The sequence below is a fragment of the Panthera onca genome, chromosome C1 (genome assembly GCF_046562875.1).
Source record: "Panthera onca isolate mPanOnc1 chromosome C1, mPanOnc1 haplotype 2, whole genome shotgun sequence".
Lineage (NCBI taxonomy): Eukaryota > Metazoa > Chordata > Mammalia > Carnivora > Felidae > Panthera > Panthera onca.
The window spans coordinates 201,244,473-201,357,838 of NC_138346.1; the positions used below are offsets into that span (position 1 = coordinate 201,244,473).

The following is a 113,366-nucleotide window of genomic DNA, read 5'->3' on the forward strand; positions in this document are numbered from 1 at the left end:
GAGGTTCAGCAACCTGTCTTTCGTTTTACAGATGTTTTGACCTGCCCCGAGACCACCAGATACCCTAGAAAGTTCACTGACATGACCATGCCTCCAAATTTTTGTGAGATTTCTCACCCTTTCTTTGGCATGCATAGGTTCGACCAAGAATCTAAAGTGCTCCCCATATCCTGCTCACCAGGCCCAATTACCAAACTCTCATCAATGTAATGGACTAGCATAGTGTTCTGAGCTATATCAGGATGATTATTGTCACTTTGGACTATATTATGACAGAAATCACCAGAATAGACAAAACCCCGAAGTAGTAAAGATGGACCATCCCTGCTACACAAGGGCAAATGACTTCTGATTCTCTTTACTTAGTGGAAAAGAAAAGGAAGCACTTGGGGTCAAAGATGTAGACCAGGCCAGGAGATGTGTTGATTTGTTTCAGTAAAAATTTCATGTGTAGAACCATAGCTGCAAATCGGCGTCCTACCTAATTGACTTCACAGTCATCTGCAATCATTCCCCAGGACCTAACTGGTTTTTGCACCAGCCAAATAAGTGAGGATAAACTGAGTCTTGATGGGAACGACAATCTCTGCCTAGTTCCGATCTTTGATGGTGGCGCTAATTTCTGAAATTCCCTTAGGAATATAGTATTGCCCTTGGTTGGCTATTTGATGGGTGGTGACGTTGTAGCACAGCGGGATTCCATGTGGCCCCTTCCAGCCCTAAGAGTTCTCATTCCATGAGCCAGGAAATTAGTGGGGGATTCTCCCAGTTCATTTACAGACACAAGGCCTGTGGTCCCTTGGATCCACTGGGGCTGTGAACAGATTGAAAGCCTTGAACTCATGACTTTCAGAAAGCACACCCAGGGTGGCTCCGAAGGGATCTTTGCTCTCTGGTAGCCATGGCACAGATATGGCAGAGAACCAAGCCCGGGCCCTGACTGTCAAAACCCCAAGGTTGCAGAACTAATGAAACGTGTAGCTCACCAAGTATCTTAGGCTAAGGGAAAACCACTGGTTCAGAAGGAATGGGATGGTCCCCCCGCCCCGCCCCAGACATGGGATGGGATATTTGGGTAGAACTTTGAGCCCCCAACACACCCTGAATCTTCCCTGTTGGTGAAAGCAGAACCCCGCCCCCACCCACCCACCATCCCACCCCACCTGCCACCCTTGCCTTCAGTCCGAGGAAACCAGCCTTTCCTAGCATAAAAGTCATTCAGTGACTTCACTCAGGGAAGTTACCTCACAAGGGATGCTGATTCTCCTCAGAATTCACCCCATCACCTCTCATTGCCTACAGGCCCATATTGAGAATTTTTCCCCCAGGGTAGCCCAGTTTAAGGCTTTCGAGCTGGTTTTTTCTTTGTGTATGTTTCTTAAGGCAGTCAGATGCAGAGTCGGAAGGCCGCTCCGGTCTGTAGTCACTACTGTCACCATGGTGACTAAGGGCCAGAGCTTCCTGATCTCCCAACATCTCACCCGTCCATCTCTTGCCACCGTTGGCCCTAAAGTCAGGAGCCATGATGCCGCTACACGCCACAGATTACCATTGCCCATTACCCCCTGTCGGGGAGGCTGTTCACGCACTAATCAAGATGTGTGAGGAGCCCAATTTCAGATGTCAGCATCCCATCCAAGGATCCGTTTCCCAAGGCTATTCTGGTATCATTCTGGTAGCCATCAGAGGCCTGGATGGAAGCAGATGGCATATTTAAAGGGGTAATTGAAAAGGGTTTGAGGAAGGGACTTTTACAAAGTGTGGGCAGACTTGGAGCCAAGAAAGGCTGGCGAAGCACTCGGGGCTAGCGGCAACAGGAAGATTTTACCACCTGGGGAGCAGGGGAAGTGTCTAGAACCTGGTGAGAACTGCAGCTTTGGAACAGGTCAGCCTCCACTGAGCAGTGCAGAATGGAGAAAGGTGGGGAGTGGGTCTGTGCTGGCAAATGGAGAACATCTGACACAACGCTCCATTTTGCAAACAAGGCAACTAAGGCTTAGCTGCCCCCATGCAGTTCAGCAAGTAGGTCCAGAGTGCACAGACATGTGTGCATGTGTGCGTGTGCATGTGCACGCACGTGTGTGTGTGTGTGTGTGTGTGTGCGTGCATGTTGGTGTGAAGAGAGAGGAGCACAGAGCCCCGTCCTGGAAGCATCAGCGTGCTGGTGGGGCAGACACCCACGCTCATCCTCGTTTCCTCATCTGTTACAAAGTCTTCATAATTCCTACCCACATCATGAGCTCAATAAAAGTATCATGGGAGAGCCAGGAAAGCAATTATCCATCAAGGAATATCTTTTGAGGGTCTATTATTTGCTGCACTCTGCTCAGGGGAAGGATGGAGGGGAGAGGGGAACACATGTAGAGAGCTGAGACACCCCCCATTCTTAGCTCCCAGGGTGTCCCAGAGAGGGGCTTCAGGAAGGAAGACCAGAAGAATTGAACCCAGGAGCAGGAATCCCCGGACTCCTGGAAGGTGGAAAGTCTGGGGGCTGCAGAGAGAAAGAAGGGTCATACATCCTTGGTCATACATCTCTGGAGCTGTTTTTCCTTCCATGTCCCCAATACCACCTGCGTCAGGAAAGGGGGAAGGGGAGGTCGGAGGCGGCTCTGAAACTAGGTGGCAGGTGGTCAGAGATTGTGTTCGAATGTGGTCTGTGTTTGCTGGACTGACCTTGTGGCCCACAGGACATCAACCAGGACTCTCTGCTTCAGCACATCCCTAGCCCTGGGCCTGCTGGCTGGCTTTCCGGGCCACCAAGAAGCCAGCTTTCCAGGCTGGTGGTTTCCCGGGCCACCAGCCAGCCCACCAAGATCCCTTTTCCTTAGCCCGGTCCGCTGGTCCTGCTCTGCAGTAGCGTCTGAATTTGAGCATAAATGGTGTGATGTTAGATGTGTGTTAATTTAAGCTCAGCTCCCTGAGCCGCCCGTGCTCTGGCTGGGAATTCACACTGAGACGGGTAAGGGTAGAAGTTATGAGCTCCATTTAGCCAGCAGGGCTATTCTCTAGTCCTGGCCACTATCAGAGCTTTGGTTGATTTTATTTCCCATCAACCTCAGAGGCTGTGCCAGTTAGCACACGGATACTAGAAATGGGTCTCATTGGTAACAGTAGTGGTGTCGAGCTATGGGGACTGGCTGGAGTATTATTAAAACATTCCACTGCCCTTGCCTGAACAGTGTAGGAAAATCCAGCTACCAACAGTGGTTGCTATGAGTTTGGGGATTGACTGGAAGGGGCCAAGAGGGGATTTCTGGGGTGATAGAAATGTTCCTTATCTCGATCAGACTATTGCCACTTAGGACTTATGTAGATAACTATGTATAAATTTTATGCCCGTGTTTTTTGTTTTTATGCCCGTGTTTTAAAAATGAGATTAAAAAAAAAATCTAGCCACCAGCCCTGGGATTCACATTCTGAATAATTAATCCCTGCAGCGCCCAGTGTCCCGCTGCTGCTTGGGAGGCTTCTGGGAGCCTGGCTGGTTAGATGCCAGCCCAGTCCCACAGCTGGAATAGGGTCCGGTTCTCCACGAGCTTGCCATTCGTGCAAAGGTGAAACGGGCCACCTTTCATGGCCTGGCAGTGCAGAGGAACGATAAACATGTGCACACATCAATACGTTTGTGCTCAGTGCATTGAAGGAGACAGAATAATAGGAGAGAGCCCTTAAAATCCAGGGGAGCCTGAAGGGCTCTCTGAAGAGGTACTGTGTAAGCTGCAGCTCCAGGGAAAGAGGGCACCAGCTATGGTGAGCAGGAAGAAGAAGGTTCGGTCAGAGAGATGGGCAGGACTATGACATTTCCGAGGACCTGAGAGACGGGCTTTTGTGGCTGGAGAGCAGAGGGAGAAAAGCACAGAAGCACAGGAGAGCAGGGAGTGACTCTGAAGTGCATTGGAGACGTACCCCCATGATCTAAACAGGGTAGTTACATTATCTGATGGATGCTTTTAAAAGATGACTTTGGGCCATGTGGAGAATTGACTGGAGGGGTTCTGGAATGGAAGAAAGAAGTGAGGAGACAGGAGCAATGTCCCAAGTCAAGGTGACGGTGGCCAGGACTAGGGACACACATCTACATCAGTGCGTCATTTAGAGGTATGATGACAGACCCTGATGGGCTGCAAACCAGGAAGTAAGAGAAAGGCAGGACTCTAAGGAGACTCCAGCATCCAGTCTCTACTGGCCGGGTGGGAGTGTGCTGTTCACTCCGAGGGACAGCTGGTCTGGGAAGCAGGAAATCCTGTGTTCCCTTTAGCACACGTTGAGTTTGAGATACCACTGGCAGAGCTGGGTGGAACTATCGAGTAAGTCCTCACATAAGGACCTGGAGCTCGGGGGAGGGCTGGGCTAGAGATAAAATGGTGTGAGTCTTACAGTATCTGAATGGCATTAAAAGCCACAGAACCAGGTGAACTAACCTAGGGAGAGAGCAGGTGGCTAGAGAAGGGCCCAGGGCCCAGCCAGGGGTCTAGGGAACCACTAGTGTCTCAAGGTTGGGTAGAAGAGGAATAAACTAGGCAAGACTGAAGAGGACTGGCCAGGGACTTGGAAGAAAAGTCAGGAGTGTGTGGTATTATCAAAAGGAGAATATGTCAAGGAGGAGATAACGGGCAGCAGCGTTAAATGCGGCTGGGACCGTAAGTGTGATGAGAACAGAAAAGGGCTCATGGGCAGAGGAGCCTGTGACACACCATACACCAGGGACTCAAGTGGCCAAACCCAGAAAGTGGGGGAATTCTGGAACAATAACCACATTTCTTTAAAAAAATAAGTGGCAAGACCAAAAACTAAAAAGTAAAAAGAGGATTATTGTAGTTTAAAGGAAACGATATCAGCCAAATACAATGAATGGCCCTTGTTTCGACCTTGATTCAAACCAACCTGCTGCAAAAGACATTTATGGGGCATTCGGGGAATGTGACGACTGGCATTAGGTAACGTTAAGGGATTATTATTTTCTTATTACCCAGGCTACTGTGCTCCTATTTAAAAGTCACTGTCTCAGGGGCACCTGGCTGGCTCAGTCGGCGGAGCATGTGAGTCTTGATCTCGGGGTTGTGAGTTCAAGCCCCACGTTGGGAATAGAGATTACTCAAAAATAAAATCTTAAAAAAAAAAAAAAGTCATCGTCTTAGGAATCCATACTGAAGTACTGGGTATATTTGCTAACGACGCGAATACCTCGGATTTGCTTTAAAATAACCAGAAGAATCCAGGGGAGAGAAGTGGTGGAGCAGAGATGGAACATTAGCCACACACTGACGTCTGTTGGAGCTGAGCATTTGAGTTTGTGGACATCCGTTATATTGTTCTCCCTATGTTACGTGTGTCTGGTATTTTCCATAACAAAAAAAAAGTTTTTAACTTAAAAAATAAATAAATAAAAATAAATTTAAAAATTAGAAGAAAGAAAGAATTCAAAAGAAATGTGCCTATTGCATTCGGCAAGATGGGCACCAGTTAACCGGACAAGGAAAATCTCAGTAAATGGAAGCCAGATTGGAGTGGGCTGAGGAGCAGATGGGAAACAGACACATCGCGTCTACACTGCACTTTTAAGTTCTCTGGGTTGGGGAGAAGGGACTTGAGGCAGCACCTACAGAGGTAAGAGTCAAGGATGCTGTGATAGGGAGAGTTCTAAGATGGCCCCCAAGATTCCTGCCTCCTGGGATTCATGCCTTGCATAAATCCCCTCCCCTCGAGTGTGGGCAGAAACCACATCATGGGACATCACACCTGTGATTAGGTTACATTACATGGCAAAGGCAAAGGATTTTGGGGGCGCTTGGGTGGCTCAGTCGGTCAAGCATCCGACTTCGTCTCAGGTCATGATCTCACAACTGGTGGGTTCGAGCCCCGCGTCAGGCTCTGTGCTGACAGCTCAGAGCCTGGAGCCTGCTTCGGATTCTGTGTCTCCTTCTCTCTCTATGCCCCTTCCCCACTCACGCTCTGTCTCTCTGTTTCTTAAAAAAATAAATAAACATTAAAAAAAAATTTTTTAAGGTGAAGGATTTTGCAGATATAATTAAAGTCCCTAATCTGTTGACTTGGAGTTAATCATAAGGTAAATTATTCTGGTGGACCTGATCTAATCAGATGAGCCCTTAAAAGAAAGAGATTCCAGGGCACCTGGGTGGCTCAGTTGGTTAAGTGTCTAACTATGGCTCAGGTTATGATCTCAGGGTTTGTGAGTTCGAGCCCTCGTCGGGCTCTATGCTGACCGCTCAGATCCTGGAGCCTGCTTTGGATTCTGTGTCTAACCTCTCTCTCTGCCCCTCCACTGCTTGTGCGTGCTCTCTCTCTCAAAAATAAATAAACATTAAAAAAAATTTTTTTTTAACGAAAGAGATTCCATTCCTGGCCTTGAAAAAGCAAACTGCCATGCTGTGAAGAGGGCCATGTGGCCGAGAACAGCTGGTGGCCTCTAGGAGCTGAGAATGGCCTCCAGTTGACAGCCAGAAAGCGGGGACCTCAGCCCTACAACTGCAAAGAGCTGAATTCTGCCACCAATTAGTAAGCTTGGAAGGCGAGCCCGAGCCTCAGAAGAGATCACAGCCTCGCCCAACACTTAGCTCTCAGCCTGGTGAGACCCTGGGCAGAGAGCCCAGCAAGAGCATGCTGGACTTCTGACCCACAGAAACTGTGGCACAATCGGTCTGTGTTGTTCCGAGCCACTGAGTTTGTGTTTGTGTGTTACGTGGAACAGAAGACCAACACAGATGCTTGTTTTGTTTTATTGGGAAAGATGAAGGATATTGGAGATGGTCCTAGGCTGTCGGGAAATGACCCAGTCGGTAAGGAAACACTTTGAGCAAGTAAAAGGGGTAAAGATTCAGAGTCAACCGCCCCGGAGGGAAGCAGGGGCAGCTGTCTGCAGCACGCACACGCAGGTGGGTGTGCAGACTTTGTGGGAGAAAGATGAAACCGTGTCGGTGTGATAGAGGACTTTAATGGTCTGTGTAAAGAACGAGGCACCGCTAGGAATTTACCCAAGGGATACAGGAGTACTGATGCATAGGGGCACTTGTACCCCAATGTTTATAGCAGCACTCTCAACAATAGCCAAATTATGGAAAGAGCCTAAATGTCCACCAACTGATGAATGGATAAAGAAATTGTGGTTTACATACACAATGGAGTACTACGTGGCAATGAGAAAGAATGAAACATGGCCCTTTGTAGCAACGTGGATGGAACTGGAGAGTGTGATGCTAAGTGAAATAAGCCATACAGAGAAAGACAGATACCATATGGTTTCACTCTTATGTGGATCCTGAGAAACGTAACAGAAACCCATGGGGGAGGGGAAGGAAAAAAAAAAAAAGAGGTTAGAGTGGGAGAGAGCCAAAGCATAAGAGACTGTTAAAAACTGAGAACCAACTGGGGGTTGACGGGGGGTGGGAGGGAGGGGAGGGTGGGTGGTGGGTATTGAGGAGGGCACCTTTTGGGATGAGCACTGGGTGTTGTATGGAAACCAATTTGACAGTAAATTTCATATATTAAAAAAATAAAAAATAAATAAAAAAATAAAAAAGAACAAGGCAAGGTCACCAAAGGAGAATATATCCAGGAAAAGAGGTAGGGAATCTGAGGAACGAGGACAAGGAAAGCAATAATCATCTCAGGAGAGTGGAGAAGAAGGAAATCATTCCTACTAGAAAAACAGTAGACTTTTCCATGTTGGGTCCATTGGATGTTTGAGAATAAGACACCGGTTGGCCTAGTTGTATGACTTTCTCAGTGATCTTCAGACACCTGAGCACAGGTACCAGAATGGCTTTCGCCAAGTAAGCAAGACAAAACGAAAGAGGGGCTAAGGAGTTCATATTTGCAGGGATGTGATTATAATAACCATAAAATATAGCGGAGATCCAAAGAGCAGCAAATTCTGAAGGAAGTTGATGAGAGCAGAGGGACATGGCCCGGACACCTCCAGGAGACAGGAGCATTATTAAGCAGGTGTGTGTTGTTAAGGAAAAGGCAAAAGTGCCTGTAACAAAGATATCCCCAAATGTGCAAACCGAATGGGATTTTTTTCCTTGACATAACAGTCCTGAGATGAGTGGTCCAGATTGCTGGGGCCGCTCTGCTCTCTGAAGCCTCTCAGTGACGAGGTCCCTTCCATCTTCTGGTTCTGACATCCCCCAAGGTGTTGTCTTTATCTTTATGGTCAAAACAGGGTCCATGTTCAGCCTGGAGGGAGGGAGATGGACATGAAAGAGAATGTAGCTGAGGTGTTAAGGTGTGTGTGTTTGGAGATGCCACGCATCACTTCTGTCCACATCCATTGACACTAACCCATGATACGGCCTTACCCAGCCGCAAAAGAGCCTGGAAAATATGGCTGCTACCTGGGCAGCTTTAGATAACTCTACGAAATGCAAAAGAAGGAGAGAATAGGTTTTGGTGGACATCCAGCAATCTTTGCCACGGGGGGTATTTTAGAAAACAAGCATGGTAATTGTCAGATATGAAATCATAATTTAATAATTCCCTTTCTTTGAATATTACCTATTACACCTCATTTTTATGTACTATACTTAATTTGCCAAGTAACATCTTAGTACATAGGTCTTTGGGAGTGAAGTTTCTGGTCAGCATCTGCCCAAAAACATCTTCCTGAAAAGAGCTAACAAGCTTGTAATGAATAACCAGGCAAAATCTAAGTGAAGTGAGGGATGGAAGCCAAGCTTTGGAGGTCATTTGCCAATAAGATACCTTGGGGTTTTGGGTTTCTTTGGTCTCACAAAGCCCAGGACATAACCAAGAACGAGAACCTTCTAAGGGCCACATTCTCGGTGCAAGAGTGAACCAGAAGAAACCACTCCTATACCATACCCCCCCCCCCCCCAGGGACTGCAAGGAAACATACCACAGTGTCACAAAGAAAAATCTCAGTCCTGAGAAGTTGCGTCCTGAAGCTATTCTCGAGCAGAACTGCATACCAGACTCCCATCACCCACTGTGGCCTACAAATACTCAGATGTGAATTTAGTTTAAAATGATCCTGGGCTTCTAATGCCCCTAGCACCTGCTAGAAGCAAATGCAGATGCCCTCTGAAGAAATGCACCCTCATCCTGAGCCTCAAGAGTTTCACCAAATTATGTTCTTAAAACTGTGAACTGCCAACCACACAGATGAGGGAAAAAGCTACTGTGAGTGACCATAAAGGAAAAGACAGATACATTGAATTATATAAAAATTTAGAAACTCCATAAAGAGAATAAAAAGACAGGCCATGCAATGGGGTAATACTTGAACATACATAACAGCTAATGGAGTCCTGTCTCGAGTATATAAAGAACTCCTGAAATCAGCAAGAAAAAGACAAACCCACCCAATAGAAAAATGGGCAAAGAAATCAATACACGCTTCACGTGCACACACACACACACACACACACACACACAAGAAATCCAAATGGCCAATAAATATATGGACAAGTCCTAAACTCCATTAAAAAAAAGCAGGAAAGCACAAAACTGTAACAAAATACCATCATACACAAGCCAGTTGGGTAATATTCAAAGGTCTGGCAAGACCAGGCGGTGACCAGGGTGTGGTACGACAGGAGCTCTCACAGACTGTTGGTGAATATTAGCCTAACTACTTTGGGGAAAGCTTGGCATTTTCCAGTACAGTGGTACAAATATTTCATACCCTGTGACCCAGCAACACCACTACTGGAAAAATGCTGTCAGAAGTGTGTGCACTGTGTCCCAGGAGACACATACAAAACTGTTCCGAGAAGAATGATTTCTGTAGCCCCAAACTGGAAACAATCAAAATGCCTATCGATAGTAAAGGGGATAAATAAATTTTGTTATAATCCCATCACAGAAGGTTAAACAGCAATGAAAAGAAACAAACTAGAACCTCCCAACAACAGGGATTAATGTTACCAGTCCAATGCTGAGCAAAAGAAGCCAAACACAAAAGATACACAGAGAATTGCTCCATCTATATAAAGATCAAAAAAAGAAAAAATCCACACTGTATCTCACAAGGATGGATAAACTATAAAGAACGATAAAACTATAACACTAGACAGAGATTACCATAAAAATGCAAGAGTGATTACCCCTAAGAGGAAAGAAGGGGATAGGATTGAAAAGGGGTGCATGTGGATTCTGGTGGTGCTGTCAGTATTCAATTTCTTGCCTTGGGTGGTGATTACACGGATGTTTGCTTTATAACTATATGTTATACTGTGCATTTATATTTTGTGCACCTTTCTGTGGGTTGTATGTTATAATCAGCTTTTTAAACTGAAAGAAGATATTATGACCAATTCTATGCCCATATATTTGAAAATGTAGGCAACATGGGGACACCCGGGTGGCTCAGTCGGTTGTGTTGACTCTTGGTTTCAGCTCAGGTCATGATCTCATGGTTCATGGGTTCAAGCCCCACATCAGGCTCCGTGCTGATAGTGCGGAGCCTGCTTGGGATTCTCTCTCTTTCTCTCTCTCTCTCTGTCTCTGCCCCTCCCCCACTCGTGTGCACGCGCATCTCTCTCTCTCTCTCCCCCAAAATAAATAAACTTAAAAAAAAAAAAAGAAAATTTAGGCAATATAGACAAATTTCTAGAAAACTATTACTTTCCAAAACTGATATCTGCCCCAAAAAAGATATCTGAATAGTTCTATAACTAGAAATCTATTGCGATGTAACGATTATGACAAACTTAGCAACTGAAGTTTATATACAAGTCACGCCAGAGCCAAACTTGGACATACCACTATGGACCATTTCAGAAAGGTGTTGTGGGGAGGAAGAAACCCAGACCAAACTATTCTTTAGGGCTAGTTGTCCCCGTCCATCCCTACAGGAAGAGAGCTGGCACCAGGGGCTAGAGAGGGAGGGAGGAGAGGCTGGAAGGACTCAGGGTCATGGGTTACTCTCTAGGAGGGACTGGTCTGATCGGGCCAGGCTTCCCCTCACTCTCCCAGGCTGGCCCCCACCACCCTCCGCAGGACCCGCCCACAGGCTTCCGATACTGTTGGTCCTCCACGGACAGTATTTCTCTCTGGCTCTACCTATTTTGTGTTGTTTTCACCCATAGCCAACATCGCAGCTGGAGGATCCACTCATGATGAAAAAAATCACAATTCTTGGGTGTATTTCCACCCATGTCGGGCGAAAATCCTCCATTTACTTTATCACTGGGCCTGGAGGAAGTAGGAGGTGCCCCAGATGGTCCCATCTCACCTTGGGCTCTCTCCAGATTCCTCCCTATCTCTGTGTAATAGCAGCCTCCATTTCCTTTTCATAGTCAAGGTCAACTCCTTAGCCAGCACCATAACGCACTTTATGATCTTTTTTCTCAGTGGCCAGTCTCAGCTTCCGATTCAGAGGAAGCATTTTTGCATCTCTTGATAGACCCGCTTCTCCCCCTGGGTACTAAGTATGGACCGCTCTGACCTCCCCCAACTTGCTCCCAGCCCCACGTATTTGACTCCAGGAGAACCAGCTAGTGTTGTTACTAGCTCAGTGCACACCCCACAACCTGAAGACTGGTGGGCTCCACGAGGTACTGTCTCTCAGCTCACACCATACCTGAGCCCGCCATAGGGTGGTCCACTGTGCTTTAAGGCCACCCAGTCCCAGGTGATGGGCACAAGGCAAAACCACTGGGTCTCCATGGGCATTGCCCTATTGGTGTACGTCTTCAGTCTTCACAGAGACATGACCTTCTTGGTGGGAGACAATGCTGTGTTAGATAATGCCTACCAGTGGCATTCAGTAAGTTGATGAATAGAGGTACAGAGAGAGCAGAGGAAGGGTAGGACAGCAAACCCAATCCTACAATAAGGATCTCCTGCAGGTAGGCAAGTTGCTGGCCCTTTGTTGACTAGGTTCCTGACCAGCTGTGGCTTATGGGAGACTCAGAACCCAGGACATTGCTGTGTAACAACTTGTCCTCCTCTTTGGAAGCAGATGGAATTAACAAACTGTGGCTATCAAGCAAGTTATACCAGAAGATAAATTATACATATTGAATCAAGGGGAAAGAGAACATGTGATGATTGCAAAATTCTTACGGGAATTTGTCCTTGTCCTGGAAAAAAAAAAAAAAAATGCTGGCTTGCTGTTTAACATTTCTATTAGAAAGTTGAAGCTCTTTGTGCCTCAAATAAGGCAAGAAAGTCAAACTGGGATGTCACCTCTGAAGCTGCCTCAAATGAGTAGGAGTCACGACCCAGCTCTGCCCAGTTCCGTCCCCAGGGAATAATAGTCAAATGTTGCTCAGCATTATCTTAGATCTGAATAATGGGACAGGGAAAGGACTGTGAATGCTCTGTATCTCTTGTCCTAAAAGTTTAAGTCCCATTGCGATTAAAAGCATCAATACTAAGGCCCAGCTGAGGTGGAGGGAACTTCTCGAATTTTGTCCAAGTCCTAAAAACAGAAGGGAAGGTGCGATTAAGAGCTTCCTTTCAAGGGGTGTTCTTTGGAGGACCGTCACTTGGGACAAGCATTCTCTTGCAATCTGGGCCCATTCTGAGAATGGAGCCACATGCTACCTGCTTGTCACGAACCTCCAGTGGCCCTCCTTCCAGGGCCCTGCCCACCTGGCAAGACCACTAGCCCCCACCAGAGTTGACGTAGAGCCTGACCTCAGGCTGCCTCCCCTTCCGTGCCAAATGGACAACGTAGTGCTGGAAGTTCTGGAAGGGTTTCTTGTCACTGGTGCTACCGGAAATGGGCAGCCGTGCCACGGCAGTCGATTTCTGGCTGGGGCTGGTTGCTTGCAGAACCATCTGTTAACAGGCTGTGGAGAGAGCTCAGAATTGTCTGAGAAATGACCTCGAAGGCTCATCCTAGGTTGCCTGGCAACTAGCAAGCCGGGGATGGCTCCCTGTCCCCAAAGGAGGGGCTACGCCTGAACTCAGTCTCCCGTGGGGTGAGGCGGGACACAGCCCCCCACCCCGGCCCCGCCCCGGGCCTCCAGACCATGCTTTCCCCAATAGCTGACCCTTAAGTACTGACCGCTTTAGCGTTCATTCCCTTCCATCGCCCCCAAGGTCATTCTCATGCTCGCCTTTGAAAATGGAACACATAGCTGGGGACTGGAATCCTCTGCCCCCCGGTGCCTTCGGCCCCAGGCAGGGACCCCGTCCTTGCTGGTGCTCTGCCCATGAGCTCTGGCCCCCACTCATGTTGCCGCAAGCGTACCCCGACCTCTCTGCTTGGCCCCGGCCCGAGTTTTCAATCTTTGGGCAACTGGTCATGGGGACCTGAGTCTGAGGTGTGAGTGAAGGGAGGGGTGGCTGGAAGCCCAGGAAGGGACTCTGGGGAGTGCGATGTCCGCTCAGCAGCTCGCCCAGGCTTTAGGACATGCCTGGGCCCAGCCCCTCTCCCACGAGTGCCTTCTCCCTTTGACGACAGACGCCGCTGGTCACACCTGACTTTGTGGCAAGGTCAGACAGCATTCAGCCCGCATCACATGGTCCCCAGGTGCCTCGTGTCAGGCTTTTAGTCTCCCCTGAGGCCCAACAGCTTATGAAAGGCATGAGCTGTTTCTCAAAAAACTAGTGGCTTGCAAAGAGGGCACAGCTTAGCACTAAAATCCTGGCTCCTGAGCTGAGAGTTGCCTCCTGGGGCTTGTCCCGGGTTCCATAAGAGCATCTCAATATGCCATAGACACTCGGGATTCCAGAGGACTCCAGCTTTGGAGCAACGACCATGTGTAAGAGCAGGGGTGAGGAAGCAGCTGGTCCTCCACACCATCTAAGACCCCAGGGGACACAGCTGCCTCCCGGAAGAGGGGGAGGATGCAGATTATTTGAAGCCTGATTCTTGACCCTTCCTCCTCCTCAGAATCCTGTTGTGTGAGGCCCCTCAATTCTACCTGCCTTTAGTTCCTCCCAAAGGATCAGAATGGACCCCTGATTTTCTAAAAACTTGCAAGAAGGGATAGATGGATAGGCTGTATTCCCACATGAGTGTACATTAGAACTCTCTGGGTGAGCAGCTTGCTTAAAATAGAATTGCCCAAGCCCCCACCCTCGAGAGTCGGGATCAGCAGAGCTGAAGTGGGGCCCTGGAATATGCATTCGAACCAAGCTCCCCACCCTATGATTCTGATTCAGATAGTCTGCCAGCTACACCGGTGGAGTGCCATAATCAGGCAAGCCTGGGTTTAAATCCAAGTTCTATCCCTATATTAGTTTGGAATCATTTCAGTTAACCAAAATAACAGGGTTCATGGGGCACCTGGCTGGCTCAGTAAGTACAGTGTGCAATTCTTGGGGAGTTGTAAGTTTAAGCCCCACATTGGGTGTAGACTTTACTTTAAAAAAATAAATAAAATATCTAAAAATTAAAAAAAAAAAAAGAAATAACAGTGGCCTAAACAAGACAGAAGTTTACTTTTGCCATGCATATGTCTAGAAAGGTAGTCCAGGCTGGTATGGTGGCACCACAATCATTCAGGACCCAGACTTTTGCTCCAAAATCCTTCACATTCAGCTGTTGCCTGATGGTCCAAAATGGCTGCTCCAGCTCCAGCCATCACACCTATGTTTCATCTAGCGGGAAAGAGGAAAGGGGAAGAGACAGGCAAAAGTGGAGACATCCCTCCACTTAAAGGCAATTCCTGGAAGTTGTGCGTCCCACTCCTACTACATTCCATTGGTGATAAAGTTAGATATGCTACAAGGGAGGAGGGAAAAATGCAAATATTTACTTGAGTGTTTGTAAATGGTGATTTAAGGCACAGAAAGAATGTCCAAAGTAGCTGAAAAAGAGGGAGAGGGTGGTAGAAGTGAAAGATAAAATCAGCTAACACCAATTGTCTACTTACTAAATGCCTGTCACTGTTCTCAGCACTTTACACGTTACCTTGAATTTAATTCTCCCAACGATCCTGTGAGGTAGGTCCCACTATTCATTCTTTGTCACATACCCACCCCTAAACCACACAGATGGAAAGATTAGCCTTGTCTGCTTACTCCCTGAGCAACTCCGAGCAAGCTCTGTGCTGGCAAAAGGGAATAGGAAAATCATATCCTGTATACTTGGTTGAGACAAGACACAAGTTACAACCTGCCCCCCCCCACCCCCGACCCGGGTACATTGCCCCCACAACCTTGAAAAGTCAGACCTCTGCCAGCCAGGAAGAAAGTGTACATGCCATTCTGATGTCTATAAACCAGGGGTCAGCAGGGCTGCTCTATAAGGCTGAGGTTTCACTCAAACCCCATCTTATGCTCTGTGGACGTGCTAGGGGTTTCTAGCTCTGGCTTCTTCTTTCTGCTGACACGTTATGTCTGTGGGTATTTGGAACCTGGGGCAATTGCTGGGCTCTGGCACCTGCAGGGAAATTTGCTGTGGGCACAGCGCTGGGCACAAAGTAGGTACTCAGTAGGTTCTTGCTGACTAATAACAATAACCATCATTGAATAAGTGCTCACCATGTGCCAGGTGCTATGCTAAGAGCTTTATTTACATTATGCCTTTTGGTGCTGACAACTGCCAAGATCTTAATGTTACCAAAGAAAGAACTGAGACCCAAAAAGTTATCACCCCCGCTACGTGGCAGAGCTGGGATTTGAAGCCACAAATTTTTAATTGTAATTTTCAGATAGCCTCAAATAGCCACCCCTCTCTACCCACACGGATCATGAAAATCTCTGGAGCCCGGGATCTAGGCTGATGGTTCTGTGGACAGACACCTGCAGGAAGAATGAGTTTTGTGTAGGCTTTCAGGGATTTGAACAACTGTGGGATCCTCCTGGCTGTCTTCTCTGTTTTCTCCCCCAGCTCCCCACCTGAGGAATCCTACATAGCACAGAATCGAGATCATTTTCACTACGGAGGGAGGAAGGGATGGACAGGCTTTCATCCACAGGCACTTGGAAAAAATTTCTAGAAAAGCAGCCTAGTACATAGTTGAGAGGCGGGACCCTAGCTTGGCACGCCTCTGCTTCGTGACCTTGGCCAAGCTAGCGAGGATTAAATGAGCTAATACATGTCACAGAAAGCACCGAGAAAAGGAGCCAGCACACTGTCAACAGTCTCCCGGGGTTAGCCACCATTATGACTATTCCAGCTGAAGCTGGTACCAGTAGAAGCCAACCAGCCAGAGAGGGCTGAGTTCTGGCCCCTCTTCCTTCTTTTTATACACAATAAAACTGGCTTTTAAATAAGAGGCGATACATTGCCAACTGGTAGAAAGAGTAAAAATTCAGATTAAAAAAAAAATCACCCACAAGCCCACTCTCCAAACATCGTCTTTCCATTCTTGTATTTAACAAATACCATGGTGATCTGGTGCTGTTTGTTTTCCTCCCCACAGGGTGACTGGGACCCGTGGTCCTCCCAGGACCCGTCAGCATCTGAGTCACCCTGGTCCCAAACAGTCACCCAAGCTTCTGGCTTCCCTAATGATGGTGGAAGGTGATGTCTCAGAGACAAGAGAGAGGCTGAAGAGCAGGTGGGGCAAGTGTGGCTGGCTTGTCCCCAGCCACCTGGAAAATTTTATAAGCAAAGTGTTTCTGTGACTTTTTTTCCCCCACGACTTTTAAAAGGCAAATCACAGGGGCACCTGGGTGGCTCAGTAGGCTAAGCATCTGACCCTTGATTTCTGCTCAGGTCATGATCTCACGGTTCATGAGGTTGAGCCCTGCATTGGACTCTGTGCTGACAGTGTGGAGCTTGCTTGGGATTCTCTCTCTCCCCCTCTCTCTCTGCCCCTCCCCTGCTCGTGCTCTCTCTCTCTCTCTCTCTCCCCCAAAATAAATAAATAAACTTAAAAAAAAAAAAAAAAAGAAAGACAAATCAGAACTGCCACCCCTGCTTACAATCTTCCAACAGCTTCCTGTTGTACTTAGTAAAAAGCCAAGGTCTCCAAAGGCTGCATCCGCTGGCCTGAGTCTGAATCCTGAATCCAAGTGATTTAAACCTCTCTGCGCCTCTGTTTTCTTGCCTATAAAATGGGCATAACAGAGCCTACATCCTAGAACTGTTATGAGGTGAAATGTGCTAAGTCCGTAGAACAGTACCTGGTGTGTGGAAAACCCTTGTAAGTGTGGGCGGAAATTACCATCACTTTTTTTTTTTAAATGTTTATTCATTTTTGAGAGACAAAGCACAGCAGGGGTGGGGCGGACAGAGAGGGGGACACAGAATCTAAAGCAGGCTCCAGGCTCTGAGCCGGCAGCACAGAGCCCGACGCGGGGCTCGAACTCATGAACCGTGAGGTCATAATCTGAGCCGATGTCGGACACTCAACCGACTGAGCCACCCAGGCACCCCTACCAATATTATATTCTCCTTCCTTCCCTTTGCCCTCTACCCAAGGACACTCACGCCAACAGTCTGCGGAGCCCCCACTTTCAAGCCCTCTGCCCACGTGGCCTCTGACAGCATCCAAAAGCACAAGGCCAGAGCAAGCTCTCTCCTCAGATGTCTTCCTTGTTTTGTGAGAGACGGGGGTTTTTCCAGAACCCGCTTCTGTCTCACTGAGCAGAACAGGGTCCCACACCTGGCAGAGAGGAATGGGAGTGCCCAGTTACAGAACACCTGAACGAAATTGGGTTGTTAGCCTTGACCCGTGCTTCTCAAACTCCAGATGTGTCAGAATCACCCAGAGGTTTGTTACAACTCGGATTTTTGGCCCCCTCTCCCCGCGCCGCACCCCCCCCCCACCCCCACCCCAGGGCTTGATTAGGTGGGCCTGAGGTGGGGTCAGGAATCTACGTTCTCACGAATTTCCAGATGCTCCTGGTCCAGGGACCACATTCTGACGCTCTCGGCACAGAGAAGGATCAATGTCTGCCCCCAAAATGTAACCCAGTCTCCAACTGCGGCCTCGGCCCCAGGAGATGGAGCCAGGTGTGTGCAAACCCCGTGACTAGCCAAAGACCGCCTGGAGATTTCTGCCTGTCCTCAGGGCTCATGTTCTCATGGCCACTGTCCTGTTTCTGCTGACTTCTTGCAGCTGTTGCCTTTATTTCTACCCTGGAATTGACCCAAACAAGGGACAAGGGATGAGAATATTTTCCCTGGCTCCCAGAGCCGTCCTGGATACAGGCTGTCGTGTGACTTTTACTAACGGCACAGCACACAGCAGAGAGCGGCTCCAGAGACATTGTGTTCTTAAAAGCCCTGAGGCCACCTGACCCTGCGGTTCTCGGTTCTCACGTTCCCAGGGTCTGTCACTCCAGCCAGCTCCTCTCCCTCCTTTCCTCCTCTCCAATGCTCCCCTCCCTCCTAGCTGCCCCTGGGGCAACCAGAACTCTGAAGCTCCCTCTACCCCCCTGCTTTCTTCAGGCCTGTGGCCAAACCCCACCCCTATCCCCCTGTGTAGAGGGGAGAGGTCCCCTATCCCCCTGTGTAGAGGGGAGAGGTCCCCGGGAGAGGCCCCCAGGAGAGCCACGAAAATGCATGTGGGATAGCGTGAGTGAGGATATTGAGGTCGAGGCTTCCCCTGGGGGAAGGCAGCGCTTCCCAGGCAACAGACAAGACCTGGGTCTGGGTCCGTCCCTGGGAGGTTGTGTGCAGATGCATGGGGGCTAGGGTGGGACCCTGCCTTCTGGTGAGCTGGAGTGCGGAGTGGGCTTTCCTTCTGAGCTATCCCGGTCCGGAGATGGTTCTGGAAACATTGGTGGGGATGCTGGCACTTCTGCGCGAGAAGGGCGGGGGACCTCCCCCTCTTCTTCAGCTCTCAAAACCACTCTCAACAGGCTCCCAAAAGGAATCTCTGAAGCTTTTGAGCCTCAGAGGCAGAGAACCTGCTGGCCAGGCAGAGGAACCCCTGAAGGCATCCAGGGGCACCAGTTTGAAGGACAGTGTTTTAGAAAACTATAGGACAGTGTCTTTCAAATGCAGGTTGGTTTGACCTCCTCAGGCTCTGGAGAAGCGGCTGTGTCCTTCGCTGTGAACTTTGGGGGTGTTTGGGCAGGTCCTGACACAGGGGAGGACTCTCTTGGCTGTCAGCTTATTCTGAAATTTGAATTTCCGATGCACCTGGAGGAGCCCAGAAGGGGACCATTGTTATTTACAACCACAGCTTCCTTCTCCAGAGAGTAAATCCTGCTGCATTAAATAAAAAGGCCCCTTTGTTCTGAGGCCTCTATTGGGTCTGGTCCGGCAGAGACAGCCCGGTAGCAGTTGGGAAGAGAAGGCGGGGCTGGAGGCCCAACGGCCCAAACTGTTTGGAGTCACGTGAGGATCTGAGGCCCGGAAGCCCCTGGGGCATCGTGGTGGCAGGAGCTGCGATGGAGGCAGGGTGGAAGGGAGGGGTGGGGGCTGGGAGGAGGGAGAGAGGGAGAGGGAGGAGGGAGGAATGCCTGGTGGCCACAGCCCCGAAGAACAGGAACGTCTCCGTGCCACTTTCAGTCGGGTGCTGAGCAGCGCTGTGTAACTTCCTCACACCGACACATCTTCAGTGAAATTCTGCTCACAAAGCAGCCTGGTATTCATGGTTTCTCGGGAGAAGAAATGGGCCGCATCCTATGTTTGAGTCAATTCCAGGGCAGAAATAAAGGGAACAGCTGCTAGAATTCAGCAGAAGCAGGAAGCCAGAGCCACACAATTGAAGCCTGAGACTTTGCAGAAGTCGCGCGCGGAGGGTGAGGGATGGGGTCGGAGCCAACCTTCTTTCAATCCCAGGGAGCTGAGAGCCTCCAGCTAAGCCTGGGCTCTGCTCCGGGGCAGGCACTCGCCCTTTGCTTCCTCGCCAAAAGAAGCCTATTCTGCTCGGTGGGGTGGTGAGGGCAGTGTGCCCAACCCCCGGGGGCGGGGGGGGGGGGGGGCGGTGAGGACTGGCCCGTGCGTGTTCCCACTCCCCTCTGCTGTCATTGGGTGGGGGTGCGTTAGTGACCCCGTTCTGGCCAATGAGACAGAAGGGGAAAGCGGGCTGGAGGCTTCCGGGAAGAATTGCCGTCTCGAATGAAAGCAGAACGCGCCCTTTTAAGGCAAGCCCTGCCCCAGCTTTCCTTTCCTAGGCTGCTGTCTGGCAGAGCGGCTAGTAGATGAACCATAAATACGGGGGCTCCAGAGGCAGCGGAAAAGCACGGCGCTGCCTCTGATCGGCTGCGCGGTCTTGAACGAGTTCCTCCGTCTTCTGCCTCACGGTCTTCCTCTGCAAAATGAAAACCACGATGGTTCCAACCACGGGGTTGCTGTGACGATCAAATGGGTGAGCACACCTGAAGTGTCTGTGGAGTTCTGACGCATGGTGACACTCAGTGGATGATAGCTATTGTTGCTGTTTTGCGTATCTGTGGATATGATGCTTGGAGCCACTATACCATCTTTCAGGCATGCAGGAAGGACCCCAGCACAGACGATGGGAGGGCAGAAGGAACAGAGGAGACTTCATTCAAAACGGCCGACTTCAAGACCTCTTAAGACAATAAAATCCCCGACTCTTCAGGCAACTTTTAGTTGAGTATTGTTACTTGCAGCCTAAGGCATCCTAGTCAATTCATATATAAAAGCTCGATGCCATTATTGATTTACAATGAGAAAACCACCTGGTCTGAGAGACACTCATATTTATTGAGGGCAATATTTACCTTGCAGGGAGACCGTGACATTGACTGCTAGTCATTCTCAAATATTTCCTTTCTCCTTCTTTCTTTGATAAGACTGCCATAGTTCAATGGGGTACATGCTACTTGGCTAGAAACTACATTTCCCAGGCTCCTTTGCAACTAAATGAGGCCAGATGCCCAAGTTTTAGCCAAAGGAATATGAATAGAAGTGATGCGTGCCACTTTTAGGGTTTTGCCCTTAAAAGAATTGGGCGTGCCCTTCCTCATTCTTATCTCTTCTTGCTGGTGGGAAGATAGCAAGAGCTAGAGCAGACACCGCGGATCCAGAAATAGAAGAGCCATTCTGAAGGTGGGCAGAGTTGTCCCACCAGCCTGGAACCACCTACTTCGGACCTCTTATATGCAAGAAAAATAAACAATTTTGTTTAAGCCGCTGTATTTTTGGATTGTGTCACTACAGCCCATCTATATGAGACTCTAGAATATCAAGTGGAAACAATAGCACAGAAATGCTGTTCTGTGAATATTACTGTGACTCTATGTATCAGTTAGCTGTTGCTGCATAACAAACCACCAAATTGTTTACGACTTAAAACAATGATTTATTGGGGCACTTGGGTGGCTCAGTCGGCTAAGCTTCCAGTTCCAGCGCAGGTCATGATCGCACGGTTCGTGGGTTTGAGCCCCACGTCAGTCTCTGTGCTGACAGCTCGGAGCCTGGAGCCGGCTTTAGATTCTGCGTCTCACTCTCTCTCTGCCCCTCCCTCACTCGCTCTCTCTCAAACATAAAAAAATTTTTTTAAAAACAATGATTTATTATTTCCCAGGATTCTGTATGTGGCTGCATTCTTCTGCTGGTTTTTCTGGGGCTTGCTTGCTTGTCAAGCCTCATTCAGTTGGAGGAATGGGTGAGGGCTGGGTTCAGCTGGGACACTGGGGATGGCTGGACTCACTCTCCATGTGTTCTTTCATCCTGAAGGAAGAGAGCCCAGGCTGGGTTTCCTCACAGAGTGCTTCCATGAGCATTCTGAGAGAAAGCCCCAAAGCACAACCACTCATCAGGCCCCTGTTTCTCTTGGTTGACACTTCACTGGCCAAAGTGAGTCACATGGCCAACCCCAGAATCCGCATGGGAGGGGCCTACACAAGGGTGTAGATGCTACGAGGCTTGAATCATTGGGCCATTTGGATAACAATCAACCTCACCCCATGAATTTTGGAAGCTTATTATGGGTAATTAGAAATCCTAGTACAGTACTCATTAGGCCCATCTGCACAGGGACTAATAACCCCTGAGGAATTGGGACCATTAAAATTCATGCCTTTATTTGGTTCTTCATCACCTAGCTCCAAACAAGGGTTTCAGATTGTGGATGTAAATACAAAAGATTTTTAAATGATGAAATAAAATTTAAAATGAGTACTCTCATTTAAAATAAGAGGGATGCCTGGGTGGCTCAGTCGGTTGAGCGTCTGACTTCAGCTCAGGTCATGATCTTGCAGTCCACGGCCTGTGGGTTCGAGCCCTGCGTCGGGCTCTGTGCTAACAGCTCAGAGCCTGGAGCCTGCTTCAGATTCTGTGTCTCCCCCTCTCTGCCCCTCCCCCACTTGTGCTGTGTGTGTCTCTCTCTCAAAATAATAAACAAAGATTTTTTTAAAAAATGAGTATTGGAGGGGCGCCTGGGTGGCGCAGTCGGTTGAGCGTCCGACTTCAGCCAGGTCACGATCTCGCGGTCCGTGAGTTCGAGCCCCGCGTCAGGCTCTGGGCTGACGGCTCGGAGCCTGGAGCCTGTTTCCGATTCTGTGTCTCTCTCTCTCTCTGCCCCTCCCCCGTTCATGCTCTGCCTCTCTCTGTCCCAAAAATAAATAAAAAAAAAAAACGTTGAAAAAAAAAAATGAGTATTGGAGAGAATCAGAACAGAAGGCAAATGAAGGCAGGAAAAGAAGAAAAGATGTTGTCAGGAGTAGGGTCAGAATAAGAGGTATATGTGGGGGGTGGGGGAAGGGAACCTGCCTCTGCTAGGAGAGGTCACAGAAGAGTCATGGGAGAGTGCCTGACAAGATCAAGGAGATGGCCAGGGAATGGGGCTCAGGGGAGCTGGGACAAGGCTATGTCCCAAACACTCTAAGGTGGTGCTTCTCACCCTGCAGAGTGGGCTTAAATACAGATTCTGAGGCCCAATCCTTAGAACCTGGATTTTTAACAAGCTTCCCAGGTTCTGATTCTGAAAGAGATGATCTCTGAACCACATTCTGAAGTGACTTTATAGCCCATAAGCTGGTGCCAGCTTCCAGGCAGGATATTCAGAGGGGAAGAACAAGCAAGAGGGAAACGTCTTGAATAAGTGAATGGCTCTCGGAGTCCCAGGAAGCTTCTAGAAAAGGGAAAGGAATACAGTGTGACTTGGGAGCTTTCCAATAGTTGGGATACTTTATTTCCACACAGAACCAGCCTCTGCCCTGAGTTCAGATATCTCTTCGTAGGTCTCAGCTCTCAGCAATATTACCGGTTCTAGGAACCTGCCCCCATCAAAGGGACTCCACCCCTTCCCTGGCCACTGCTGATTGGACTGGGCTGGCCACCTGACTCAGGCTGGATTAATCCATTTTCTCTGCCAGGAAATCAGACAGAGGTAAGGGGTCTTTGATACTGTGTCCCTTGATGGCTGTTTTCCACGGCAACTGGCCACAGAGCCCTGCTGCTGACCTTCAGGATTGCCCGGTCCCTGCCCTTCCTGGATCCTGGCTCTTCAGCTTCCCTCCATCTTGTGACACACTCTGGCATCCTCCTACTGAATTCCACCTTTGGTTGAATTGGCTTCTGCCCCTGGCCTCCAAAAGCACCTTCACTACTACAGACTGGCCGAGGGAGTTGGGATCGGAGTTAGTGTGTCGAAGGTTGTCCCTGTGATTCCAAATTGGGCCGTCCCTAAGAAATGGGCCCATCTGGTCAGTTTCCTAAAGAAACCATGAGATGCCAAGGCTGAAGCTGTCGTTTGTTGAAAGAGCTGTGGCAGCCTGTGGCAGCCTGGGAGAGACACTTTGTGCTGCAGCTGGCACTCGCCCCTGAGATGCCAGAAGCTCATCAGTGAGGGGCATAGGAAGAAGCGAGCTAAGGGGAGGCTGGCGGGGGCCTGCACGGGGCATCACCCTCATTCCTCATTGGACAGAGCCCGTTAGGGGATCAAAGAGATGTTCAAGATCACTCCCATAGTTCTGGGAGGCAGGGAAGCTTCAGTGAATGAGATTCCTGTTTCTGGAAATTTACCTGAAGGCTGGTGTGGTAGGTGAGACAGCCCCCTGCAATCCCTGCCCCTGGTGGTCAGGTCCCGGTGTAGTCTCCTCCCATGTTAACTAGGGCTGACCTGGGCAACCAGTAGGATATGGCATGTGGTTCTTGAGGCTATGTCATAAAAGACCTCATAGCTTCAGCCTTCTCTTCTGGATCACTCACTGTGGGGAAGCCAGTCACCAGCCCTACAGAGAGGCCCACGAGGTGAGGAACTCAGGTCACCTGCCAAGCATCAGCACCCGCTTGTCAACCAGGTGAGTGAGCCACCTCCCAGGCAAGCCTTCAAGCGCCTGCAATCCCAACGGGCATCTTGACCACAACTTCATGCGAGACCCTGGGTCAGAGCCCCCACAGAATCCGTGAGACAATAAATGTCTGTTGTTTTCAGCTGCTAAGTCTGGGGGCGATCTAGCAATAGACGACTAATAATGGAGGATGAGTATGTGCTGGCTCGGAACTTTCCAGAAAACGTCACAAAGGGGACTACGGGATAAAACTTGCATCAAGGGGACCTCGGGCACCAAAGGCAGCCATGGGGATTCCCTGACTTCTATATCAGGGAGAAGGGGAAGGGAAACCCCTTTGGCAATTGAGGGAATGGAGCCCAGACCATTGGAAATAGCTGCTAACGCCCGTGTTCTTTTAGGGTATGTCTGGCTTCATCACCATGACAGACAAAATAAGTTTAACAGAAAATATCGGGATTGCTGAGTGCCCCTCCTCGGGATAGTGAGAGACCCACCTCTTCTCCTGTGTCTACCAGTCCAGTGGACGCCATCCTGTTTTGCTTGGTAAAAGAAGAAACCAGAAAATCTGGTCTAGACCACTGAGGGGGGCCGTTCTCACCCGCACAGCCTCTCCCAAACCACAAGTTCCAACAGTTTCTCAGAGCGGACCTGAGGAAATGAAATACGGCCTGCACAAAACACCCAGGGATCTGTCCTGAAGGAACAACTCAGGGACGTCCCGATTTGTTAGAGCAAAGCTGTCCAGACCATTGATCCAAGCTGCCCCCCTGGGATGCTGAGTCAGCCTGTGTGCTTCCCCGGGAAAGACAGGGAGACTCAAGGTTGGGCTAACAGCTCAGGGACTTCTCATGGCCTGTCTGGGCTTGTCCACTTCCCTCTGGGAAAGGTAGGCCCCCGAGGGTTTCCTGATTTTTCCTCCCTTTCCTGCCTTCTCCTCTCCATCCCATCTCTACTTGATGCCCACCATATCTCACTGCCTGCAGCCCCAAGGTACTCAGACACCAGCGCCTTTCCCCCCAGGATCCACTCCCAGGTCGTTCCACTCTTTTCTCCCAAAGATTCTTCTTCCGGGAAACTCCTGAGGGACCTGACAACAGCATTTGGTGACCTCTGTCCTGCTGATGTCACAGTCTTGATGTGGGGGCCCCTACCCTAACTCACTCCCCAGGAGGAAGGTTTTCTCCCACAAGCCTGGACCCAGCATACAGGGAAGGGCCAAGGGGCTAGGGTAGGACCCTCTTGGGAACCATGGCTGAGGCCCCAGTAGGACAGATGCGCCCTCTGGTGGCCCCATGCCACAGCCCCACCACCACTCTTATGCCCCAGCACAGACCTCATTCGCGATCTCACGGCCTTTAGGACCCTGCCCGCCCACCCTCCACCCTGTGCTGACTGCCCCTTTACAATGCAGAGGTCTCAGCTGAGGAGGGAAGTCAGGTCACTCCAGAGTTCCTTGTCTGCTGAGTCGTGTGGCACTGAGTTTGTAGTCATTGTCACTACATTCTGAAGAAGTTTTGAGACCCAGGAGAAGGGCTAGAGAGGTACCTTTTATGCTGCAGGCCTCTGTGAGTATGATCTTATAGGAAGGCCAGGGAGGGGCACCTGCCTGGGTGGCTCAGTCGGTTGAGCATCTGACTTTTGATTTGGGCTCAGGTCATGATCCCAGGGTCATGAGATCTAGCCCCGTGTCCAGCTCCATGCTGAGTGTGGAGCCTGCTTAGGATTCTCTCTCCCTCTTTCCCTCTCCCCTGCTTGCAAAAAAAAAAAAAAAAAAGTTTAAAATTTTAAGGAAGGCCAGGGAAATGAGGTGGCATCTCAGCCATCCGTGGGCCTTGAGGGATGGAGGCACAGCCTTGCCACACAGCCAGAGCCAGAAGAGGAGGAGTCTGCTCTCTCCTTGGAAAATGGGAATAATAAGATCTTAAAAGGAGATTATAGAAGTAAAGCCTTTTATTCAACCTCTGATGAGGTGAATTTTCCAGGGGGAGTGAGCACACGGGTAGCCAGGGCAGGAATGGGGTGGGGTGAGATTTCAGAATTGCAGGTGGCTCCAAATCCTGGCAGCAAAGCCAGGCAAGCGAAGACAAGGACTGATTGTTTGCGGCATGTAAGTTTCTGTCTGGAGAACTCAGGAACGTGACCTGTGGGCCTGGGCACATGTTTGTCAAATGAAAAAAAAAAAAAAAAAAAAAAAAAGACTGAATCAGTGAATGACTAAACCAACAACCCCAGGTGGAAATGGCCCTCTGAAATCCTGAAATCCTGAAGCGTGAAGACCAGTAATGGTGGAAAATTGGGAGCCGCCCCTCAGTTCCCAGCTCCAGAATTCCCTATGGTGCTGCTGAGAATTCACCTCAGCGCCACCTGCTGGTGGGAACTGACAGTGACCAGCTCCTGCTAGGCGGGGAAGTCTGTCACCTGGGTGAGGAAGGGAATGGTGGAGGGTGGGACCAGCGTCTCCCCAGGAACAGCTGCTCCCTAATTTATCCTGATCTTCCCGAGGGTCAGTCAAGAAAACATATCAAAGGCTTGGAAAAGGCATGAGAGATTCTTGCGTGTCCTTTGAGAGAAGGTCTGGGGGTCGGCTACAGGTCCTCTGACAATCATCTGATTCTTTAGGGTTGTGTGATATTATTGATTATTTGATTGACTTTATAACTCTGTAGGGATAGAGACAATTTGTAGGAAACTGATAATCATGGAAATGATTGCTTCCCACAGCAAGCAAATGAGTCCTGTTCACAGCACACAGAAGTTTTGCCCGGTAGAAAAGGTAAGTACCTGAAATCGAATCCTCATTCGAGCTTGTCTTAACATTTTGCTTGTTTCTTGTCAGTTAATGAGCTAAAGAAAACCTCTGACACGTGTTCACTTGTTTTTATTGTAGAGACTCATGATTTTACCTTTCTGAGAATTATATCTGAGCAGATCGCTGGTCCCCAAGGAATCTACAAAGTCTCTCGCACCAACCATCCCTCCTGCCCCCCAATCTGTTCAGGTGGCACCAGCAGCTGGATCCTCTGGGTCGCCACTGTGCCCAGAACAGACTTCGAGGACAAGCTGCCCTTGTGTGCTTCTCTGCCAGCGTCTCCCTCCAGACTGCCAGCTCCCGAGGGCAGGGGCCAGGTCTGATTCTTGCTGGATCTGCAGAGCTCAGTAGATGCTGTTGAGTGAATTTATGAATATACTTGGTTTGGACCACACCTCACTGCTGGTGAAGGAGCCTGGTGTATGGGAAGGGCAATTCATTCACGTGGCCTCTGAGCCTCAGTTTTTGCATCTGCGAAATGAGGATATTTCCTATGTGCTGATGGGAAGGATGTCAAGTAACTGCTGCATAGTTTCCATTTTCTTCTTTTAATTTCTATCGCCACCTCCCACTCCACCCCCCAGGATAGTATGAACAGGAACAGGGTCATTTCCTCTGGCTCTCCACCCTGCAAGGCCCACAGAAAGTGTCCAGTGATGTACTGCCACCCGGTTCATAAATGAGAAGGGGCCAGGGTGCCCACAGCCGGCGGACAAGCAGCAGGATCTATACTCAGCAGAAGCCTTGCACTCCAATGCTGGGGGGTTGAGGGCAAAGGGAAGGCTGGAGACCTGAACACGAACAGGAACCCCAAGGGAATAACTGAAGGGAGAGAATGGCTGGAAGAGGCTGGATTTCAAGAAGCCACAAGTCCCGGCCCCGGCCCCGGCCCCAGCCCCAGGAACGCACCTGCTTCTCTGGCCCCTCCTTCCCTAAACAGCATCATCGGCTGAGAAAGCAGACTTCTGAATTCCTGGGGTTCGGGCGCCATCTCGTGGCCATTTCTGAAACTGCCCATCCCGGCTGAGCAGAGCCCAGAGGCCCAAGAGCAACGGGAACCAGGCCAACACTCCTCCAACTTTCCTGGTCCCCACCCTCTTCATCCTCACCTTCTCCCTTCCATTTATTGAGCACTGAATATATTCCAGTTTCCGTGTTCAGCCCCTTTCAGGACTTTAGCACGTTTAATTCTTGGAACAAAAAAGGCAGGTAATACTACTACCATTTTACAGACGATGAAACCGAGGCACAGAGAGGAAAAGGAGGTTTCCCAAGGCTGTACAGCGAAGGAAGTGGGCTAGAAGAGCTCCTCTCTGTACAGGAGAGGGGACAGTGAGGCATTTGATCCTGCTGCTTAGGAGACAGTTGGCTTTGCGGTCCTTTAGCTCTAATTCAAATACGTTTTTGGTGCTGACTCTGTGCCAGACCCTGCACTGGGTGCAGTTACCGGGGTCCAGTAACCCCCTCGGTCCCTATTAACCCCCTCCATGGCACTTATCACTGTATGGTCTGATTTCCGTCTTAAGTGTCCATCTCCCACCGAAACTGTGGGCTTCCTGAGACGTAGGGACCTATAGTCTGTTTTCCTTGCTGCTGCATCTCTAAAACTCCGGATTGATCGCAGAACACAGAGTCGGTGCTCCATTAACATTTGTGAATGGCCTAACAAATCAGTGAATGAGTACAATTAAAACAAAACAAAACAAAACAAAAAAAAACAACTAGGGGCACCTGGCTGGCTTGGTGAGAAGAGCATGCGACTCTTGATCTTGGGGTCATGAGTTCGAGCCCCACACTGGGGGTAGAGATGACTCAAAAATAAAATCTTTTAAAAACGTAAAAGAACTAGAAGAGCTAAAAAGAAAACAAAACCCACCAACTAGTCTCTGCCGTCAAGGCACTGACAGTCTAGTGTGGAAGGCAGATTGGTAAAGGGCAGGTGTGGTTCCTGTCCCCACCCCTCCCCCTCCTCCCCCCCCCCCCCCCAATCCCCACCTTCCCTCAGTGCTTTCCCAGAGGGAGCTTCAGGAGCCCAGAAAAGGCTCCTAACGTAGCCCTGCCCTGAGCCCCGAGGACGAGGCAGCAGAGCTGAGACTCACACAGGAAGGAAGGGAAAAGGCGCTACAGGTAGAGACCACAGGGCGAGCAAGTGCCTGGAGAGGAGAGCCCGCCTGCCCGGAGCCTGCTTGCCCTGTGCACACTGTGAACTTCAAGCCTCCAGGAGGACCGTCAGGGGAAGGGGAGAGGCCAGCGGGGAATTCACCCAGCTAGCCACTTCAGACAAATCCCTCCCTCCACTCGGCCTCATATTCCTCCTCCCCAAAATGGGAACGAGGCGAGGATGAAATGAGACACAGGGCTGGCACACAGAAGGGAAGCTTAGGTCCCCCAATGGCTTGCCCCACAACCCCAGATGCACTTCAGGGGCATGGCCTGGGGCGGGGCGGGCAGTAGCTGAGCTCCAGAGGCCACCAGGAAGTAGCCTGAGACTCAGCGCTGGAGGGGGGAAGCACAGCGCCTTCTGCTTTAAATCAGCGCCTCAGAGGTGGCAGCACAAGGAGGTCCCTGGGCCCGAGCACCCAACCCCACGAGACAGCAGGTCCGCCCTGTGATGAATGCACGGGCACCAGGTCGAGGAGGAACCAGGCCGGGCCTCACAGAGAGGGCACGGGATAGAGACCCTCGGAGGAGCCAATAATCCATTCTTGTTTATTAAGCACCTTCTATGTTCCAGCTATTAGAAACCCTGGCAAAGCAGCAGACGGTAAGCCAATGTAGTGTGTGTGCGTGGTGGTGTTGAAAATTTCTTCTAGGGAGAAAAATAAACACAGGAAGGGGAATAGGGACTGTGGGGGTGGTTGGCAATTTTAAATAGAATGGTGCCGGAGAGCCTCCAGAGAAGAGACCTTCAAATAGAGACCAGAAGATGTGGTATGGGAGGAAGCCATGAGGATATCTAAGGGAGGAGGGTCCGGGGCTGAGGGGAAAGCAAGTGCAAATGCCCTGGGGCAACATCGTGCCTGCTGTGGTTCAAGGAGCAGTAAAGAAACCAGAGAGGGGACTGAGGGGGCAGAGGTAGGGGCCGGATGGAGTAGGGCCGTCTAGAGCACTGGGAAGCCCAAATGAGCGTCTAACATGTAGCGACAGAGGTACACGACGGGAGAAAAGCACAGACCCGCTCATTAGGCAACTCTAAACTTGTGTCTCATTACCCAGCCACACCTCCCGCAGTGCGCTATGAATTAATATTTTCTATAAATCCTGTAATTATCCTGTGAATAGCACAATTATATTGCATTGTATTTTGTGTGTTAAAAGCACTCATTTGTTAAATGTAAACATTTAAAATATACCACATATTATGCAGCTCTTCTTACTTTTTATTTAATCAACTGGAAGCCTCAAATTGGAAACAGTGGGGGGCCTTTTCTTGACCCTCAAGAGTTCCCTGGAGGCAGGTCTGCTGCCTCACTCAGCCACACCCTCACCTACACGCGCTCATCATTCACCCGCAGTGCCCAGCCAGAACCCAGGGCTGGGAGACAGAGACCACCTCAGGGTGGCCTCAGACAGGTCCCTGCACTGTCTTCTACAGCTGCCCCAACTCGCCTAGCTCTTGACATTTTACAGACAGCGTCCCTATCCTCATGGACCTTCACTACAAAATGGGCAGGGATTAGTGTGTCCATTTTACAGGCGGAAACACTGAGGCTCTGAGAGGTGCCTGCTCAAAGTGACTGAGGACAGAGCAGAGTCTGGAGGAGGCAAGGTGGGGATGGGGAAGGCTTGGAAGTTTAAAGGTGAGGAGAGGAGCAGAAGGGTGTCGCCGCTAACCCTCTGGTGGACCGGACCTCAGACAGACCTGGGTTTGAACCTTGAATCCCAGCCCCACCATTTATTTACCTTGGGTAAATTCCTTAAATTTCCCTGAGCCTCGGTTTCCAAATCTTTACAATGGGACTAATGATAGTACTCACCCCGAGACCTTGTTGTGCAGATTCAGTGAGGGAACACGGACGAAAAGGCTGTTATTACTGCTGTTTTCAATCATACCAAGTGCTGGGGTTTAGAGGTGGGGTGGGTGGGGAGTAGGGCTGCTCAGTCCATACCCCACCCAGCCGTAGCCACGTGCTGGTAGCCTCCTGCTGGGTTGCTTCCCCTGCCCGTGTGGACAACAGTCATTGTACAACAATCACAGTCCACCCTTTCCCATCACTCCTGCTTTGTAGTTTACAAAGTGCTTTCATCCGCTCATTCAACCTTTACTGAGTGCCTCCTGCATAAACCAGCCCAGGGCTGGCTCCTGGGTGTCTCCTGGTGAATGAGGCAGGCATGGTCCCAGAGAGCGGACATCAAGAAGCAGATCGCACAAATGAACATATAGGTAGAAACTGGGTTAAGGGCTAGGTGAGAACAATATAGGCGGCCAGGAGAGAGAATTACAAGGGGCCCTGATTCAGTCTCAGCAAAGCTGCACAGCAGTGGCCAAGGATAGCGCTCGTCCCCGTTGCCTCAGGGGAGACCCTGAATTTCAGGACAGGGCAGGCACCTGCCCAAGGGCACCAGTGAGGTGGGGTGAAAGAATCAGCACATTCAGCTGACTCCTCCCACCCAAGCTGGCCCAGGGGAAGGAGAGCTCTGGAGTGAGGGTTGGGGGGGGGGGGTGGAGGGAGGGGGGGGTCCTGCCAGGACAGGGAGGAAACCTGTGTAGAGTCCTGTGTTTTCTTCATACCTGCTTCACATCTGAGGGGTGGGGGACTGGCTCAGGCCCCTGGGGTCTGAAGGGCAGAGTATACTGTTCCCTGCCTTGGGCACCTGTGCCCACTCTTTGGGCAGAACTGTTCTGAGCTTGGGCTCCAGGGGCTGGGCTGTGAGGAGGGGGAGGGTCTCTCCCCAGGGTGGGGGGCTGTGCCAGGCCGGCTTAGCAGCACGCCCGCCTTGCCGGCAGAGCAGGCTTCGGGTCTGTGCCTGCTCTGAGTTGAGTCCGTGGAGCTACAGTTGGTAATGACCCCAGAGCCACCAGCCTGGGGGCTCTGCTTCGCCACTTGCAAAGCCCTTGCACAGCTCCTATCTCCTTTGGTGCTCGCCAAAAATCTGGCGAGAGAGAAAAGGCACCGGGCACGGAGCCGAGAGACCAGGGTTCAAGTCCTAGCAAATGCCGTATCTTTATCATTAAGTCATTTGACAAACGTTTGCGAAGCATTTACACTGTATTGGATACAAGGTGAAGTGCAGTAAACAAAACAGACCAGATAAGGTCCCTGTTCTCCTGGATTCAAAAAGATAGAAAGTAATCAAATAATCACATAAAAACCAGGGGTTCGATGCACAGGCGTTGCCCTCTCTCTCTCATGTGAGGCAACCCACGGGCACTTCCTGTGAGCTCTCTAGGCCCAGCCCATGCCAGAACCATCTCTTATCAGGATTGTTGCCCTACCCTGCAAATGAGGCCTCCAGCTTCCAGACAGTGCCGGAAGCCTCCTGAATGCTCTCCTGAGCCTCCCATCAGCTTTTCACTTGAAATAAAATCCAAACTCCGTCCTGTCCCTTACAAGGCCCTGTGTGACCGGCATCCTGTTAACGTCTCCTGACTCATCTCCTGTCGCTCTGGCCCTCGCTCTTTCCATTCTGGACATACTAGTCCCCTTGTTTCTCAAATCCATGGGCCTCAAGGCCCCTTGCCCTTGCTGTTCCCTCTGCCTGGAATGTTCCACACACAGACTTTTCTGTGGCTTCCTCTCCCACTTCATACAGCTCTCTGAACAGATAGCACCTTCCTTCCTTCCATCCTTTGTCCTTCGCTTTCTTCCAGAATACAGATCAGCACCGCTTAAGTGTTATGTATATGTAATCACCAGTCTCTCCATCCAGAGCAGGCCTGGTACATGCGAGGCACCGAACAAAAGAGTGAACACAGGGGCACCCTGGTGACTCAGTCGGTTAAGCATCTGACTTCGGCTCAGGTCACGATCTCACAGTACGTGGGTTCGAGCCCTGCATCGGGCTCTATGCTGATAGCTCGGAGCCTGGAGCCTACGTCGGATTCTGTGTCTCCCTCTGTCTGCCCCTCCCCCACTTGTGCTCTGTCTCTCTCTTGAAAATAAACATTAAAAAAAAAAAGTTTAAGAGAGTGAAGACAATTAGGAAGTGGAATAAGGGAATGAAAAATACAGGCAGTCTTACAGATGAGGGGACAGGAGGTCTCAACTCATTGCGGCAGGGTATCAGAAATTGTTCCCTTAGGACCTGGGACAGCCCTTTAGAATTAATCCAAACTGAGGCAGGGTGGCCAAGCCTTTGAACCTCCCTGTTGACCAGTCGTAGGCTGTCCCTGGAGAAAGGGACCTTGTCCCTGACAGAAGGACATTTGGGCGGAAATCTGAAGTGTGGAACAGAGCACTCGGGCGGAGGGAACAGTCTATGTGAAAGCTGAGAGGCCACAGTGTCCCAACAATGGAGCAGCTGACAGGAGAGTGAGGGGGGGTGGGGATCAATGGAGGTGAGTCAGGAGCTCAGTTTGTCCTAGAAATGACAAAGGGCAGCGGCAGGGAGGGAGCCCGAAGCCATGGAGTGGCTGGGTCAGCTTTGAGTCTCCTGGAGACCCTCTGACTGCCCTGTAGAGAAGCAGAGGCAAGAGAGGAGGGGAACCACTTTGGACGCTTTGGTGATTCAGGCATGAGATGATGCTAGGCTTAGGTGGCGGCTCTGGGAATGGAGAGAAGAAGGACAGGAAGTCTGACCTCCCGGAGAATCTCCGGTGGGTCCCAGGCAGAGACTTGCTCATGGCTGGATGGCTGTCTCAGGGTCACGTCTGGGCTCTGGTTCCTTGAAGCATTCTGGGGGAATGAGTGCCCAGGCCTGAAGGGGGTCTGGGTGGTACCCCTGGCATCCATGAGCAGCAACCCCCCCAGAGGGGCTCTCCTGACCCCAGCTTAACTGTGCAAAGTCCAGACCTCTTACAAAGCTCTTTGCGATTTCCCATATTTGTTGGAACTTAAGGCGGGGGTTATGTACGTCCAGGAACCCACTTTGCTCAGCCCCAGCTCTGAGTGTTACTCAGCCTAGTACGCAGAAAGCACTCACTAACTGCTAGATGGCCAGACTAGAATGTGAAGGGAGGAAAAAGGGGGCAAGTCTGGAGGGACTCCCAATTTCTTTCTGGTTTGCGTCCTCGGCTTCGTTGGGGGCCAAACTGGGAAGGGAAGGTGTAGGATTGGGACATGCCGAGGCCATGGTGTGATTGAGATGCCCAAGCCCTGGGGTCTGGTGCCAACCCTTCGAGGAGCCCCACCATGATGGCGTAAGAGGGAGAAGAGGCCACGGGGATTGCCGGGGGTAGGGGAGCCGGGACGGAATGGAGTCGCAGAATCGAGGGATCGGGCAATGCTGTCAGACACCAAGATCCTAGCAAAGGGGATAAGGACGGAGAAGGAGGGCCCCTCAGGAACATGGCAGGCCTGGGTGAAGCATGCATAAGCTTGGGAGGGGGCCTTGGTGAGGGACCTGAGGCTTGGTAAAAGCATGCAGTCTTGGAGGAAGGGGTGGAGAAAACAAGGCCGTATGGAGAGCAGCGAACGAGGAGGCCTGCCCCGGAGCTCTGACCCCCTCAAGTGCCCAGAAGCTCCCAATTCCACTCTCAGAGCCCAGGGTCAAGATCCCTCCCTCCTCCACTGTGCCTCCTTGAGGTCCCCCTGACAAGTATCCATTGGGTTCCTTCCTGGGAACTGTTGCCTCGGCCCAAATTCAGGTTGGACAACAGGAAGGACTTCCTGGCTGGAAGGGATGGGAGACCCTGGACAAGGTGAATGGGGGCATTTCTGTCCCCAAACGAGGCATCAGATGCAGTGACTTCTGGAGGTCCCTTTCTAATTGCTGGGCCAAAAAAAAAAAAAAAAAAAAAAAAGGCAGAGTGTTTTACAACCTGGACGGGGCAGGAAAGGGAACTTTTTAGAACAGGGAAGAAGCACTTGCTGACAAAGAGCATCAGCATCAATAGCTCAGACTTAAGCTAGACTCCCTGCATTAAAATCCCAGATCTGTCACTAACCAGCTGTGTAACCTTGGGTAACTACTTAACCTCTCTGTGCCTCGGTTTCATCTGTAAAATGGGATCAAAAGTAGTACCCATCTCTTAGGGCTCTTATGAAGCTTGAATAAATCAACTGAAGGGGCACCTGGCTGGCTCAGTTGGTAGATCATGGGATCTCAGGGGTGTGAGTTCAAGCCCCACATTGGGCGTGGAACCTGCTTAAAAGAATAAAACAAATAAACTAAAATGTGTAAGGTGCTCAGAACAGTGCCCGGAACAAAATGAGCCTTATATCAACATTTTAAAGATGAAAGATACTGGTTACTTCCACTCGTGAGCCTCCTGGGTTCTGGGCACTGTGCCAGGTTCTTTATTCACATTACCTCTACTCCCCACATTCCTCTAGAAGATAGTTCTTATAATTCCCATTTTCTAGACGAAGAAACGGAGCCCCAGAAAGGTGAAATCACTTTAAGTTGATCTAGGCTGACTCTAGAGCACTCTTTTTTTTTTTTTTTTAAGATTTCAAGTATGCTCTACACCCAATATGGGGCTCGAACCCACAACCCCAAGATCAAGAGTTGCACACTCCAGTGATTAAGCCAGCCAGGTGCCTCTCTATCAGCCCTCTTAACTATTATACTGTGTTGCTTTTCTCTATGACAAAGGAAGGGGAGGGTGGACGAAATGACCTCCTAGAGGCCTATCTTGGATGTTCACACCCATACTCACAGCCGCAGACCCCTCCTGTTTATAAACCATCCTCAGCCTCGTCAGAGCCTAGGAAGATTTTCCTAGTTACACAGGGTAACGAATAGCTCAGAGCTGCAACCATCTCATTAGGCAATTATCTCCCTGAGTGCCACGGCAAGGAAGTGACCTCACTGGTCCCTCGACACCACCCTGCCGCTGGGGATGGAGGTAATGAGGGTAATCACGGTAGTGGTGACAGTGACATTGATGGTGACGTGGTCAAGTGATGGAAACGCTGATGGCTCAGGTCTTGATGTTGGTGGAGGAGGCGACGGGGCTGGTAACTGACTTGATGGTGGCTGAGGTGATGGCTTAACGGTGGTGGTAGATCCCAGCATTGATGGAGAGGTGACAGCAACAGTGGTGACCTATCAGGTAGACCTCAGGGCTGGGTTTCTCTCGGCCTTCATCTGACCCTCCGGATGGGGAGGTTGGAGAGCTAACAACTACATTTCCCTCCCTCCAGCATCTGCCTGTGGAACAAGCTCCACCAATTATTATCTTTTTTGATATAATTTATCGTCAAGTTGGCTAACATACCGTGTGCACAGTGTGCCCTTGGTTTGGGGGGTAGATTCCCAGGACTCATCGCTTACACACAACACCCAGGGCTCATCCCAACAAGTGCCCTCCTCCGTGTCCCTCACCCATTGCTCCCTCTCCCCCGCCTCCCCCGCCACCAGCCCTCAGTTTACAAGCTCCACCAATTAGATTCAGTTGGGCAGGGTTTGGAAAGCTAAAGTGAGGCGCAGTCCTGGGTTTTCTCCTTTGTAAAATAGGACCAAAAATAAAACAGTGCCTGGCACGTGATAAGCACCATGTGAGTGTTAGCTGTTATTGCTGGGGGGAGGGGAGGGTATTTGTATGTTGTTCTTGTTTCCTGCCACCTCTCGGCTGTTCCTGCCGGCCAGCAACGTCATGGGGTTCTTCTGCAGCAGCATTCCAGAATGGACACAAAGCCCAAGATCCAGGTCAGATGAAGGGCGGGACCAAGGAAGTGCTAGCATTGGACAGACCGGGCCCCACTCCACGACACTCAGACTTGATTGTCACCATCAGACACCACACTGACCACTGCTACCACCTTTCTGAGCGAGTTCTAAGCCCTCCTGTCTTTGTATCCCTCACTTGACATTCAAAGTCCTGGGCTGGAGCATCCACATGGCTGAGCCCAGGTTGTGTGTCCCCGTCCTACCTGCCAGGGGTGCGAGGAGGGGTCAGCAGTCCCCTTCAGCTTCAGTAGTGGGTGATGGGGACTCCCACAGTAGGGTCTTCCCCCGAATGGCAGGAGGGTTTGGAGGCAGGGAGGCCAAAAAAACAAAGAAAGGCCACTCAAAGGAAGCCTAGTGCCTAGGCGGGAATAAAGAGGGAGGCGACTGGACCTTTCAAACCTGACCAGACTCAAAGCCCCTGCGATCACCCACCAACTTCTACTGCCACCCCTATGGGACACTGGTCCATCTTGTACACTCTGGTCAAATGCAGATGGAATGCTTTACCCCTTCCCTATATAGCCCAGCGCAGAGCAGAAGGCAGGCCTAGACATTCAAAGAGGATGTTATATCAATGGCCCAGGGAGAATGAAAGGGAAAGGAACATGGACATCTATTCATTGATTCCATATCCATTTATTCGGCACCAACCAGGTACCAATATAGCGGAGGATGAGGTCCCTGGCCCATGGGGCTTACAATCTAGTGGGGAAGAGAGTCAAACCGGTAACACATCCATAGATGAGGCGACTGCAGGGCCTGAAATGTGAGAGGGACGAAACAGAGAGAGGAGCTGGGAGCCCTTCAGAGGGAGAGGTCAGGGGAGGCCTCTTCGAGCTGAGGCTGGAAGGATGAACAGCCAGATGTGCAGAGATGGGGGGCAGTTGTGGGCCCCAAGACGTAGGGGCAGGAGCAGGCTTCCAGAACAGAAAGGGTGGCCGTGTAGCTGGAGTAAATGAGAAGCTGAGTGGGAGGAGGAAGTGAGGTAAAAGATAAAGAACTGGCCTTTCATTCCAGCCAATGGGAAGCCAATGGGGGCTGGTTTTTTGGATTTTTGGGTTGGTTGGTTGTTTGTTTTCATATGAGGAAGGACTTGTCCTCAAGGATGAGTCAGGAAGAAAGAGGAGATGGGCACAGTCCAGGTAGGTGTACGGTAGAAGTAAGGTGAGGGCTTCCCCCATGCTGGGCTCCTGTTTCCTCAATGACATGAGGCTTGGTCATCGCGGCACGAGGGGTGGGGGATAATGGCGGGACATGTGTCCATTAGGCCATGTCAGGCTTCCAGGGTCCAGGATGGAGCTATGATCTAGCCCTAAGGAAGCCAGGCTTTAACCAGCCCTCGTGCTCACCAACACCTAGCGGTTCCCTAGGGAGACGGAGGCACTTCCTTGACTGGCCCCTCCCCTGCCACCGAGAAGAGACCAATAGTAGCAACTGAAGCCTCAACCGTCACAATCAGATGTCACCTACAGCCACCATCATAACCACCGTCACCCTCACAATAGGCACAAGGACAGGATAGGAAACCCTGCTCCTGGGAGTGAACGGGACCCTGTAAGCTAGCTGCGGGGGACCTGGGGAAGACACGGTCCTGGGACAGAGCCAGTGGCGTGCTGGAGCTGGCTCCCCCTGGCTTGTGAGAGCTGAGTCTGTGAATCTCCTCCCAATTCTGCATGCAGTAACAGCAGGGGGAGGCTGAAATCAAGCACAGTGGGGGAGTTTTCGCAATTTTTCCCAGCTACCCAGTTCACCAACATACCTCTGGACAGAGCCTTGAAGACAGGGAGAGACCCTGACCCCACCACTTGCCCCTGTAAACTCCAGAGCCTGGAGCAGGATCAGCAGAAGGAGGCAGCCAACCACGTCCACAGAGTCTGGAGGGTAGGCCATCTGGTGCGGGGGGATGTGGGTGGAGACAGGAGGTCATCTGCCCCCAAGATACATCTGATAGTGAACTGGGACCCTGCATATTAGCTCAGGGACATCACCTTCACCGGAGCCTCTGCTCCAGCCCAGGAGCCCAGGAGTGGGCTCCCAGCCAGGCCGCCTGACTCACCATCCGGGAGTTGGAATCCTGGGCTGGGTCTGTCCTGGAAGGTCTGCTTCTCCCCGTTCCCTGATCTCAGGATGAGCCCTGACCCTGGTCACAAACTGGGCCTGAGCCCGGTGACAAAAGATCTCCACCCAGGCCCAGACAGAGCCCCACCCTGGTTCCGGGTTGGGCTCTGATAGGCCACCGAAAACACTCTCGCCTCCATCTGCACACAGGCCCTGGCTCTGCCCTAGACTCACAGGCCCCTGTGCCCCAAGCGGAGCAGGCCTGGAGAGGGATTGGCTCAGCCCCTCTACAGTCCTCCTGCCTGGAAAAGCAAATGGTGGGAAACAAAACAAAATTAAAAGTCACCACCAGCTCCTCCTTGCTTTAGTGACACATCTCTGTCTTAGGAAATAAGGCCTAAAGGCAAAGTACATTTTCTAAGGCTAACCCCTCTCCACCTCTGCCAGGCTCCCTCTTCGATTTGGAGGATTCTTGCCCTAAACTGTTCCTCCCACTGTCCCCAGACACAGGCCTCCCTGTTGCCAGGAGGAGAGAGAGCTGTGAAAGTCCCAGGAACGTCATCTGAGAGCCTAGGGGATGGAGGCCAGGATCTTATCTGGCTTATGGACTTGGGCAAGACTCTTCTCTTCTCCACACCTCAGTTTTCCCATCTGTACAGTGGGAGATTTAGCCCTCCTGCTCTAATATCCAAAGTTAGGAAACCTGATGGAAATTCAGGGCCCCGTATTCAAGCATCGGAAGGGCTGTCTTTTCTGCATAATTCAGATCCAGGGGACCCACGAGACCCAAGAAACTTTTCCTAAAACATGTATGGGCTACTGGGTCCAAGTACTGGCATATCCTCTCAGTTCTGGTACTCTGTACTAGTGACTTAGCTTCTCTGGCCATCTGTTTTCTCATCTGTCAAATGGCAATAACACCAAGTTTGTGAGGATCAAATGAGGTAGTGGCAAGAAAAGTGCTTTGTAAGCTGCAGGGTACAGTACTCCTGGGAGGGAGGGAAAGTTATTAATGCTGTCGGTATGGGTTGATGTTTTGCCTTCCAGCAGAGCCCAGAAAGTGGACCAATCTGGCCTAGCTCTCAAGTGGGAGATCTCCTCAAAGTCTCTTCAGGACCCTCGACCCCAGCCCTGCCAAGAACCAGCTTGAGCCCAGCGTAAGCCTGCTACCTGGCCTCCCTACCTCAGGACGGGACAAATCTTCCTCACTGGACCCCAAAGATTGCAGGCTTTAGAGCTGGACCAGCCTTGGGGGTCCTCAGATCCCATCTCCTTATAGTGGCCCAGATAGGAAAGGGGCTTGCCCCAGGAGGCACACAGCATGTTAGTGGCAAAGCTGGGCCTCAGACCCAGCCCTCTCCTTCCTATGAGACTCTTTGCTCTAACTCTGGCCTCTAAAAACAGTGTCCCCCTGGAATCCTGACAGCAGCAATGCCCCTGCAGCTGCCCCAAGTCAGCAGACCCTGGCCAGGCCAGGAATCTGAGAGAGAGGGGCTGTCCAAGGCATCCCTCCACAGGCTTCACGCTCTGATGGGCTCTCACCTCCTCCAGAAAGCCTTCCCTGACTGGCACCCAGAAAGGCTCAAAAGTGACTTTCCCCCCACACCTCCCCTTTGACAGAAAACCCCTTAAAGATGAAAGGTGTCTGCCTGCCCGTCTGCTAGCCCCTACATGGAGTGTCTTCAGGGTAGAAGACAGCTGAATTCTTCTGGGCTTCCCACCACAGGGGCCTAGCCCAAACTGAGGGCAAAGGGAATAAGAGGAGAAGAAAAGGGGAGGGGAGGGGACGGGAGGGGAGGGGAGGGCAGGCTGGGCAAGTGATCACTGCCCTGGGAGTTTGAGACCCAAGCCATTGGCAGGGAAGAGGGTGAGGCTGGCAGGACTGGAGACCCGGAAGCCCCGCCTCCTTGGACTTCAATTCCCCGGGCCTCCCTCCCTCCCCCACGGTCCATTCCCCCAGGGCGGGCTCCTCCCGTGGGAACTGCTGTCTCAGCAGCGGCGCCCAGCCACGCGGCTGCCAGGAATGAGGCTGGGCAGAGGTCGGGGCGGGCCTGGACAGGGCTGCCCCTTGCTCGGGCCTGGGGACCGGGCAGCTCTGGGCCGAAGTGGGCAGGGAGGGCAGCTGCGTGGGCCCTGGGAGCTGGACGCGACCTTCTGCTGCCTGCAACAGCGGCCGGACAGCACCTGGGAGCTGGTTAGAGGTGTAGACTCCCAGGTCCTACCCCGGACCTGCTGATTCAGAATCTGCATTTTAACAAGATCCCCAGGTGACTCCTAGGCACATCACAATTTGAGAAGTCCTGTTCTAACAAGAGTCCGCCTGCATGTGTACAGGTTAAAGAAAAGGCGCCTACAAACTTCCAGTTATAAAATGAGTAAGTCACAGGGATGTAATGTACAGCATGGTGACTACAATTAATAACACCGATTGTATATTTAAGAGGTGCTGACAGAGTAGATCTTAAAAGTTCTCACCACAAAAAAACAAATTGTAACTATGCATGGTGACAGATGTTAACTTCTTGCAGTGATCACTTCACAGTATAAACAAATATCTAATCATTATGTTGTACACCTGAAACGTATAATGTTATATCAATTATATCTCAATTTCAAAAATTAAATCATGAACAAAAGACATAGATTACCTTCCTTTTATTTCTTCTTTAAGTTTAAGATAGGATATTATCTTTTTTCCCCCCAAATTAGGAATGTATAAGTAGGATTATATTACCTATGAATTGTATTCCATCACAGGAAAGAGGTATTGCAGAATATTTGTTATAAAATGGAGCGTGGGGGAGGGGAGTGCCTGGGTGGCTCAGTCAGTTAAGCATCCGACTTCGGCTTAGGTCATGATCTCATGGGTCGTGAGTTTGAGCCCCACATCAGGCTCTGTGCTGGCAACTTAGAGCCTGGAGCCTACTTTGGATTCTGTGTCTCTGTCTCTCTCTGCCCTCCCCTGCTCGCTCTCTCTCTCTCTCTCTCTCAAAAATAAAGAAACGTTAAACATTTTTTTAAAAAAATGGAGCGTGGGGTCTGCTGGGGCTGGAAACCCACTGATGAGAACCCGCTCCTGTTTTCAGTCAGCAACCTCAGCCCTGAGGAGACAGAAATGGGGGTGAGCAGCCCTTGAACCTGAGAAGCTTCTACTCTAGCAGGGGTAGACTACTCTAGCAGACTCTAGCTTCTACTCTAGCCGACTTATATCACCCACCACTTTCCTGAGCCTCAGTTTCCTCACTCATGGAATGGGCATAATTAATCATCAGTCATCACCACTTCTTTTTTTTTTTTTAATTTTTTCTTTTTAACGTTTATTTATTTTTGAGACAGAGAAAGACAGAGCATGAATGGGGGAGGGTCAGAGAGAGGGAGACACAGAATCTGAAACAGGCTCCGGGCTCTGAGCTGTCAGCACAGGGGCCCGATGCGGGGCTCGAACTCACGGACCGTGAGATCGTGACCTGAGCCGAAGTCGGCGCTCAACCGACTGAGCCACCCAGGCGCCCCAGTCATCACCACTTCTAACAGGCTCCACCAAGCTTGGGGACAGGGAGGAGCTTTGTGAGCAGCCTCAAACCTGAGGCAGGTGAGGTCCCAGAGTGCCCTGTTCACAGCTCAGCCTTCTGATGCATCTTCCTGCCCTTCCAGCCCCCAGCCCTCCTGTTCTTCCCTCGAGCCTCGTCTTCATCTATGGTCTTACTCTTCTTCCTTCCTCCTTGATCTCCCCGCAAAAACACCTGTCTGAACCTTGCTCCCTTTAGCAAATTAGCACTGTTTCTGGAAGGAGCAAACATTCATTGAATGCCAAGTACACAGGCATCACTCGCACACTGGGTCTTTTATGCCAGCCCTGAGAGGTAGGTGATAATGCCCCCAATAAACAGATGAGGAAACTGAGGCTCAGAGAAGGGGAGTGATGTGCATCCAGAGCGCAGAGCCAAAAAGAGGCCCAGATGGAAGAGGAACTCAAGCTTTGGGCTCCCACTACCGCAGGCTTCCTCAGCTGGAAAGCAGGAACCAATTTTCAGTGACCTTAGGGAGGACTAAATTTAAAGTCTCGCCTCAGGGATCTGGCTGTGGCCACATTGCACCACTCCCTGCAAGATCTGCTTCTAGAAGAGTGCTCCTTCCTCCTTTCTTCAAAGCATCCCTTCACTTATTCCATGAATATTTATTGAGCGCCGAATAACCAGCAACACGGTTCCAGGAGCTGGGGTACACAGAAAACAAAACCAGGCAAAATCTCTGCCCTGCTGGAGCTTCTGTTCCAACGGGGAAAAGGAAAACAAACAAACAAACAAACAAACACACGTGCGCGCGCACACATAGCCACCCACCTACCCCCCCCCTCCCCACACACACACAGCATGATGTGTAGATGGCGTTGGGTGCTATGGGAACCATAAAGAGAAGAGAAGAGGTCTCTGGGGTGGGAGATTGCCATGCTCATTGGTTAGTGAGCAAGGCCTCGGTGAGAAAAGAACCTGGAGGAATGAGGGAGAAGCCAGGTGGCTCTCAAGAATGAGTTGGGCAGGGGCGCCTGGGTGGCTCAGTCGGTTGAGCGTCCAACTTCGGCTCAGGTCATGATCTCGCAGTTCGTGGGTTCGGGCCCCACATCGGGCTCTGTCCTGAATGCCTGCTCAGAGCCTGGAGCCTGCTGCGGATTCTGTGTCTCCTCTGTCTGCCCCTCCTCCGCTTGCACTCTGTCTCGCTGTGTCTCTCAAAAGTAAATACATGTAAAAAAATAAAAAGAGTGAGTTGGGCAGATGATAGAGCAATCGCAAAGGCCCTGGGGTGGGACAGGAGCACAGTCCTGTCCCAGGCGGCCAGTGCACCTACAACAGAGGAGGGAGAGGAGAGGAAGAGATGAGGCGGTGGGTATCCTGTAGAGCCTTGTGATTCGAAGGACTCTGGCTTTCTTCCAAGTGAGATGGAGGTATTGCAATGGCGTGATCTGACTTATGTTTTAAAAGGATCACCCAGGCTGCTGGATTGCAAATAGACTGTAAGAGACAAGTACAAAAGCAGGGGGCCAGTAGGGAGACTCCAATAATCCAGGAGAAGGGCGATGGTCACGAGGTGGCAGTAAGTGGCGGTTGGGGGTGGGATGGGGTCAGACTTTGTATTCAGAAGGTAAAGCCAACAGGACTTACTGACACTTGATGTGGCACGTGAGCGAAAAGGGAGTAAAAAAATCGCTTCAGATTTTCAGCCCAAGAACTAGAAGTTGCCATGTGCTACGGGAGGAGCATTTCAGTTCGAGAATTCCGCTCTGGACGCGTGAAGTTTGAGAAGACAACAAACATACAAGAACAGACGGTTCCCAACTTAACGACGGGTCACCTTACAATCTTCTGACTTTACAACGGTATGGAAGCGATATGCATTCTGTAGAAACGATACTTCAGATTTTGATTTTGGATCTCTCCCCAGGTTCGAGATAGGGGGTTAGATCCTGGATCCTCTCGTGACGCTGGGCAGTGGCATTGGTGGCTCCCAGTCAGCCAGCGATCGCAAGGGTAAATAACTGATACATTGACAACCGTCTCGCACCCGTACAACCATTCCGCCTGTCACTTCCAGGACAGCATTCAAAACGTTGCAGGAGATATTCAGCACTTTATTACAAAATAGGCTTTGCGTGAGATGCTTTTGCCCAACTGTAGGCCGATATAAGCATTCAAGTACGTTTAAGGTTGGCTCAGTTAAGCATCCGACTCTTGATTTCAGCTCAGGTCGTGAGGTCATGGTTCGTGACATGGAGCCCCGAGCCAGGCTCCTCACTGACGGTATGAAGCCTGCTTGGGATTCTCTCCCTCCCTCCCTTTCTGTGCCTCCCCTGCTCATGCACTCTTTCTCAAAATAAATAAATAAACACTAGAAAAATAATTGCATAAGCCTGGAATTGGGAAGCGAGCTCGGGCCTGGAATACGTAAAGCTGGGGTTTGCCAGCACGTGGATAGCCTTTAAAGCTTGAAACTGACTGAAATCACCAAGAATGTGAGTACGGACAGAGAAGATGAGAGGACTAGGGAGTGAGTCCTGGGCATGTCACTGCTTAGAGGTTGAGGGAACGAGGAGGCAACAAACCAGTAGTCAATGAAATAAAAACGTCAGGGCTGTAGACTGTCTTAGATACCAAGTGAAGCAAGTGTTTCAAGAAGGAAGGAGTGATCAGCCACAAGTAATTTGCAGGTCTAGTAAAATACGAGGATTCAGAATTAACAATTAGAATGGGAGGAATTTTTCAAATCACATATATGCTAAGGGACTTGTATCTAGAGAACTTTATATCTAGAGGACCTACATCTTTAGATATCAAGAACCCTTAAGAGTCAACAATGCTAAAAGTAATACAATTACAAAATGGGCAGAGGACTTGAGAGACGTTTCTCCGAAGACACGGACAGCCAATAAACACACGGAAAGATGTTCAGCACCATTAGCGATCGGAGAAATGAAAATCAAGACCATTCCAACACCACCTCATACCCACTCAGATGGAGCTAGTGACAAACGAAACAAGTGTTGGCGACGATGGGGAGAAATTGGAACCTTCGTACGCTGCTGGTGAGAATGTAAAATGGTGCAGCCACTGTGGGAAACAGTCTAGCATCTCCTCAAATGGTTAAACATCAACTTCCCTTATGACCAGCATTTCCACTCCCAGGAATATACCCAAGAGGAATGAAAACATATGTCCACACAAAACCTTGACAACACCAAGAATGAGCTCTAACTATAGACTTGGGATGATTGTGACATGTCAACATAAGCTCATCAACTGTCACAAATGTACTGCTATGGTGGGGGTGTTTATCATGGGGGAGATTATGCGTGTGTGGGGGCAGAGAGCATATGGGAACTCTCTGTACCTTCCTCTCAATGTTGTTATGAATTGAAAACTGCTCTCAAAAAAAAATTTTTTTTTAAATAGGCTCCACGCTGGGCTTGGAGCCCAACAAGGGGCTTGAATTCAGAACCCTGCGATCAAGACCTGAGCTGAGATCAAGAGTTGGATGCTTAACTGACTGAGCCACCCAGGTGCCCCTAAAAATATTTTTAAAGAACTTGCACGACTATTCATAACAGCCAAAAAGTGGAAACAACCCAAACGTCTACCGACTGATGGACTGATAAATAAAATGTGGAATATCCACCTATCCACAGAATATCATTTGGCAATAAAGAAAAAGTGAAACGCTAATGCTACAATATAGATGAACCTTGAAAACATTATGCTAAGTAAAAGAAACCAGTCACAAAAGACCACCATTTATCTGAATGTCCAGAAAGGGCCAATGTATACAGGGACACAAAGTTAGTCGGTGGTTGCCTATGGCTGTGAGCTGAGGGGGTTCGAGGGAAATGGGGGGTGACCGCTAGAGGGTACAGGGTTTCTTTCTGGAGTAATAAAAAAAGTTCTAAAATTGATTATGGTACTGGTTGAACAACTCTGAATGTACAAAAAACCACTACACTGTATGCTTTCTATGGGTGAAGTGTATGCTATGCAAATTATACCTCAATAAAGCTATTACTTAAAGAAATTGATGATTGGACTCAGCAATGTGAAGGTCACAGGTGACCTTGACAAAACAGTTTCGGTGCCGTGGTGGGGACAAACGCTGACTGAAGTGTGTTCAAGAAAGAACAGAATAACTGAAGACAGTGAGTACAGACATTTTCAAAGAGTTTGCTACCGAGAGAAATGGAAGGGAGATGTGAGATCAAGAGAGGTGTGTTTTAATTTTGTGGGGTTTTTTCTAGATACAAGAAATTATGTTCTAACATTAATTGGAACGATGCAGTGGAGAAGGGGAAATGGCCAGAGTGAAGTCCTTGAGCAGGTGAGAGGCAGGGGTCCTGGTGTATAAGTGGAGGGGTTGCCGCAGAGAGGAGCAAGCGGGATTCATCCGAAGCAGCAGGAGGGCGGCTAGAAATGAGGCACAGACCCAGTGATTGGGTAGGTGTTGAGAGTCTGCAGAAATTCTCCTTTGATTGCTTCTATTTTCTCAGTGATGTAGGAAGCGAGGTCTTCCGCCAAGAGGGGCGGGGGAGGAGCTGTCCAGGACTGGGGGGAGGAAGAGAGTTAAGGAATTGTGTCTAGGACCGCAGGGGAGTGACAGCACCGGGCTCTACTCTACGGGGAGGACAGCCACACAGTGCTGTCCAGGGCTCTCCAGGGCCCCTGGAGAGGCCCCCTGACGCTCAAGTGAGACCTGTCGGCAGGACTGTGTGTCTTTCTTCAGCTTCAGTCAACTGTGGGGTACAAACGCACAGCTGAATTAACCAGGGTGTGGTTTTGCCAGGTGAGCGCAGTTTAACAAGAGGGGAGCAAGGTGGGTGAGGGTGTGTGCAACGAAGTAATTATAATGATGGTCTGTGGAATCAAAGCTGGTTAAGGAGGCTAGAAACAATGGGGGAAAGGTGGGAGGATCAGTGGACTGAAGGGCCTGGTGAGTCAGGACCCAAGGCAAGGTACTGACAAGGTCCAGGAAAGTACTTTGGCCATGAGGGGCTGAGGCAGGATGGATGGCAAGAACCATAGGGGAGGGGAGGGGTGATTCTCCAGAGGCAAGGATTGTCCCTGCGTAATCGAACAAACCGAATCATCCTCAGAGGCAGGCCCAGGGTAGGACCTGGGCGTGGGGTTCAGCCAGATCTGGGTGTGAAGCCTGTCCTTCCAACCATGGGGCCCTGCACAAATTAATTTGTTTCTCTGAGCCTCAGTTCCCTCTCATGCAAAGGGAGAGATCACTCCTTTGTCAAAAGATTATGTTCTGAAAATGGAATAAGAAACTGTATGGAAATTGCCTAGTGTGGTTCCAGGCACAGGGTGCTCAGTAATGTGGGCTGATCCCAGAATGCTCTTGTCTGGAGTTCCAGGGCAGAGGAGGGGCTGATGTGGAAGCCAACACTCTCCACAGGACCCCTTCTCCTTCCCACCACCTCAAATCGTAGGTGAATGGAAAAGCCTGACTCCATTTCACCGCCATTTTACAGAATAGGAAACTGAGGCCCAGAAAGGGAAAGTGACTTACCTATGTCACTACAACTCGACTATCATAGAGAGTAAATTTCCTTTTAAAATCAGAGTCAGGGGGCACCTGGATGGCTCAGTCGGTTGAGTGTCCGACTTCAGCTCAGGCCATGATCTCACGGTTCGTGGATTCGAGCCCCATGTCGGGCTCTGTGCTGTCAGCTCAGAGCCTGGAGCCTGCTTCGGATTCTGTGTCTCCCTCTCTCTCTCTGTCTCTGCCCTTCCCCTGCTCACACTCTGTCTCTCTCTCAAAAATAAACATTAAAGAAAAAAAACTTAAATAAAAAATAAAAATTAAAACAATTTTAAATTTAAAAATAAATAAAATCAGAGTCAGAAATTAAGACGGGAAATCTATACTGGAGGGAAAAGGCTCATATATAATATTTGAAAGCCAGATGGACTTGACTCTTCAGAGGGTACCCCAGCCATTGTTCCCTTCCATCCCCTGGGACAATAAAAAGTTGGCCGTGGTGAAGGTGAAAAACCCTCCTGAGATGCCCCTGCTCTCTCGTCTTCTCTCTCCTCTTCCTACATCCCCAAATCACACACACTCCCAGGGCAGTGATGCTCAGGTCCTGTCATTGGGCAAACATTGGTCCGATTAGCTTTGAAACAGAAGTGTCAACAGAAGGGTGATTCATAGCTCAAGCATTTGCTAATTGCTCTTCCTAGGCCAGACAGCAGGAGGGAGAGAGAGGGAAGGAGATCTCTAAGTTTCCTTTCTTAGAGAACTTGATTCTAGAGCATGGGGTGGCCCTATACCCGGCTGCCCTCATGGGGCCCTACCCCTGTGCAGTTCCAACCCCAACCAGTCTCCCTGGGCAAACCCCTCTGGCTCTCTGGACACCAGTTTCACCATACATAAAGTGAGAAGTGAATGAACAAAATGACTGTCACAGCCCCCTGCCCCCAGCTCGGGCCTTCAGAGTTGTAGGAATGTATGGTCTGGTACCCTCTCTGCTGCCCGGCCTGTCCAAGGACAAGCACAGGGAGATGGGACAGAAGTGGATCCAGAAGCTGTAATGGGAATGCAACCTCCTTAGGGAGGCTTTCTGCGATCACACCCCCAACGGACATCAATCTCTCCAGTTCTCTCTCTCTCTCTCTCTCTCACATATACACATGGCTGCTTTCTCTCCCGTTCCCTGTTTTATCTTCTTAGCACTATCTTAAATGTCTTATTTATCTGTCTCCTTGGCCATTGTCTTTCTACACTAGAATGCCAGTTCTAGGGCAGGGACCTCGCCTATCATATCTCAGGGCCTAGCCCAGCCCCTGGCACACAGTAGGTGCTTAGTATATATGTGTTGGTTGGTGGATGAATGAATGAAGGAATAGATACATCTGGAGGGTGGTACCAGGGCTGTGCCAAGGATGACTCTGTGATCTGTGCCAAGTCTTCCATGAGGAGCAGTTGAAAAATAGGGCTCTGGAGTCAGGAGACCTGGATTCAAGTCCCACCCTGCCAATTAGTGGTTGTATGACCACGTCACTTGACCTCTCTAAACCCCCGGTTTCTTCATCTGTAAACTGAGTTATAATGATCCCACATCTTGAGGCGTATTTTTAGAAATTAGAGGTCATGTATGTAAAGCGACCTGATACATAGTAAGTACTAAGTAGATGTTAGTTTCCTTTCTTTTCCTTCCTCTGCAGGAGCATGGAGGTGGTAGATCAGGGGTTTGAAGACTCTAGGCTCAGCAAAGGAAGTTTCTCATCTATTTCTTCTCTTCCAAAAGAAGGGAAAACAAAATAGCAAGGAACTTTACTGAGAACGGTGCAAGGGACTTACCCATAGTCACACGACCTAGCAGTGGAGCAAGGTCCCCTTCCTTGGGGAAAGAGGAAGCTCCTGATCCCAGACAAAATGGAAAGAAGGGCGAGGGTAGGATCTTGCTTGTGGGGGCCTCCAGAAAGAGGAAGTGACTGCTCTAGTCAGAGAGTCAGGCTCCTGACAAGCTGGTGATCCTGGAATGTAGTTTATCATTTGTAGGTCTTGGTTTCTCCTTCGGTACATTGGGAATATCACTCCTTGCCCAGCCTGCCTTACAGAATGGGAGAGTGTTAGGAGAATGATATTTAATCTAAGAGAAAATATTGTAGTGAAATATTGCCACAGGTACATATTTTAAAATCAGAAGAAAAGATGAATTTAAAAATAATAATGAGGGGGTGCCTGGGTGGCTCAGTCGGTTAAGCATCTGACTTCGGCTCAGGTCATGATCTCACAGTCCATGAGTTCGAGCCCCGCATCAGGCTCTGTACTGACAGCTCAGAGCCTGGAACCCCCGCTCGCTCGCTCTCTCTCTCAAAAATAAATAAACATTTTTTAAAAATCTTAAAAAAAAAAAAAAAGAAAGAAAAGAAAGGAATAAGCCTCATCCCTCTAGGCTCTGTAAAGTGGGAAAGAAAAGCATGTAAATATATTATTTCAGCAGAATATACGAAAATGTTTTGGCAACCATAAATAAATCAAAATTTAAAAAATATTTATTTAACATCTTCTCTGGGACAGATAAAGAAACGGGCTCAGAGAGGGTAGTGACTTGCCTGGGGGCACACAGGACCTGATAAGGCTGAGAAGAGGCTGGCACGAAAGACTTCCACCAGCTGCTCAGGAAGCCCCTACCAGAAGACGGTGCAGAGGAGCCCAAGACGCTGGGTCAGGAAAGCCAACCCCCCATTTGCAGCTGCTGTTCATCCTCTAGCCCCGTAAAGGCCCTGGGTCTGCACAAGTGTAATAGAAAGAGCATGCGCCACAGATTCTATAGCCCCGGTTCAGCTCCAGGGCCCCAACTCATTTGCTCTGTAACTTTGAGGGAGTCACGCCCCCTCTCTGAGCCGGTTTCCCCTCCCTTCAATGGGAGTGTTAACGCTAGCCAGGCTGTGGTTGGCAAGGGCCAATCAAGAGTGCATTAAGTAATATCTACCTTAGTACACACAGAGTTCGTTACCTTTCTTCAACTCTGGAAGAGCAGGAGGAGCGCTGTGTGGAGTCGAACAAGTGGCGCAATCTCTCTGGGCTTCTGAAAATAGCAGATGACCAGGACCAGGCCAGGGGCCTTCTAAATTCCTTCCAGCGCCAAAAAGAACCCTGGAATTTTTTAGTGGTCCAACTCCGCTACAAACTCCACACAGGTCACTTCCCCCCCGCCTGCCCCTGGAGGGCGCAGTCCCTTTAAGTCTAGGCCTGCCCCGGCCCGGGCCAATCACTGAAAACAGAAGGTCTTTAAGGACCAAAGGAGGGAATTCAGCCCGTTCAGGTGGGCGGGGTAGGGGCATGCCACCCAGCCAATCGGAATCTCCCTAGCGACGAGTGACCAAGGTGCAAAGCGCTGCTGACCAATGGCAGAGGCGCAGGGAGGCGGGGCGCTCCCACTGTGTGACAGCTGTCTGGACCAATAGACATGTCGCCCGCGGCCTATAAGAGTCCGCTGGGCGCTGGGCTACGGGCTCTAGGGTCGGTTGGTCGTCGCCGTCGGAGGTGTGCCCTGGGTTTGCCTCGCCGTCGCTGCCTCCCAGTCCCTGCAGCCGCGCCCCTCGCCTTGGCCCCGGCCCAGCCGCTCTCCCTGCCCTTCTCCCCTTAGCCACCCCCCGGTTTCTGTCGTCGGGGCCCGGGGCCGGGCTAATGATGCCGTCGGAGAGTGGAGCTGAGAGCCCGGACCAGGCAACTGCGCAGGTGGGGACGGCTGCGGCCTCGGAGGTGGCCACGGCCGCCCCGGCAGGCGGCGGCCCCGACCCGAAGGCCTCATCGGCCTCCCTCGGACGGCACCTAAGTGGGCTAGGCTGGCCACAGGTGAAGCGACTGGATGCGCTCCTGAGCGAACCGATTCCCATTCACGGGCGCGGCAACTTCCCTACTCTGAGCGTGCAGCCCCGGCAGATTGTGCAGGTGAGAGGGCACCGGGAGGGATTATGGGGTCTCCAGCCTGAGGTTCTTGTGCTGGAAGGCACCCAGAGTCTGTTCGATTCGCTAGACAGCTAGGGAACCTGAGGCTTAAAGAGGCACAGGGACTGTAACAAAATCGCACAGCGTATGGATAGTAGACCATGCGCCCTCCCCACTTGGCTCTCCCTTCCCCCGCCTCTGGAGAGCCCGATCGAACCGTTCACCCTTGCCTTAGCTAGGAAATGGGAGGAGAATGGGGAGGGACTTGGCTGAGGGAAGGGGGGGTGGGGAGAGGAGTGGCGGGTGAACAGATCTGCCTCCTCAGACAAGAGATACCAGGCAGCCCTGAATGGGTAGGTGTTCAAAATCGGGGTTTTTTCACCCCCAAATCGTCATGCTGGGCCTCACCACCCCCACACCCCTTCCCTCTCTCAAGGTCCTAGGGTCAGACTTTGTCCTGTGCTCCCACAGCTCTTGGCTCAAGAGCCCCGTGGCTAAGTGGAAAAGCCAAGAAATCCCAATAAGGACTCCCTCCCTCTCAACTGGGGTTGTGGCAGGAGGAGATTAAGCACCACGCTGGACCTGGTGGCTGCATGCCGAAAGGCAACGTCAGGTGTCCAGTTTAGGTGTCTCTCCTCTTCCCCAAAGTTGGAAATGAAGGCTGACCCTGCCTCCTGAAGAACAGGAAAAGAGAATTCTGGCAACCCCTCTCCCCATCCTCAGACTCCTTTTTCCCTTTACCTAACTTTTCAGCACCCCTAAAATTACTCTTCCATTTGCGTAACCTAGGTGCTGTCATACTCTGAAATGCCAGAATATGGTAATTACTGTGCCCATTTTGTGGCTGGGGAAGCGGAGGTTCCAAAAGGGGCAGTGAGCTGCCTAAGACTACCTAAAGAAGTGAAAATCAAACCAAGAGAATCATAAGTCTTCTTGGGAGCCGCCTGCTGCAGGTTCAAGGTTTCCAACCCCTTCCCCAGCTCCTAAGACTCAACTTCTGAGTCTTAGGGAAGTCTTCTGATAGAGACCAGAAAATCCAGCCACAATTCCTGGGTATTCCTGCCAGTAGACAGACTTTCCTTTGCTGGAGTTATCCATAGAAGCTAGTGAAGCAGGCCACTCCCCTGCCTCCAATTGCTTCCACTGAGGAGGAGGGTTGTAGGCTAGGGGATTACCTCGCCCTCCCTCCCAGGGAATGGGAGGGGGTGGGGGCAGATTCCCCAGGGCTGACTCACCCAAAGCCCCAGTGGTGCTCACTGAGGCATTCCTCTGCTGCCGGCTGTCATAGGGTAATTAGGAAAAACCAGTTGAGGGTTTCTTTTTTCCTTAGGACTCTCAGGTCAACCTTGGGGCCCCAACTACCGTATCTCCAGGACTGTTGTCCCAGACATGGGGGAAGGCAGAGCCCAGTGCAGAAACACCGCTCTGCAGGGATGAGATGTGCTCTGGAGGGGAAGTCCCTGCCAAACTGCCTTAACTGGTGCCTGCTCTGTGTTAAGCCCTATTCAGGACACTAGGGCCATGGATATGACTGGGACCTCTGGGAGCACTTCTCTGCCTTTGAGATGCTCCCTGCCAGGTGGGGGGACTGCAGGCCAAAAGGAGCTGACTTTACAGGGCAATAATAGTACAGTGTTCTCCTAGACTAGGGTCAAAGATATCACAGAACAGGGAGCTGCTAGCTGGCGTGGGGAGAGGCAGGGGAGACTTCAGAGCTGCACCAGGAGGCTGGACATCTGGCGTCAGGGCCTGGACTGTTATCAGTTTTGCTGGGCCCAGTGTCCCCATCTGTCCAGTGGGATGGGTTGGACTACTCTCCCAACACCCTTTCAGGTTTCAGAATCCAAAAGGAACAGGGACCTTCACCTGCCTGCACAATTGCATCCACAGGGAACGACGTCCATCTCCTGGTGGGAATCAGCAGCTGGCAGCTTCACAAACTATTGGAATATATATGTGTGGTGGGAGGTGCTGCATGTGTATGAGGGGGTGGTAATGGGCTTGGTGTGTGTGGGGATGGGGGCCATCCGTGCTGGCTGTGAATGGAAGTGGGAGGTGCTCCAGGTGGGGGGAGTAGAGGAGGGGTGTTGGGTGTGTGTAATGGGGGATGCTGGCTGTCCACAGTTCAAGAACCAGAACCTTTCTCCCTCTGTACCCCCCCCCCCAAGACGTTGCCTACGGCAGCGATCTGAGCAGTTAGAGATGCTATTCCTGCTTGTACCTGAGCTAGAGGGACCCATTCTCCTGTAGGAGGCCCCCCTGCCCATAGCTCTGGGAGGCCCGGTTCTAATTAAGCTCAGCTACTTATTGGCTGTGTGACCTTGGATAAGTCCTTTGCCCTCTCTGGGCCCAGGGAATTGAAGGAGGCAATCTGATCTCTCCAGCTGCAGCCAGAGGGCCTGCATCAGGCAGCTCCAGAGTCAAGTGTGGCAAGCCTGCTGGCTGACAGCACCTATAGTCCCCCTGTAGGTCTTGGCAGTGGCCCAGGAGCAGAGTGGTTCTGGAGAGGCCCTTGGCACAGGAGAAAGGAGGGTGCAACCGCTGCCCCCTTCGTGGCTGGAAAGTCTGATTCAGGAGGTTCCAAGCTGCCCTGCAGTCTTTGGGTGTGGCGGTATCTGGGGTCCGCCTGCCAAGCTGGCTGTAGTCACACCTGGGAGAGAGAGACAACAGCTGCTGGCTGGCTGACACAGGAGATTTAACAAGGGTATTGCTACCTCCTCACCAGGCCAGATGCCATGCCCTGGGGTGAGCATCAGCCTGGGAGCAGGAGCTGGCACTGAGTAAGGCGCAGTCAGCTCTGTTAGGACCTGGGGAGGGGGCTGGTCTGCTCTGCAAGTCTGGCAGGGTCCTTGGGACAAGGTCTTGCCTGCTTCCCTCCTTGGCCCTGCAGGGGCACGGCTGTCAGGCTGTGGGTTGCAAGTCCCACAGGCTAGACTGTAGCAACTGGCCCCTTACTTCCAGCTTCCCCAGTCTGTCTGGCCAAGGCATCTCCCAAACCCCACCTTCCTGTTCCTAACTACCCTGGCTCTGAGCTTCAGTGACTGGACAGTCACCCTCACTCTGAAATTTTGAAAGACAGGGAGGATTAGAACCCTGGGTTATGGTCTCTGCTCCTTCTAAACCCTGGGATGGCAATGTGATACAATGAGAGTCAGCCACACCTGGATTTGAAGGTGCCTATAAATGATCTTGGGCAGATGACTACACTCCTGTGAGCCTTGGTTTCCCCATCCATAACTTGGAGAGCATAAAGACCTATCCCCTGTAGATTCTGCTGAGAAGGTCCAGGCATTCAACAGGTGCCTGATATTCCCCACCCCACCCCAAGCTCCTCCCCTCCATGTTCCTGATGGCCAATTGCTTATCCCCATAGCCATTACAGTACCTTCCCCCAGTCAGGGTCCTCCTCCCGGAAGCCTTCCTGGAGGGAGCCGCCTGCCTCAGATTGCCCCACTGCAGCTTGCCTCCTCAGCACTTAAGTGCATTCTTTGCGGTAATTCCCTGAGAAGCGAGGAGGGCAGCCCAGCCCAGTGCTGGGCGCTGACTTGGCAGCAAGGCGGGGTTGCAGAATTACTCAGGACAGGAATGCTGCCTGGTCACTTTCAGGATGGTGTGTGAGTCCTCTGGGTTGCTAAGAAAACCGAATGTCTGGGCCCAGCTTCTTTCTTCTCCCCGCACTGTCCTAGGCCCAGAGAGATGCCTCTGGCCAAAGGAACAGACCCGAGATTGCCTGTGGTGTTCCTGTGTCAGCAGATGGGGTCTGCTACCTCTCTTCCTACTTGGGCTGGGTGCCGAGCGCTTCCCGAGATGATCACCCACCTCCTGTCTCAAGAGCAGAAAGTGCCTGAGTTTTAACTTCTAGCCCTGCCACTTCTAAATGACGCCCTCTCTGAACCTTAGCCCCCTCTCGCCCCCGTAAGCCTCAGTTTCCTCATCTCTAAAACAGGTGTAACATGTGCTTCACAGGGTCCTTGTAAAGATGAGTTAAGATGAGTGTGTGTGTCATAGCCAAAAGAGCATGCATGGACTGGAGAATCCAACTGACCTGGGCTCTACTTTCTGACCTTGACACGAATCTTAACCTCTCTGTGCCTCAGGTCCCCCATCTGTGAATTGGGATACTAATGCCCAAATACAGGATCATTGTCAGGGTTAATGTAGTAATGTGGGTGAATGGGAATTACGTTCCCAACACATTTGAACAGTTAGCATCATGCCTGGCACAAAACAAAGTGTTTTACTTGCAGTTTTGGAGAGGTAGAATCGCACAGTGGTTAAGACCTGCACTGAGTTTAATTCACCAGCTGCGTGACCCTGGGCAAATTACTTGGCCCCTCTGTGCTTCTGTTTCTCCATCTGCAAAATGGCATTCATCGTATCTACCTCATAGGGCAGGTAGTTGAGAATTATGCACGTTTATAGCCTAACGTATAAAGTGCTTAGACCGGGACCTGGTATTTAGTCAATTCTACGCGTCTGCTATCATCGGTGCTATTCCTTCTGAGTCTTTCCTCTAAACAAGTCATACTCCAGATTAGGAAATCAAAGTCGAGAGGGTTAAATGGCTTTCCAAAGGCACGACAGCTGGTATGGGGTCAACATGGTTGATGTTGGCGTGATTATCACGGGGAAGCCGGTGGTGGACCCCCGGGGGGGCCCAGACTCCCGCCACCTCTCCCTCCCGCCGTCTCCCCCGCAGGTGGTCCGCAGCAGCCTAGAGGAACGGGGACTGCGCGTGCACGGTGTGCGATTGCACGGCTCGGCTGCCAGCCATGTGCTGCACCCTGAGAGTGGCCTGGGCTACAAGGACCTAGACCTGGTGTTCCGCGTGGACCTGCGCAGCGAGGCGTCCTTCCAGCTGACCAAGGAGGTGGTGCTGGCCTGCCTGCTGGACTTCCTGCCGGCCGGGGTGAGCCGGGCCAAGATCACGCCCCTGACGCTCAAGGAGGCGTACGTGCAGAAGCTGGTGAAAGTGTGCACGGACACGGACCGCTGGAGCCTCATCTCGTTGTCCAACAAGAGCGGCAAGAACGTGGAGCTCAAGTTCGTGGACTCGGTCCGGCGCCAGTTTGAGTTCAGTGTGGACTCCTTCCAGATCATCCTGGACTCCCTGCTTCTCTTTGGCCAGTGCTCGTCTACGCCCATGTCTGAGGCCTTCCACCCAACGGTGACAGGTGAGAGCTTGTACGGGGACTTTGCCGAGGCGCTGGACCACCTGCGGCACCGCGTCATCGCCACGCGCAGCCCCGAGGAGATCCGCGGTGGCGGCCTCCTCAAGTACTGCCACCTCCTGGTGCGGGGTTTCAGGCCGCGGCCCAGCACCGACGTGCGCGCCCTGCAACGCTACATGTGCTCCCGCTTCTTCATCGACTTCCCAGACCTGGCGGAGCAGCAGCGCACGCTGGAGCGCTACCTGGAGGCTCATTTCAGCGGGGCCGACTCAGCCCGCCGCTACGCCTGCCTGGTGACACTGCACCGGGTGGTCAACGAGAGCACCGTGTGCCTCATGAGCCACGAGCGTCGCCAGACGCTGGACCTCATCGCCACGCTGGCGCTCCAGGCGCTGGCTGAGCAGGGCCCCGCCGCTGCGGCCGCCCTGGCCTGGCGCCCCCCGGGCCCCGACGGGGTTATGCCTGCCACTGTCAGTTACTACGTGACTCCTGTGCAGCCTCTGCTGGCTCGGGCCCACTCCTATCCCACCTGGCTGCCTTGTAACTGACTCAGACCCTCGCCACAAGGGACTGGGCCTTCCCTGAGAGAGTGGGGCCTCCCGGAGTGTGGAGAGGAGGTGACCAGAGACAGGCGGCCGCTGCCAAGTGGCCCCGCACCGCTGCAGGGTTGGGCCTCCTACTAAACAGAAGGGACCCCCACTCATCCCCGAGTGAGGCCCCCGTGGGCTTAAGGCCAAGCTGGTGTTCTTGGTAGACAGAACCACACTTTTGGACCAGCATGGTTGTGGGGTGCAGGGGCTGTTTTGTCTTGGGGGCCAATTGCGCTCAGGACACGAAGCATGTTTGGGGCGATAGCCTCCATGCTCATCGTCTTAGGTAGATTTCTGCGGCCTAGGAAGGTCTTGGGTTGGTTTCCGTGGCCTAAAAAGGGTCTTTTCGGCTACGGCCAGCCCACAGTGATCCCTGCAGCCCACACAATGACCAAAATATGGTATGGTATGTGAACTACTCACTTCGGGTTGGGCCGGACCCCTAACAAGGCCTGGCCATCCAACCTGGCTAATCACCAGGAGGAGGAAAACTGAGGCACGACGCAGATACCTGGGTTTGCAGAGGGATAGGTTTAGCCCAGTCCCCAAACACCCCCACCCCAAGCTGTCAAGGTGTGCAGTGGGCAGGAGCTAGGCCGCTGGGGGGGGGGGGGGGGGGGGGCGGGACACACTCCAGGTCCCCTCTGGGGTGTTGTTCCCTTCCCGTGTGTTGTGAGGATCCCTCCTGCCTGAGAGCTTGTTCTCCGAAGGGTGCTGGACCCAAAGTGGCCACAGCCAAGTGCTCTCCCCCACTGGCCTGGTTATGGGTCCCCACTTGGAGGAAGGGGAACCATGCCCCACCCCCTTTCCGATCCCTCTGGATTTGTCACCATTTTGCACTCTGAACACCTGCCAATAAAGATTGTCTACACTAAGCCTAGCACCATGCTTTCTCTTGGGAGAATGACCTTCCATGGCTGTGGGGGCTATGGCTGCCTCTTCCAGCCTGCATCTGGCTTGCATTGAGGGCAGGGACATTCGGGTACCCTGGTGTCTGAGTCCTGGCTGTAGCTGGGGGGTTTCACCTCCTTCTCTCCATACCAGCCCCAGCTGGAAAACTGTGCTGGGGGCTCGTGTCTCACGTGTGACTTGTACCTGCAAATTGCCACAGCAGGTCTCTTGTGAAAGAGTAAACATTGCAGTGTTTTCCTACCTGGAGTCCTAATGACCCTGGACTTGGCCTTACACTCCAGTGCTCCGGGCTGCTTGACCCCAGCTCTCCCCACCCACTCGGGAAGCAGGTGGAGGACAAGCGGGATGAATCTGAATTGGAGACCCGTTCAGTAGTGGCAGCTAAGCCTGGGGGACTTCTAGCGTCGCCCAGAGCCAGAGCCCAGGTTCAGCCTCCCTACCTCAGGGGGAGGTTCTATCCTCTGGCTCCCTCTCTTATTCCCAAGGGCTGATGGGCACACTCTGGTCTGCTCTAAATAGGTCCCCTAAGAGAGGCAGGGTCTCTTCTTCCCAAACCCAGCTGGGGCCATGCCAGGCTGTCCAGCAATGAGTGGCAGCTGCACGCTCTCAGGGAGCTATTCCCTCAGGGCATCAGCCAGTCACTGGCCTGGACGCTGCCCACTGTTTACCCAGCCTCTTTGATCCAAGGATTGCAAAGCCCTTAACACAGACAACCTCATTAGTGGTTTCTGAAGTGATGGCTTGAGGTTCTAGTCAGGGTGAAAAAAACAAGGCCTCAGAGGAGGCCCCAGGTGACCTGGGTGAGCCCAGCCAACTCACCGGCTCACTAAGTCTCTGCGGGGCTCAAAAAGGCCGGAAGGGTGAGTGGAAACACTTTCTTGGCTTGGTGACTGAAAATAGCGCCCCCCCCCCCCCACCTTGGCTGTGCCCACCCAACTAGGGGCCTAGGAGAGATTAAGTTTATCCCAGCTCCTGAGTTGGGCATGTGTAAGCACACAGGCTTAGCTTGTTGGGGTGGGCACTGGGGTTCACCCAGATGTGCTTGTTTCAGAGGGTGAGAAAGCTAGAGACCCACAGTAAGTGTACACACGGCATTCAGCCCATCGTGTGCCAGCGACCCCTACAGGAGTTGGAATACATCAGCACCCAAAAGACCAAGCAAGATTCCCTACTCTCATGAAGATTATACTCGAATAGGGTGGACAGAAAATAAACTAAATTATATCTTCTTAGAAGGTCAATATGCTTAAAGTACACAGCAGGGTAAGGGATTGGGAGTGCTGGGGTATGTGGTTTTAAAAAGTCAGGATGGACCTCATCGAAAGGGTGACATTTGATTGAACACTTAAAGGCAATGGATAGCAAGCTAGGCAGATGTCTGGGGAAAGAGCTTCCAGGCCGAGGGAATTTGTCAATGTGCACATGCTCCCAGCAGGCGTGTCTGGGGGAGGGCACGTGTGCCTGAGGGTGTCTGGCTGGCCTTGCACAGGCGTGTGCTCGCCGCTGCTGGTCTGCAACATGCATGGGCGTGAGATGTGGGAGAATGTGAGCCAGGAGTTCCCAGTAACAGCTTCCACTGCTAGAGTCTTTACTCCAGGCCGGGCACTATGCTACAGCCTTCGCGGTCACTACCTCTCGTTTCATTCTCGAGGGAAGAGCAATCATTATCTCCACGTTTACAGGCAAGGAAGCTGGTGCCAGAGAGGTCAAAGAGGTGTGGCTGACTCCAGAGCCATTGCTGTTAACCCCCACACTCTCCCGCCCCTTCGCTCTGATTTCACGTGGATGAGCGTGACAGTATGTCTCCTGTACATCTGCGTGATGGGGCATCGTTAGCATGTGATAGTTTGCATTACTGTGCATTTGCCATTTTATGTAGGACCATGGCAGGGCAGCAGTGTGCCAAGATGTACGTTTTCTTGATGTACATGACACCAGCCATGACTTGCGGTGACTATGTCAGAGGCCCATGGTGGCAGCAGGTGCGCCTGTGGGTGTGTTTGGGGGTGGTGCCGTGTTTCTGGGTGTGAGAAAAACAGTGACTCAGTGGTTGGCATTGTTCTCTCCGGGACAGTTCCTGGAACCATCTAAGATGCCAGGGTAGGCAGGAGTCAGGAACTGGGAATCACAGCCAGAGAGGGGAAGGTGGAGGGAGGAAAGCCCCACCCCCCAGCCCCACAGTGCTCACCAAGAAGCAGTCCACCCACCTCTTATGACCCACGGTGGGTGGGGGAGCTCCAGAGCCAGGAGACGCATTGCTGTGAACTTTGGGGAACAGAAGACATGCCCCCAGGCAGTGACATGATGTGTTGGCCCCTCCAGTCCCACTCTCCACCCTTGGTGCTTGGTGCCCTGGGAGGCTGACCTCTATGGACTGTGGGTCAATGGCTCCCTTGTTCTCAGCCTTCCTGTTGGTTCAGCCAATGAGAGACCCCAGCACTGAAAGGAGGAGGAGAATGGGATGTTTATTCCGCCTGTTCCCTCCCCCACCAGGTTGCCATGGTTGGCTACATTTCTCAACCAAAGGCCACTGTTCCTGTCAGGGGCCTTCTCCACACACCTGCACCCTCCCTTTCCTGTCCCCTTGTAAAGGCTCCCCACTGTTGCTAGCCTGAGAGAGCGGCACTGTCGTTGGTTAGTTTCTTAAGCCCGGCCCACATTTCTGGAAATAACCCCTTTTAAAGTCTCATTCCAGTTTGAGTGTGCCCTGTCTCCTGCTGGGGCCCTGACAAACGGGTCCCTGTTGTCGCTAGCACAGTCACACGCGATCCTCCATGGATTGTCATGCTGCCATGTTATCACAAATGTGCACGACCTCCTCGGTGTCACGCACAGTCTCACACGTGCACGCCCAGCCCCGAGCTTCCTCGTCACATCCTTAATCAGGGGAGACATCCTGGAGAGGGTGAGCTCTGAGCCAGATCAAGGGGGAAAGCAGTCTGCAAATCAGTCACCAGGGCCAGGTTGCCAACAGAAACTAAGCAGAAGGTGTTATGTGACAGACACACCAAAGGAAAGGCGGCAAGGACACCTGCAAAGTGAACCTCAAAACCACATGCCTCTGTCTCACGTTATTGAAATTTATTCTTCCTGAATGTATAAATCAGGGGATTGATTCAATATACATTCATTTTGCCGAATTCTACAAGTTCTTGGTCGTAAGTATGCTCCCCCCCTTCCTTTTATTATCAGGATACTTGAATAAATATGCTCCCATTTTTCATTTAAAACTTTGCTTAGGATTTTTATGTTAACACCGCCCCTTCCTGAGAAAGAGGTGCCCCCCGCCCAAGCCAGCAACTTATCATCTTTCTGAGAGGCCACAGGCACACCCCTAGTCGGAGAGAGCAAGGACAGCGGGTGAGGGAACAAGGGATTTCTCAGAACGTTTCCCATCACGCAGGCCTCCCAGCTTTGTCAGACTGAGAAGCGATGGCATCGACCAAAATGGGGACCCCAGCTGCACCGCGACTTAGGAACGGTGACTATTTCTTAAAAGAAATCCTTCTCATTTTCACAGTGGAAACGTTTGCTCCTCTCTTAAATAATCTGATTGCACCTCAGAGGACCTGTTGTAACATTTCCAATCATCCGGTGTCGGCCAAAGTCAAATGCAGATTATATAAGGAAACTCAAGAGAACAGGCACCTTCCCCAGAATTGAGCACCTTGCCACTGTTAAGTGCAAGGCTCCTGTAAAGTAAGGACGGTGCCAAGGTTGTGTGGGATCAATTCGGTTGTGTAAGGTTGTGAGACGTCTTCCTGAAGGAAGTGCCCAGGGAAGGAGCAGAATCCAGGAGTCCAGAAGCATACAGTAGAGGCTCTGAGGAACTGGGAGGAGCTGGAAAGAATAATGTCAAGAGCTTTAATTACCTCCTTCCCAAAGCCACCCAGCCCCACCCAAACCCTTCAACATTTGCCTCGAGAGGGGCCATTGTGGAGAGAAGGTACAGGACACTATTCCGGGACAGGGCTCCACTGGCTCCTGCCCAGGAAGAGATGGGGGCTCCTGGGGTAAGGAGAGGTTCCCTTGGGCCTTTGTCCTTGGCTGGGATCCCCACTGGTCTGAGCAGCTGGAATGGAATGTTCCTGGGAAGAAAAGCCTTCCCTGCCTCCACCTCTCCCCTTATGGAGTTCCCTAGGACCAACAGTGGGGGGAGAAGGGGGATCGTTCCAGGGATTCCTGATATGGCGATGCTCTGGAGAAGCAAAGGCCCACACTGCCTGGGGGCTCTGTCCTAGCAGCCTCTCCTGGGCTAGGTAGATTGGCCCACTCAAACATTTACAAATCTCCACTTTGTGCTTCGTGTGACCTCTCATTTAATAGTCTGGGGTTATCTCCTCCCCAGCTCCCCAGTAACACAGACGCGCACAAGAAACTGGCTCGGAGAAGGGGAGTCATTTGCCCAAGGTCTTCCGGTGGAAAAGTTACAGGCAAGCACTGAATCCCACATCTGTCTTGTTCCAAGCTTGGGGCACTTTCTGCCCCACCGTGGAGACTGTTGTCCTCCTCCTCTGCCATCCCAGGCCCTTTGCTCTCCTTGGCACCAAACATCCCAGGTGTGCAGGGAGAGGAGGTAGCCCTCCAAGGCAAGCCCAGGCCCTGAGCATCGCTGGCCTGCCCTTGCCTGAAGCCAGGTATGCTGACTCAGCCTGACTCACCCCCGGAGCCCAGACAACCAGGGTGGGGAGCCAGCTTCCCAGGGGTGCCTGGGGGGAGGGGTGTGCCCCAGAACTTGGTGGAGATGATTGGGGTGGGGGGGGGGTGCACCTTCTGCCACATTTCCAGCATCTCATCACACCCCTCCCAGATCCAAGGACCAGAGGCCAATGTACCCAGACTTAAAGGGTAAGAGCCCAGATCCCCCACCGTCAAATGGAACCCTCATTAGCCTGGTAAATGAAAAGCCGGTAGCCTAGTGTTTAAAGGACCCCTCGTTTGCAGGTTCTAGTCCTTGGGTAAGTCCTCTGCCCTACCTCGTCCTCAGTTTCCTCAACCACGGAAATGGTTGTGCTTTTCCCAGCTACTCCCCTTTGCGGAGTGGTTGGGAGGACTGAAATGGATAGAAGGTAAAGTGCCTAGCACGGAGGAGGTGGTTAAAATATTCAGGAACCAAGGATTCTCTTCCCCTATCACTCCTGGCCAGGGTTCGTCAGGTACTAATGGGGGAAGAAATAGTCTGGGGATCTCCCAGCTTTCCCAAATGCCTCCTCCCCCAGGCTGTAAAGCAGGGAGCCTCTCTTTTATCTCTGAGAAGACTGGGCGGCTGAATTTTCTCTGGGGACCTGGAAGGTGAGGGGAACTGCAGGCTTGGAGGCACCTCGGCTGTGACCTGTTGTTTATGCCGAATCTCTAGGAAGCCACCCTGGTCCCCAGACGGCCCCAGGGTGTACCAAATCTGTGAGGAGCGAAATGACTCCAGCCTTTCACTCAGACGGTGAACACCAACAGGGGCAACCTCTTTTTCCAGGACAGTCTCTCTTGATGAACCTTCCCCTGAGGTCCGGGGCTGGGCCCAACCGGAGGCCCAACCGTACGCCCCTTCTCTAAATGACCGCCACGACCCGCTCGGTCTGCCAGACCCTTAAAACTCAAGGCCAAAGAAGGCCCCCTTGCACCCTGCAAGGCAGAAAAGGGGCTAGTCGGGGGCGGCGACCGTGGGGATAGAGCCTGCTTCAGGCCACGCCCCCACGCCCGGGGAAGCAGCCCCACACTGCCCTCTGGTGGCGCCTCCCAGAAACGCCCTCACTTGGCTAGGGATCCCTAGAGAGGGAAGGGGGCTTATCCAGGGAAAGGGCAAATTCTGACTTAGAACCTTGAACTCATCTCCCAGCCCAAACACTGGCCTAAAGAAAGATTCCTGTTCTCATTTCCCTTTGCTGAGATTCCAGATTCACGGCTAGCCATCGATGTTCTCAATGCACGAGTCTCTCAAGATCCTCAGGGCTGGAACCATCAACAAAAGTATTCAAAAAGTTGGGGCAGAGTGGGGTCAGTCATCCGACCAGGAGCTATAGTTATTTGTGAAGGTATAAATATAGCCCTCCAACAACACAAATTGCCCAGCCCCAGAGGGTTCCCTGGGATGGTGACTGCCAGGGAAGGCTGCCTAGATGAGGGCTGGGAAACACAAGCCCTTAAAAGCAGAGACCCTCTGATTCACTGCTCCTTCTTGAGCTCCTGGACTGAGTAGATATTAATGTTTGTTGACTGAGGAGAAAATGGAGGCTCCTAGAGGGGGTTGGGTGGGCCAGACAGGGGTGGGGAAGTGATTTTTATTAGTTGGCTGAGGAACCCTGGGTGGAGTCCTGAACCAAGAGCTGGGGTTCAAGTCACTGAGTACTGTGTGCCCAGGGCGAAGGCCTTTGGTGAGCAGTGGGACATCTGGGAGGGGGGAGAGGACCAGAGCTGCCAGTGACACTAGGACCAATCTCTATCTCCCACACACACACATCACTTTCTCCAGCAAGAACCACCTCTAATGCCTCACCCCCCACCGCCTCCAAATCAGGACAAAGCTGATTACCAATAAATCCCAGAGAAGGCAACGCTGTGATGGCACAGAGCACTTTACACAATTAGCTAAAAGCTTCTCTGGACCAAGTGCCCCTTTCCTGTGCAACCCAGAAAACAAACAGTCCTGGCTGTAGCCCAGTGCTGCAGCCTGAGCTCCTGTGTCACCTCCAGGAAGTCCTTGTTTTCTCTGGGCCTCTAGACCCTGAATGAACGGAGTAACTTCAGAAGGTTCTCCCTCTCTCCGGGGAAGCCAGAGGACACCAGGGCCCCTCACTGCTCTCCTGGTCCTCAAGCTCACTCAGACTCCCTGAGACCTCCTCCTGGACTTCCCTCCCCTAGCCAAGAATGGGTTTGGGTAAAGCCTGGCTGTTAGAAACCAGCCCCAACGTTTAGTACCTGAGGAGAGGGAGAGGAAGGGCTGAGAGTCAGGTGAGGGCCCCTGGGGCTCTGCCTTTCAGAGAGCGGTTTACCTGACCCTCAAAACTCTAGGATTAAGCCAGACTCCAGGGACTCTGACATTCTCATCCTACCCTTTCTTCCCTATTCCCAAGCCCTGACATGAGGAAGAACAGCTATGTTCAGAGAGGGACTAAGCAAACCAGTCCAAAGAGGAGGCAGAGTTGTTCTAGGTCACATAGTAGATAGGCTGGACACCAGCTCTCTAGACCCTGCCCCCGGGCAGGGAGGAGACACTATGGAAAGGACACACAGGCTTGGGACCTAGTTCTGTCCAGTGCTGGGACGTGACCTTGCTGTAAAATGAGGGCTTTAAACTAGCTCCTAGATCCACCAGCAAAAGCAGTGCTTGTTTCTAGGTGTGATTTAAAAGGATAAAACCTTCCTCTGACTGATGGGGGAAGAATGACCTCTGCCCTGTGTTAACCTCACTACAGCCCTTCTCAGAGGTGAAGATAACCACTTCACAGACCAACAAGGGAGACTGCAGTCCAATCAGTCCAAGCAGCAAAACGGCAGCCTGGCCATTCACAGCGGAGGGGGGACAGGGGGGAGCAGGGTGCTGATAGGCATGTGGACAGGAAGAATAGTAGCCAATCTTATTTCAGGTCTGGCCCTTTAAGGCCCCCCCCTTCTAGAAGTAGATGACATACCTACCCCCTTGGGGCCTGTTAAAGGATGTCACCTGGCTCCATGACTGGCAGAACCATCTTAGAGACAGGTTGGGGGTGGGGGACGGTGGAGGAACCTTAGGAGAGCAGGTAAGGCCTTAAGCAGTTACCAAATACCCCACCCAGGTTATCGAAGTCAAGATGTACTTGACTTGGCAAAATTGCTTGAGAGCATGAGAAAAGATCTGTCTCCTAGAAGTGGAAGGGCCTAAGTGTGATGGGAACAAATCCTCAATCTCTCTGGGATTCTGTCCCCCCAAATGGGAAACGGGCTTAGGAGAGAACTTAGTGGTACATTGCTGGCCCAGCCCCCACCGCATCCTGGGACCTCATTATTCTGTCCTCCCCGAAGGTCTAGAGCTGGGCGGTGCCAGAAATCAGCAGTCTCAAGGGCAAGACTCTTCTTACAGCCACAAAGGACCCAGGAAAGGCAACGCGGGTGTAGGGAGGGAGGGGTGGATGGCCTGCGTCAGCGCAGCAGGCTCCCAGTGGTGAAAGTTTGCCGGCAAACCCCTCCTGGAATCTGAGCATCTTCAATTTTTCCAACTCTATAATGGGGACTTGGTGCTACCACCTCACTCCCCAGAACCCAGGAGGTCTGGGAGAGGCAGTAACAAAATGGACAGCTTTATTAGGGACCCAGCGGAGGTCCAGAAGCCCCACGGAAGGGAAATCGGGACCCTGCACCACCCCGCCCCGCCCCCTCAGATGCGCCAGCCGCTAAGACCGCACCTCAGCCTCCTTTACTGGGCCCCTGGCCCCCCGACTGTCTCTTCCTGGGGTCCGTCAGTCTGTCCATCCGCGTCGGTGACGCCGTCCATCCAGCCGACGTCCCGATCCGTCGGTCGACACCTCGGCGATGGCCTGTCGGGGGTGGCCAGGGGTGCCCGCGCTGAGGTCAGCGCTGGGGGGAGGCGGGGCCGCGGGGCGGACTTCGGCGGAAGGGCGAGTCGGGCTCGGGGCCGTGGCCCCGCCGCAGGCGCCCGGCGCCCCAGGGCACGCAGCCACCCAGGCCCAGCGCCGAGGCCAGCAGCGCGGGCGGGCGGCCGCGGCGGCCGCGGCGCGGGCCCTTCTTGAGGCGCGACCCGTGCGCCGCCAGGTAGAGCTCGGCCTGCGCCACGCCGCCGCCCAGGCGGCCCAGGCTCTCGGCGCGGTGCGCTAGGCGCAGCTCGGCCGCCAGGAAGACGCGGTGCAGCTGCAGCACACGGCTCTCCAGCTCCGACACCAGGCGCCGGCGGCCCTCCACCTCCAGCAGTCGCCGCCGCGCTTCGGCCAGCTCCAGCGCGCGGCCCCCCGCTCCCGCCGCCGCCGCCGCGCCCCCTGCCGGCCCGGTGCCCCCCGCACCCACGTTAGCGCCCTGGCGCCAGCGCTGTAGCTCCTGCCCCTCCGCCGAGCCCGCCCACGCCCGGGCCGCTTCGGGCGGTGAAGAGACCTGAGCCGGGGTCGGAGTCAAGGTCGGAGTTGGGGGCGGGGGCTGAGGGGACGACAGGAGCTCCCGGGGCGGCGGCGGCGGGGACCCCGGTTCCGCCGTCCCTTCCTGGGCCCCCGGGCCGCAGGCGCTGATGCGGCAGCCCGGCATCCCCCGCCCCCCGGCGGTCTGCGGCCGTCGATCCGCTGGTCTGGCCAGCTGCCCCCGCGAGGGGGAGGACGGACGCCGCGCACGCGAGAGAGATGCGGCGGCAGCTCCCACGCCAGGCGCCCGTGCATCTTATAGCACACGGGGCGGAGCGATGGGCAGCACAGCCAATCAGAGACTGGCATGCCTGAACCCGCCTCCCCGGCCCCGCCGGCTCGGGACTTTGCCCAAACCCCTCGGGGCCCTGGCCCTCGTCCGGCTCTGCCCTGCTGGGGCGTCCGGTGCCCATCCACTTCCCCCCAAATTTGGGGTGTAAAGAGGACCTCATCTTCTCTGGTCTGGTCCCTAAGTCATAAACTCTGATAGTTGGTGCTTAGAAATCATGGACTCCAGTCCCCGGCGCGTGATGGTGGGGAGGGATGCCTGAGGCCACACTGTGTGTGCCGGTGGGAGTCTGGACTAGAACTCAGGAGACGTGGCTCCTTGCTCAGTGCTCCTTCCAGTAACTGTTGGCCGTGCGCCCCTTCACCGAACTGGTTCTGCCTGGTCTGGGCCACAAGTCTCACCAGGACCCCTTCTCCAACTCCCTGGGTGGGTAGAGAGGTTAATGCAGAGGGGTGACTGGCGTCCCGGTAGAGACAGGACGGGTTGTCCCCCCACCAAGGAAGCCCTTCGCTTGTGAAACAAACCACAGCGCAGCTCCTGAGCCTGGCGTGGCTTTCTCAAAGGAGCCCTGACCCCACGGTGTTTAAAATTCTTTCTGTGCCCTTGCTCCTGTTTGCTCCTTCCAGTAGTAGGTACCCCCACATCTAGAGACAGAGGGGGAAACAGACCCAGAAGGTGCAGCAGTGCCTTGCTCAAGGTCACACTGCAGGCCAGTCGCTGAATCTGGATGGCTGAATGGGACCAACTTGACCATTCATGCCATCTGGGAGCTCAGATACCTGGGTCTCCTGGCATTGAAGGATCCTCCTTAAATGGGACTTTAGTCAGCCTGGCAATATGATAGGACTGAGCCCTGCCCATTTTCCCTGAACTAGAAGTGACCCTGCCCTACTGCCTCCAAACACTTGCCCAGACACCTAGACCATGCCCCAGTTTCCATCCACTTGAAGGTGCCATAAGCAATGGGAGATCTCTGTGGTGGGTGGGAGCAAGGGCTGCGGGGCCAAAAACCAGTCCTGAGACTGATTAGGAAGAACCCCAGCAAACCTCAGTCTCAGGAGGACTTGCCAAAAAGGTGTAGCCAGAGTGACTACTGCCCCAGCTGAACAGGAGGCTGATGGGGGAGCTGCACTCACTTGATGTTGAGGAGGAGGGCTTCACGTGGAGGACGATGGATGCCCTGACCCGCCATGTTCTCTAAGTGTTTTCAGGTGCCTTAAACTGAGTGACGGGGACTCGAGGGTGAGAAAGCTCTGCTCCTGAGGGCAGCTCAGAAGGGGCTCAGAGAGAGGAGAGTGGTCCCTGAGGGCACACCAGACTCATGAGGAAGAGGAAGGGAGGAGGACTTGGCAGGATTGAGGGGGGGATGCTCGGTGACCAGGCTCAGTGGAGGAGGAGGGAGGGGCCCAGTGAGGGCAAGAAGAACGGTTCAGGGAACAGATGGGCTCAGTGAGAGGAGGGAGGGGAGAGGGCTAGTGGATGCACTGGTGTTGGAAGAGGAAGAGGCTCACAGAAGAAGGGAGGATCAGTGAGGGGGGATGGGGGGACTCAGGGAGTCAGAAGGGCTCCATGGAGATTATGGAGGCTCAGGAGTTTCCAGATTGCCCCCAGCAAGGAGGAATGCCCTGCTAAATGGTGTCCTTTCATTGAGTGGTCCCCTTTGTGTCATCAAACCTTGTGTCTTTCTCCGTGCAGAAGTCCCCCACCCCCATGACTGTGGGGAGATTGACAGGTATGTTGCCTACATCAGGCAAATCTCCGTTCTCAACTTCTGGGGAACAAATCAAGGGGAACAAGATCAGGACTTGCCCCCCACCCCCACTCCCCGCCAGATCCAGAGACCCAGCCAGACCTGAGTCTGACACATTGTCCATTTGGGCAAGTCGTTTCTCAGAATAGGAGATACTGAACGCATATTAACTGAAAGGATGAATGTTTATATCCTCCCAGCATCCTCAGGAGACAGGTATCATCAGCCTTTTCTTCCTGATAAGAAACCAAAGCCCAGAGAAGGGAAGAGGCTTGCCCGAGGCCACACAACAGATAAGTGACTGAGAGGATTCAAACATGGATCTGACCCACCCCAAAGTCATCCTTCATCTCCCTGTTATTCTGATATGTCCCCTGTTCCTATTCTCTATGGCACTTCCCACAAGTTATAGATGGATACGTATTTGTTTCTTGCTTAGTTATTTAATCGTCTCTCTCCCTAGGTCGGTTTTGCTTACCATGAGAACCGTCTCAAGTTGAGTGCCTGACCTCATAACACAGTCAATAAATGTTTATTTGAATTGAAAAATAATGCAAGGGTATAGCTTGTTGAGAATGTAGAAGCCCTTTCTTTCTTTCTTTCTTTCCTTCCTTCCTTCCTTCCTTCCTTCCTTCCTTCCTTCTTCTTTCACCCATTCAACAAATTTGATCAATAGCCCCTCTGTTGGTCTGGCTGCTGGAAGCACAGCAATGACCATATGGGGCTCTGCCCTCAGGGAGTACACAGTCTTGGGCGGTGGCGGGGGGGGGGGGGGGGTGGGCGGCGGAGACAGAGCCAGGTGATGGCATTTCAATGAGATATCTACTGGGATGGAGGGAACACTGAGGCTATGGGGGCATAGAACAGACACTGAGCCCAGCTGCATGGGGAGGGGTTCAGGAGAGTTGCCCGTGGGAGACGATATTTAAACTGAGACCTGAAGGGTGACTCAAATGGAGTGATGCACAGGTGGTGGGGGGACAAGAAGGGAAGAAGATTCAGGATGGGAACACGGTGTGCACAGGGCCAGAGGTGAGAGGCATTTGGCGTCTATCTGCCTGCTTCCTTCCCGGCTTCCTTAATTGGCCTGCCCCGCCCTCACCCCTGCCCGGCTCCTGGGAGTGGACAGGGGCCACAGCAACGACCTCCAAGGACACGGCCACCCTGGCAAACACATTTGGAATTAGGGAATACATTTTTAAACTATAAAAGAGTGTCGGGTTTTTTCTGATCTTCACAGAAGTTAGACATCCCTTTTGTAGAAGAGATGAGAAATAAAGAACATATTAAAATATTTTAGAAGACTAAGGAGGGGAAAGTCATCCGGAATTAGAGGGACTTCAGTCTGCACTGAAGCTCAGCTCACCCCTAGCTGTGCAACCCTGAGAAAGGGACTCTTTCCCCGTGAACTTCAGGCTCTAAGGAATGGAATTGCCAATACCCATGGCACTGACAAGGACATAGGTGCAGGGGTGTCCAGGGTCTCAAAAGCTGGGCAAATCTGTCTGGGGTCTGAGTCAGAGACCTGAAAGAGACGAGGCAGCCCAGGGGGGCCTGGCTCCAGAGTTCTGTCCATTATACGCATGCTCCTCTGACACAGAAGCCAGTGGAGAGAGACAGGGCCTGACAGAGGCTGTGGCCCAACTCAGGATCCCCCTCCACCAGCTGAGAGTGGGATGGGGCAGGAGGTCAAGGCCTGAGGAGTCTGCTTCCATCCAGCCTAGAAGATTCAAGGCCTCACCAAGAGATCCGACCCCTCTTTTTCAGTCTCTTCCTGGCATCCTGGCCTGGCACCCTCCAGGATGTGATATCAGTTTAATAATTTAGCAGATGCAGACAAAGATAGCAGCTCTGAAAATAACCTAGCTAGGCCCCGGCCTCCTTCTCCTCTTCCCTCAGCAGACTCCCCTGCCCTCCCTGCAAGGTTTCTGATGGCTCCACACCTGTCAGTGCCCCTGCCTGCCAGTGAGCTCATAAGCTGACGCCTCCTCCTCCCTCTCCGCCCTCCTCCTCACCTCCCCTTTCTCTCCATTCTCAGGTTAAGAGCTTTCATATGAATTAAAGCTTAAAGGGATCTCACACTAGAAGCAACACGACTTGGGTTTAAGTCATGATGTGGCCTTGAGCAAGTCTCCTCTTTCTTTCTTTCTAAAGATTTTATTTTTTTTTTAATGTTTGATTTTGAGAGAGAGAGAGAGAGAGAGAGAGCAAGGGAGGGGCAGAGAGAGAAGGAGACAGAAGATCCGAAGCAGGCTCTGTGCTGAGAGCGCAGATCCCCATGTGGGGCTCAAACCCACGAACCCATGAGGGCGCCTGGGTGGCTCAGTCAGTTAAGTGTCTGATTTCAGCTCAGGTCATGGTCTCATGGTTTGTGGGTTCGAGCCCTGCGTCAGGCTCTGTGCTGACAGCTGAGAGCCTGGAGACTGCTTTGGATTCTGTGTCTCCCTCTCTCTCTGTCCCTCCCCTGCTGCTTGTGCTCTATCTCTCCCTCTCAAAAATGAATAAATGTTTAAAAAAACAAAACAAAACAAAAAACCATGAACCATGAGATCATGACCTGAGCCGAAGTCAGATGCTTATCCAACTGAGACTCCCAGGCGCCCCAAGCCTCGTCTTTCTAAGCCTCTGTTCCCACAATTATAAAAGGAGGTCTCTGGATTCCTAGATGCAGAATGGACAACATGTTTGGAGGGTGGCAATTATTTGGACAGGGGACTGGATGTCTTTCTCAGGAAGACACAACTCCAGTGTTGGTGCCATTTCAGTCAACAGCACTACAACCCCCACCCCCCCGCCCCTGTCGCTCCATCTGGAGAACTCACAGATTTTCTTTGTGTTTCACTTCTCCTGTGATGAAAATTTTGCCCTGGTATTATATTCCTAGAACAAAAGGTTATGACTCCTGTCCACAGCGGATGCAGCAGGTTCCACGTGTGTTTGGTGCTTCATCGTGTTTCTGACGAGTAGAAATGTTACGTCTCTCTGGGATGTTGGGAAGAGCAATACCCACCCCTCCTCGAAGTTTTGCTCAAATCCCTCCACCTTTGTGGGTCTCAGTTTCCACATCTCTAAAGTGGCCATGTGTCAAAGCATAAGTAGAACAAGGTAAGACTCCATGATCTCTAGATTGTTAGCTCCAAGGGGCACCTGGGTGGTCAGTCAGCTGAGTGTCTGACTCTTGATTTTGGCTCAGGTCATGATCTCACGGTCGTGAGTTTGAGCCCTATGTCGGGCTCAACCCTCAGAGTGCAGAGCCTGCTTGGGATTCTCTCTCTCCCTCTCCCTCTGCCCCTCCTTCACTTGCTCTCTCTCTCTCTAAAAATAAATAAACTTAAAAAAATATGGGGCGCCTGGGTGGCTCAGTCGGTTAAGCGTCCGACTTCAGCTCAGGTCACGATCTCGCGGTCCGTGAGTTCGAGCCCCGCGTCGGGCTCTGGGCTGACGGCTCAGAGCCTGGAGCCTGCTTCCGATTCTGTGTCTCCCTCTCTCTCTGCCCCTCCCCCGTTCATGCTCTGTCTCTCTCTGTCTCAAAAATAAATAAACGTTAAAAAAAAACTAAAAAAAAAATAGATCGTAAGCTCCAAAAGGGGTGAGATTGACTCTGTTTTCATGCATTCCTTCAACAACATAACTAAGCACTTGCTAAATATCAGCCACCGTGCAAAGTGCACAGCAGTAAATAAAAGAGAAGCACAATCCTGTTCCCTCAAAGCTTATATTTCAGAAATCCAAATAATTAACCCTAAGAAATGTGCCATGAAGAAAATACCTGCTAATATTTACTTGGTGGTTATTCTGTGCCAGGTACTGATCTTATCAGGTTATTATTAGTACACCCCATTTTACAGATAAAGAAACTGAAGAACAGAATGGTTAAGTAAATGTGACCAAGGTCACATGGCCAAGGAGTGGCCAAGCTAGTATTCAACCCAGGCAGTCTGCCTGCAGAATCTATTTTCAACCACAATGCTATCTTTGGTGCTTCCCTAGAAATCATGAACAAGGAATAAACCAGTGACATAATAGAAAGAAGAGTTGGGGGTGGGGAGCTTCTCCTTAGGAAGTGACATTTAATGTTTTTTTGATGTTTATTTATTTATTTGAGGGGGTGGATAACAAGTGGAGGAGGGGCGGAGAGCAAGAGGGAGAGAGAGAATCCCAAACAGGCCTGGTGCTGACAGAACGGAGCATGATATGGGGCTCAATATCACAAACTTAACCATGAGATCATGACCTGAGCCAAGATCAAGAGTCGACACCTAACCAACTGAGCCACCCAGGCCCCCCTAGGCGGTACATTTAAACTGAGACTTGAGGGGCGCCTGGGTAGCTCAGTAGGTTAAGTGTACAACTTCAGCTCAGGTCGTGATTTCGCGGTCCAGGAGTTCGAGCCTTGCATCAGGCTCTGTGCTGACAGCTCAGAGCCTGGAGCCTGCTTCCGATTCTGTGTCTCTCCCTCTCTCTCTCTCTGCCCCTCTCCTGCTCACAGTCTGTCTCTTTCTCTCAAAAATAAATAAACATTAAAAAAAACAAATAAAAATAAACTGAGACTTGAGAGATGAGCAGGAGTCAGTCATGTGAAATTAGGGAGAGATTTCCCAGAAGAAAAAATAGTATGTGCAAAGGTCCTGAGACAGAAACATCCGTGTGTTCTGTGCCTGGTAAACCAATAGGAGAATGGGGAGAGCTGAGGTCAGAGGAGCAGACTCTGGGCTTGGAGGTCAGGGTGAGGATTAGGATTTTACTCTAAGTGCATGGGGAGCTTTTGAAAGGCTTAAGTAGGGATCAACATGATCTGATTTGTTTTTAAAAGATTGTGCTGTCTGCCCTGTTGAGAGTGAACTGCATGGGAGCAAGAGAATGAGGGAGACCAGTTAGGAGATTACTGCGGTAATCCAGCTGAGAGGATGTGGCTAGGCCAGGAGTAACGGCAAGAGGTTGGAAGGGGGTGGATTGCAGCTTTATTTGGAGGTGAACTGAGCGGACTTGTGGGTGGATCCGTGGGCGGGGTTGGGGGAGAATGCCCTCTGGGTTTGTGGATGGAGCCGAGGAATGGATTGTGGTGCCCTTGACTGAGATGGAAAAGACCAAGGGAGGGACAGGTTTCACGGAGAAATCAAAATCCAGAGGTGTTTGGGGTTTTTTTTCCCCTGAATGTTAATTGCTTCGTTACAAAAATAAGAACAAAAGGGGTCTATGGCAATAGCCCACGATATCTTCCCATTTTTTAGTCCAGTTAAGAAATATATTTTACAAGGGGTATATACTCAGTTTCAAAGGCGAAAAGATTATGTGAAATAAATGGCATTAACATAGCATTCAGAGGGGCGCCTGGGTGGCTCAGTCGGTTAAGCGGCCCGCTTCAGCTCAGGTCACGATCTCACAGTATGTGGGTTCGAGCCCCATGTCAGGCTCGGTGCTGACAGCTTGGGACCTGGAGCCTGCTTCAGATTCTGTGTCTCCCTCTCTCTGTGCCCCTCCCCTGCTTCCTCCTTTCCCCGCCTCCCCCTCTCAAATAAATAAATACATAAATAAATAAAACAGCACTCAGAGGACATGGTTTGAGTTCCTGCGCACTGGAAAATGGACGTGTAACTTGTAAAATCATGTTCATTAAGCACCAGTCTAATGTGGAAAGGCAAAACTCAAAAAACAAAACAAAACAAAAAAACCCAGAGAGGAAAAACTATTTTTCTAGTAAAGATCTACAGGGGCGCCTGGGTGGCTCAGTCGGTTAAGCGTGCGACTTCAGCTCAGGTCAGGATCTTGCGGTCTGTGAGTTCGAGCCCCGCGTCGGGCTCTGTGCTGACAGCTCAGAGCCTGGAGCCTGTTTCCGATTCTGTGTCTCCCTCTCTCTCTGCCCCTCCCCCGTTCATGCTGTGTCTCTCTCTGTCTCAAAAATAAATAAACGTTAAAAAAATTAAAAAAAAAAAAAGATCTACATACATAAGGGACGGGTGAACTTTCGGTTTGGACACATTTTGGAAACTATTTTCTGTTTTTCCTCTCTACCCTCAATACTGTACTCACACAATACTTCACTTCTGACACTTCTGGTCACCAGATGTAAATGCGTGGTTTTCCTCCCCGCACCGACCGATTCTCCAATGCCATTGCCGGGTGTCCCGCGACTCCATTCAATTCCGACGCCAGCTGGAGTTCGTGCAGACTGCGCGGACAAGGCTCATTCCCACAAGGCTGCTCTCCACTTCAGACCCCAATCGCAAGCAGGAGGTCCTCGGGTCACCCACAACTTCTGTCCGACTTGGCAAATCAGAGGTTCCCATGAGCAAGCACATAGATGTGTCGACCACCCCGAGAGCTCTCCAAGACCCATACTTTGGGAATTTTAATGGAAGCTTCACCACGTAATCTTGATCAATTATTAACTCAATCTCTAGCTTCTCTCCCCCTTCCCAAAGGATGGGGCTGAAAGTTCCAAGCTTCTCATCATGGCTTGGTCTTTCTGGTGACCAGCCCCCATTCTGAAGCTATTCAGGAACCCACCAAGAGTCACCTCATTATAGCAAAAGATACTGCTATGACCCAGGAAACTCCAAGGGATCTAGGAGCTCTGTGTCAGGAACTGGGGTCAAAGACTGAACAGTAAAGCGACAGCATGCTCCTTATGCTTTTATCACTTGGGAAATTACAAGGGTTTTAGGAGTCCTGTGCCAGGAGCTGAGGGCAGAGTTCTATATATATACTTTTTAAATCTATTATTTCATAACACCCAAATTGGATATCCATGACAAGGAGGCGGGTGTACAGATGTATCTGGAAGTCAGCACTGGAGAGTCAGGGCTGGAGATTTCATCAACATACAGATGGCACTTAAAGCCAAAGGGCAGGATGAATGGCCTTGGGAGAAAGCACTGAGAAGAGAAGCCACGTCCTGAAGCACCATATTTAGAAGTCATGGTGATGGCGAGGAACAGCAAAGGAGCCTGAGCAGGAAGGATTAGTGATAAAGAAGGGAAAACAAGAGAGTGGCTGAGTAAATTGAGAGTGAGGAAGCACCCACAGCAACTCTAGACCACTCTTCTGTGACGTTTTGTTTTAAAAAGAAACAGAGAGGGGAGTCTGGGTGGCTCAGTCGGTTAAGTGTCCGACCAGCTCAGGTCATGATCTCATGGCTTATGGGTTCGAGCCCCGCATCGGGCTCTGTGCTGACAGTTCAGGGCCTGGAGCCTGCTTCTAATTCTGTGTGTGTGTCTCTCTCTGCCCCTCCCCCGCTCGTGCTCGCTCTCTCTCTCTCTCTCTCTCTCTCTCTCTCAAAAAGAAATAAACATTAAAAAAAAAAAGAAAAAGAAACAGAGAGGGGCACCTGAGTGGCTCAGTGGGTTGAGCATCTGACTTCAGCTCAGGTCGTAATCTCCCAGTTCATGAGTTCGTGAGTTCGAGCCCACATTGGGATGAGACTGATCCAGTAGAGAAGGGAATCTGGCTGGCCTGGCATGAACCCCACACGGGAGATGCTTGGGAAAGCAGGAGGGGATGGCTTTCCAGCAAGATCATTCCTGCCTGAAGGCTTTATCAAGCACTTACTCTGTGCTCTAGGTGCTGGAGACGTAACAGTGATCAGCGGGGGCAAGGTCCCTGCTCTCTGAGCACTCTCAATCCGGGGGGGAAGGGGGGAAGATGAAGGCCACAGGAATCAACCCAAATAGCATTTCAGATTGGGTTGCCTGCATGCTCTGAAGGAAGTAAATGGGGCGATGTGACAGGGAGTAACCAAAAGGACATATGTTAGATCAAGAAGTCAAGGATGATGGAGCGGGAGGCTGTGGGATTTGCCTTCTCGTCATACACTGACCCTACTTTTATGTTTGAGGGGGCACCACTTTTCTGAGAAGCTCAGTGCATGTGTTCTGTGGGACTGACACCCAGCCCATCTCCAGAATGGACTTGGGATCCTGGCCTGGCCAATGAAACTCGATCCTAGGATGCTCGCTAGAACTCCTGGGGAAGAGACACTTTCTTGGCCCAGGAATTGTGGAGCAAGTAGATTGTGAGTGCGAAGCTGCAGGTAGTCGTCTTGCTACCAGAAAGGAAGTGCCTGCCTGGTGCCTGGCAGGAGAGCCCAGAAACAGAGAGACCCCATGAGTAGAGAAATCACATGAGCGCCTGATTCCAGCCGGACCTGAAGGTGGTCCTCCTCTCGGACCTTTTCAGTTAAGCAAGTTATCATTTTTCTTCTTAAGCTGTTTTGAGTTGGGTTTTCTGTCACCTATACCTGAACAGATCCTAACTGATGAAGAAGGCCTGAAGGATGCAAAGGAGCCAGGCTTAGAAGTGCCGGGGAGAAACAATCCAGGTGGAAGGAGCAGGAAGTGTAAGATTCTTTGCAGAAGAACGTTTGGCACATTTGGGGAACACAGAGGAGGCAAGTGAAGCTATAATGAGCGGTGGTGGTAGGATGAAAAGGGATAGAACCACAGGAAGAAAGTTCCATTTCTTTTCTTTTCTTTTATTTATTTTTGAGAGAAAGAGCATAACCAGGGGAGGTGCAGAGAGAGAGGGGGACAGAGGATCTGAAGCAGGCTCCCCGCTGACAGCAGAGAGCCCCACGTGGGGCTCAAATTCACGAAGTGTGAGATCATGACCTGAGCCAAAGTTGGACGATCAACTAACTGAGCCACCCAGGAGCCCCAGAAAGTTCCATTTGTAACAAAACGGCAGAAAGGGGAGCAGAGAAAACACTTCTCCATGTAAAGTACTTTAAAAAACAAAGGATAAATTTAAAAAATTATCCTTTGCCAAGATGACTATCTTTTGATGAGCCGACTACACAGTAAGGGAAGTAAGGCCAGAAATGACAATCCCACAGGAATAAAAGAGCCTTGTAGCTGGTGTTTGCTCTAAAGGAAACTGTTGAACCCCAAGGCCTAGTCAAAATGTTTTACTTCAACCCATAATAAGACATTTTACAATAGGACTCAGTACACAGACAAGAGTTCCATAAGCAATGCTCACCCTGATCACATGTGAGGCACGCTTATATTTCCAGGTCTAATTTCTTCTATGTTATTCGATATCATTTTTCAAAAAGTGCTGGTGGGGTGTCTCGGTGGCTCAGTCAGTTAAGTGTCCGACTTTGGCTCAGGTCATGATCTCATACTTCGTGAGTTCGAGCCCAGCATCGGGCTCTGTACTGACAGTTTGGAACCTGTTTGGGATTCTCTCTCTCTCTGTCTGTCTGTCTCTCTCTCTCTCTCTCTTTCTCTACCCCTCCATGCTCGCTCTCTCCCTCTCTTTCAAAATAATAAATAAATAATAAACTTTAAAAAGAGGCACTTGTTGGAGCATAAGGCTGGCTCAGTCAGGGGAGCATGCGACTCTTGATTACAAGGTTGTGAGTTCAAGCCCCACAGTGGGTGTAGAGATGACTTAAAAATAAAATATGTATTTTTTAAAGTTCTGGTTGAGATCCATTAAACGATGCAGTGCCAGGAGTTACAGACTGTTCTGTTTGGGAAGGGGAAGCCAAGTTGCAATCAGATTCCAAGCTGCAATCAGGAAGCTTTCAGAAGAAAGGGACCATTTGAGGCTCCAGCATTTTGTCGGATTTTTCTTTTCTAGGGAGTTAAATTTGGCCATGTGGGATTTTAAATGCCTATTAGATAGATATTCAAGTGGAAATTTTGAGTGGGCAATTGAATTTGTATGTCTAGAGCTCAAGAGAGAGGAGTAGGCTGCAGATGTGAATTCGGAATTCTCAGGACATAGGCAGTACGCAGTGGGTCCATGGGAGGAAGAAGGCAGAGAAGCAGAGAGGCCCATGGATTCACCCTGAGCACGCAGAGGTTAAGCCACCCTTCCTCGTCTTCTCCATCCTGCTGCCAGAAATGAGGATGTGACAGGTGTCATTGAGGACCTTAAGACAAGGGCCTCACTCTGGGGATGGTGGAACAGGGAGTCTGTTACTTCCAGCTAAATCTAATTCTGAACTAATACAGGAACAAAACTGAGACATTCCTGGCAAGACTGATCAAGAAAGAAAAGGAAGGTGGCACAAATAAGGAGTGATGGATTTGAAAAACAGACCACAGAGGGGCGCCTGGGTGGCTCAGTCTGTTAAGCGGCCGACTTCGGCTCAGGTCATGATCTCACAGTCCGTGAGTTCGAGCCCCGCGTCGGGCTCTGTGCTGACAGCTCAGAGCCTGGAGCCTGTTTCAGATTCTGTGTCTCCCTCTCTCTGACCCTCCCCCATTCATGCTCTGTCTCTCTCTGTCTCAAAAATAAATAAACGTTAAAAAAAAATTTTTAAAAGAAAAACAGACCACAGAACCGCAGCGATAGTGGAGATTTAAAAGACAACAGGGGAATATGACAATTTGATGACAACAAACTTCAAGGTAAAATCGACAAATTCCTGGAAACGTGCAAATTCATATCAAAACCAGTCAAGGACAGTATGAGAAAGGAAAAGTACAGACCCATGTTACTTAAGAAGATAGACGTAAATGCCCTAAACAAAATACCAGCAAGCTCAGTCTAGCAATGTCCTCACAAGATAATAAATACGTCATGACCAAGTTGAGCTTATTCTAGGAGGGCTGATTCAACATCAGAAAATCTACTAGTGTAATTAATCATATTAGCATGCTGGCAGAGAAAAAAACAAGTAAACATTTCAATTTATACAGAAAATGCATTTGATAATTCTTAGCAAACTAAGTATAAAGGGCTGTTAACCCATTCATTCGATCATCTATGATTTTAAAAGAAATTAAACCATTTTTATGGGCTTCTAGAAATGGTGGGTCCCACGTGCTGTGCCCAATGGATAAGTCAGCCCAGATGATTAACGCCATTAAGGGAACGACTGACACCATTTTCAGGATGGTATTTTTCTTTGGGAAGATGAGAAAGGAAAGGCAACAGAGGAGGGCCATACATGGGTTTCAGAGGTACTGAAATGTCTCATCAAACTAGGGGTGGGTGCCTGGATGTTCATTTTAATCTTTACTCTTCCAACAGGAGATATATATATATACATATATACATATGTATACATATATATACATATACATATACATATATGTGTATATATATATCTTTACTCTTAAGTGTATGTATGAATGTATATACATATATGTCTTTACTCTTCAAACAGTGTATGTTATGTGTATACACACACACACACACACACACACACACATATACACATTGTCAAAAATCCATGTATAACTTTGACTCTCCAAAAACTTAACCACTAATAGCCTACTGTTCACTGGAATCCTTACCAATAACATAAACAATGAACACATACTTTGTATCACTGTATTTTCACAATAAAGTAAGCCAGAAAATATAAAATATTAAGAAAATCATGAAGAGGAAGGGAAAATACACTTACAGTACCAGGCTGTATTTATCAAGAAGGATCTGCATGTAAGCAGATCTGCACAGTTGAAACCTGTACTATTTTATATGTTATGTATACATACACACATGTTATTCTACATATTACTCACAGTAACATTTTTACAATAAAATGTGTAAGAACCAGATCGTGGGGGGCCTTGTGGACCAGGGTAGGGCCTGGCCCACCGCAGGCACCTCATAAATGTGTGTCGAATAAGGCGATGCCCATCTGGCTCAGGATCAGTTCCCTCCCGCTCATTCAGGATGAGGCTCCAGCTCTGGCTGTCTGCCATCCCCCCATCACAACAGGGGTGGCTGGTGGACGTTCTGGGGATCCTCTCCTGGGCTCTCTGGCTGGATCTGAAGCTCTAGGTACTACAGGGTTTGCTGGGCTGGTCCTGGCTGTTCAGCTGTAGGATGCTGAGGAACGGGGACTCTGCTAAGGGACAGATCCCCAGACTCATGGGCCAGAGGGACAGACAATTGGGCTTTTAAGGACCAGAGTGGGAGGGTCTTCCCCAACCTGCTAGATGGGGGGTGGGAATGGCAGTTCAGGCTCCCCAGTCCCAGGGAATGGATGGATCTAGGCTCTGGGTCAAGGGGACCGGTGGCATTCAGAAAACTGGATCCCACAATGACTGGAGCCACTTGAGTGGGCTCCCAGATCACCAAAGCTTTCAGGCCTGGCACTGGATGGCACCCAGTACCTGACCTAATGGGGTTATGCCAGCCAGATGACCAGACAGAAGACAAGGTACAAAACATGCCTATTTCTAGGGGCCATCGTGGGTTGTCCGAGTCCAACGATAAGGGAGACTGGATTTCCCTCCAGCCAGATGGAATGAGGGCTCTGAGTAAATTTTTTAAAACAGCCTGTTTTCTTGCCTACCTAAATGCGTGCAGCCATATTCACAACCACCGCACCTGCTTTTACTTTTTTTCTCCCTTCTCTCTCTTTCGGACTCTCTAGATCTGTCTCCACCTCCCTCTCCAGGCCTTTCTCTGGTTCTGCCTTCTCCTCCCCCCAGCCTCCCTCCCCACTCCTCCTGGGTCTTGCCCCTGTCTCTCTCTCACCCCAGTCCCACTGCAGAGCACTCTGGGTCCAAGAAAAAAGAGGCTTTTGCTGTGAGTGTATCGGATGCCAGGACCTGCCCTCCCCCTCCCCCATCTTCATCTACCCCTACCCCCTTGGGTGTCTGAACCTGAACTTAGCAGCCGCCCCAAGTGCCACCTCCAGACAAGCTGGGAGGAAGAAACGACACAGCAGCAGCTGGGGTCAGACGTGGGGCCACCAGAGCTCAGCTGGCTCTTTTGTTATTGAGCTCCTGAGCTCTGACGACTCTGGGCACCAGCCTAGAAGAGTGGGACAAACTCCAGATCACTCAGGCTGAGGCTGAGCTATACCAGGCTCTAAGCTCCCAGCCTCCCTCCGTCCCTGCACCTGAGCCCCAAGGGCTAACCCTGGCAAGCCCCCACCCTTCCCCACTTGATAGGGAGCTGGCTAGTCAGAGATACCCCATGCTGTCCCCTGGCCATGACCTCTGACCCCTAACTTCCACACAGTTCCTCTCCCTCCTTCAGCCTTCAGACTACGTTCTCCCACCCCCTCCAACAGGGGGTCCTGAGGGCTGGACTCCACAGGAGGGTCCTGAGGCCAACAGTGGGGTTCTCTGCTCAGACTGGGGACTCCAAGCCTGGGTTTGCCCATGTCCAGTCCGTGTCACCACCTCCCTTTGTGTCTCCTCACGGGGCTCTGCCTGCCTTAGGGGAGGTGGCACAACTCTAGGACATGGGGGGAGGGGCATCCCACAGCAGCTCCCTCTAGGGTGCATTCCTGCAGGCTCAGGAGAAAGCCCTCCCTTTCCCCCAACCTCCCTACGATTTTGGCAAGAATTGAATATAATTGAAAAAAGCACAGGATGTGAGGAGCCAGATCTGGGTAGAATGAATTCCCTACTCTGAGCCTCAGTTTGCTCATCCACAAAATGGGAAGAATAAATATCTGCAGACGGTCTTCCCTGTTTGCCCTTGTGGGTCCGCTCTCACCCCTTCGCTGCCAGAACTGGAAGGCAGTTGGTCCAGCCTGCGGCCCAGGCTGGACTCTACCCGCTCCAGCTCCCAACCCTTGTCTGACCAAGTATTTATTCTCCTGTATTCCTCCACGGGGAGCCACACTGGAATCCCTCCCCTGGAACCCTGGACAAGCTTCCGTTGCAGCACACTAAGCTGTCACTTCTCACGCTGTGCTGACACCTGTGGGTATGGTCTGTCTCCTCCGCACGCAGTGTGCATTCCCCAAGATCACATGCCAAGTCTCATTCCTCTCTGTGTCCGCAGCACTCAGACCAGGGCCAGGCGCAGAGGAGGTGATCAGAGATGACTGTTGAGTGAGGGAATGGCCTGGAGACTTTTCAGTTTCTCTACCTTAATTACCACGCCCTCCCTATCCCCACACGTGCCTCACGACACCTGCCGGGGCTTTGTGTCTCCACTGCTGCTGATGTCCCGAGCCCACTGTCCTCCTCGGTGTCTCATTTGGGAGGTTCTGGGGACAGGACATTGCACCACCACCCCACGACCTCTGGCAAACCCTGCCCTTTCCCCTCTACCCTTGAATTTCACCCACTTTCTCAGGCCACAAACCCAGGGGGGTATGCTAAACAGTTGCATTGGTGGCCTCCATGAACCAAGCCTCCAGGTATCCGTGCCCCTGTGTGTTGGAGAAGTGAGGTCATTTCTCAAGTTCACACACTTAGGAACAGCCTGGGCTGATATGCCATCCTGGTCTGTATGATCCCCCACTGCAGGGCTCTTTCTGCCATGCCAGCGGTTTGGGAGGACGACAGTGGTGGTCGTGGGCTCCTGAGAAAGGGGAGGGCTCGGAGGGGCTCCCTTCACTTACTCCTTCCCCAAACATTCCCAGCTGTAGCCTTTGGACCCTGCCCTGGGCTGAGTGTTGGGGACTCAGAGATGAATCAGACCAGACTTTGCCCTCCAGGAGCTCCCATCTGGGGACAGGGAAAGCAGCAGAGGAGGTGAAGGGCATCGGAGGGGCTCAGGCAGGCTTTGAAAGGGTTAGCTCAGGAAGGCGGCCTTCAAGCTGGGAGCTCTGCAGGAAGGCTTAACAGGGGATATGAGATTGGCTTGGGGGAGAGCCAAAAAATGGGGGTGGGGTTCAGTGGCCAAGCTGACTGTTGTTCCCTGTGAATAACTGGAAGACTCAGCATCGGCCATTGTGCGTCCATGCCTGTGTGTGTGTGTGTGTGTGTGCGCATGTGTGCGTGTGTGCGTGTGTGCGTGTGTGTGTGTGTGTGTGTGTAAGAGACCGAGGGAGCAGTACCACTGGGTGATGTGGAGGATTGACAAGAAAAAGGCCGAATGAAAATAAATGGATTGTACTGATGTGGAAACTAAAACTCAGAGAGGCTGAGTCACTTGCCCCAGCTCACAGAGCCAGTAGGTGATAAAGGCAGGACCGGAACCAGGCCTTTCTTGCCACCACACAGAGCACGGTGTAGGAGCAGATGTCCACCTCCTCCAGGGCCTGTTGTTCATTCACTGTGTGGCCTCAGCTAAGGCCACTCCCCTCATGGTCCTCATGTCCTCATCAGCAAATTGAGGGAATTGGATACAGTTTCTTTCAGCACAAGGAAACACTTGTGCAGAGAGTACTTCTCCCAGGACAAAATAAACAGCCTTTGCCTCAACCTGGTACAGGATGGCTCCTGAGCCTGCAGCTCCCTTCAGGCCCAGCAACTCCTGTGCTAGCTGAAGCCAGGGAGCCCCAGGAATCCTCCAGTGTCGAATGGATCTGGGATTTCTCACCCAACAGTCCAACCTAGAGTTCCAGAAGCCCCTACAGCCCAGCTCCTTAGAAACCCAGGGCTCCAGCTGCACCTCTACGTACATCATCCTCCCAGCCCAGACCCCAGCTCACTGCCCCTCACTCCCCGGCGCAACTTCCAGACTTCCTGGGTTCTCTCCAGCCTCCGTGACACACTATCCTTTGGCCAAGGAGGGAAAGGGGAGAGACAACTCACTGGCCCCTTGTCTGACCTGTCCAGACAGATCTGACCAATCAGAGGGGCCGAGACAGCCTCAAACTCCCATATTCCAATCCTGCTCACCCTCCACCATTCTGTTCCCTTCCACACTGACGGGTGCCCTTCTCGTTGGTTCCATTCCATTCATTCCATTCAGAATTCGCCCTGGGAAGGAGGGACATGGTAAGCAGAACGGGAGCTGATTACAGAAGGGAACTCTTGAGGGGAGATTCCCCCATTCTGCTGGAGTCTGGAACGACCTCCAGGACCCAGGTTCTGGGGTACCCAGAGGAGCCACTGGAACAGGCTCTGTACAGAATGAACTCCGGGCTCTATCACTTACTAGTTGTGTGACCTTGAGCAAGCATCTTCAATCTCTGAGGCTCTGTTCTCTTAGCTACAAAAATGGGGATTGGGGATCTGTTCACTGAGATATTGTGAGTATCCTATGGAATAGGGCACCGAATATACCTAACACACAACAGGTGGTCACGGTTAGCAGAAGTAATTTGTTTTCCTACTTATTCTCAGAGGCAGTGGCCTTGCCTCAGAGAGTCCTGGCCTCAGAATGGCTGAAGAGGCAGAGAGGGAAGAAGGGGTTAAAGTAACATAGCTATCATCTATTTAGCGCGTAACTGTGTTGTAAGCGCCCTATTGTAATCACCGCATGAAGTTATTGCTACTTTTAGCTTATAGACAAGTTGTCTGAGACACACAGAAGTTCAATAACTTGGCCAAAGTCACATAGCTAGTAAGCGGCAGAATTGGGGCACAAATTCAGGCCCTCTGGCTCCAGAATTCACGTTCTGAATCACCATACTATCCTACCTCACATGAAACCCATTTTCAGATGAGAAATGCTGACGTTCATAGAGCTTAAATTCACACTGCAGCTGAACAGGTGTACATCTAGGTCTCCAACTCAGATCCGGTCTCCGAAGTTCTGGCAATTTCCTCTGTTGCATGCTGCCCCCCAGTGGCCCCTATGGGAGAAACACACCAGAGGCAAGCTGCAGACTCGCACGGAGCCTGATCCACAGGCCCCTGACCCCACTGCTCCTCCCACGCCCAAAGCTGCACATCTTACAGCTTCTAAATACCACTCTGAATGTCATCTACATCATGTACAACTGTGCTATTCCTTAGCCATCTCGCAAATCCTCAAATTCAACAAGTCTAACTCCAAGCTTATACTGTCACACCCCAAACTTGCCCTCCTCAGTCATCACCAGCCAGCCAGCAGCACAAGCCAGAACCCCAACCGTCTTGACACCTCCCTCTTCTTCCTAGTCTGTCACCAACCCAGGAACCTGAATGGTGGCTGAGGAAGGACATCAGAAAAGTAGACATCAAGTAGAGTAAAGCAACAGTGGTGGGAGTGGAAGGTCAGGACAATGGCCCCTGGTCATGGCCAAGAGCAAAACTGAGTTCTGGTTAGAAAGGCAGGCCTTTCTGCTTAGAAGGAAGCCCAAACACAGCTTTAAGGGCTGGGAGGAGGTCACAGTAAGGAGCACGATACTGGGAGCCAGAAGGACTCAGTACTGCTCATAGTATGGCCTTGGGACATTGATGAGCCTCAGTTTCCCCATCTGTAAAATGAATATGACAATGCCTACCTAGAGCTGTTGTAAGGATCAAATTTAAAAGTGTTTGCTTTGTAAACTGTAAAGGCAAGCACTTAGGAGAGGTTGGTTGTTAATTGGAAAATTCATTCCAGTAGACTTCTCTCCTTTGTTATACTCAATGCTGGACCCATAAGGTATATTGTTTTGTTTTCAAAGAGGGTCATCAATTTTTGCTTTTTTTAAATTATGGTAAAAGAAAATATATAAAAACCTAAAACTTACCATTTTAATCACTTTTAAGTGTACAATTCAGTGGCATTAATTACATTCACACTGTTGTGCAACCATCACCATTATCTATTTCCAAAATTTTTCATCATCCCAAATAGAAACTCTGTACCCATTAAGCAATAACTTCCCATGCCCCCTCCCTCCAGCCCCTGGTAACCTCTAATCTCTGTTTTTATACATTAATCTGTTCTAAATATTTAATGTAAGTGGAATCACAATATTTGTCCTTCTGTGTCTGGCTTATTTCACTTCGCATAATGTCTTCAAGATTCATCTATGCTGTAGCATGTATCAGGACTTCATTCTTTTAAGATTTAATTTTAAGTAATCTCTACACCCAATGTGGGGCTCAAACTTACAGCTCCTAGATCAAGTCACATGCTCTACTTACTGAGCCATCCAGGTGCCCCCAGAACTTCATTCCTTATAGCTGAATAATATTCTATGGTATGTATATTCGTTTATTCGTAATTCGTTTATTCATTCATCTCTTGATGGACGCTTGAATTGTTTCCACCTTTTGGCTATTGTGACTAATGCTCCAATGAACATTGGTCTATAAGTATTTTGAGTCTCTATTTTCAATCCTTGCGGGTATATACCTCATGTGTCATCAGGGTTTTTTTTTTTATGTTTATTTATTTATTTTGAGAGAGAGAGACAGAGAACAAGTGGGGAAGGGGAAGAGAGAGAGAGAGAGAGGGAATCCTAAGCGCTGTCAGCGTAGAGCCCAATGCAGGGCTGGATCCCACGAACTGTGAGATCATGACCTGAGCCCAAATCAAGAGTCGGATGCCTAACCAACTGAGACACCCAGGCAACCAAAGTGTCATCAGTTTTCGATGGAGTTTTCCAATATGTACTGTAGCAGGAGGAAGGGCCCTTGGGAACAGGGTCCAGTGTGTTAAAGTGTGGCAGAAAGAGGTTCAGAGAAGAGAGGTTTCTGTGTGACTATGATTAGAATAACAGCTAATTTGTGCCTTTTGCAAAACACTCCACAAAACTCTAGAGGGGGAAATATTATCATTGCCATTTCACAGAGGAGAAGGAAGCCAGTGGCTTCTCCAAGGCCACATAGCTGGTGAGGGCTCTGGGGGAAAGATCATATCTTCCTTCCTTCCTTTTCTTTTTCTTTCTAAGTAAAGAAAGTAGTTCTGAGATGCTTCGGTCATCATGTTCTTACATATTAACCTATAGCATTTTAGGTAGCACAGATTTAGAACCTTGTAGTGCGGTTCTGCACTTTTACAACTAAACATGTTCTGGAAAAAACCAAAACTATGGAGACAGAAAAAAGATCAACGGGTGCCGAGGCCTGGGATTAAACCAAGACACTCACTACTGAGAGGTTTAGGGAAATTGGGGGGGGGGGGGGTGATGGAACTGATCTGTATCTTGATTGTGGTGGTAGTTATGCAACTGTGTGTCTTTTTACTTATTTTATTTTTTATCTTTTAAAATTTACATCCAAATTAGCATATAGTGCAACAATGATTTCAGGAGTAGACTCCTTAGTGCCCCTTCCCCATTTAGCCCATCCCCCCTCCCACAACCCCTCCAGTAACCCTCTGTTTGTTCTCCATCTTTAAGAGTCTCTTATGGTTTGTCCCCCTCCGTTTTTATATTATTTTTGTTTCCCTTCCCTTATGTCCATCTGTTTTGTCTCTTAAAGTCCTCATATGAGTGAAGTCATATGATTTTTGTCTTTCTCTTACTAATTTCACTTAGCGTAATACCCTCCAGTTCCATCCACGTAGTTGCAAATGGCAAGATTTCATTCTGATTGCCGAGTAATACTCCATTGTATATACATACCACATCTTCTTTATCCATTCATCCATCGATGGACGTTTGGGCTCTTTCCATACTTTAGCTATTGTTGATAGTGCTGCTATAAACATGGGGGTGCATGTGTCCCTTTGAAACAGCACACCCGTGTCCCATGGATAAATGCCTAGTAGTGCAATTGTTGGGTCATAGGGTAGTTCTATTTTTAGTTTTTTGAGGAACCTCCATACTGTTTTCCAGAGTGGCTGCACCAGCTTGCATTCCCACTGTATGTCTTTTTAAAGACTCACCAAACTGTATCCTAAAAAGGCAAATTTTACTGTATGTAAATTATACCATAACCTTTAAAAAAATTTTTTTAATGTTTATTTATTTTTGAGAGAGAGAGAGACAGAGCGTGAGCAGGGGAGGAGCAGAGAGAGGGAGACACAGAATCAGAAGCAGGCTCCAGGCTCTGAGCTGTCAGCACAGAGCCTGACAAGGGGCTCAGACTCACAAACCGTGAGATCATGACCTGAGCCGAACTCGGTCACTTAACCAACTGAGCCACCCAGGTGCCCCAAATTATACCATAACCTTTGAAAAAAAGAATGAAAAAGTGAATGGAGGAAAAACTAAGATTCTAGTCTCACATTTTTGTTACCTTGAGAACCTCGCAAGGGACAACACCCTTGATTATTTAGAGCATAGATTTCTATTTTTTCATTCATTCATGATAAAGCGAAAGTACTTAAACCTATCATCCAACCCGAGAACTAGAACATCACTAAAAATTAAACCTACTTATGGGTTCACCCCATCCCACCCTCAGGTAATCACTATTCTGAATTTTATGTTCTTCATTCTCTTGCTCTTTGCTTTGTTTTGTTTTTAAATAGTTTTTTCACACATAAATTAGGCTGGGCCTTATGAATGTGCCATTTTTATAGGTCAAGACAGGTCACAACCCTGAAATTTCATTGGGGTTCAAGCCAATATTATACCTAACCTTAGTAGTTCTGGTTGTATTTGAATTTTATAAAAAAGATACCTTTCCATGTCTACTCTTCCGGGACTCGCATTTTTTAAAGTTTATTTTATTTTTTTAAAGTTTACTTATTTTTTTTGAAAGAAAAAGCACAAGCAGGGTAGGGAGAGAGAGAGAGAGAGAGAGAGAGAGAGAGAGAGAGAATTACAAGCAGGCTCTGCACAGTCAGCACGGAGCCCCATGTGGGGCTCCGAGATCATGACCTGAGCCAAAGTCAGATGCTTAACTGACTTAGTCACTCAGGCACCCCTATCTTGTTTTTCAGCAATTTCTACAACGAACGTGAGGCTGGAACTCACAACTCCAAGATCAAGAGTCACATGCTCTTCCGACTGAGCCAGACCCCGAGGAACCTGCATTTTTGCACTCAATATCATCTCAGCGTGATCCAGCCACCTCGTTGTCTTTCATTCATTTGCTACTGTTGTGTAATTATTCCACATTTCTTTCTCTCCCGTCAATGGCATTTGAGCATTTTCGGTTTGGCAATACCGTGAACAGCATTTCTACTACCATTCGTATACATGCCTCCTGGCATATGTGTGCAATTCTTGTGGCTGCATCCCAGGAATGGACTTGCTGGGTCTTAGGATACACAGATGTTCAGCTGTACACAACGTGACTCACTTTCTGGGCTCCAAATGAGGCTACAACGTGCCACCTGCCCCCAGGTGAGAATGTGGACAAGATGTGGTGGGGAAGAGTTGTTCTGGAAGGTTTCTGGAATGGAATTCTTCCGGAATTGAGCGCCTACCGTGTGCACGTGTGTGATGGTGCCCTGAGAGGTGATAGGGAAGGAAACCCCCCAGTTGCTGTGGGAATCATCTTCCAAGGAGTATTCCATCCTGGCTGGACAGGGGGAGGACTTGGAACCCAAGCAGGGCAGACAAAGGGCTCTCTCCTAGTTGGCAGTACCTCCATCCGGGGTTGGGAGGTTGTGTATCTGGTACCTCTGGAGCGGAAGAGGCCTAGTCCGTGCTGAATTCCTCCCATTTACCAATCCTTACCCTAAAGATCTCTCCCCATATCCTTTATCTCACTTTGCATCCATTATCTTTTTTAATTCTCCCAGTGAGAGAGAGGTACTATTAACTCCACAGACGAGGCTTAGAGGAGGGAAGTGCCTTGCCCAAAGTCACATGGTTTTCCCAACTGCCTGAACAAATCATTTTCCCTTCCTCAGCCTCAGTTTCCTCATCCGTAGAATGAGAATGAGAACACCTGACCCGCCTCACAGACTAGGGGGAGGATTAAATACTACTATGCAAGCCTGAGTCCCGGAGATGCTTCGTGAAAGTCACTTGTTTATTCGTGCTATTGTTATTATTAGGTTGTTATTAAGGGGAGCAGGAACCCAGGATAGTCTGAGCCCTGACTTCTCGGCACCCAGTGATGTTGCCTCTTGCAGGGACTCCATGAGATGTGGTAATCATGGCCCATTTTGGTGACCTCTGCTGCTCTGCCGTGTGTCCTTCAGGACTGCACAGCCCAGCCCCCTCCTCCACACTGCTCGGAGGCCCCAGGGTAGAGGTAGTTGTCCTCCCCTACAGATTCCCCCAAATAGAGGTGAACTGACCAGTGAGCAGATGACGCGCACCCCCTATTCTACCTCAGGGCAAAGGAAGACACCGGAGCCCAGCGGTTCACTGGCTTGAGAATATCTGCTGCGCACCTAGTATGTGCCAGGTCCTGCCCTGGGCACCAAGGGGCATTGGGAAACAAGACCAGCCTCTGTCCTCAAGTCAGAAAAGGAGGAGGCAGAGGACAAAACTGTGCTGAGTACTATGCTAACGAAGTACTGAGACCTGTTCTATGTAACAGAAAACCAGACAGGCCAAGGGCCCCCCCCCCGCCCCCCCCCCCCCCCCCCCCCCCCGCGGAAGGCATCCCAGGGGATATGACCTTCGAGCTGGGCCTTTAAGGACCGGCAAGCGCTCCCCAGGTGCTCAGAGCCTCCTGGGACACCTGCCCGTTTAACAGGAGAGGAGACTGAGCCTCGGCGTCGGTCTACCCTACCCGCCTCCTTTAACCAGACCAGGCCGAGCACCGGCTCGGAGTCCGTAGGCCTCGCGCCCAAGCCGGGCCGCCGGTGCCCGCCCCGCACCCAGGGCGGGGCCTCGGCCCAGGTGCGCGGCGGCGGCGCTTCGCGGAGGCAGGAAGTGTGTCCCCAGCGGCGGCCCGTGCAGCGCTCCCGCGAGACGCTCACCTGCGCCCCAGGTGAGCGGCGAGGGGGGCGGGGGGAGGGGCCGGCCGGAGGCGGCTCACCTGGCGGGACAGGTAAGCCCCGCGCGGGCCCGTGGGGGCGCGGGCCGGGGTGGCGCCGGTGTGGAGAGACCCCCCCCCCCCCGCCCGAGGCTACACCTGGGCGGGGGAGGGTCCCGGGGCCGCTTCCTCGGGCACCACCCTCCCACTTCCGGGGTGCGCGGGCCGGGGAGCGGCCTGAGCGGGCGTCTGGGCTGGGCGGCCAGAATGGGGGTCGAGGGGGGCGGGGGGGCCGCGGTCGCCCTCAGGGCTGAGCTGGCTGGGGTCGGGGGTCTCTGCTCGCCCGGGGAGGGGTGGCAGTGTCGGGAGGGGGGAGGGGGGCGTGCACACCCGGAGGAACGGTGTCAGGGCGGGAGAGGGGCTGCGTCTGCCCGCGGGCGGAGGGCCCCTGCAGCTGGAGAGCGTGGAGCTCGCCCCGAGGGCCCCGGCTGGTGCAGAGGCTGTGCTAATCGGAGGGGCAGTGCCCGGGTCTGGTTCTCCCTTGCCTCGGGACTGGGTGCCCCCGGATGCCGGATTCGTGGGCTGAGCCTTTGGGGCAGGAAATAGAAGGTGCGGGGACGCCGGGGGCGAGAGCCGAAGGCTGTTTCCCGAGCAGGGTTGGGGTGCCCTTCTCCGCTGGGTGTGCAAGACTAGGCTGGGTACGGGGGTGGGGCCTGTCCTGGGGACCTTGGGAGGAGGGGGGTGTACAGAGACCGACCCCTGTGTGTGTATGTGTGATCTCAGGGACTAGGGGAGGAGAGAGCATCAATGAGAAGTTTGGGGAGGGCGGGCCCCTGCAGTGACTTGGGGCGCCCGGCGACCGAGCCCCTCCCACGTGCCAGGCACCACACTAAGAAACCCGCACGAAATAACTCATTTAAACCTCACAGTGGCCCAGGAAGATACTCATGTCTCCCTAATTAAAGATGAGAAAACTGAGGCCAAGAGGCTTGTCCCAGGCCACAACGGGAGCAGGGGCCCTCCCCTCGCTAAACCAAATGACCAGTGTTCTTAGGGTTTCGGATGTGAGGGCAGCAGCAGCCAGCGGAAGATAGAGCCTGGAGGAAATGGGCTAAGTTGGACTCCAGAAGGGTTCTGGACCTAGAGGGGTGGGGAAAACTGAAACAAGCCACTGCCCTTAGTACCCTCCCCACCCCCCCCCCCCCCCCCGACATCCATCTCACCCACATTCCAGGTATGTGGCACAAAACAAAGTACATGGGCTCCAGAGTCTGGTAGAACACAATACAAATCCTGTGCCATCCCTTTCCAGCTGGGTGTCTCTGGGCAAGTCACTTCTGAGCTTGAGCTTCCTGATCTGTAAATATAACATTTACAGAACAATTGTTGAGTGTTAGGTAAAGTGAAAGCCCTCTTGGGCTGGAGACTATTTCTGGCCCATTCACTGCTGTTTCTCCAGCATTTAGCACAGTGCTGGGCACATGGTAGGTGCTCAATAAATATTTGGTGGGATGAATGTATTTTTTTTTTAATTTTTATTTATTTTTTAATGTTTATCTATTTTTGAAAGAGTATGAGAGTGTGAGCAGGGAAGGGGCAGAGAGAGGGGCGGACAGAGGATCTGAAGCAGGCTCCGTGCTGACAGCAGAGAGCCCGATGCTGGGCTTGAAATCAAACCATGAGATCATGACCTGAGCCAAAGTCGGAAACTTAACTGACTGAGCCACCCAGGTGCCCCTGGTGGGTGAATTTAATGAATAGTAGCAAATCCTAAAGCCTTGGGGGTAGAGGAGGAGTGATCCAGACCCTTATCAGTAACCCCTTGAAGGTTTTACCTACCCCAGAGCTCAGTGTGGTTGAAACAGTGTAGAGGCACCCATCCTCCTCATCCAAGGCCTGAGCCTGGAAGGCTGAGGGCTCCCTATATGGTCCCTCTGTGGGTATAGGCTTGTTCATGGAGCTAGCAGCTGGCCACTTTGCCCCTTTCCCTCCCAAGTAACAGATAGGATGAGGTATTGGGTAAGACTCTGGGCCAGGCTGCTTGGGTAAAAGTAGATGTGTGGTTTGGATAACTTATTTAACCTATCTGGACCTCTAGGTATATAGTATATAATAATAATAATAATAATAATAATAATAATAATAATAATAATAGTAATAATAATAATACCAACAAATAGGGTTGTGAAAATTGGTTTAATACATTTACAGTACATAGAACAATGTAAGCCATCAATAACTAACTCATTCACTAGAATGCAGACTCCTGACTGAGGTTAGGGAATTTTTGCCTGTTTTATCCACCAAAATTTAGAACAGTGTCTGGCATTCAGTAGGCCTTCACTAAATATTTGTTAATTGAGTGACTGAATGAATCCACACCTCCAGCCCCACATTGCTCAAACCAAGGCAAAGGTTTTTAACCACTTGCCTGTCTGGGTTGTGAGGGACTTTCAAGTCATCTATTAGTCTCTGTCTGTACCCCCTTCCCTGAGACTGCTGCTACCCCTATTCTGGTCAGCCTAGAGCTTGAAGTCCTTTTTCTTTCTACCCCATGGTTCTGATTCTACTCTAAGGCCACACAGAATGTGTCAGTCCCCTGAAGCACTTACTGTATCTGACCCTGTTCTGACACTGAGGCAGAAAGGAGTCAGACACAGTCCCTGCCCCTTGGGGTCATACAGGCTTATCCTCAAACAATGGGTTCAAGGCTGACCCAGCTGACAGAGCCCAGCAGAAAGCTGTAGGAAGACAGGATACCATCCCACTTGGGGATATGGAGGCTCCTTAGAGAAGGAGTGCAGAATGGGGCCGGGGAAGTGGATTGAATAATTACAAGAATAAAGAATTCCTGTATCCTCTTGCCTAGCCACCATGGCTGACATTCCCTCCCTCCCTTTCTCTCTCGAGACACATGAACCTTCGGGTTTTCTTGGGAACCTTTTGAGATTAGGTTACCGACATCATGCTCCTTTACCCCTTAGTGCTTCAGTGTATGTTTCTTAAGAGCATTATCTTATATAACCATAGTAATCAACTTCAGGAAATTTAACATTGGCATAATACTATTCAATAATATACAGTCTACTTGTAAATTTTACCACTTATCCACATTACCCAGTTTCCAATTTTTCCTCTTGATCAATCCAGGATCACACATTGCATTTAGTTGTCATGCGCTTAAGTTGGGCTTGTCTGATGTTTCCTCCTGATTATATTCAGGTTATGTTTTTTTGGCAGAAATACTTAAGTAATGTCATATCCTTCTTAGTGCAGAGTATCAGGAGGCACATGATGTCAGTTCATCCCATTATTGGTGATGTCAATTTTGATCATTTGATTAAAGTGGTGTCTGCCAGGTTTCTCCAGATTGCTAAAATTCTCCCTGGCTGCAGTAAGCAGAAAGAAATGGAAGTGGCCAGAATGGGAGTCTCAACAGTACCTGGGTGACAGATGACCGTGGGCCTGATTAGAGAGGTGGCATTTATTTGTCCAAAGCACATTGTCTGTTAGAGCCAGAACTGGGACTAGAATACAGATATCCTGATGTTCAGTCCCAAATTCCTCACATACCACCAGTTCTACGACCTCAGTGCCATTAAATCAGGGAGAAAAAGATAAAGGATCAATGTCACAGAAAATCCAGTTTATTGCTTGGAAACCCCTACATGTAATCAAGAACCTTCCCAAACATATCACTACATAATGTTCCCTAACTCCCTGAGGCATAGTTATTCGCTCCCATAATGCCTCATATATCCTACATGTTCCATCTTAGGATCTTTTAAGCATCTGTTTTCCCTACAAAACCATGAGTGAATCACAAGAACAGGGTCTGTAGTTTATTCATCCTTGGTTTTACAGTGCCTTAACATAGGGCCAGCCTCAGTGTTTGTGGAATGAATGAAGTTTTTGCTCTGAGTTTGCTAGCAACCAAGTCAGAAAGGGAAAGAAGGTGTGTTTTGTGGCTTTCTTGTCTAATCAAAGGAAGCAAAAGAGTGCTTGGTGTTAAATATTGCTAGGCGAGCAAATCTGAGCCAGATTGAAATATTGACGTGGGGACAGTTACAGCCCCATGTCTGATTGAAGGAAGAGGGGAAAGGGAAGGTAGTAATGCTCAGGTTCTGTAGCAGGTCACATGGAAAGGCATTTGTTGAGTAGCCTCAGAGACTCTGTGCTGGGTAGGCTTACCAACAGTGGGAATAAACTGGGGGAGACCATTCCCTAGAAAGTGATATCTCAGGGGATTTTTCTTTTTATGTGGTAAAATATACATAACATAAAATTTACCTTTTTTTAAAAAAATGTTTATTTTTGAGAGAGAGAGCACACGCATGCACATGCATGGACCAGGGGGCAGAGAGGGGGACAAAGGATCCAAAGTGGGCTCCACACTGACAGCAGAGAGCCCAACACAGGGCTTGAACTCACAGGCTGTGAGATCATGACCTGAGCTGAAGTCAGACAACCACTTAACCGACTGAGCCACCCAGGCACCCCTAAAATTTGCCATTTAATCATACAATTCTGTGACATCAAACACAGTCACATTGTTGTGTAACCATCACTGCCATCCATCTCCAGAACTTTTTCATCTTCCCAAAGTGGAACTCTACCCAGTAAACACTAACTTCCCCTTTTCCCCTGCCTCCAGCCCCTGGCAACCACCATTTTACTTTCTGTCTCTAAGAATTTGACTATTCTAGATATTTCATGTAAGTGGGACCACACGTCTGTCCTTTGGGTCAGGTTTATTTCACTTGTCTCAAAGCTTATCTATGTTGTAGCCTGTATCAATTTCATTCCTTTTTAGGGTTGAATAATATTCCATTGTATGTATACATCATGTTTTGCTTATTTATCCATCTATCAATGGCCATTTGGATTGTTTCCGCTTTTTGCCTATTGCGAATAATGCTGTGTGTACATTGGAATACAAATACCTGTTTAAGTCCCTGTTTTCAGTCCTTTGGGTGTATACCTAGAACTGGAATTGCTAGATCATAGGGCAGTTCTGTGTTTGATTTTTGGAGTTGCTGCCACAGTTTTCCACAGCAGCTGCACCATTCTACAAACATTCCCACTTCACATCTTCAATGCCTGTCATCCTCTGGTTTTTCAATAGTAGCCATCCCAATGGGCATGACGTCCCAGGAGATTTTGACATGTAGGTTAGACCAGAGACAGAACTTCCTCTTGGGGAGGGAGGGATACTAGGTGAGGGTTCATGGGCATAACTGCACCCTTGATCCTGACTCCTTTCTGGCCTCTCCTCTACAGGTGCCTGGCTGCAACAAATCATGCAATGAGCCATGCCCCGCCCCGGACACCCCCGCCCATCATCTGGGCCCCCACGCCTGGGACCCTGGGAGCGGCCAACAGAGCTATGCCTGGAGACTTTTGATGAGCCATCCCAACCCCCACCAAGCCGCCGCACCCGCAGGCCAGACCCCAAGGACCCTGGCCACCATGGGCCTGAGAGCCTTACCTTCATTTCCGGCTCTGCTGAGGCTGCTGCTGAGCCCCCGGCCTGTTGCCTGCTCTGGCGACCCTGGGTGTGGGACTGGTGCCGGGCTGCCTTCTGCTTCCGCCGTTGCCGGAATTGCCTTCAGCGTTGCGGGGCTTGCGTGCGGGGTGGCAGCCCCTGCTTGTCTGCTGGGGACTCCCCTGAGAGGGCTGCTGACACCAACTGGTCCAAAGAACACAATGGAGTGCCCCCCAGTCCCGACCGTGCACCTCCTGGTCAGCGGGATGGCCAACGGCTCAAGTCAACCATGGGTAGCAGTTTCAGCTACCCTGACGTCAAGCTCAAAGGCATCCCTGTATATCCCTACCGCAGTGCCACCTCCCCAGCCCCTGATGCGGACTCCTGCTGCAAGGAGCCACTGGCCGAGCCCCCACCCATGCGGCACAGCCTGCCTAGCACCCTTGCCAGCAGCCCCCGTGGCTCTGAAGAGTACTACTCCTTCCACGAGTCGGACCTGGATCTGCCCGAGATAGGAAGCGGCTCCATGTCCAGCCGAGAGATTGATGTGCTCATCTTCAAGAAGCTGACAGAGCTGTTCAGTGTGCACCAGATCGACGAGCTGGCCAAGTGCACATCAGACACTGTGTTCCTGGAGAAGACCAGTAAAATCTCGGACCTTATCAGCAGCATCACCCAGGACTACCACCTGGATGAGCAGGATGCCGAGGGCCGCCTGGTTCGTGGTATCATTCGCATCAGTACCCGCAAAAGCCGCACCCGCCCGCAGACCACAGAGGGGCGCTCCACACGGGGTGCTGCCCCTGCTGCCGCCCCTGACAGTGGCCATGAGACCATGGTGGGCTCAGGGCTCAGCCAGGATGGTAGGTGGAGCTCCACATGGCTGAGGGGCAGAGCAGAGGAGGTGCTGACCAAGGGAGGGCTGCGCTGGGGTCTGGGGCCACTGTGGGTCCACCCTTCAGCCAGTCACTGCTCTTCCTCCTTTTCCTCCCTTTTCTGAACTCCTCTGCATCCCCTAAGAGGCTCCTTCTGTCCCCTGCTGCCACCTGCCAGAGTAACTTGCAGGCCTAACCTGGTTAAGAGGACCCAGGAACCCATTATGAATTTGGACCTTTGCCCTAACCAAAACCCCTACCCACCCACCACGGCACAGATGCCTGTGTACACGCGCACACACACTGCCTGTGTCTTTGTTTTAAACACTGTTTCTCTGACCCAGCCAAGGGGTAGGTGACCCCTCCTTCATCGGGCTGGGAGCTGGTGGGGGCTAGGGTTAAAAGGATGTGATAATGACGACTGCCCCCTCCTGTTCCCTCCCTAGAACTCACAGTGCAGATCTCCCAGGAGACCACTGCAGATGCCATCGCCAGGAAGCTGAGGCCTTATGGAGCCCCAGGTTTGGTCCTGACCTGACTAGTACAGAGGACACTGCCCTACAGTCCCCTCTGGCAACCCCCCTCCATTCTCCCCTCTCAGCTTCCTCCTGGGGTGGGTGGGGCATGGGATCAGAAAGGGACCAGAAGCCCGAGCAGCCAGACCCCATCCCAATCCTGCAGGCTGGCTTAAAGGGTTCACTTGGGAGACATTCAGAGGGCTGTCCCTGAACGCAGGGTTCAGAAGCTGCATCTAAGCCCATATTACTGGGGAGGACAGTGAAGGGGCGGGGGGGTGGGGGGGGGGGAGCGCTTTCCACTGGTGCTGAAAAGGCACTCTACCCTGTGTGCTACTACTGTTTTGTTGGTCTTCACCAGCCCCCGGGAGTGAGGTCATTACCCATTTACAGACAGCAAGGCTGGGGCTCAGAGAGGTCAAGAAGCCGAGTGGGTCGCCCAGCCAGGATCAGACTGACCCAAGCAAGTCCTACTCTGCTCCTTCTCAGCAGGCTTTTCCCTGTCCCTGGGACCTAGATGAGCTCCTTCCCCTCTCTGAGCCTGTTTCCTCTTCCCTTCTCAGGATACCCAGCCAGCCACGACTCGTCCTTCCAGGGCACAGACACAGATTCATCAGGAGCACCACTGCTCCAGGTGTACTGCTAACCCCAACCAGGCCCAGTGGTGGCAACCCCTTCTGGGAGTATAGCCCACAGCATGAAGAGGGGAAGCAGGACCATGAGACCAGAAGCAGTGGCCACCCGTGGCTCCTCCTGCCTCAGCTGACTGGTTCCTGGACCATGTGCGTTTCACTGGGCCACTGTGCCCATATCCCCCTGGATCCTCTGCTGGCCTGACCCCTGCCTGGGCCTGCTCCTTCCTGCCCCTGGTCTTCAGGCAGCCTCGGTCATGGAAAGCAAAGACTTCGAAATTACCTTCTGGGATTGAATCCCATCTCTATCCCCTTAACATATACCCCCATAACCAAACATGCCAACTTCCCTCTCCCCATGATGGGGAGGGAGAGGGTGACAGCTCAAAGAAGCTTATTTTAATGGATTGGGTTAGGGAGCAGGCAGGGCCTGTCTGGAATTCTGTGGGCCGTGCCCACTCCACATTATGTTCTATTGTTTCTTGGCTGATGGTGTTCTGGATGCTAACACAACCACAGTTGCAAGGACAAAGGTAACAGAAGACGGCCTGGTCATCTCAGCAGATACTGTCCTTTCTGTTCAATCTGCTTGGCCGCTGCACAGCACAAGAGACATGATAGGGTGCCCAGCCTGCCTCAGTGTTGTGGGGCAGTCATAAGGCTAAAATGATACCAAGAATGTCTACCTGTCAGGTTTCCCCAATAAAGAAGCAGTTTCTGTACCTAAGGAAGGTCTAACAAGTGCTTTGTCATTGTTGAGGGATTCTTTTAGGTAGGCCTACCTGCCACCACCACCCCCCCACCCCGCCGCCTCAGCTCACTGCCCATCCCTGCAGTGTCCCCAAATCCCTGAGGATGGGTCAGCTCCCACCCAGCCTCCAACTTGCAGTTCAGCTCCCTCTACCTCTCCCTGGTTCTGACAGCACTGTGGTCCACTGGGATCTTCTGGACCTTCCCAACAACCCTGGAATGGGGTCATCCTTTCATGGACCAAGAGGCTGGGGCTCAGAGGGTTCAAGGAACTTGCACATGACTAGTAACTGTGGCTCTCAACCCGGAAGCTGGCCTCTTGGCAGTTTTGCCCCAAAGTTAGCAAGCTGACCTGCTTGGGGTAGAAGTAGGGTCCCCTTGTTTGGACATCAGAGCCCAGCTGGGTCCAGAAGGATCCTACTTAGCTACTCCTCACACACAGGAGTGTCTTAGTCCTCTCAACAATGAGGAGAAAGCAGACCCACCAGCCCATTCTTGACTGACCAAGACAGACATCCAGGATCCACCTCACCCCCCACAGCATCTTATTATCTCACAGGCACCTTGTGGCAAGCGACAACTAGGCAAACTATCCAGCTCCCTATCAAATATACAAAATGGAGATGGTCCCCTTGGGGACTGTGACCACAAGGTCCCAGTACCAGTGACAAAACTGTCCCCTTTCCTTCAGCTCTGCTATCTCATCCAGGTCAAGGCCTCTCCAAGATGGAGAATGTCCACAGTGAGACACTGTCTTAGAGATGAAAACGGAATCAACTCCAGTGGGTCTTAAATTCTGCTGAGTCATGGGCCCCTTTAAGAATATGACACGTATTCTGATCCCTGTATCCAGAAAAACTCACCTTTGCTCAGTCACAGACTAAAAGCCTTGTTTAATTTTCCCTCTAAGTAATGAGAAACAGCCCCAGAGAGGTGTAAGGACTTGCTCTAGGTCACATGGCAGAAGCTGGGCTAAAAGCCAAGCCCCCAGCACCAGCAATGAGAGGCCTGTCCCCCAGGGAAAGACCAGAGGGAAGAGAAAACAGGTGGAGTAAATAGTTTTAATGTGTAACGGTAGGCCAACTGGGGAAGATAAGACACCCCCCACAAGGCCCCAGCCCTTCTCCCATGATGCCCTGGGACCAGTGTGTCTGGGCCAGTCCCATACCTGTCCCAGCCCTGAGGCCCCCAAATCCCAGGGAAGGGTAGGAAAAGGTGGATGGCTGGGGTTCACCCCCAAGAGTTCAGGGAGACATATACGGGCTAGTTGAATTTGGCCTTGGAAAAGTCCATCTCCGGATGCTGATCCATGAACCTGGGGAAGCAAAAGTAGGAAGAAGGTAAATCAGGCCTTCCCTCTCCCGGAAACTTAGCCCCTTTCTCCCAACCTCCCACATCAGGTCTAATTTCTTTAGAACCCTGAGCAACTTGGAGCCAGGCCAGGCAAGCGGTAGAGCCTCAGGGTTTTCCTATAGATGGCAATGACCGCTTGTGTTCTCCCTTCCTACCCTGAGGTGGCCTTGCCCTCAAGATGACCTCAGAAAGTGATTAGAGTAGGCAAGCTGAGGCTATCAATCCATAAACCTGGCTGGCTCATTCTGGAAGGGGAAGGGCGGCCCCTGTGTCCTGCTCAGTGACCCACTCACTGTCTCACCCAGGCCTAGACCCAACACCCACCTCCCCCCCAGAACTACCCCCCCACCCCCCAAGCCTCCATCTCTGCATTGCTCACTTCTTCAGAATCTCCTGCTTTTTCTGCTCATCCGAGGTGGGCAGCCCCATAGACTTCTGCCTCTGGTCGTACATCATCTTTTCCACCATGCTGCGGGTCTCACTGTCCAGGTCTGACAGCTGAGGGCAGGCAGTGACAAAGATGGGTGAAGCTCTGGGGCCACCTAGGCCCTCACCTCCCAGCTGAGGCCCAACACAACCAGCTAAGGCTCACCTTGGAGTTCTCAGGGTTGATCTTCTTGGTATTGATCTCAGGATCAGTGGATACCAAACGGCTCCACCACTCCATCTTGTTGATCTGTGAGGAGGGGAACCACCGGAGATGGGAGGTAGCTCACTCTGTACCCTAGGAACCACCCCCCAACCTTTCCAAAACCCAACTCTCTCCTCTATCCTGTACCTGGGACCCACAAAGCCCTGTGCGGGGCCCTAGGGTGCAGATGGGCAAGACCTCTGCCATCCCCAGTGGCTTGGGAAGCAAATGGAGACAGTTACAAATCAGTGTCATCAGGGCAAAAATGAAGTGCAGAGGGAGCTATTCATCCAGGGTGGAGGGACAGAAGTTAGAGTGGCACCAGGACTGGGCCTGAGGGACACATGGTACACCAGATGAAAAAGCAAGAGAGGACATTCCAGTTGGGAGAAGCTAGTGCAAGGACATGGGAGAGGTGAGTGAAAGGCAGGTAGGCTGGGACAGGCCTTACGTGCCATGGAAAGCTTTCCTTTGACTCATGGCACTTTACAGGACTACATTTATTTACTGGTGTCTGTATCGCATCTCTGAGGGAATGAGGCGAGGCTTCCTGAAGGCAATTTTCTATGTTTTGCTCATTGCTCTCTCACCAGCACTTAAAACAGCGTCTGGCACATAGTACATACTCAGGTATTTGCTGCATTGAACTCATGTACAAACCTAATGTAAAACAAGATGCTTTGGTACCAAAGACTCAATCGTGACTCCATCCCTACCTAGAGGTAGGAGCCTGGGCAAATCTGAACTGCCCTTTTCCTGATTCTAAAATAGGAATTTTAGACCGAACCATAAAAAAAAAAATTTCAAAAATTAAAAAAAAGGGGGGGGGGTGCGCAGCACCTGGGTGGCTCAGTTGGTTGAGCGTCCAACTTTGGCTCAGGTCATGATCTCACAGCTCATGAGTTCGAGCCCCATGCTGGGCTCTATGCAGACAGCTAAGAGCCTGGATCCTGCTTCAGATTCTGTCTCGGTCTCTCTCTCTGCCCCTCCCATGCTCACATGCTATCTCTCTCTCTCTCTCCCCCTTAAATATAGACGTAAAAACATTTTTTTTTAATAGAATAAAATGGGACAGACCTACATTGAAAGTCCTGTGCAGATTAAATGTGTCCACTAGGCCCCCGGCATGGTCCCTGAGTGAATGAGCAGACACCCTCCCTCCTTTCTCCATCAGGACTCAGACCAGGAGACCAGGCTGCTCACACCTTCTCCAGATGCACCGTCACCACCTTGCCGTCCTCAATGAGCCACGAGCTCTCCTCCACCTTCACCTCGTTGTAGAGCTCCCCGTCAATGATCGCTGGTTGCCCCTTGAGCCCCACCCGGAGGTGCCGCCGATGGATGTCCACCACCACATCCTTCCCCTTCAGCCGGAAGTTCACGTGGAAGGGCAACGCCAGCTGCATGGGGCAGGGGAGGTCAGCAGGAGCCCCAGGCTGGCTCCCTAACCTCCTAACCCGAGCCCCGGCCACTCACATCCAGCTCCGACAAGGTCTGGGTCCAGCGGTAATTGGGCAGGTCGGCCCCGTTGCCAAGGTTGGGCTTCAGTTTCCCTTTGTCTTTCTCATCCTCCTCCTCCTCGTCCTCCTCAGCCTCCTGCTCACAGTTGGGGTGCTCAGCTACTTACCTGACAGACAGACTGAACCCCACTGAGCCAGGCCCAGGGATGGCACTGGGCATACAGCCGCAAAATGAAACAGACCTGGTCCCTGCCCACTCCAGGGCCCACTGGGAGCCAGAGGTAAAAAAATGGCTCCGATCTCTAAGACAAGCAGCATACCATGTGACAAAGGACACAGTTGGTGAACAGTGACAGTCAGAGATGGACCCATGGAACCTAGCTGGGGATCCAAGCCAAGGGACTTGGAAAGAAAGCCCAGCACAAAACAGAAGGTCACAAGGTGGCTATGAACAGGGTTCTAAAATAAAACCAGGCTGCCAAATGATCAATTTTCTTTTTCTGTGTCTGTGGGGCTGAGACTCCTACTGTCAGACCAGAAACTCTGGAAAGACAAATGAATGCCCAAGCGTTGTTTGGGAAGCTGGACTTGAGAGGGAGGAGCCCCAGGGGCACATCCCCCACATATATTGCCGCAAAGGGCCAGGCTGGGCCCACAAACCCCAGCCCACCCAAATGATACCTGTCTAAGCGCTGTGCTCTCTGGCTCTTAGGCTCTCCTGCCAAGGCTTTAAGACCAGTAGGTTTTTTTTAAACCCAATCCTGTGGTCCAATGTCTAGGAGTGGGATCTTGAAGGATGGGGAGGACCCCCAAAGCTGAGGGAAAGGGCATAGGGGAAAGCATCCGAGACATGGGGAAAGGCTACAGAGTCCCTGGAAGTTTCCAAGCCCCTGACTATGCACCCCCAGTCCAACTCACCTGCTTCCCTGGTGAGCCAACGCTGCCATTCTTGAGCTGGGCCTCATGATTCTCTGCATCCTTTTTCTGTGGTGAAGGGCACAGCAGTTGGCAAGAGCATCCTCGCTGCCAGTGCTGATGGGGGTGCAGGGAGCCCACTCTTACCTGGTCAATCTCCAGCTGCAGCCTCTCTGCCTCCTCATCTGTCAGCTCCTTGATCTGGGGCCCAGAGGTCTCTGACTTGGCCTCCTTGGCCAGCCTGGCTGCCCGCTCGGCCTTCTCCCGCCGCTCATTCTCCTGCCGAGATCTCTTCTCCCGCCGGGCCTTCTGCGCCAGCTGATTGTGGTGGTTGAAGGTCTGTGTGATGAGCTGGGGGAGGGACAGAAGGCGAGGAGGCACTGGGGCTGGGGCCAGTATCCCAAGGCCTGGAGTCCAGTCCCGCCTCTATCTGCTGGGTGCCTGGGCAAAGGCACTGCACTCAGAACCCAAGCTCCTCATCTATACAATGGGGGGACACTGTACACACCTATCTCAGAACTCAAATGAACAGCTGCAAAGTACCTGGCACGATAAACAGTGGTTACTTAAAAAACACACAGTCTAGTGACTAAGAACACGACAGTGAAGCCAGACGGGCTGAGTTCTAACCCAAGCTGTCACACACTAGCTACTGTATTTTTGGCAAAGAACTTAACCTGTAAGAGCTTCAGACTCCTCACCTGTGAGAATGAATCCCTATACCTCACAGGGCTGTTGTGCAGACCCAATGGTAAGTGCTCAGAAGGTCCTTCCCTACAGAGCAGGGCTGTTATGAACAGAACTCCAGTCTCCGCCCAAGAGACCTTTCCTGAGCCTGCAGGCCTGCACTGACCTGCTTCCCTGACTGATCTCTTCCCCATGCGTACCTGTCTCCAGGACAGCAGCAACTCAGCCAACACATCCAGAATCACCACATTAGCAGGAAGCCAGAGAGAGCTTTCTTGAGGGAAAAGGCTAGACTCCTCCTCTCCTCAGCCCGAGAGCGATCAACGTCAAATCCTTCCTCTCCCACTGTGCCTTCCCAAAATGTTTCCAACCCACATCCTGCTAGCTGGTCTCCCTGCTGCCCAAGAGCTACCACAATACTACTTCCACTGTCACTAGCTGGCTGCGTGGCCTTGGACAAGTGAATGACTTTGACACTTTCGAAGCCCCAGTTTTCTCACCTGTCACGAGAATCGAATAGGACAAATGCTTACCAAGAGGCTGGCACGGTCCTTGCCACATCACAGCCACATACACAGTGTTAGCTTCCTAACACCCCTTGCCCGACTGAGGCTAATCCAGTGTCAGCCGGTTAGGGGTGGGGACAAGTATGTTCTCCCCTATAAAAATGCAATGGGAGAGATGGCTCACCTATTCATACCAATAGGTCTCAAGATGTGGTTCCCCACACCCGCAACACCACCATCACCCACAACTTGTTAGAAATGCTAAACCTCAGTCCCACCCCAGACCTACTGAATCAGACATTCCGGGTGGGGCTCGGCAGCCTGTCTTTTTAACAAGCCCTCCTGCCCAATTCTCAAGCAGACCCGACAGTCACACCTAGACTGGAGTTCCCGGACTACTCCTTCTACCTGTGTGACCCTGAGGTCATCACTCTGTGCTTCTATGTCATTATTACCAAAAACAATCTTGCATAAGTTGTTCTTTGCCTAAAATGTCCTTGTCCCTACTCCCAGGTCACCTGGCAATCTCCTGTTCATCCTCCAGGACCAGCTCCGGTGTCTCTTCAGGCCCTCAGCAGGCCCAGGAACATACCCAACTCAGGAAACCCACCTGTGTCAGTCCACACATCTGGAAGAGGCCTCGCGGGCACTCAGCACATGACCGGTGGTCAATTTACCACCTTCCAAACATCTCTGAGCCACAGCTGGATGGAAGGAGGGGTCTGCAAGAGCTGAGGGGCGTAGGTGGGGCTCAGGGTCACAAGTCACCCATGGGCTCCTAGACCTAGGTTCTGCCAAATGCCCCGTGGCTTCTCATTCATTTGATGTCAGTTCCTCCGGCTACCCCCAAACTCCCAACCTCATGCCACATGGCAGTAGTTCCACACTCTACAAGGTTGAAGGGCACCAAAAGCATCCCCCAACCAAATGGGTTAACAAAATGGAGTGTGTGTGAAAGAGAAGGGAGTCACCTGAAGGCCATTGTGCTGTCAATAGAATCAGTCACGGGACAATTACGCCAGCGAAGGCTGTTCCACCAAAGGGCCTTGGTCCCAAATCCCTAATCGGGAAGACCTTGAACTCAAGCCATTTGCCAACCAGTGGCCAAGGGGAGGCGGGAGCAGGGCCCTCCCCTCTCCCAGCTCCAGTGAATCATGTTACATCCCATTCGTCCTGTTCCTTCCTAGCTCCTGGAGGTTAGGTGAGGGCAGAGCTGAACCACCAGGCACAGCCAAGGCCAATCACAGCAGTCTCTGACCCCTCCTCCCAATCTCCTCCCACCAGCTTTACCCAGGCCCAACCCCAGGCAGAGACCCCTGGGGGTGTGGAGCCTACTCTATGGTGCCAACCAGCAGGCTGTCAGAGAGCCAAGCATCTGTTACTAGACACATCTTTGGGAACCACAGCCCAGCAGAGGAGGGAAGGATGAGGACAGCTGGGCTAATTCTAGAAGACAGGCCTCAGGGGCACCTGGGTGGCTCAGTCGGTCGAGCTTCTGACTCTTGATTTCAGTTCATGATCTCACAGTCATGGGATCAGTCTCCAAGGCAGACTCGGTGCTGAGTGTGGAGCCTGCTTGGGACTCTCTCTCCCTCTCTCTGCCCCTTCGCCGTGCATGCACAGGTGCGTGCACACACTTGCACAAGCGCTCTCTCTCAAAATACAAATAAACATTTAAAAAAAAAAAAAAAAAGGAAGATGACAGGCCCCAGACTGTTAAGCGGGCAGACCTGAACACAGGCTTTCCCTGACCAAGGCTGGGTGATTGGGGAGTAAAGAGCGGTTCCCACCAGCCTGGCAAGAAGAGACACTGAGAGGTAGGAGATATTTAACCTTACCATGGTGAGGGTACCCCAAAACATCTGAAGGAGAAAACATACGCCTGTTCTAGAACTTCACATAAATTAAATCATTCAAGAAGTGCTCCTGTGCGTCTTCCTTTGAAAAGCTGAACGATATTCCATTAGATCCATCACATGTATATATGACACTATTCATCCATCAGTGGATGCTTGGATTGCTTCCACTTTTTGGTTCTCGTGCATAGTGCTGCTATGAACACGGGTGTACAGATCTCTCAAGACCCTGCTTTCAATTCTTTTGGGTATGTACCCAGAAGTGGGATTGCTTCGGCTCCAACAGGTTCAGAAAAGGACCATGAACTTGATTCTCAAATGCCAGCCACTTCATCTACATTACCTCTTTTTATCCTCACAACAGCCCTATGAGATAAGGATTTAGACCCCCTTACAGCTGCGAAAAATGAGGCTCAGAGAAAACGTGATTTACCCAATGCCACACAGTGGTAAAGCAGGAAATGGAGGGGGAGACTGGAATTCCAACTCACATCTACCTGATTCCAGAGCCTTTGCTCCTAACGGGTGCACTTAAAAACGATGTACCTAGTGGCCTGTACACAGTAGGCACTCAATACCCAGGAGTTACTGTGTTACACATGGAGACCAGGTGGGAAGGCTGGACAGGTTTCTGCCTGCCCGAGAGTCTGACCCACCTCCTGGGGAAGAGCTGAATCTAAGTGAACAAAGAGCCAAGGAGCATGACAAGGTCTAAGAGGGGACCAGCAGACAACCATACATGGCAGCTACCATCACCCCCATACCTGTAAGACACCACTTCTTTATTTACTCCCCGCTCTCCCTTCTTCCAGCTATCTCTTAATCATCCTTCATACCTCAAGCACCGCTTCCTCACAGTCTTCCTTGAGCCCCCAACCTAGGGCAGTCCCCATTTAATGTTCCTAGGGCTTCTGCCCGAACACCCACTTCTTCATTTGTTAAGGGGTGGGGGCAGCATGCTACACTGTGAGATCCATGAAAACAAAGGCCAGTCTGTATTCACCTATGTAATCCCAAAGGGTCTGGCATAATACCTACCACAGACAAAGCATTAAGTGTTCAATAAATGTTCACTGAACGAATGAACAAATGCTATTATAAGGCAGTCTGGCCCGCAGAGAAACAGGCGCTGGCGCTAACACAGAAAGAATATTTCAGCCAGAAGGGGTCCTACAGGTCAGTAAGTCCACCTTCTTCCATTTTGCAGACATGTAGATTGAAAGGACCAGAGAATTGGTGGGAAATCAACCAACCCACACAAATGGGCTGAGATTCCAGGACTCCCACTCTCAAGCCAGTGTGTCTATGACAGAGTAGCCTCAGATCATCAAGACACAGTATAGCACATTCTAGCTTGTCAGATGCCTGACGCCACAGGAAGCAGTTTGCAAAATGTCTCCCTCTTGTTACTATGTCTCTTTAAGTGAAAACAGTATCCATGTCCTAAAAAAATCATTGTTCGGTGAGGTAACATTTTCACAACTTAACAATTTTCAAAAATATAATTACAATCTAAGGTATCAGAAGGAAGTTCAAGGTCTCAGAGCCTGTACCACAAAATGCAATTCCCAAATCCATGAACTTTGGGTCACCGTATCTGGGAAGACTGGGATTGGTTGGCTTTAAGTTTTCCCTTATTTGTTTTCTAAGCTCAGTTTCCAACATTTGCCCACTCTCACCACCAGGTAGGTAATTAGATAAAACTTCCTCAATGGAAAAGGAATCCAGCAGCATGCGGTCAAGGGCAGAAGACAGTTTTACAACAGACTCTGGTTCCAACGCTGGCTCTCTCACAACTTAGCTCAAGACTGAGGACAAAGTGCCAAACACCCTTGAGCCAATTTCCTCATTTGCAAAATGGGAATAGTAACACCTGTCCTTCTCAAACTGCTAAAGGATCACGGGAAATAGAGGCAGATAAAGCACCTGGCAAGGAAAGGGGCTTCAATAAACGACAGCTTGCTTCCCGTCCCCAAATCTTCGCCCTTGGCATTTTACTTCTGCTGAAGGCTATTATTACACCAAAAGAAGACCAGGGGAGCTTTTCTTCTGAAGAGACAGAGCTTCCCAAGGGACAGCAGGCCCCAACACTCACCTTCTCTGCCATCCCCTCTTCTCCTCCAACGAAAAAGTCTGTTTTGCGTCGAAGGAAGCTGAAGAAAGTATTCACAAGCTGAAAGACAGAAGGAGACTGCAGCTGTGGAGATGCCACAATGGGAGCCCCTTGACTGCACAGAGATCGGTTTCTCGTCCAGGAGGGATCTTGGAACTTGATTGTTTTACCCCAAGCCTCTCATCAGAGGAGACAGCCTCCCTAACAGGCCCTACCTTAGTCACTTCCACCAGGAAGCCTAACTTAACCTTATTTAGCTTTCCTGAAAGGCAGATTTCTCATTTCTCCTGTCTATGGGTACATGGGTTTCATATTCCTTGTGGTTCTAGAAGGAGCCTAAGGATATAGAACACTCCTCTCAATCCAGGGCTTGAAACATCTAGGCCCAGCTTTCCTCTCCAGACAGTAAAAAGTCCATCCAGACTGGCACTGGCTGAGTTACTAGGGCAGAGACGGAAGGAGGGGAGTATATGAAGCCACTTCAGACAAGTTTAAAACCAACTAACTCTGACTGGTACACCAGAGTATCCAAATGGTTAAGAATACAAGTTTGAAGATCAGACTGATACATATTAGCTCTGTCATCTTGGGGAAGTTTCTTAACTCTAAAACAGAAACAGCAGCAGGACCTATTTCTAGGGACCCTGTGAGGATCAAATGAAGTAATGGAGGTGAGGGCCCTTAGTAGCGCCTGGCCCACAACAAGAGACCTCCTATATTAAGCCATGGCTTTTTTTTTTTTTTTTTAATGTTTGGGGGTGGGGGGTGCAGAGAGAGGAGGAGACACAGAATCCGAAGCAGGCTCCAGGCTCTGAGCTGTCAGCACAGAGCCTGCAGAGCAAGAGACCTCCTGCCAGAGTGAACTCCTCACACACAGGTACCGTGAACTATGGCTTATTCTGTCTACATCCCCAAAGCTTGGCACCAGGCTCAGCGTATATGCTCAGTAAAACTTTTCCTGAATGAAATGATCTAATGGTGACCAAGAATTAGCACCTTAGTGCTTTGATCTGCCCAAAAGTTCTAGCATCAGATTTAGAACCACTCATATCTTCATGGTTTGAATTTCTACTTCTAGACACTTTTTTGATTCACTCAAAAATGAACCTGTTCCCAAATCTAATGTCAACAATTCAGGAGGATGAGGAAGGGAATCTTTCACACGTGCAAATTAGTAACTTTCTTCCCACCTCAAAAGGCTTAGGAGTCCTTGGTCTCCACAGGCACCTGGGTAAAAGAATGGGAATAGAAAGCTCAAAGAAAACTTGTTCCCAGTGAGACAAAGAATCAGTAATGGACTGTGGAAAGCACAATGGCCCAAGGAGTCTGGTCCTGTCTGGTCAGGAACCTGTTGGATGATTTTAGGCAAGTTCCTTTGGTTTCTTTACAGAATGAGAGTTCTGGAACCAATCTTGATAGGCTTTTCTATTTCTAACTTTCCACGTTTTTGGCCCAAAAAACCAACTCCAGAATCTGTAACAGTTGGTCCTTATCGTTCATATGCTATGTGTTATTATGCAGTCACTATGTATGAATTATGCTTTTGAAAAGTTTTAAGCTCCATCAGGGCAAGGACAGATTTCTGCTCACATCTATATGCCCAGGACCCAGTCTGGTGAGTGTCTGGCACACATCAATCACCCGAGAAGTATCTGAATGAACAAACCTGACTACTGAGAATTCCCTACTGTCCTTCGAGACTTTTCCTGTCCAACAAAGATTCAGAAATTAAAGGACTTGTAGCTCTATCTCAAAGACAAAGGAACTGAGGCTTGGAGACGTGGAAAGGTCCCTTGTAGGTAGGTGCTGGAAAAAATTGTGAACCCAGGCCTCCTACTCCTCATTCACGGCCTAAAGGGACCACGTGCTAACATCACCCCGCCCCACCCCCCCACCCCCCCCCCCACACACACATTCGCCAGCTCGGTCCAGGTCTTGGTAGATGCAAATCCCAACGTATAGGATGCTTCATCCTAAGAAATGCTCTTCGGGGGAGGCCATCGGACGGAAAACGAGGCCGGAAGCATGTATGAGACTGGGGGACGGGTTAAGGGAGAGGGCAGCGGGTTTTCCAGGAGCGCGTTCGGAGACGCCGGAGTTGCTAAGACACGGAGTTGCTAGATACTAAGCGGGGCCGGGAGCCCGGGACAGAAACGAATGGGGCCCTAAGTGCCACGGGGAGGCCAGACCGGAAGCTGGGTCGCAGTGAGGACGTAGGAGGAATCCCAGGAACCCGCGAGGCCCAAGGGTGAATCTCGACCCCGGAAAACAGAGAAGTGGAGTAAGCGTGGCTAGGACCGCGCGGGTTGGCGAGCGCCTCAGGACCAGGCCAGGCCGACGCCGCGCGGGCCGTTACCTCCTGCACGCCGCCCTCGTGCTGCTGCGCCATGGCCAGCAACATGCCGTCGAACCGCTCCTCCTCCTGTTCTCCGCCCATCGCGCCTGCCTCTAGCGACGCTCCGAGTTCCCAGCTCCGCACTCGCGTCCCGCGTTCTCCCTGCTCTTTCGGGTCGCGTCCGGCCCAACGGCTCCAGTCGTCCGCCTTCCGCAGCGGAGCCGGAAACACGCACGCGCCGCACCGCCCAGGCCCGCCTTCTCGCCCTGTCTTCCCGCCTCCCTCCGGGCCCGCGACCACTGACCGCGCGGCAAACAGCCCGCTTCACCGACCATTAGTCGACATGCTGAGCCAATCGTCGAGCGCGTCCAGGAAGCGGTGGGCGGAGCAAGGGTCCCGGAGTTTGGCGTGAGTTGCTATGGTCACCAGATGCTTTGGAGCCTTCCAGAAAACCCTGAACTAAAATCTGGCCGGGTTGGAAGTTAAAAAGGGACAAACTCTGAGCCTCACCCCTGAGAGTGACTTCCCAGCTTGTAGAAAAGTGGAACTGAAAGTGTCCTAAGTCCTCTCTTCCAGTCCTTCCATGAGGCAGTGGAGGCCCTAGCCCAAAGGACAGCCTACCTCTATCATCATCACACACTTGCCAGGGCCAGTTTCTTGGGATGACAAACTGTACAGTGGCTCGAGCCTCGTCCTGGGAAGGGCTCCGTGCTTGGTTTAATGCTCTTCTGATGCAGTCTTGAAATTCTTAATTTTTGAACAAGGGACAACACGTTTTGCACCGGGCCCCACGAATTATGGAACAACCATATTCAACGGTTGTATTCAACCTTCAGTGGGGGACACGTCCCAGCCATCTAAGGAAAACCGCTCCACTTTTGCGGTGAAATTCATCATCTTAGTCTTCTCAGGGATTCTACCCTTGTTATTGTCCTTTTTTAAAATCTCCTGCATCACAAATGCTTTTCTTCTGGATCATTCCCTTCAATTTACAAACATGCTCTAATGTCACTTATCTTTTACCATTCCGTGACTCCCATTTTCTCATCCTACCACTGCAATTTTCGGTTCTCACTTACAGCAAAACTTGAAAAGATTGCTATACTTGCCTCTCCACTTTGTTACCTTCTATCTTTCCTCAATTTATTGTAATTAGCTTTTTTCTTTTTTTAACATTTATTTTTGAGAGAGAGACAGACAGACAGAGCACAAGCAGGGGAGGGGCAGAGAGAGAGGGAGACACAGAATCTGAAGCAGGCTCCAAGCTATCAGGCTGTCAGCACAATGCCGGATGCAGGGCTTGAACCCAAGAACTGCAAGATCATGACCTGAGCCGCTGTCGGTGGCTTAACCCGACTGAGCCACCCAGGCACTCCCTAATTAGGCTTTTCTTAAAAGACTGTAACCAAGGGTACAATGACCTTGTGTTGCCAAAGCCCAGGGACCACTATTATCTTCCTCAACTTCCTAGCTGCATTTGACAGTTTGCTCCCTCTTCCTTCTGGAAACACTCCCCCCACCTCCCG

General features: G+C 51.2%; 4 protein-coding genes and 2 long non-coding RNA genes across 8 annotated transcripts; 3 read left to right on the plus strand and 3 right to left on the minus strand.

Annotated features, from left to right (window-relative positions):
- Window positions 1-23,980: 23,980 nt before the first annotated feature.
- LOC132672640 (uncharacterized) lies at window positions 23,981-27,259 on the plus strand. 2 transcript variants are annotated; one of them, XR_009607614.3, is made up of 5 exons: window positions 23,981-24,057; window positions 24,450-24,594; window positions 25,463-25,616; window positions 26,773-26,824; window positions 26,939-27,259. It is a non-coding gene; the product is annotated as an uncharacterized LOC132672640 (long non-coding RNA). The 2 variants fall into 2 exon arrangements; XR_009607613.3 differs by lacking the exon at window positions 25,463-25,616.
- A 9,991-nt stretch (window positions 27,260-37,250) lies between these two features.
- Window positions 37,251-51,001, minus strand: LOC132672641 (uncharacterized). The gene is made up of 2 exons (XR_009607615.2): window positions 50,700-51,001; window positions 37,251-37,597 (listed from the first exon to the last, which is right to left on the minus strand). It is a non-coding gene; the product is annotated as an uncharacterized LOC132672641 (long non-coding RNA).
- Window positions 51,002-51,182: 181 nt separating this feature from the next.
- Window positions 51,183-58,270, plus strand: TENT5B (terminal nucleotidyltransferase 5B). The gene is made up of 2 exons (XM_060624856.3): window positions 51,183-51,637; window positions 56,334-58,270. The coding sequence occupies exons 1-2, from the start codon at window positions 51,374-51,376 to the stop codon at window positions 57,351-57,353; spliced, it is 1,284 nt and encodes a 427-aa protein (XP_060480839.2). The 5' UTR covers window positions 51,183-51,373; the 3' UTR covers window positions 57,354-58,270.
- Window positions 58,271-61,367: 3,097 nt separating this feature from the next.
- TRNP1 (TMF1 regulated nuclear protein 1) lies at window positions 61,368-67,665 on the minus strand. Its single transcript, XM_060624857.3, has 2 exons — window positions 66,683-67,665; window positions 61,368-62,147 (listed from the first exon to the last, which is right to left on the minus strand). Exon 1 carries the CDS (start codon window positions 67,527-67,529, stop codon window positions 66,849-66,851), a length of 681 nt encoding a protein of 226 aa, XP_060480840.1. The 5' UTR covers window positions 67,530-67,665; the 3' UTR covers window positions 61,368-62,147; window positions 66,683-66,848.
- Window positions 67,666-91,606: 23,941 nt separating this feature from the next.
- KDF1 (keratinocyte differentiation factor 1) lies at window positions 91,607-99,944 on the plus strand. 2 transcript variants are annotated; one of them, XM_078452163.1, is made up of 4 exons: window positions 91,607-91,742; window positions 97,008-98,075; window positions 98,534-98,608; window positions 99,166-99,944. In XM_078452163.1, exons 2-4 carry the CDS (start codon window positions 97,040-97,042, stop codon window positions 99,246-99,248), a joined length of 1,194 nt encoding a protein of 397 aa, XP_078308289.1. In that variant the 5' UTR covers window positions 91,607-91,742; window positions 97,008-97,039; the 3' UTR covers window positions 99,249-99,944. The 2 variants fall into 2 exon arrangements, with proteins under 2 accessions (XP_078308289.1, XP_078308288.1); XM_078452162.1 differs by having other exon boundaries at window positions 91,674-91,802.
- A 1,087-nt stretch (window positions 99,945-101,031) lies between these two features.
- Window positions 101,032-112,075, minus strand: NUDC (nuclear distribution C, dynein complex regulator). The gene is made up of 9 exons (XM_060625314.1): window positions 111,862-112,075; window positions 109,488-109,565; window positions 104,491-104,694; window positions 104,347-104,412; window positions 103,445-103,564; window positions 103,174-103,368; window positions 101,930-102,013; window positions 101,717-101,835; window positions 101,032-101,299 (listed from the first exon to the last, which is right to left on the minus strand). The coding sequence occupies exons 1-9, from the start codon at window positions 111,940-111,942 to the stop codon at window positions 101,248-101,250; spliced, it is 999 nt and encodes a 332-aa protein (XP_060481297.1). The 5' UTR covers window positions 111,943-112,075; the 3' UTR covers window positions 101,032-101,247.
- Window positions 112,076-113,366: the final 1,291 nt, after the last annotated feature.

Bases quoted from the DNA above. Each gene is read 5' to 3' on its own strand.
- TENT5B (XM_060624856.3), top strand. From the start codon at position 51,374: ATGATGCCGTCGGAGAGTGGAGCTGAGAGCCCGGACCAGGCAACTGCG. The intron at 51,638-56,333 runs GTGAGAGGGCAC...TCTCCCCCGCAG, and splicing joins AGCCCCGGCAGATTGTGCAG to GTGGTCCGCAGCAGCCTAGA.
- KDF1 (XM_078452163.1), top strand. From the start codon at position 97,040: ATGCCCCGCCCCGGACACCCCCGCCCATCATCTGGGCCCCCACGCCTG. The intron at 98,076-98,533 runs GTAGGTGGAGCT...TTCCCTCCCTAG, and splicing joins CTCAGGGCTCAGCCAGGATG to AACTCACAGTGCAGATCTCC. The intron at 98,609-99,165 runs GTTTGGTCCTGA...TTCCCTTCTCAG, and splicing joins GAGGCCTTATGGAGCCCCAG to GATACCCAGCCAGCCACGAC.
- TRNP1 (XM_060624857.3), bottom strand. From the start codon at position 67,529: ATGCCGGGCTGCCGCATCAGCGCCTGCGGCCCGGGGGCCCAGGAAGGG.
- NUDC (XM_060625314.1), bottom strand. From the start codon at position 111,942: ATGGGCGGAGAACAGGAGGAGGAGCGGTTCGACGGCATGTTGCTGGCC. The intron at 109,566-111,861 runs GTAACGGCCCGC...TCTGTCTTTCAG, and splicing joins ACGAGGGCGGCGTGCAGGAG to CTTGTGAATACTTTCTTCAG. The intron at 104,695-109,487 runs GTGAGTGTTGGG...TCCCTCCCCCAG, and splicing joins AAGAGGGGATGGCAGAGAAG to CTCATCACACAGACCTTCAA.